Source organism: Myxine glutinosa, chromosome 4, assembly GCF_964187855.1.
Source record: "Myxine glutinosa chromosome 4, kmMyxGlut1.1, whole genome shotgun sequence".
In the NCBI taxonomy this organism is placed as follows: Eukaryota; Metazoa; Chordata; class Myxini; order Myxiniformes; family Myxinidae; genus Myxine; species Myxine glutinosa.
In genome coordinates, this window is record NC_136264.1 from 50,510,813 (window position 1) to 50,654,991 (window position 144,179).

At 44.9% G+C, this 144,179-nt stretch overlaps 4 protein-coding genes across 8 annotated transcripts in view; 1 reads left to right on the forward strand and 3 right to left on the reverse strand.

Annotated features, from left to right (window-relative positions):
* Window positions 1–16,634: 16,634 nt before the first annotated feature.
* Window positions 16,635–39,598, forward strand: WNT8B (Wnt family member 8B). Its single transcript, XM_068101071.2, has 6 exons — window positions 16,635–17,146; window positions 17,267–17,300; window positions 17,623–17,761; window positions 22,718–22,843; window positions 22,985–23,127; window positions 38,375–39,598. The coding sequence occupies exons 1-6, from the start codon at window positions 17,076–17,078 to the stop codon at window positions 39,056–39,058; spliced, it is 1,197 nt and encodes a 398-aa protein (XP_067957172.2). The 5' UTR covers window positions 16,635–17,075; the 3' UTR covers window positions 39,059–39,598.
* Window positions 39,599–39,889: 291 nt separating this feature from the next.
* Window positions 39,890–102,386, reverse strand: LOC137415474 (SEC31 homolog A, COPII component). The gene is given in 28 exon segments (XM_068101066.2): window positions 39,890–40,925; window positions 41,484–41,555; window positions 41,647–41,766; window positions 46,227–46,364; window positions 50,876–50,934; window positions 51,100–51,318; window positions 52,971–53,123; window positions 53,223–53,283; window positions 53,486–53,653; window positions 54,092–54,265; window positions 59,770–59,915; window positions 65,750–65,876; window positions 66,324–66,357; window positions 66,359–66,500; window positions 70,106–70,205; window positions 71,603–71,680; window positions 71,945–72,019; window positions 76,707–76,982; window positions 77,292–77,444; window positions 82,186–82,347; window positions 86,574–86,673; window positions 87,356–87,498; window positions 87,628–87,768; window positions 88,778–88,873; window positions 89,611–89,803; window positions 90,720–90,843; window positions 93,776–93,870; window positions 102,245–102,386. Coding segments are annotated over 27 exon segments (3,513 nt in total). The 5' UTR covers window positions 93,855–93,870; window positions 102,245–102,386; the 3' UTR covers window positions 39,890–40,745.
* A 30,102-nt stretch (window positions 102,387–132,488) lies between these two features.
* On the reverse strand, window positions 132,489–137,519 carry LOC144891477 (uncharacterized; the record flags this gene model as incomplete). The annotated part of the gene is made up of 1 exon (XM_078775096.1): window positions 132,489–137,519. A coding segment is annotated over one exon (1,392 nt), but the record flags the coding sequence as incomplete, so codon positions are not given.
* LOC137415472 (CCR4-NOT transcription complex subunit 6-like-B) overlaps window positions 137,517–144,179 on the reverse strand; it is a 93,698-nt gene continuing 87,035 nt past the window's right edge. For all 5 annotated transcript variants that reach the window (XM_078775690.1, XM_078775687.1, XM_078775689.1 and 2 more), the window contains one exon: window positions 137,517–138,577. In XM_078775690.1, the coding sequence (XP_078631816.1) occupies window positions 138,353–138,577 (225 nt within the window). In that variant the 3' untranslated portion in view covers window positions 137,517–138,352. The remainder of the gene's footprint in view (window positions 138,578–144,179) is intronic.

A 144,179-nucleotide genomic window follows, 5' to 3' on the forward strand; every position in this document is an offset into this window, starting at 1 on the left:
TACAAATATTTGGGATCAGATATTTGTGGAATTAAACCTATTACTGGACAACCGTAAAGAGATCACACTCACACCATGCCCTTTATCTTTCAAGTATGTGCAATCGATTGAAGTCACGTGATGATGAGTGAACCTTCAGATAGATTGATTTGTGTATTGTGCTGGAATGTCGAGAGTCCAAGTCCCCGTTTAGCTTAGAGTCTGACACCATGACTGGACAGACGGGGTTCCGTGACGGAGTCATCACTCTGCAAGCCACGTCCCAGCGGGAATCTGCGCCAGTTTTACAGCTATAGCTCTGTGTGTTTTATGGGAGTGGAATTACATGAGTAGACATACACATAGTGCACATAAATTCATGCATGAGATGTATCCATATGTATATATATATATATATATATATATATATATATATATATATATATATATATATATATACATATATACATATATAATTATATATATACATGTGTGTGTGTGTATACTGTATATATTTTTATTTTCTATTTTTTTTACAGATATATATATATATGTATATATATATATATATACACACACACATGATGGTGAGAATCAGCACTTTTGAAGAATCTCTTCCCTTCGTTGGCATGCTCACTAAGCATTGTGGATCATGCGATGGCTGTATAGTCCAATGCGGGACCCACAACATCTACCGTAAACATCGCAGGTATATAGACTGGTCCTTGCGGAGATGGATGTTGGCAAGTTTTCCTTTCTTGCCTCCGTTGTCTCTCGGTAGCAAGTCTCCCACATTATATAGGCTCCACTCTGAAAATAGTATGGTCCATTAAAAAACAAACAAATCATAAATACTAGTAATGGTACCCGCCCTATGGGCGGGGCTTCAATTGGGAGGCCCAAATGAAAAGGCAAAATATCAGAAATTGAAGGCTTTTTAAAATCTCTCTATAATGCAAGCAATCTCTGTGTGTCTGTGTGTCTGTCTGTGTGTATGTCTGTGACCGCTGTTTCTCGACAACCACTGGTCCGATCTAAGTGAAACTTGCCAGGTATATTGCTGGGGACCTGAGGATGTGCCTTTTCAAGGTGTGCTATTAATCGGACAAGTGGTTACCAAGTTATGGCCATTTATTTAGCAAACACATACGTTTTGTACGTGAACGAAGGAACAGCGAAGGACGAGATCGAAGGAACGACGAAGGATGAGAGCGAAGACCGAAGGAACGATGAAAGTCGTAATTTTTTTTTTGCACGTACGGTGAAGCTGCAGCGATGGAACCGCGTTTGTGTTTGTTGTTCTCTTCTCTTTGTGCTTTTCCTTGCGATGAAGTTGCAAAATGGCAAAATATGTTGGCGCTAATTGAAGAATTGGCCATTAAAACTAATTTGCGATTAATCATAACTGCGATATGCGAACTTCCGGACAGTGAGGCCTTATTTTTGGTACGTACGTCAACGTACGTATGTCCACGTACTTACCTCCCCGCACGTACGGGCACGCACTATTTTTAAACAATTCATATAAACATCCGTTTAAAGGAGGGTTTACCATGGGAGTTGTATGCAGATGATCTGGTGTTGATTGCGGAAAGTATGGATGGACTGAAGGAAAAGATGAACAAGTGGAAGGAATGTATGGAGACAAAAGGTCTGAAGGTGAATATCGGAAAGACGAAGGTGATGGCAAGTGGTAAAGCATGTGGTGAGGTGGAAAGAACTGGGAAGTGGCCGTGTGCTGTGTGCAGGAAGGGTGTCGGAGTGAACTCCATTCAATGTACAATGTGTGCTGAGTGGGTTCATCAAAAATGTAGTGGTTTGAGAGGGTCATTAACCAGTGTGGCAGCTACATTCAAATGTAAGGTGTGCACAGAGGGAGCTGCAGATGGAGGAAATGTTGAGTTGGATCTTGGAGACGGCATGAAGCTGGAAGGTGTGAAAACATTTTGCTACCTCGGAGATATGCTGAATGTAGAAGGTGGATCAGACTCGGAAACGGTTGCTAGAGTGAGATGTGCATGGAATAAGTTTCGGGAATTGAGTGGCGTGCTGATGAGGAGGAGAGTGTCGTTGAAGCTGAAGGGAAAGGTGTATGCTGCATGTGTGAGAAGTGTTATGATTTATGGGAGCGAGACATGGGTAATGAACGTAGAGCAGCAACGAAGGCTGGAAAGGGTGGAAATGCGAATGGTTCGGTGGATGTGTGGAGTATCGTTGAGAGAGAGGAAGACAAATGATGAATTGCGAAAGATGATGGGAATAGAGCCTGTGATTGATGCTGTGAAGAGGAACAGGTTGAGATGGTTTGGTCATTTGTTGAGGAGGATGAAAGTGACTGGTTGAGAAGAGTGTTGGAAATGAATGTAGAAGGAAGTAGTGGACGGGGAAGACCAAGAAAGACTTGGCTAAAGGTGGTGGAAGTAGAAATGCGGGCAAGGGGGTTAACAAGGGGAGATGCAGAAAATAGGGCAAAATGGAGAAGATTGTCATGGGGACCGCAAGGCTAACCCCCGCTCTAGCAGGGAAAATGGCCTTAAAATGCCTGTTGCTGTTGTTGTTGTTGTTGTTGTTGTTGAATATAAACATCTGTTAAATCATATCACACGCAAATCATCAAAATCTAAACAGTATTTGTAGAATTTCAACAAAAGCCACATCACTGTTCATATCAGTAAATTTTATACCATCGTGTTTGGAAAAACTGGAAAATTGGAAATTGGAAAATTGGAAAAACAATATAGCCTATTTTAGTCCAGGGGTCCCAGGATTACCCACCCAAAATTTCGTTGCGATTGGTTCAGCCGTTTTTGCGGTACCCGGGAACAGACGGACATTTGGTGAATTATAGTAAGATATATACAGGGTGTTTCAAAAAGAGTGATACAACTTTAAACGTTTATTTTCAAAGAAACAGAAACCTCAGGAACGTGAACCAAACATTTCTTGAAAGCTTATGACATGGTATTGTCTATCACCGATTACTATTGTATTAAGTCACTGCTAGAGTTAGTGAGAGCCCAAGGTCTGAAATTGGCATTTACGCAAAATCCTTGTAATTGACCTTCTCGATATGTGCCCCTCTGCGGTTCAGACAGGCATTGATCCCGACTCCAAAGTTCTGTTCAACTTTTCTGTAGTCTCAGGTGGTTCTGCCCCCCAGAAAATGTTGTTGTCGTTGTTGATGGCACCGTTCAAGTGGAAATGGGCTTCATCACTGAACCACATCAGGTTGATCCAGTTTGGGTACCGCTCCATCCTGTCACTGAGCCAATCGCACATATCAAGTCTTCTTCTCATGTCATCTTGACTGAGTTTATTCCCAATAGCGATGATGTACGGGAAAAGCTTCGTCAGACTGTGAGGATACGCCAGACTGATGTTGGTTTGATGCCCAGCTCCTTGGAGCGCTGGCGGTGGGACTTCTTGGGACTGTCCACTGCAGAATCCCGCACGGCGTCGATGTTCGCGTGGCTCTTGGTTACTGATGCTTTCCTGCCACTGTTGCCCTTGCTCTGGTTGTACGCTTGTGCTTAAAATGTTTCACAATACGTTTAATGGCACTTTTTGTGGGTCCATCACGTGTTCTGAGGTCGTATTCCCGGCAGACCCTCCGGCGTGTGTCTGCATATTGTTTTAGTCGCATACTACAGAGCCACCACTTTTGTCTTCTGCTCCACTGTCAATGGCATAATTGAGCGACGGAGCTATAAATCCCAGGGAACAAATACCACGATAACACAACCAAACCATGAAAAGGAAAACAGCATAGGTCAAAAAACAAAGAAAGGGCAGGAAGTCAAAGTTGTATCAATCTTTTTTTTTTTCTTTTTTTTTCTTTTTTTTAGAAAAAAATCTTTGATACATACATATATATATATATCCTAGCTCGGCTCGCTGCGAGTCGTTACTGAGGAACGGGCTTGTTTTACCTGAGGATAATGACTGTACCTGAGTTACTGTGTTATCATGATTTACACCAATCATAATACAAATAATTATTTTGCACAAATTTATTTGTTGTGTTTGTGATATTACATTTTTATAAGCAACTTAGGTTGAAGATTTAGGTTGAAAAAATATATATAATTCAAAAAAAGAACCCCTCAGCACACACATACGGTAAGGAGTTGGCCTAGTGTTGGCCTAATGGTTAGGGTGGTGGGCTTGGGATCCCAAGGTCCTGAGTTTGAATCCCGTTGAATTAATGCCAGGTGGGATTGACTCAGCCTGTCATCCTTCCAAAGTCGGCAAATTGAGTACCAGATAACTGGTTAGAGAGAGGCATTGCATCAGCGGCAGACTCACCCACAGAAATTATGCAACCAGCAGCAGAGCCACCCACCACCTCACCACCACAAAATTAAAAACACCTCACAGCCACTTAATTAAAAACACCTCACCACCACGTAATTAAAACACCTCACCACCACGAAATTCAAAACACCACACCACCACATAATTCAAAACACCCCACCACCACGTAATTCAATACACCTCACCACCACCTAATTAAAAACACCACACCACCACATAATAAAAAACACCTCACCACCTCGTAATTAAAAACACCTCACCACCACATAATTCAAAAGACCTCACCACCACGAAATTCAAAACACCTCACCACCACAAAATAAAAAACATCTCACCACCACATAATTAAAAACACCTCACCACCACGTAATTTAAAACACCTCACCTCCATGTAATTAAAAACACCTCACCACTACGAAATTCAAAACACCTCACCACCATGAAATTCAAAACACCTCAACACCACGTAATTCAAAACACCTCAACACCACGTAATTTAAAACACCTCAACACCACGTAATTTAAAACACCTCAACACCACATAATTTAAAACACCTCACCACCACATAATTAAAAACAGCTCACCACCACGCATTTAAAAACACCTCACCACCATGAATTTAAAAACACCTCACCACCACGTAATTCAAAATACCTCACCACCACATAATTCAAAACACCTCAACACCACGTAATTTAAAACACCTCAACACCACGTAATTTAAAACACCTCAACACCACGTAATTTAAAACACCTCAACACCACGTAATTTAAAACACCTCAACACCATTAAATTCAAAACACCTCAACTCCACTTAATTAAAAACACCTCACCACCACATAATTCAAAACACCTCACCACCATGCATTTCAAAACACCTCAACACCACGTAATTTAAAACACCTCAACACCACGTATTTAAAACACCTCAACACCACGTAATTTAAAACACCTCAACACCACATAATTTAAAACACCTCACCACCACATAATTAAAAACAGCTCACCACCACGCATTTAAAAACACCTCACCACCACGTATTTAAAAACACCTCACCACCACGTAATTCAAAATACCTCACCACCACGAAATTCAAAACACCTCAACACCACGTAATTTAAAACACCTCAACACCACATAATTTAAAACACCTCAACACCACATAATTTAAAACACCTCAACACCATTAAATTCAAAACACCTCAACACCACATCATTTAAAACACCTCACCACCACATAATTAAAAACAGCTCACCACCACGCATTTAAAAACACCTCACCACCATGTATTTAAAAACACCTCACCACCACGTAATTCAAAATACCTCACCACCACATAATTCAAAACACATCAACACCACGTAATTTAAAACACCTCAACACCACGTAATTTAAAACACCTCAACACCACATAATTCAAAACACCTCAACACCACGTAATTTAAAACACCTCAACACCACGTAATTTAAAACACCTCAACACCACATAATTTAAAACACCTCAACACCATTAAATTCAAAACACCTCAACTCCACTTAATTTAAAACACCTCACCACCACATAATTAAAAACACCTCACCACCATGCATTTCAAAACACCTCACCACCATGTAATTCAAAATACCTCACCACCACATAATTCAAACCCTCTCACCGCCACTTAATTAAAAACACCTCACCACCACGTAATTCAAAACACCTCACAGCCACGTTATTAAAAACACTTCACAATGACGTAAACAAAAGTTTGAGGGAGTTGGTCAGTGACAAAACAGACACTGCCCAAATATGTAGATATATAGATAGATGACAGTACTTGAGTTGCTGTGTTGTCATGGTTTACACCAATCATAATACAAACAATTATTTTGCACAAATGTATTCGCAATATACGTGATATTACATTTTATAAACAATTGAACTTGAAGATTTAAGTTGAAAACAAAATTTAAAAAAAGAATACAAATTGTTTTTTCAAACTTTTTCAAAAAAAATACCCTAAGAACATACACACGGAAGAGATAGGTGCATACCAGAAGTTTGGTACGATTTCACAAAAGTTTGAGGGAGTAGCTCAGTGACAAGACAAACACTGCACATATATACAGTATATATATATATATATATATATATATATATATATATATATATATATATATTGTTACGGATCTCAAACGTCGGCTCTCCCCTTATGAAGGGGGGGGGTTAATCCCCTTGTCCTTTTATCTGGCCGACGCGAGTCCTGGAAGTTATAACGTCCTTCCCGTCGCGGCGTTAGGTAGGGTTTGTTAGGCCTAGGGATTCACTACTACCTAATTACTAACGCCGACCGGAAATGAGGGAATAACTCCCGCTCGAATCACGGATATGGATGGAATATGCCGAGCGGATAACAATCCGCGATCCGAGCTGTTAACAGGTGACTAGACCCGATTATAGCGGTTCCGAATCGTGCCACGCTTACCCAATGAGAGAAAAGACTGATGCGATCGGATAAGAGGAAACCAGGAAGAACAAGGCAATTTATTACAAATGTACAGAAAGAAGAGGAAATGAAAGAAATGTACAAGATAGAAAGAGGAAGGAGAAGTACACAGGACAGTCTTAATTAGTCTTATCTTATTCCCTGGACAAACGGGCCCGTCTCACATCCAGACACTCACACGGGGATTGTAGATGGTAGGGTGGAACAGGTTGATGGTCACCAGCGCGTCCAGGCTCCAGTTCGGCTCCAGTCCAGGCTCCGGTCCAGCGGACGAAACCCGGCAGGCAGCTCTGCATGTAGCGTGACGCGAATGGACAGTTTCACTTATAATGACGGGGGGGGGGGGGGGAGGCTGGTACTAGCGTACATAATAGGCGCACGAGCAGCGCCAAAAGCCCCCTCTCCAAGGTCCTGCTTTGAACTCCCAATGCCAGCGAGCCCTCTTTGATCAAGCGCATATACTCTCGAGTTCTTCGTAATCACGATAGTCCTTGGCAGTCCTCTCACAAGCGCATATATTCTCGAGCTCTTCGTAATCAGCGCCAGCGAGTAAGTCCCCTTAAATGTGTGCTCTCCAAATAAGTCCTCTTATCAAGCGCGCTTCCAACAAGTCCTGTAATCGAGCGCGCTTCCAACAAGTCCTGTAAAAGGGCTTTGCGCTCGCGCTTTTATAATCCAGCCAGCGATCGCTCCACAAGCCCAAAAGCCACGCCTATCAGGCGATGTCACTCCAGCCCTGGTTGGCTGGTTATCATGGCCACACCTTCTCCCTGGCGCTCCGCCCCCTTTTTCCGGGCCTCACCTCGTGGCTTATCGCGGCGTTTGGGCGGAAGCCCAGCGAGGCTGCGAACGCTGCTGGCAAGGCGCGTAACAATTGGGAGGGCCGTGGGGTACAGACTGTAGGGCGCGCTTAATGGCGTCGCTTGGAGAGGGAGGCTGGCAAAAATGGACGGAAGGGGACTACTCCTTATTTGATTGACACAACAGCAGATTCAACTATTGGAAACATGGCCTTATCTATACACATACTAAGGAATAACTGAAGTCCTATGGTGACCTACGTGTTGCTTGTGACCTACCTATGGGGTGCAACCTTTAACCCTTTAATGATGTTACCTGTGCTGGGTTCTCAAAACCGCAACACTGCACCCCTCCTTTTGCCAGGCTCGCCCCAAGCCGAAACATCAGGACTATCTTTTAACAATTAGTGTGACACTTAGGTGTGGTTATCCTCTACTTTTAACCTACCCTGAGTACCCTGAGTGTGACAGTTTAACACTAGATATGTCCCGCCTGCTGCATTGCGTCCTATCTAACCGACTCACGCCCACAATTAACCGAATTATGGAATGGTTTTCAAACTACACATTTAAGCCGGTGGGGAGCATTATTTACAAGACTACTATTAATTATTTACAACTACAACCCAGGACCTGTCTTTTGTGGGAAAAAGAGAAGGAATTTTTGAAAAGAGGAAATGCCAATTGCAATGCACTGCACCGATACACCACACACCCATTAAATGCACCATAAAAAAATGCATGAAAAGCACCAGCACCAAAAATGCACAAAACGAACATTTTAAAATAATAAATGATGTCTTCTTGTGCTTCTCTGCAGGGCCGATGTATCTTGGCTGTCTTCTTGCTTGATGTTCTTTAATTAATAAAAAGGCAACAAACCGCATCCGCTTTTTTATTTATGGCCAGCAGGGCCAAATCAGGTGGTCCGCCTGCATGGCATCAATGCCACTTAAAACAGTGATCCGCAAGCCAGATACCGCTGGCAGCAATGGTCCATAGGTGCCACAGAATGTGTGGTCCATAGGTGCCCGGCCACAGAACGTGTAGTCTATAGGTGCCAGGCCACAGAACGTGTGGTCCATATGTGCCAGGCCACAGAACGTGTGGTCCATAGGGTGTACAGGTGCAGGCAGGCATGCAGGCAGCAAGGTGCAGGCAGCAAGAATGTGGCCGCACAATTCAGGGCACCTGCACACTCCCCTCGCACAAAAGACCATGGTCCATGAGGGGGAGGAAGACAAAGCAGAGGTTAGCGGGGGGCAAGGACGCAAGGGTACACACAAAACTAGGCAATGCGACATGAAGGGCGCGGGAGAGCGAGCTGAGAAAGCTTGTCCCTAGCCGTATGTCACCCCCCATGTCACCTAGTCTACCCTTGCCCCTACCCCATATTTACACTTTCCAAATCCGTCTCTACCGTCTCGTCCCCCATATCTCCCCTAAACCAAATTCGTTCCCAATCCCTCCCAAGAAGGAAAGGATGGAATCAAGACAATGTCTCACCCACGTCAAGATGCGTCTTTCATTCCAAAACGTTCACAAAACCTGGTGTGGAGTCCTGTCACCTTGGTGAGTGGATGCGGATGGTGCGAAGAGATTTTCATCCTACCTATCTTCTAATTGACATTAACACTTTAACTACCTGGGGTCTTGCCCTGCCAATCCATTGGCCACTTTACTCTATGTGCTTCTAAAAAGCAATTCCCATTGCCCATACTGTGGTGCTCTCCCAATTTGGGTCTCACTCCCCCCATTTTTCCATCTGTGCCCTCGCACAATTTCGGGGCTGGGTCGTGTGGCTCTCCTAGCAGGTCTTACTTACCTGCGCACCTCCACCACTGAACGTCGCCACCCGAGCTTGCCTAGCTCCTCACCCTAATCAACCTGGGGAAGGCCTTCCCTGGCGCTTACCCCCTCGATGCCCTCTCTGGCATTGGGCTACCCGGGTCCTCTCCTGGGATCCTCGGGCCCCGCTGAACTCTACTCAACACTATCTGGCTCCCAGAGCCTACCTGCGGCCTCACCTGGCCGACAGACTACCAGTGGCGGAGTGCTCATTTAACCATACGTACGAATTAAGCCACACGCCCAGCCATTCCACACACTTACGCACCCATCCAAGCAAAACTCTGCTACTATCTGCACCACAGATGTCAATATCCAACCAAAATTTACCTACTCCCTCTACCTAACTTTAAACTACCCTCCCCAGGTATTCGTGAAGGGGTCCATCCTTCCCCCATTCACCCCTTCGCACCATGCACTCCACACTACTCATTCCACACTCCATCTACTCCACACCAATTATTCCACACAACGATTCTCCAGTTGCACACCATGCAAGCCAATGCACTTAACCCAATTACACACATCCTCAATACCCTATTCATACACTTTCACACACACATCCCTCTCGAGCATTGCCTCACAATTCCTCATTTGCTCACCAGTACTACCAGGACTCTCACGCACACGGTGGTTCCCACAATTACACACACACATCTTTCATGAGCATTACCTCTCAATTCCTCATTTCCACCTAAACCTCAAGCTCATACACACAGCATCATTTAATCTACCTATTTCCCCTAATACTTGTGCTTTCCCTGTCATCCCTTATACTAAGCACTCCCTCGTCATTATCATCCATCTAATCTCTCTACGTCCCCACTACTTGTACAATGTCACTACTTAAATCTTGAGTCACCTATGGTCATTTTCTAGATTCCTATCAATATCCTAGCCCACCCTGGCTAGTTCATACCACCAAACCCCATAATCCTATAGCTCCTCTGCCCAAAATGGATGCGAGGGATGGTAGAGCTACATCGGATACCATTTGCCATCATCACTGCTACCACTACCATCCGTCCACTTTACTTGAGCCTCTCGGGGTGGAACTACATTCTCGCAGCTTGGCTTCGCAAAACCGAGCAATGTATGCGGATGGTCAGTCTCCTGTAGGTTGGGTCCGTCCGGCATTTTCGATTCTGGGGAGGAGGCATAATCGGACCGAGGTTCCAGGGTCCATCTCAGCGCGGAGCCCTTCGGTCTCCGGCCCGATGACCCAACCTCGGCCGGCCGGAGCACCGCGCCCGCCAGGGGGTGAAGGTCCGACCTGGCCCTTCTCCCCCGGAATCGTGCCGGTCGCCGCTACGACGCGGCACCGACCATACAGGGCGGAGCCCGGCCCGAATCGTGCACGGCGCTCCTTAATGATCCCCGCTGGCCCCCGCTGCACACAAAGCGCACCACGCCCCGAGAGCTCGCTTCGGCTATATGTCGGCCTAAGCGCTGCCCCGGTCAGCGTCGATGCTCGAGTCGCATGCTCACACCACGCGTTCCTTTTCCCATTCACAAAACGCGGCGCTCCAACTCCTCCCATTCTCTTCCCTTACACACTCAGGTGCACACCACTCAGGTGCACTCACACCCGTTCGCACACTCCATTATCATACACCCTCGTGCACATCCTGGTGCTGTCATACCACTCGCACACTCCGTTACACACTCGGCCATCGCACACCCTCGCGTACACTCTCCCGTTACGTACTCCGTAACAACCATGGGTGTGCACTCCTGCACACACCCAATCAGCGCACACTTACCCATGGGTGTGCAATCTCCTGCTGCGCACCCAATCACGCACTCTGGTGTGCACTCCCGCACACTCTCTTCGGCCATAGCACACTCTGTGTCAAACTCCATTCCACACTCCGTTTCACACTCTTCTTCAACACACTCTTCCCACATACATTCCGTCTTACATTCGCGCTCCGGCGCCGTTCGCACACGCGCGCCATTCGCTTTCACATATCGCACCACGGACCTTCCACGAGCGCCCGGGTTGTGTCTCGATCCCAAGCGCGCGAAAAATCTTTTCGCGCCAAACACTATCGTGCCATACATTTTCACGCCATACACACTCCTACTCACCTTCAGGATTCTCTTCTCTGCCAACCGCACCTGCAAACTTTCATTTGGGTTAGGCAGCACGACATCACGATGCGAACACGGACTTTGCACATATTCCATTTCCATCTCCGATTTAATTTCTGCTTCTGCCGTCTCTTCGTCCCCAATTTTCACTCTAATTTTTTCATTTTCTTTTTCCGCGACGACCGCCGGTGCTAATAAAATTTTCTCTTCTAATCGGTGGCCGTCGGCTTTTCCATACCCCGTGTTGCGATTTCTACCCCGGTCCACTTGGCTGTGCTCTGCTCAAACTCGCTTTCCCCGCGTTCCTCACGTCGCGCTACCCCGTCGCATACCAATGCGACTTTCCCGCTAGACCTGCGCCTTATGTCCTCCCCCATCTTTTTTATTAACTCCCCTCGGGTGTCCATTCTGCTTTCCAGCCCGTTTTTCACCTCTTCCAATTCCCGGGTAGGTTTGTCCCCCATTCCTTTCAATTGGTCACCCATTTCCTTTAATTGGCCACTCATTTTACTTTCCAATTCGTTTGTTACCTCTTTCAATTCCCGGGTGGATTTGTCCCCCATTCCTTTCAATTGGTCACCCATTTCTTTTAATTGGCCACTCATTTTGCTTTCCAATTCGTTTTTTACCTCTTTCAATTGATCACCCATGTTATTTTCCACTTTATTTAACCCATCTTTCATTTCCCGGGTGGATTTGTTACCCTGGACGTCCATCTTATCATTCAATTTCTCGATGCTGCTGCGAGTTGAATCATAAAAAGACCCCAGTCCCCTGGCGCCACGGGCTCGGCTCTCACCGCAACATGCGAGGCGCTGCCATTTTCTTCCCCCGCTACCTCTAATGCTTCCTCCTCTATTTCTCACAATTCTTCCCGGGGGTCCTGGGTCATCGATTCTAATTCCTCATCTACCTCCTCATTTAACCCCACCGGCATTCGACTGTCTTGGCTATCCATGGCACGAATTAAATTTGGATTTTAATAATTAAATTTCGGCCGCTCGTAATTTTGAGTGCGTTAAGCGCACTTCGGGTCCAATCCCACTCCCCGACACCAATTGTTGCGGCCAATATGCAAAATTGGTGTCAAAAATTTTGTCTAAAAAATTTAGTCCCACGTTCCAAATCCCCACTCCTGACTACCAATTGTTGCGGATCTCAACGCCGGCCTTCTCCCCTTACCGAGGGGGGATTAGTCCCCTTGTCTTTGACTGACCAGGCGCGACCCGAGGCCTATGACGTCCTTTCTGGACAGCGCTAAATAGGGTTGTAGGACCAGATTCGCTATTACCTAAGTACTAGCGCTGCCCTGAAACAAGGAGATAAGCCTCGCCCGAATCACGGGTGTTGGTGGATACGCCGAGCGGTAGCAAACCCGTGATCCGAGCCGTTATCAAGTACTAGACCCCGATCCAAGCGGTTCTTATTCGTACCACGCTTACCCAATGGAGAAATCACAGAAGCGGTCGAATTGGGAAGAAAGGAAGAACAGAATTTATTCACACTATTTACAATGATGTGAAGAAGAAGCGACACAGTGCAGCCTTAATAACAGTCTTAACTTACTCCCCAGACAAACGGGCCCGTCTCACACACAGACACTCACACGGGGATTGCAGATGAACAGGTTGATGGTCACGAGCGCGTCCAGGGATGGCCTCCGGGCAGCTCTCTCTCTCCGGTCCCCAGCTCGTACCGTGAAGATGGATTCCAATAGCAGGGATGAGTTCGTTTGGTGCCGTTGGGACGCACTGGGCTATTTGCGGGGTGAACGGTAGGGGAGGGCTCTGGCGGTTAATCACTCGCAGGCTATTACTGCGTTTATCCACGTGGCTGGAATATTCGCTATCGGCTGGCTTGGCTGTAGCCGCGTACGTAATAAACGAATACCGTTCCAAGCCTCGAAACGCCAATAAAATCAAGTGCTCTCAATCAGCCCTCTTCTCTCGTGCAAGTCCTTCTCACCACTCCTTGTAAGTCCTGACCGAGTCCTCTCCCGCACGTAAGTCCTCCTTCCTCTGCGAGTCCTGTTCAAGGGCTTTGTGCAGCGACTTATATAGCCCTGCCCAGCGAACTCTCTGGAACTTGCCAGACGCGCCTTTACCACGCCCTATCACACCATGCCCTTAGAGCCCTGGTTGGCTGGTGGCCCTTACCGTCGTCGCCTCTGATGCGCTGCTTGACGCCGCCACACCCCGACCCCGCGCTCCTCCCTCTTAGGCCTACCTCGTGTTACTCAACTAGTTCGAGCGAACAAAGGGCAGCGAATGCTGCTGGCAGCCAAAGCGTAACAAATTGCTGTGGGTAGCCCAAAGCGTAACAGAATGAGGGATCAGCCAATTGGGGCGTGGGATCAATTATGCCCATAGATGGAATTTGGAGGGTGGTGCAAAAATGAAGGGACCGAAGCTCATGTCTTTACACAATGCAGATATTACTAGGGAAATGGCCTATACTCACACATACTATGACATAACTAATACTCTAAGTGGGCCTATGTGTTGCTCGTGGACTAACTATGGGGGGAAAACCTTTAGCCTTTAATGATGTCATATGTACAAATCTCAAAACCGTAGCAATATATATATATATATACAGACTTGGCATTTAATATGGAATATTTTTTTTGTGGGGGTGAACTTACTTTTCAAGATGACTTAGAACCAAAAGTTCATTGGAATTATGTTGAAATTATTCTAGATTTTGTTAATGTGACCTTTAAAAGAAACAAAAACCACATTTGACATTTCGAAGTAAATAAATTGATCCTTGAAAGTGATGTAAACTGATATCGAACTCAATTCACGGACAGTACTGTGTTAAACTTCTGTACGTTTTCCAGAAGTATCTCTTTATTTTGCACATTAGGCAAAAAAAATTTCAACAAAAACAAAAGTTAAATTACGACTGGGATTACGGACAGTAAAATTACAGTTCAGTACTTCGTGTAACCCCCACGAGCATTTAGGAGAGCACGTACACGTTGAGGCATGCTGTTCACGAGATTTGCCAAGGTTTGGACAGGAATCGCTTGCCATGCAGTGACAATAGCCTGCTGTAATTCACGCACAGAGGTCGGCTACTGGTCCAAGTGGTCGATTTGACGCGTTAATTCTGCCCACAAGTTCTCTATCGGATTCATATCCGGGGACATGGCAGGCCGATCGCTGAATTAACGCCAGGTGGGTTGACTCAGCCTGTCATTGTTTGGAGGTTGGCAAAATGAGTACCAGCTTACTGAGAAGAATGAGCCATTCGAGTGGCGACCGTCCAGAACCCACACAGGATTGTGCCAAATACCTTCAGAAAATACACTACATAACCAAAACTATGCGGACACCCCTTCTAATTAGTGGATTTGGCTGTTTCAACCACAACCATTGCTGACAGGTAAATATAATCAAGCACACAGCCATGCAATCTCCATAGACAAACATTGGCAGTAGAATGGGCCATAGTGAAGAGCTCAGTGACTTTCAACGTGGCACTGTCATAGGATGCCACCTTTCCAACAAGTCAGTTCATCAAATTTCTGCCCTGCTAGAGCTGTCCCGGTCAACTGTAAGTGCTGTTATTGTGAAGTGGAAAAGTCTTGGTTCAACAACAGCTCAGCCGCGAAGTGGTAGGCCACACAAGCTCACAGAACGGGACCGCCGAGTGCTGAAGCGCGTAGCGTGTAAAAATCGTCTGTCCTTGGTTGCAACATTCACTACCGAGTTCCAAACTGCCTGTGAAGCAACGTCAGCACAACAACTGTTCATCGGGAGCTTCATGAAATGGGTTTCCATGGCTGAGCAGCCGCACACAAGCCTAAGATCACCATGTGCAATGCCAAGCATTGACTGGAGTGGTGTAAAGCTCGCCGTCATTGGACTCTGGAGCAGTGGAAATGCGTTCTCTGGAGTGATGAATCACGCTTCACCATCTGGCAGTCCGACGGACAAATCTGGGTTTGGCGGATTCCAGGAGAAGGTCACCTGCCCGAATGCGTAGTGCCAACTGTAAAGTTTGGTGGAGGAGGAATAATGGTCTGAGGCTGTTTTTATGGTTCAGGCTTGGCCCCTTAGTTCCAGTGAAGGGAAATCTTGATGCTATGGCATACAATGACATTCTAGACGATTATGTGCTTCCAACTTTGTAGCAACAGTTTGGGGAAGGCCCTTTCCTGTTGCAGCATGACAATGTGCCCGTGCACAAAGTGAGGTCCATACAGAAATGGTTTGTCGAGATCGGTGTGGAAGAACGTGACTGGCCTGCACAGAGCCCTGACCTCAACCCTATCGAACACCTTCGGGATGAATTGGAACGCCGACTGTGAGCCAGACCTAATCGCCCAACATCAGTGCCTGACCTCACTAATGCTCTTGTGGCTGAATGGAAGCAAATCTCCGCAGCAATGTTCCAACATCTAGTGGAAAGCCTTCCCAGAAGAGTGGAGGCTGTTATAGCAGCAAAGGGGGGGGACCAACTCCATATTAATGCCCATTAATTTGGAATGAGATGTGTGATGTTTGGGTGTCCACATACTTTTGGTAATGTGGTGTACTTTGGCAGCCCTATGCATCATCATGATGCAAAAGAAGAAGAAGTGTTCTGTATTAAACTTTATTTAAATTGTAAACCTCAAAACATAGTTCTCCAACCTGAAGTAAGAACCTTAATCTCTAAGCAATAACGTTTCGAAATTACAACCCTGTTGTCCTTCCTTGGCTCCACAATTAGGTTCAAGATCATGAAGACATGCGGGACGTTGTGGAGCAGCTAAACGAATCCATGGGAGTTTGACAAAGTTCATAAAGTAAATGCGTTTCGATCCACGATTTCAGCAAAATAAACATGGAACAAAACGGTTCTTTCCAAACCGAGGATATATCCATTTTCTTGCCCAATGTCATGGATAACAATTGAGTAAAACGTTTTATTTGTTTTCAAATAAGAAGCTTTTTTTGTTTATTTGTAAAAATTCATCCAATGTGAATCCCGCCCGTGTCTCCGCCAGCATCACCTTGATCTTGTCTGGCCCAAAGTTCAACAAATCGCTTCCCACACCAGACTGAATATGGTTGGTTATCTGATGTCGTTAACTACACAAACTCTGTCTCCGCATCCGATCTGAGGCGCATGAAATGTCGCCCCCGTCCCCGCCCCGCCCCGCCCCCTTTTCTGTCCTCGATCTTTCGCGCTCATCAGAAGCCAAAGATCAGAAGCCCCGCCCCGCCCCCTTTTCTGTCCTCGATCTTTCGCGCTCATCAGAAGCCCCGCCCCCCTCCCCCTCCCCATTCTTACACCAACGAGAGACCCTTCACTGGCGCCAATGGATGTCTAGCAGGTCACACCACACGACGACCATCTGGCGTGCGGACCCTGTTTGAACCTCGACGCGACCCGAAGCGCCGTCACTATAGGGATCTCTATATAAATGGCACCTCCAACAGGGGCAGTGGGCACTTTGCTGGGCTTTGATATACACCTTGGGTCGAGGGGACAGGTGTGTGTGCCCGTGAGTTTCATAATAAATAATAATACCAAGAAGAAGAAGGAGGCGCCGAAATGCAGGTTTTCACCGGCATGCTCACCTTTGTCACCTGCTTTGCTCCATTGCACCTGCACGCCCATGCCTGGTGAGCTTCGACCTTTATGAAACTTTACAAGTCACGTGTCTCGTATGTTCTAATGAGGATGATCCATGTTGCCGCCTTCTTCTTCTTCACGTTACAATGCGATGTCCGTCGTGTTTTCAGGTCCGTTCACAATTCCCTCCTGTCCGACTCCAAGGTGAGGACATGACCATAACATGACCATTACATCCCACATATGAATCTCCTTTGTGCCCGTCACATCAATGTCCTCATGTATGGTAGCGCAGGTTTTACACATGCATGTGTTTTTTTCAACCACCTGCGGGATACCTGCCCAGGTATTAAAAGGATTCGAAATTTACACATAGTTGCTGTCATTTGTAGGTAGAAATTGCGGGTTCAGGTAGCCAATGACGCTACCTAGGCCGAGACATCCTACTTGATTTACCGACAGTTAACCATACATTGGGAGTCCATGGCGTGTTCATCCCGATTCACCTTTAACACCTGGTCTGCAGGCTCCGTCGGTGTACAGCGCGAGCGTGGCTGCTGGTGCCCAGAGGGCGCTCCAGGAATGTCGAAGACAGTTCCAGTGGGAGCCCTGGAACTGCCCCGTGGGCAATGCGCTGCAGGCGGGTCCTCACGCCCCCAAGGCAGGTACGTGGTTCTGCAATCACCGGTTCTCAAGATTCTCCAGGACGTGACGGCCACTTGTCTTGCCTTTAGGGCTTACAGATACCTTAACGGTGGGCTTACATATCGGTGGTGGGTTTACAGATAGAATGTAGACTTACATGTGCCAGTGGTGGGCTTAGATATAATGTCGGCTTGCAGATGTCATAATGGTGGATTCAGATATTATGGTGGCCTTACAGATGCAGTGTTGGGCTTACCGATGGCATAATGGTGGTCTTATATACAAGGTTGGGCTTAGTTGTTTTAACGGTGGGCTTAGATGCCATAATGATGAGCTTACATGCCATAATGATGAGCTTACATATATCACTGTTGGAATTGGTTCCACAATGGTGGGCCTACAGATGCTGTAATGGTGGGCTTACACATATCAGTGGTGGGTTTAGATTGTCGTAGTGGTTGGCTTACAGATGCCTTAACAGTGGGCATACAGATAACTTAATGTTGGGCTTACACATGTCAACGGTGGACTTAGATATAATGTTAGGCTGACAGATGGCATAAAGTTGGGCTCACAAATTCAATAATGTTGGGCTTCGATGCCATAATGGTGGGCCAACAGATGTAATAGGCTTACTGGTGTAATTACGGATATCTTGATGGGCCCACAGATGCCACGGTGGGGCGTACAGGTGTTACAATGGTGCTTACAGATACCACAATTGGCTTACATATGGCATAATGTTGGGCTTACAGATGTGCTTTTTTGTATACAAACTCACGGCTCGCATAGGACCTAAAAATGGGCTGACAGTTGTCGTAATGTTGGCCTTACAGATGTCAATGATGGACTTAGATATCATAATTGTGAGCATAGATGCCATGCTGGGCTTACAGATGTCATAATGGGCTTACTCAGTATGGAAGTTATTAAACGCAACCAAATTATGTTCAGAGAAAATCTCCGTGGTTTCCTAGAGTTGACAGGATAACTCTTTGCTGTCTCACCTGGGTTCGAATCTGGACTCAGCTATAAATTGTCACCCTTGTGTTAAAAGGGCGTTACACATATCAATGGGTTCCGTCTGCCAGCACTGGTGGTTGGTGGATGCTACGGTGTCTTTCGCGAAGAGTGGGCGAGTTAGCACCGGCACCCTGAACAAATTACAAATTCTTGCCTTGACTGTGGGAAGCAAGTAGTCTGTCTGGTATTCATGGATATCTTTTGATCCCAGGTTAAAGTGACATTAGGTGCCACCTGATGCGACTCCATGAGATCTGACATAGCACGTATGATTCATACTGAAACTCGCTATGCCAGAGTGTGGTAGCTGTGTGGTGTGGGCAGCAGCTCTTATACACGATAAACAAATTTACATTCCCAGACTGTTCACATGTCATATGGGAACGGCCATCTTTGGCTCTGAAGAACAATCATGATGATGGTATCAAATTCGTGCAAATTATTACTCAATGGTCTGCACCCAAACACTGGTGGAACTAGACCGGCACTCAGTAGAGAGCATACCTCCACCTGGTTGGCCATATCACTAAATGGTGAAGAATCACTTAAAAAAATTATACTAGCTGGATCCGGATCCAGATCTTCACCAAAATCGAATTGATTCTTCCTTGTCAGACACCCAACCGGTCCACCAGGTTTCGTCCAAATCCGTCCATAACATTTTGAGATATCCTGCTTTGTATCATTTTGGCCCGATCTCCCAATGGTGAAGAATCACTTTAAAAATTCTCGTAGCCGAATCCGGATCTTCACCAAAATCTAATAATTTCGTCCTTGTCACATACGATACATCTCTGCCGAATTTCGTCCGAATATGTCCACAACTTTGAGATATTTTGTTCACAAACGGACAGACAAACAGGTGAAAACATAACCTCCATCCACCTTTCGTGGCGCAGGTAATAAAAACCAAGGAAGATAGTCAGTTAAATGGAAGAACTGGATAGATATAGTCTAGTAGGAAGACTAGGTCCCCCTGCACCCCCCGGAGATATACTTCTAATCAGTGTTTCTAGATTGGAAAAAATGTGTAGAAAATGACTAGCTATGGCCCCAAGCTGAAAAAATGTCCCACATACCATTTTTATGCAAATTACTGCTGCAAATTTTATGCAAAATTATGCAAATTTTATGCAAATTTTTGATGAGGAGTAGAGTTGAGGGGTCTTTGAGGGCTTCATCGAGGTGCTCTCGGTTGCAAGACTGGGTCATTCTGAGAAGCACAGCAGGGTCAGAGATCATGATGTTCTCCTCCTCAGTGAATCTCTCCATCAACAGCCTCTCCATTGCCTCACACACTGTTTTGAGGCAAAAGAGGGACTTTGCGTAGGCCTTTCCACTGAGAACACCTTTGAGAGATCCACTTGTTACTAGTTGTGCCTCAAAGAGAATCTCTGCATATCCAGAACCACGCATCTTGTGTCCAGTGAGCATCCCGATGTAGTTCATGGATGTGTGGAAGGGTCCAATCGTTACTACATGACTAGCAAATTCATTTGGCCAGCGCCAGATGATGGGAAGGGCTTTCATGCAGACACCCAGATCAAATGTATTCAGGACCCATCTCTGACCCACCTCAGCAGTTGCTGCCTCGGAACGCTTCAGTAGCTCACGAACAACTGCGTTGTCTGTGATCGGTCTGTGCCTGGTGCCTGCATGGCATGGCAATGGCCTGCAGCCTGTGCCTGGGCTAGGGGGTTTCACCTCTGCAACTGGTTCTCCCCCACCCAGCAAATCAACAGTCGACTACTGCACGCCTATCCACCAACCGATCACAGACAACGCAGTTGTTCGTGAGCTACTGAAGCGTTCCGAGGCAGCAACTGCTGAGGTGGGTCAGAGATGGGTCCTGAATACATTTGATCTGGGTGTCTGCATGAAAGCCCTTCCCATCATCTGGCGCTGGCCAAATGAATTTGCTAGTCATGTAGTAACGATTGGACCCTTCCACACATCCATGAACTACATCGGGATGCTCACTGGACACAAGATGCGTGGTTCTGGATATGCAGAGATTCTCTTTGAGGCACAACTAGTAACAAGTGGATCTCTCAAAGGTGTTCTCAGTGGAAAGGCCTACGCAAAGTCCCTCTTTTGCCTCAAAACAGTGTGTGAGGCAATGGAGAGGCTGTTGATGGAGAGATTCACTGAGGAGGAGAACATCATGATCTCTGACCCTGCTGTGCTTCTCAGAATGACCCAGTCTTGCAACCGAGAGCACCTCGATGAAGCCCTCAAAGACCCCTCAACTCTACTCCTCATCAAAAATTTGCATAAAATTTGCATAATTTTGCATAAAATTTGCAGCAGTAATTTGCATAAAAATGGTATGTGGGACATTTTTTCAGCTTGGGGCCATAGCTAGTCATTTTCTACACATTTTTTCCAATCTAGAAACACTGATTAGAAGTATATCTCCGGGGGGTGCAGGGGGACCTAGTCTTCCTACTAGACTAATATGTTCACACAAAACTGATGGGGGAAAAAAGGATAAATATATCATACTGGACTTTTACCCTCACCCATATATCCTTAAAACAAGCGTTACGCCTCGGTCCCCCGTCGGTGAAGTGATGCGAGTTTACAAAGTGGAAGACGCAAGGCGGCCATCTTGGATTTTGACGTGGCGACCCAATTTTCAATAGAGTTCTTCCTTATGCGTAGATACACCAATACACCAGATTAGAAGTTGGTAGTTACTAGTTCGTTTATTTTTCAAGATATTTCGCTCATAAGGTTCAGACATATATATGGTGGCGGCCATCTTTGATTTTGACTTTGCGACCCAATTTTCAATAGCGTTCTTCCTTATGCCTCGATACACCCACACACCAGATTAGAAGTTACTAGTTCATTTATTTTTCAAGATATTCCGCTCACAAGGTTCAGACATTTACTTTTCAAGATATCGCGCTCACAAGGTTTAGATATGGTGACAGCCATCTTGGATTTTGACGTGGCGACCTAATTTTCAATAGGGTTCTTCCATATGCCGAGTTGCACCCACACACCAAATTAGAATTCGGTCCTTCGCTTACTTTTATAAAGATATTGCAGTGCACGTACGCACACACGGACACACGCATGGACGGAGGGTAAAACCATAGTCCCCCTTTCGCGGTGCGACGGGGGACAATTAAAAAATGGCGCCCAAGCGGTTCAGTTTCGCATTTATCGTATGAAATTGTCAAAGCCAAGAAACGAACAAAACCCATGAGATAATTAGAATTTCCAAACCGGGGAATTCCCTTTGGAATTTCCATTTAGAATTAGCAGTTGTTCGGATTTGCCACCTTTTGTGGCACCCCCCCCCCCTTTTTTTTTTTTTTTTCTTTTTTTTTTTGTTCCCTGACCCCGAGTGAGTCGCCCATTTTATTTAACGATCCATATTTAATTTTCATGGGTAATATCAAGGCTAGTGGAAGCACGAGGTAACACAGGGGGGGGGGGGGGGGGGAAGCAACAAAGTGGAGCAAGCGTGTAGACACAAGGAAGGGGGAGATCAGGAGATGAGATGGGAGGAAACAGTAAACCTGCAATTAAGAGGGCGAGTTAATGGGGGTAATAAAGATCATGGGTGGGGATGGGGGATGGCATGAGATGGCAGTGCACCGCCTTCCTTGAAGCCCCGGAGGGGAGAGTAGAGTGGGATTGATGGTTCAACAGATGGAAATATTAGTTGAGGTGTGCAGTGAGCCTGGATTTTGAGAGGTATACCCGTGAGAGGGTTAGCGGAAGGGCAGGTGCATTCTGGGTGAGCTAGCGGGGCAGATAGAACAGAGGGAGATTGACTGGAAGCGAGGTGGTTAAAAAAAAACGTTTGATGAAATTAGCTTGAACTGATGGAATTCCCATTATTTTCTTCCTTGCTTTCAGAAAAACATTGCATGTGATCAGATGTTACATGTTTTGCATAAAATGCGTTTAAGACAACAACCCTGCCTTCCCCCAAGCCACCAGGGAGACAGCGTTCCTACATGCGATGATGTCTGCGGGTGTGACGCACACACTCACTCGGAACTGCACTCTGGGCGGCTTTGACAATTGCTCGTGCGATGACACTCGGAATGGCAAAATGGGTATGCAATCCAAGAAGCGATGACAAACCTTCATTATTCTTATCATAATTTAAAAAAAAAAAACAACTAAGGAAAACGATCAAAGCAACTTTGTTGAGTATGACAGATTACAAGGGGAGTGTGTGATTGTGGTGTGCACAGGAGGCCAAAACTGGGTGTGGGGTGGTTGCAGCGATAACCTTCCTTTCGGAGAGGCTGTCGCTCGCCAGTTCATGGACGCACTTGAGGTCGGCCAAGACGCGCGTGCGGCTGTGAACCTGCACAACTATGGCACGGGTCGTGTGGTGAGTGAAGATGGACTGGGATGGTAAAGAACAATCGTTGAAGATACATGGCGGCCGGCCTGGTTTGTTGGGCATCTAAAAAGCTTTGTGCTGAAGTGCCATGATTGGTAAAAAGCTTTGGTGGTCTCCCGGGGGTCAAAGTGGATCCAGGTTTGACCCCCCCAAAATAGGTATTTGCTTTCTTTTCAGAAAATACACAAGCAATTTCGATGAAACTTCATCACAACCTTAATCACCCATGATGTATCAATGTTTGTTCGTCGCATTAGAAAAATTGGAGTCTTAGGAGGTATATGGGGTTGAGGGAGGGAGGAGGGGGGGTTGCCCCCCCAAATATGTATTTTTTGTTTAAAGCCTTATGATTATGTTAGAATGATTCTACATGTTCCCCCGTCTTCTAGCAACCATTGAAATTGGTTTAAAATACCTTTAGTCAGTGCAGAATACTGTTTATTATACCAGGTGAGCGCCAGGGGTAATGCCCCGATGTTCAAGTTAAACCGCTGATGACATACAAGTGAAACATATTGTTTTGAATTTGGTAGAGCAACATCTAGAGCTAGGTAGATCTGAATAGGTAGGTATTCGGCTGTCGTGACAGGGACTCTACATGTAATAAGTTCTTGATGTTTAGGCGTTTGTCGGGGTAAGATGTATGATTGTGGATCTACCTGGAGGTCCGAGTGTTAAATAGTGAGGGATTAAAGGTAACGCCCCTGTGAGTCTCACCTAGTAGTCAAACCTTTGTCCATTATGGCACTGCAAACCACATAAACATTAGTTAGGTCCTTAGCGCAACATTAAATAATTCCCTTTCCCTGACAATGACTTCGGAATAAATGGACAGGAAGCCAGGCCAAAAACACCGCTACAATGGGCCGCCACCGTTTACACCTCCAAGGCCTACAAACCTCGCCTGGCACGTGTTATAACACAAGGACCGCGGGGGTCGGTGAGCGAGAGTGGAGCATGCCGCAGAGGGCGTGGCCGGGGCGAGCCGGCGAGTTGGGAGGCTGTGATTGGCTGGGGAGTGCGCCAATGTGACGTCATCGGCGAGAGATATATGCGACGGTCGGACGCCATTTCGTGACACACGGCGACACACACGGCGACACACACAGCAGCACACGGAGTTCGGCGCAGTTCGTTGAACAGTTGGCACTGAACAAAGCAGTGAACAGTTGGCACTTGGCTGCCAGCACTCCCGCAGAGAGTCGAGTCGAGTGGCTATCAAAGGAGTCCTTCCTGTCCCTGGTCAAGTGGAGTTTGTGCCCGCGTTGGAGGTCGTCGACGCATGGTGCTTTTTGGTGCGTGGTGCTCGGCCTTGTGGGACTTGGAGCGAGGGACCTCGTGGTGTGCGATCGGGCCGAAAGGAGCGGTGTTGGACGGCCGCCACAAAGACGACGAAAGACAGATAAGCCCGCATCCGCGTACATTTTGAACGACGTGACGTATTATTTTCGTATTCATAATCTCCCTCGTATCGTGTTTGCTGTCAGTCGTGTGGGGACGTCCCGATCTAGGATATTAGATTTACCGGCGGGCTTTTTCACTGGCTTTACTTTTCCATAATAAATCCTTGTATTATTTTCTGTATATATCTGAACGCAGTTTCCTGGGTGTTTCATTTTAATAGATAAGGCTGCGGAGCTTCGCTGTGTCCGCCATTCTGCGCGTTTAACTTTAAGTGTTTGATTTGGAATCCGCTATTGAGTTCTCGCCTCGGGAGTTAAAGTCTCGCAAATCGGCCATCCGTAACTGTGGTGTTAATCACGGTTGCGTAACAAGTGGTGTCAGGAGTGTAGGATTTGAACCCGTCGGACAATTTTTTTTGTCCGCGGCGAGACATCGACACGGTCGGGCGTACATTGCGCCCGACGTTCGAACGCAAAATTTTTATTGGCGAGGCGGAGAAATTTAGTAATCAATTGGGCATACGGAGCGCGATATCGCGTCTTCGTCAAATTTAAATTGTGTTTTTGGAATTGAAATAAATACGCGCGCGGGAAACAATCTTCCGAAAAGCGCATGTCGGAGGTCGACGAAATGGAAGTACGCAGCGAGGCCTCCGTCAGCGTCGGGAGTGAGCCGGAAATAGGGGAATTAAATGTCGAGGTGAGCCTTGGAACCTCCCCCGTCCCGAGCACCAACTTATCCCCCTCCCCTACCGGGGAGTCGGGAACAAGTGGGACGGCCCCGATAGATCTCCAGACCATAGTAAATTTAATAAACGCTCAGAAGGCCGAGGGTGAGCAAAACCTTGCAGAAATTCGAGGAATGAAAAGTGGGCTGGAAAATAAAATGGAGTCCCAGGGGAAGGAATGTAGGGAAGGAATGAAGGGAATGAGTGATCGATTGGAGGAACAAATTGAAGGGATGGAAAATAAAATGAGTAAGGAGATGGGAGGAATGGAAAGAAAAATGGAGTCGCAGGGGAAGGAATGGAGGGAAGGACTGAAGGACATGAGTGACCAAATTAATGGATTGAAAGGGGAAATGAATGCTCAGAACGAGCAATTGGAGAACAGAATTAATGCCCAAACAAAAAACATGGAGGGGCAAATGGATAGATTGAAGGAGGGTTTGAAAGAACAGATCGAAGGGATGGACAGCAAAATTGAGGGATTGGAGGGAAAAGTGAATGAACGAATGAATGAACAAATGAAAGAGAGGAATGAAGAATTGGAAGGAAAAATTGGGGAAATGGCACAACAGCTGGGGAAACGAATTGATGGCATAGAAGGGAGTGTGCAAAACCAAATTACGGGCAGACTGGGGGAATTGGAGGATAAAGTAGAAACTAGAGGGGGGGAGATGGAAAAAGCCATAGGGGTGGCAAGTGAATCGATACGGACAGAATTAATGTCAAAAATAGAGGAGGGCGTGACCCAGGCTGTCCGGAGGGGGGAAGCGTTGGAGGGTCGAATTGATAAAGCAAATGGGGACCTGGAAGGCTATCGGGGCCGGGTGGATGCCAGAATGCTACAGCAGAGTGAGGAATGGGGACTGCTCAACCGACACGGGGGCAAATTGGCCGAGGAGGTGAGGGGGTTGGAAACCCGCATAAAAGAGCAGGAGCAAGGGTTAATTGAGAAAGGCCTGTGGGGGCCACTAATGGATAATGAAAGGGTGAGTGATTTTATGCAGGAGCGACTGGAGATCTGGGACAATACCATCAAGAAGGAGGTTGGTCGGGTTCAAGAGAGCCTGAAGGAAGAGGTGAGTAGGTCGGTTAAACATCTTCAGGACCAGATTAAGGTGACCCAGGAGACCCTCACCACGAGCGACATTTGGACACCAGAGGCTCCGAAACGGAATACCCAGTTGGGGGGGTGTTTTGGCCCCGGACTGGATTTGGACAGAGAGGAATCGGGGAATAGAGTCTCTGGAAAAACAATCCCCCTCGTACATTTTGACGGATCAGGGAGCCTCGAGGCTTTCCTGACACAATTTGAGTGCGTGTCTCAGCTCAATGGTTGGGGAGAGCGGGAGCGCATGGGGAATCTGGTGGCGACACTGCGGGGGTCAGCCGCCGACGTGTTAAACGTAGTCCCAGAGGGAATATTGACCAGCAAGGCCATTTGTGAGGCCTTGAATAACAGGTACGGGACAGGCGCAAGGTGCGACCTGGTCAGGGCACAGCTGCTGCATCGCAGGCAAAAGCCTAATGAGACGTTGCAGGAGCTGGCCCAGGATATATACCAATCAGTGAGGATAGCATACAGGGACCTACCAGCACAGGCGTGGGACAAGCTGGCGATAGAAAAATTTATGGCGGCTCTCCCTGATCCTGAGGTCCGGACGTTGGTGGAGTTACAGGACCCACCCACGGTGCACCGGGCAGCGGAATGCGCGGCGAGACTGACCTTTTTGAGAAGGTCGAACCGCGCATCGGAGAGAGCACCTGTGACGGTACGGCAGGCCGAGGTGCGGGATCAGGAAAAGCCAGAGGATGACATCGGGCGAATGTTAAGGGGAATCAGCCGCCAGCTGACAAATTTGATGGGGGGACAATTTGCAGGGAGCGAGTCACGACAGGGTGGTCCAGGTTGGCCATCGGGACGGCCTGATTTTTATCGGGCTGGGCCGGAAGAAAGGGGGGCTCCGCCTGGCTACCAGAGGGGTCCGTTCTTGGGGACTTGTTTTAGATGTGGGAGAAGAGGGCACAGTCAGAGGAATTGTCGGCAACCATATGGGCCCCCACCTCCTGAGAGGCTTCGCAGTCCAGAAAGGAGGGGGCCCCCAGTAGGTCCACAGGCGCCAGACAGAGGACCACCACCTCGGCCTGGGCCAATAGCAATAGAGTGTGCAGGAAACTAGAACGAGCCGAGCATATGGGCCATGCTCGGCTGGCATGTGTATGGCAAAGCATCTTTCTTTGGTGAGGTTAGTAAAATGTGACAAATGGTTGGCATGGGTAATCTGTGGGTTAGATGGAAATTTAAGGGTGGATTTTGAAATGCCATGGTGGACACTGTACAGTGACGCCATTATTGATCCAGGTGTGTAGACCAAAGTGTTGGAGGCTGTGATGAAATTAATAGGGTAGCAAGTCACAGCTTTCAACTGGTTGCGGGGGCAACTGTGCTGATATTTGGGACGCGGGATCCTGGGGATGCAGTTGTGTAGCCTGAGGGTCAACGTGGTGCTGTGCATGTCCGAGGTGTGTGGACCATGTCTTCTGGGTGAGTCTCCTGGTGGAGCATGGCTGTTGACTGGACCTTGGTGTGGTCAAGTGTGGGTGAGCACTGGGGGGCTGCAGTTCTGTAGTCGGACTGGGGGATGATGGGGAGGTGCAGGGGACGTGGCTGTAGGGATGCCACGCACTGCGACCGTGCCCCCCAGGGCCGAGGTTGTGTGTGCGGTAGTGTGTGTTGTGGCAGCAAGTGCTCACCACATTGGCCAGCTGGGGCTGCTGCAGCTGTGTTCCTCGCAGGGGGGCCGAAGGATGGATGGTGGGTCGCACCCTTATGGACACTCATGGGCCATGTTGGCGTTTTGACTGCTCACCTTGTCCCGGTGACCCTTGCACGGTAGAGGTGCAGAGCTGTCGTGGCCATAGGTAGTTGTGTAGCGATGATCACCGTTGGATGCGGATCCACATACCTGCCAGTGTAGTGGGGACAAAAGAGAAATTTGGAAGTATTTGGTAGGCCCAATGTGAAATTTTGGGATTGTGAAGGGTGGATGACGCTCTTGGACCCGACCAACCTGCAACTACCTGCACATGAGGTGAGTGTTTTGAGGAGTACTGTCCCAGGCTTCAGGACTTGCTTTGGAAATTGGGGACATGTAAATTGGAGTTGGGAGGCGGGTGAGAGTGATGACATGGCCGGTGAGGGGATGGAATGGGAGCCACAGTGTCTTGTGGGGGGCGTATGTTTTTGTATTGTGGTTAGGTGTTTTGATGTGGTCGTGAGAGTGGAACCTGGAGAGTGAGTGATGATTATTGGAGATAATGAGGGGTGATACTTGTGCTTTTGGAAATGTGTGATGGTTTAAATGTGAACTGGGGGATTTCACATGTGGCAGGCCATGGCAAGCCTTGTAACACCTTTTACACCAAGAATTGTACTGAATTGTGCTGAGTTGTGTGGAGAATTGAATGGCAGCGGGGGAGGAAGTGTGTTTTGGGGTCTTGTGGGTGGGGAAGGTGTGTGTGTCCGCAGGTACAGAGCAAGCTCTGAGGAGCGATGCCTGCGGGCCTCCCTCTGCGGCAATTACCCCTGGCAGCCGGTGGTAACTGGAAATTGGAGCTCGTCGGTGGAGGGTCTGGTTGGGCGCCGCGGGGTGAGGAAGTCCCCCGGTGACCCGTGTTGCTGCGCGAAAGCAGGAGGCAAAGGAGCCTGGTGTGTGTGGAGACCCTCACCGGCGAGGTAACGGCGGAAAGGGGCTGTTGGGCTGTCACGGGGCCAAGAGGTAAAGGGGGGGGGGGGCAATGAACTTGTAAGTCGGTTGACTTGTTTTTGGGACTGCGGGCACCACAGCCTGATGCGCCCCCACCATCTTTTTGTGCGGTACCTCCCCGCTGCCTAGTTGAGGAATGCACACACACGTGAATGACATCAATGCCATGGTCCTGCAGGGGGTGTATTGAAATAAGTGCTTTGTTGATTTTTGAAATGCCTTGATGACCTATGGAATGAGAATGAGTGGTTAAGGGGTCTGTGTTGCATGAATGTGGGCGAAATCCACCGAGCAGTGTCACTCACCTGTAACATCTGGACAGGGCCCGTGGAAATTTAGGGGGATGCATTGGGGATGGCCCCGCAGGTAAGGTTGAGTCTTGTGGCATCCACCGGGGGACGCGGTCTGTAGACCGGGGTATGTACAAAGGTTAGAGTTTTGAGTTTTGGAAAGATGGTTAAGTTTTGTGGTTAAGTTAGTGTTGTGTGTTGTTTGTTTCCTCCCTCCACAGGAACAACGAAGAAAATGTACATACTTGCATGATGGTTAAGGGGTTCAGCATGTTAAGGAAGTCTAGGTAGGTAGTCCGACTCACTTCCCACAGCCCTTCCTGATTTATTTCATAGGTTAATCAAGTGTGTGACAGTAAGTGTTAAGGCTGGAATGGTAGAGCCTGCGGTGAACCTTGCAGGAGCTACGGTTCCAGGGGGGGGGGCTGTGTTATGAATTTGGTAGAGCAACATCTAGAGCTAGGTAGATCTGAATAGGTAGGTATTCGGCTGTCGTGACAGGGACTCTACATGTAATAAGTTCTTGATGTTTAGGCGTTTGTCGGGGTAAGATGTATGATTGTGGATCTACCTGGAGGTCCGAGTGTTAAATAGTGAGGGATTAAAGGTAACGCCCCTGTGAGTCTCACCTAGTAGTCAAACCTTTGTCCATTATGGCACTGCAAACCACATAAACATTAGTTAGGTCCTTAGCGCAACATTAAATAATTCCCTTTCCCTGACAATGACTTCGGAATAAATGGACAGGAAGCCAGGCCAAAAACACCGCTACAATGGGCCGCCACCGTTTACACCTCCAAGGCCTACAAACCTCGCCTGGCACGTGTTATAACACAAGGACCGCGGGGGTCGGTGAGCGAGAGTGGAGCATGCCGCAGAGGGCGTGGCCGGGGCGAGCCGGCGAGTTGGGAGGCTGTGATTGGCTGGGGAGTGCGCCAATGTGACGTCATCGGCGAGAGATATATGCGACGGTCGGACGCCATTTCGTGACACACGGCGACACACACGGCGACACACACGGCAGCACACGGAGTTCGGCGCAGTTCGTTGAACAGTTGGCACTGAACAAAGCAGTGAACAGTTGGCACTTGGCTGCCAGCACTCCCGCAGAGAGTCGAGTCGAGTGGCTATCAAAGGAGTCCTTCCTGTCCCTGGTCAAGTGGAGTTTGTGCCCGCGTTGGAGGTCGTCGACGCATGGTGCTTTTTGGTGCGTGGTGCTCGGCCTTGTGGGACTTGGAGCGAGGGACCTCGTGGTGTGCGATCGGGCCGAAAGGAGCGGTGTTGGACGGCCGCCACAAAGACGACGAAAGACAGATAAGCCCGCATCCGCGTACATTTTGAACGACGTGACGTATTATTTTCGTATTCATAATCTCCCTCGTATCGTGTTTGCTGTCAGTCGTGTGGGGACGTCCCGATCTAGGATATTAGATTTACCGGCAGGCTTTTTCACTGGCTTTACTTTTCCATAATAAATCCTTGTATTATTTTCTGTATATATCTAAACGCAGTTTCCTGGGTGTTTCATTTTAATAGATAAGGCTGCGGAGCTTCGCTGTGTCCGCCATTCTGCGCGTTTAACTTTAAGTGTTTGATTTGGAATCCGCTATCGAGTTCTCGCCTCGGGAGTTAAAGTCTCGCAAATCGGCCATCCGTAACTGTGGTGTTAATCACGGTTGCGTAACAATATTATACTTGTTTTGTAACCTTTCAAACAAACAATTTGCTGCTGAAGTGATTTTGGGTTAATTAGGCAAAGGGTTTGAATACTCATGCAACTGAGCATCATCAAATTTTCTCTGTTAATCAAACTTATTCACATTGTATCTGCATTTATAAACTTTTTCACTTTGCAGTAGTTTGTGAAGACTGTATATTATGTTTGATTTGAAAGCATCATGAAATAAGCTCAGGTTTTATCAAAATGTGAAAACTTTGGAGGGGGACTGTAATGATAATGATACATAATAATAATGATGAGAATTGTCCATAATGATAATGGTACAAATTGATAATGATACATATTGATAACGATACATAATGATAATGATACATAATGGTAACGATACATAATGGTAATGGTACATATTGATAAAGATACATAATGATAACGATACATAATGATAATGGTACATATTGATAATGATACATATAACATATTGATAATGATACATATTGATAATGGTACATATGGATAATAATGATACATATTGATAATACATAATGATAATGGTACATATTGATAATGATACATAATGATAACGATACATAATGATAATGGTACATATTGATAATGATACATAATGATAATGATACATAATGATAATAATACATAATGATAATGGTACATATTGATAATGATAATAATAATAATGATGAGAATTGTCCATAATGATAATGGTACAAATTGATAATGATACATATTGATAACGAAACATGATAATCTATATATATAAAACAGTGTGTGTGTGTGTGTGTGTGTGTGTGTGTGTGTGTGTGTGTGTGTGTGTGTGTGTGTGTGTGTGTGTGTGTGTGTGTGTGTGTGTGTGTGTGTGTGTGTGTGTAATGTTACCGATAGACTCCTAAACGGAGAGGCTTACGTGCTTGATATTTGGCATAGACATGGCCATTGAGCCTGGGACGAACATGGCCAAACTCAAAATATTTGACGATCCATATGTTTTATTCATATTTACATCAGCGCATTTCAGCGAAGTACCTGCTAATCTCAGCCGGTTCCAGAGCAGCTCGCTGATTCGCTCAGAGCGATCACGTGATGTTCCATTCCCGCCGCCAGACTGATTTGCTCAGAGCGATCACGTGATGTTCCATCCCGTCACACGTCACACGTTTTTTCACCTTTTACGCGATCGTGTTTTGTATCGATTTTGTGCAATATGAATTAAATGTCATTGAAACAGCTGTGAAACGTCTTTCCACAACCCTTCCGTAACCGATTGGAGCAGTTTATTGCCGCACAAAACGACATCCGCGAAGCGAGTTGGTCGAGTCGTGCTGACCAAGATGGCGACACGGCAGTTTCACTTTTCACGGAGTATGAGCATTCTATATATTTTCAATTCAGTGCGCCCGTGATTTGTGGCATAGACATGACCATTGGGCCTTCGCGGTGTAATTTGTGCGAGGTTTTTGTCCGAGTGAGCTTGAGTCGAGAGGGCGAATGTACGGGTTGGGAATGTACGGGTCTCCCTTCCCCCGCCCGGCAACGCCGGTACTGGAGGACGTCACAGGATCGGTGAGTCTCCAAAATCCGCTTCGTGCTGTTGCGAATATGCAGGACTATGTCCGATTGTTGTGCCGCTCTCCGACCATGAGAACTGCAACGTCATTGTTGACTGGCCATCCCCTTCCCTCCCCCCTACCCTTCTCCCCTCCATTTTCCCCCTCCCCTTCCCTTTTCCCCCTCCCCCACCCTTCTCCCCCCCCCCCCCCGTTCCCCTGCCCTCCACTCCCCCGCCCAGCAATGCCGGGTACTTCTGCTGGGTCCCCCCCTCCCCCCCTTCTCCCCTCCCCTTCCCCCTCCCCCCTCCCATCCCTCACCCTCCCCATCCCCCCCTCTCCCCCTTCCCCTCCCCCCCGTTCCGTTCCCCTCCCCTCCCCCGCCCGGCAATGCCGGGTACTTCTGCTAGTGATACATAATGGTAATGGTACATATTGATAATGATACATAATGATAACGATACATAATGATAATGGTACATATTGATAATGATACATAATGATAATGGTACATATTGATAATTATGATACATAATGATAACGATACATAATGATAATGGTACATATTGATAATAATGATACATATTGATGATACATAATGATAATGATACATATCGATAATAATGATACATAATGATAACGATACATAATGATAATGGTACATATTGATAATGATACATATTGATGATACATAATGATAATGATACATATTGATGATACATAATGATAATGGTACATATTGATAATAATGATACATATTGATGATACATAATGATAATGGTACATATTGATAATGATACATAATGATAATGGTACATAATGATAATGATACATATTGATAATGGTACATATTGATAATGATACATATTGATGATACATAATGATAATGATACATATTGATGATACATAATGATAATGATACATATCGATAATAATGATACATAATGATAACGATACATAATGATAATGGTACATATTGATAATGATACATATTGATGATACATAATGATAATGATACATATTGATGATACATAATGATAATGGTACATATTGATAATAATGATACATATTGATGATACATAATGATAATGATACATAATGATAACGATACATAATGATGATACATAATGATAATGGTACATATTGATAATGATACATATTGATAATGATACATAATGATAATGGTACATATTGATAATGATACATATTGATAATGATACATATTGATAATGATACATAATGATAATGATACATATTGATAATGATACATATTGATAATGATACATATTGATAATGATACATAATGATAATGGTACATATTGATAATGATACATAATGATAACGATACATAATGATAATGATACATAATGATAATGGTACATATTGATAATGATACATATTGATACATAATGATAATGATACATAATGATTATGGTACATATTGATAATGATACATATTGATAATGATACATAATGTAATGATACATAATGATGATACATATTGATAACGATACATAATGATAATGGTACATATTGATAATGATACACAATGATAATGATACATATTGATAATGATACATAATGATAATGATACATAATGATAATGATACATATTGATAATGATACATATTGATAATGATACATATTGATAATGATACATAATGATAACGATACATAATGATAACGATACATATTGATAATGATACATAATGATAACGATACATAATGATAATGGTACATATTGATAATAATGATACATATTGATGATACATAATGATAATGATACATAATGATAACGATACATAATGATAATGATACATTATGATAATGGTACATATTGATGATACATAATGATAATGATACATAATGATAACGATACATCATGATAATGATAATGGTACATATTGATAATGATACATATTGATGATACATAATGATGATACATAATGATGATACATAATGATAATGATACATAATGATAATGGTACATATTGATAATGGTACATAATGATAATGGTACATATTGATAATGATACATAATGATACATATTGATAATGATACATAATGATAATGATACATATTGATAATGATACATATTGATAATGATACATATTGATAATGATACATCTATCTATAATTCCAGTAATCTCTGTCTGTACGTTTGTCTGTGACCGCTGTTTCTCGACAACCACGGGTCCGATATACTTTTAACTTGCCAGGTATATTGCTGGGGACCCGAGGATGTGCCTTTTCAAGGTTTCATATTAATCGGACAATTACTTACCGAGCTATGTCCAAAAAACGATTCAACCAATCAGAGAGCAGCGAACGATCGCGTGTGCCGAACGTGGCGGGCACACTCTGCCTCGGATGGCACATTTGACAGCGTATTCATTTATTTCACGTTTGCAAACTATGTTGGCGTTAAACTATGTTTTACAACTAATAAAAACGAATTTGCGATTCATTCGCTTTCCTGCGCGTTTGTGCACGCGATGGCGATTTCTTTACCAAACTCCGGAAGCCGTTCGCTTTGGACCAAACCATTGCATGTAAATAGAGGGGGGGGATTGTCACCACTCGCAAGCCGTTCGCTTTGGACCAAACCATTTCATGTAAATAGAGGGGGGGGATATAATTTTAGATATAGATATAGTACGGGCAATGCCCTAGTCTATCTATAATTCCAGTAATCTCTGTCTGTACGTTTGTCTGTGACCGCTGTTTCTCGACAACCACGGGTCCGATATACTTTTAACTTGCCAGGTATATTGCTGGGGACCCGAGGATGTGCCTTTTCAAGGTTTCATATTAATCGGACAATTACTTACCGAGCTATGTCCAAAAAACGATTCAACCAATCAGAGAGCAGCGAACTATCGCGTGTGCCGAACGTGGCGGGCACACTCTGCCTCGGATGGCACATTTGAGAGCGTATTCATTTATTTCACGTTTGCAAACTATGTTGGCGTTAAACTATGTTTTACAACTAATAAAAACGAATTTGCGATTCATTCGCTTTCCTGCGCGTTTGTGCACGCGATGGCGATTTCTTTACCAAACTCCGGAAGCCGTTCGCTTTGGACCAAACCATTGCATGTAAATAGAGGGGGGGGATTGTCACCACTCGCAAGCCGTTCGCTTTGGACCAAACCATTTCATGTAAATAGAGGGGGGGGATATAATTTTAGATATAGATATAGTACGGGCATGCCCTAGTATTGATAATGATACATATTGATAATGATACATAATGATAATGATACATAATGATAACGATACATATTGATAATGATACATAATGATAATAGTACATATTGATAATGATACATAATGATAATGGTACATAATGATAACGATACATAATGATAATGGTACATATTGATAATGATAATGGTACATATTGATAATGATACATCATAATAATGGTACATATTGATAATGATACATATTGATAATGATACATATTGATAATGATACATATTGATAATGATACATAATGATAATGGTACATATGGATAATGATACATAATGATAATGGTACATATTGATAATGATACATATTGATAATGATACATATTGATAACGATACATAATGATAACGATACATAATGATAACAATGCTTATAATGATAATAATGATAACGATAGTAATGATATTGATCATAACAATAACAATATTGAAAATGATAATAATGACAGTGACAATAACAATGATGTGGTGCCATTTGAAGAGGGAAGGGATGGAGGGGGGCCATGCTCCAGAGAGACTTTTAAAGCACCACCAGGTTTTAAAGGAGGAAGACAAGTTTGAAAGTTCAATCTTGAGGTTGGACAGATCTTGTTTTCTGGCTCTCCTGAGAATGGACACAAACTTTTTGTGGGCTTTGTGGAATGATCTCCTATTGCCTTCAGTTGGGTTTGCTTTCCAGTAAGACAAGACAAGTTGTTTCAGAACAACTGCCTCACCACAGGATTCAGTGTACGATGGGCAGGAAGAAGGGTAGGATAACTGAAATGAAGACAAGATGGGATGAATCTGTGCATGAGATAGAGAGTGGGTTTCTGTGGAAAAATTCCCAGGCTGAGTTAACATCAGGGGCAGTAGATATGGGAGACCAGTCCTGAAGAGAGATGGCTGCTTGTAGCCCCTACCAATCTGCTTGATTGAAATTCCAGACTCGCCTGTGTTGAGGCAGCTCTCTGAGAATAGCCAGAGAGATGTTGACTTTTACAAGCACATGATCAGATGAGCTATTTGAGCAGAGGAAGAGTAGCAGACATTTGTGAGAAAATTAATCATCACAAAGTCTGAAGGGAGGATTTACCATTGAGAAAAATCTGGGTTGTAAAGTTCACAGATCGAGTCAGTCCCACGGAGTCACAGAATTCCTTTGCTGAAGTGCCATGATTGGTGAGAGAGGTACCAACAGCCAGCCAAGTTCCATTGTGACAAATGAAATCACCACATATGAGGAAGAGAGTTGGGATGAGTGGTTAAAAGTTTGTCCATATTATCTGAGTGAGATCTGGATGGCGGCGTCACTGTTTGGAGGACGGGACAACACACAGATGAACAAGAGGTGAGAGCGGAGGGGAAGTCACAACCAGAGGTAGAGTACTCTTGGGGTCAGGAGGTATAAGATCAGTAAGAAATTGAGCTATTGATGTAAAGTGCAACTCCGCCGCCAGGGTGGGGTTCAGGCCTATCAAATTGGAGGAGAAATTAGCTAGACAGACATTAAGGAGTCAGGGACGTCCTGTGGAAGGAATTATTCTATTAAACAGATGATGTTTGGTTTTGTTGAACTATGTCGCTAAATAAATAGTTCTAACGTTTCTGCTAATTGTGCTATTTTGTTGCTGTTGTGAATTTGTTCATTTTATCATAACTCTAAACGGCTTTCTTCACTCCACCACCAAACCACCTGCTACTATGATTAATTAATTAAAGATGATAAAGTTAAGTGGACATGCAAAGGAGGAGGGATAGAATATTTTTCTAAAGAAATTCAACATTAAGATTATGCTTTGCATTAAGATTGATGTCCCTCGTGAAGATTAGGCGACATATCAACAGCACCCTGGCTAAATTTCAGTACAGCACATTCCCTCAGTCGCGTATCCTGGGCTGGAGTGGCAACCCGTCCAGGATTTTAACCCCAGACAAGAATGTTTTGGCAGAACACGCTCTGTACGCCACATGGTGCACAACACTAGACAAGAGGAAGATGAGGCAAAAGCATGAAGTGAACTAGAACGGCACTCGGTACAGCGCATAACTCCGCCAAGCTGAACAGTTTACGTTTTGTATCCCACTGATCTGCATCCGGACCTTAACCAACATCTAATCAGTTTGTTCTCGTCACCTGACTAACTCGTCCACCTAGTTTTGTCATAACCAATCCAGTCGTCCATAACGTGCTATATATCGTTTTGGTGATTTTAAAGTGATTCTTCACAATCTCTCATTTGTGAAGAATCACTTTAAGACCTCAAATATCCAGATCTTCACCAAAAACAAATCAATTCGCCCTCGTCACACCCAACCTGTCCAACAAGGTTCGTACAAATCCGTCCATAACTTTGAGACATTCTGCTCAAAGACAGACAAACAAACAGGGGTGAATCCAAAACCTCCATCCACCTTTGGTGGTGGATTATTTATATTGTCACCAATAAGGTTTCATAAAACTTGCTTATGTACTTTAAAGACTTCAAATAAAGGAGTAATAGGGTTGATTATTTGATGTAAATTGAGATATGCACAATAATATTAATACCAATTGCTACTGACTGTGTGGTGCAGGCAGTGCGCGAAACAGCACGGCACGCATGCAAATGTCATGGCGTGTCCGGGAGCTGTACTTTGCAGACATGTTGGCTTCAACTTGCTGACCTAGGTGAGGCCGCTGCATTCCTCAAGGTACGGTATGATCTCGCCATTCGCCTGGACGGACTTCGAGGTACCGGGAACAGTGCCAAGGCAGCAGCTGGGACGGGGTCTGAAACCCATGCTTCCACAGCCTTGCTCACCCTTAAAACGGAAAAACTCGTCTACATGGAGGACTCACCTGACTACTGCGGAAGAAATGACTCCCTGGGAGAAGCAGGTGCAGCAGGGCGAGAGTGCAGGCGCCCTGGAGGCAACAGTACATCCAACTCTTGTGTGCAGCTCTGCACAGCATGTGGGCTCAGCGTCACCGAGAGAAAGGTCGAAGTAATCGTTACGTGCAACTGCACCTTCACATGGTGCTGTAAGGTCACGTGTGACCATTGTCACAGGATCTTAGAAAAGTTCTATTGTGAAGGGGAAAACCCATTTCATCATCCCCAGCCTTCACAGTCACTTCCATACCAGCGAGCTGCTCAACCCCTCCCGAGGATTGCTCTATCTCCCTCCCGAGTTGCATCATCAGGTCCCAAAGATCCTCCATATCGTTACCGTCTCTCATTGCGTGAAAGGCCCCATTCAGGCACACGACTGTTTTAAGCTCGCAATAATTCCTCTAGATGTTTTGAGATAGAGGCCTCCCCTACTTTTACAGCATAAAGCCTTTTAATAATTAATTTTCTTTTACATCAATTTGTTCCCTTTTTCCTTTTTTTTGATCGTCTCAAAAAATATAATCGTCACCAAAAGCAAAGCAGTTCTTAGTTTAAAGAGTGCAATTGTTGTTTTTTTTCGATTTAAAAACATTTCTGCAGTTGGCATTCACATAGAATAAATAAGCATTAGCAGTCAACCACAAAAAGTGATCGGAAACTAAATCTTTCCTCGAACCCCGCTCCGATTCCTAACGTTCCTTTCCTTCCCAATTCGAAAAGGCTTCATTTCAGCAGATAGTTTAGTCAAATAAAAGTACAGAAGCCATTTTACAAGCGACAATCTGGTGCATTTAAAATGGCAACAAACGATGTTGCATGGATACGGCAAATTCGTTTAATTTTCTTTCTTTAACTGTTTTAGTGCAGCTTGTAGATTTAATGCCAGCTTTCCTATTAAATGGCATATCGTTGTTTTGCAATAGCACTGCTGTATCTTTTCTGTAATTACTCCTTCGTGTTTTAACTTATGTTTTAAAAACAAAACGTTCTGTAAATAGTAGTCATTCATAATTGTTTGCAAAGGAAGCAGCGATGTAAGCAAGCATGCAGCTCACAACCAAAACATTAATTTTGAAAACTTGGAGAGATCGGCTCTTTCCGTTACAAAACCAAGCATTCTTTGGAAATAAAATTATCATCTCGTCACCACAAATTAATCTTTTGGGGGACAAAGGGAAAGGTTTGTTGTTTGATTTAAATTGCTCCAGAGAATATGGAAATACACTGTTTAGTTTATTTGTCTCCATGACGACCTTTCCTGGTTTGAAGTGGGCTACGAAGCAGTTGGTACAGCCATTACCACAGAGGTTTTGTGCATGTTTACCGTGTTCCCGTATAAAAGCGAGGCATTTTAACACACGGTGCGTTTCCAAGAGCTTGGAGAACAATGGGATAGAATTGCGTTTAAACCATGAGATGGCCAAAAAGAAGGTGCATTTGATCATCAGGCAATTTTACACTGCACATTGGTCAAGGTCATCAAGACAAAAAAAAAAAATACTGACAGACTCGGTAATCAGCAATGCAAATTCAGGCGTTTGCAAAAATCCATGTTGTGCAGAGGGTAAGTTCAGAGGGTTTTGGATGCGTGTTCAGTCCGTGGTTGAACATTCAATACATGCGGCTAACATGGATGGTTCTGAGGCGGTATGTATGCAGTGTGGGTCCACAATAAGTGCAACACATTTCCATGGGCCATCTGGAACACATTTCCAAAATTGCAGTCCAATGAACTCGTAAAGCAAGGTGGGAGTGTGGGGAGGGGTCAGGGGTCAGGGGGAGGGAGGGTATATGCATATATGTGTGTGCGTATATACAAACACACACACACACACACACACACACACACACACACACACACACACACACACACACACACACACACAATTCAGCTCATGACAGGAATCGTTCAACATGAAAATGCAGGTGTAAAAAATTCAAGCAATAATGTGTAGCGATTGGCTGGTTTTGAGGGTTTAAGGCCCGAGAGGAATGGAGATTCCATACTGCCAAGGCTGTGCAGAAGCAGTGATGTCTGACATGGGGGACACAGGCACCCATGAGGTCATGGACTACACATGAAGCTTGCCAGCAATGGTCATTACCACCTTGAGAACGGGCATGAAAGTGGAGATTTCACTGAAATTGCTGCTCGAGACAACCTGCATGTGCACCGCAAGACCCTGCGCATACTCGCGGCTCTCTGCGCGGTGTGCAATCTCGTGGAGTCCAGCCAAGATATTGGCAGAAAGCTGCAAATATCAAGCAAGTGTGAGGAGGGGAGCTCAGCTGGTCGTACCTACCTGATTTTCAAACTGAGAGGCCGTTCAAAAATTACGTAACGCTTGAGAGAGAGGAGGGGGTGGTGGGGTTGTCTTCAAGCATTATGTAATAAAGTATCTTAGGTTCTTAGGTGGTGTCTTTTGAAGTGTTAAGGAGTGTTACAGGGGGGTGGTGACTGTCAGATTTGAGCAAAAAACAAAAAGCGTTACGTAATTTTTGAACGGCCACTAAGGAGCATTTTGTTGAGCAACCTTGTGAAAAACTCACAGCACTTCAACTGTACCTTGCCAACTCAGAGGCCGAATAAAAAAAATAAATGTTGGAATGTAATTTGGCCAAGGATTTTTCAAGGAAGGATAAAATATTGCTTACTTAAGTTTTCATCAGCATGACCATTTACAGAGGTAAATCATTAATTAAAAATTAAAAAACTTGATCAAATTAAAGAAGCACATTCAATACTTTCAATAGATCTTTTCATCTCAAAATTTTGGCAATTCCCTTGATACCAAGCTAAGAGCACTCACTGAATGTTCCCGGAGTATATCATAGAGAAACTCCAACCTCTTGTTAGCATCGTCCAGCTTCCTCTTTGTTTGCTGTGGACAAAAAAGCACAGTTAACAAATCAGAGATGCTTCATCAAGCAAATAATGGCGAATAGAGTGAAAGACGTGCATGGCGTTCCTACTGGGTCAGAGGCGGCACTGAGGCAGCGCTGAACGAGTCCGTCAAATGCAACGCGAAGTGAAGCATGCTCCTCTGGGATAGGCCGTTTCTCTATCTTCGCCGGTGGCTGTACTTGTGCTGGCTACAAGAGTATAGATGTCATAGGGGAAAGTTGGGTGGAAGAGGAAAAACAGAAAGAAAAGGGGAAAAAAGGCAATATCAGGTGGCTGAATAAACTGTTCTCAATGGTTTGACAAGAGTGGAGAAGGTGTTGGCCCGATCCAATATGGTTGCTCTCTTGTATCACCATAGCAAAGGAAAGTGCAACAGCCAATAGCAATGCTCTTAAATGATTACCGTATTTTCACGCAAATAACCCACGGGCTACACGTTAAATTAGTTCCAATAATTCTAACTGTGGTGTATACTCGTGTGTGGGTTATAGGGTATTTCACTCACCATATGGTGTGTGCCAACCAGAGGGGGTCAAGTTAAATTATCAAGGAGATACAAAAAGAGGCACTTTTTTTTTTGCAAGTTTAATTGGAATATATATATATATATATATATATATATATATATATATATATATATATATATATATATATATATATATATATATATATATATATATATATATATATATATATATATACTAGCGGGGTCACCCGTGGGAATCCCACGGGCATGGATGTGTGTGACATTTCGACATATTGAGTTATATGCTGCACATTCATTTTTACAAAATGGTTACTGGCAAGTCATCAGATCCAGAAATGGTGTGAATTTAGTTATTTCACATAATATGTGACCCCTCACTCCTCTCCACCTGACACTCTCCTCTCTCCACCTAGCACTCCTCTCCTCTCCAAACCCTCACATCCCTCTCCTTTCCAATCCCTCACCTCTCCAATCCCTCACACTCCTCTCCTCTGCAATCCTTCACACGCCTCTCCAATCGCGCCTCACACTCCTCTCCAATCGCGCCTCACACTCCTCTCCAATCGCGCCTCACACTCCTCTCCAATCGTGCCTCACACTCCTCTCCAATCGTGCCTCACACTCCCCTCCAATCACTCCTCTCCAATCGTGCCTCACACTCCTCTCCAATCACGCCTCACACTCCTCTCCAATCGTGACTCACACTCCTCTCCAATCGCGCCTCACACTCCTCTCCAATCGCGCCTCACTCGCCTCTCCAATCGGCTTTCCCCGTCTCGTTTCTCTCCTTTTTCTCCCGTCTCGTTCTTTTTCTTGCTCCAAATCGGCCCGTCGGAATCGGAAATCGGCCCGTCTCGCCCGTCGGCCCGTCGGAATCGGAAATCGGCCCGTCTTGCTTTTGTGCTTGTGCGTAAATAAATTGTGTTCATGACACCATTTCTGGTGTTGGGCTAGCGGCTAGGGTGCCGGCTTAGGATCCTGGGTTCGAATCTCGGTCGATCGCCGAATTAATGCCAGGGGGGTTGACTCAGCCTGTCATCCTTCCGAGGTCGGCTAATTGAGTACCAGTTCACTGGTAATTCCCTGTTTGTCGTTGAAGGCGGCAAAAAGGGTTGGCGTCAGGAAGGGCATCCGGCCGTAAAACATTGCTTCAAAAAGGGGACAAAAAAACAACAACTACCACGGTCCCCGAAAAGGCCAACCCCCGCTTTGCGGGGAAAAATGGCCTCTAAACGGTGGTTTTTACACCATTTCTGGATCTGATGACTTGCCAGTAACCATTTTGTAAAAATGAATGTGCAGCATCTAACTCAATATGTCGAAATGTCACACACATCCATGCCCGTGGGATTCCCACGGGTGACCCCGCAAGTTTGCATTGACGTTCGTCGATGGACTCGTTCGCCCGTCTCATTCGTTTTCTTGCTGCATCCTGTTCAAGTCTGCGTTCTTCATCGATCGTCTCATTCATTTTGGAAATAGAAGTTTCCACGCAGCGCATGAATTGTCACGATCCTCAAGAGGAATTTGTCTCGTAATCATCAAATGATAAATGGCAAGTAAATTATATTGTGGAAAATTAAAGATTTCAAATAAACCTATTTAAAGTGTATTCGCACATAACTAATTTTAAAAAACGAAGAAATATCTCTCGGTAATTTCCTGAAACATATTTTACTTCCGGCTAATAATGTTGAATTAAATAAAAACGAAGAAATATATGTCGGCATCATTGTTGACGTTTTTGTGACGACTGTCATCAAACGAAAAAGTAATATATCTTAACGGAAAAGCAAAAGCGAATTTTTAATATATATCGACACGTTGCCGTCGGTGTCATGTTGGGCGGTGTATGATACACCATGACGCGATTTTTAAAAATATATCTCTGCATTTTCCCGCGTGTGTGCAATGTTCTCAATTATTGCTGACACCGAGTCCAAAACCATCGATAAAAATGAAATCATATGGTGAGTTAGATTGGAGATAAAGGCGTGAGAGAGACTCAATGGCCTTGAAGTTGAAGTTACAGGCGTTTGAGAATTCATTTCGTTCTATAAACGGCAACTTTCATTGGATTTCCTTCCCGTTTTTTTTCAACCGAGTCGAAAACTATGTTAGCGACTGTGAAAAATGAAATGATATATCGAATTTTTAATATGTATCCACACGTTGCCGTCGGTGTCATGTTAGGCGGTGTATGATACACCATGACGCGATTTTAAAAAATATATCTGCATTTTCCCGCGTGTGTGGAATGTTCTCAATTATTGCTGACACCGACTCTAAAACCATCGATAAAAATGAAATCATATGGTGAGTTAGATTGGAGATAAAGGCGTGAGAGAGACTCAATGGCCTTGAAGTTACAGGCATTTGAGAATTCATTTCGTTCTATAAACGGCAACTTTCATCGGATTTTCTTCTCGTTTTTTTTCAACCGAGTCTAAAACTATGTTAGCGACTGTGAAAAATGAAATGATATATCGAATTTAAAATAGATATCGACACATTGCCGTCGGTGTCATGTTGGGCGGTGTATGATACACCATGACGCGATTTTAAAAAATATATCTCTGCATTTTCCCGCGTGTGTGGAATGTTTGTGGAAAATTAAAGATTTCAAATAAACCTATTTAAAGTGTATGCGCACATAACTAATAAAAAAAACGAAGAAATATCTCTCGGTAATTTCCTGAAACATATTTTACTTCCGGCTAATATGTTGAATGAAATAAAAACGAAGAAATATATGTCGGCATCATTGTTGACGTTTTTGTGACGACTATCATCAAACGAAATAGTAATATATCATAACGGAAAAGCAAAAGCGAATTTTTAATAGCGGTGTCATGTTGGGCGATGTATGATACACCATGACGCGATTTTAAAAAATATATCTCTGCATTTTCCCGCGTGTGTGGATTGTTCTCAATTATTGCTGACACCGAGTCTAAAAGTAAAACCATCGATAAAAATGAAATCATATGGTGAGTTAGATTGGAGATAAAGGCGTGAGAGAGACTCAATGGCCTTGAAGTTACAGGCCTTTGAGAATTCATTTCGTTCTATAAACGGCAACTTTCATCGGATTTTCTTCCCGTTTTTTTTCAACCGAGTCTAAAACTATGTTAGCGACTGTGAAAAATGAAATGATTTATCGAATTTGATTTGAAATAAAACTGGGGGAGAGCAAGACACCACGGGCCTACAAAACAGGACTCAAAGCTATGCGAGTTAATAAAATGGTGGATATTTGTTTATAGCCACTCCCAGAATGGGTGGAGCTATGGGTGGAGCTACTCTGCAAACCGAGTAAGCCACACCCCGGACAGACACCCAACAGATAGACAGACAGACAGACAGACAGAATCATCTACGGCTATTATAATATAGATATAATTTTTATCTCTATATTATAAAAGAAAGTTTTTATTTGTTTGTTTGTCTGCAGGCACTAATCTCCTGAACGGTGAAAGATAGGAGGAAACCTCTGAAACAAAAAATGTCGGGACGGGCCCGGGGAAGGTTATAGGCTAGTTGGCGAGGCCGGTCGAGGCCGAGTTGGCCGGGCTGGGCCCATTTCGCAATTAAAAGCTGAGCTGAATTATAGTACGTAGTCAATCTTCTACGGCCGCGAGTAAAAGCTGAATCATAGTAGTAAATTCATTCAAAAAGAACCCGGGCAACGCCGGGAGCATTCGGCTAGTATATGTATGTATGTATGTATGTATGTATGTATCCCCTACTAATATATATATATATATATATATATATATATATATATATATATATATATATATATATATATATCTCCAAAGCTATTTAAGGAACTAGTAAATTGGCTTCGGTAAAGCCCACAAAGTCCTTGTCTTCCATGTTATTTTGAAACTGCTTGGAGTCGGCAGGTGGGGAGTGCTTTCAGTTATCAAGTTTATTGTAGAGCACTTGCCAAGTGGCTTAAGCACTCAAGCACAGACAGAGTCCAAAGGGAGGTTTTACCAGATTTACCCACTCTCCGCCGAACCCCCAAGTGCTGGGTATACCAGGGGCTGTGTTATTTGCGTAAAAATACGGGTGTCTTATATTACATCACCACATGCTTATTCAGTTTCCCAGCTAGCCAAAGCAAGATTTAAAGGTGCTAACACACCAATTCACCTGCATAAAAGGCTCAGCAGGAGCACCAGGTGGGGTCTGGCTTGGCTCATGGGGTACCCTGGATTGAGCTTGCAAACTTTGTGACTCCATTGGCAATGGGGTCATGAAGGGGGCTGGAGGAGTGAAGTTGCTGGGCAGCTGAGGGCAAAAATGAAAAGTTGAAAGCTGACATCACGATGGATGCTGAGTACAAGGAAGGAGGAGTCATCAATAAATTACATTGAAGTAAAACTTTTTATTTTGGTTCTGATACTGTATTCACGAAAGAACGAACGAACACGTGCACACACGCATAGTTCTTTCATGTCTGTTCCTCACAAATCTAATCATTTATTGAACAGTAATGGTCATTCCTATAGCATTGTATGAAACATAGGGGTAATACCCCTGGGCACTCACCTGGTAGAATAAAGCAGTATACTTCACTGACGAAAGGTATTTTAAACCGTATCATTGCATTTTTAACCAATTTCAATGGTTGCTCTAGAAGACAGGGCAGCCTGTACAATCATACTGACGTAATCATAGGACGGTAAACAAAAAAACAAAACAAAAAAAAACTATTTTGGGGGGGGGGGGGGACCCCCGCTCCCCCCCCCCCCACTCCCCAATGACTACCATAGACCCGGATTTTTTTAATGCCGTGAACTTTGGTACATCGTGGGTGGTGAAGGTTGTGGTCAAGTTTCATCGTAATTGTGTGTAGCTTCTGAGAAAAAAGCAAATACCTATTTTTGGGGGGGGACCCCTGACCCCCCCCCCCCGCCCCAGTAGACCCCTCGGGGCCCGATTTAAAAAAAACTCCATAAACAAACTTTGGTACATCACAGGTGATGAAGGTCGTGGTCAAGTTTCATCGAAATAGTGTGTGTAGTTCCGGATGAAAAAGGAAATTCCTATTTTGGGGGGTCAAACCTGGATCCAATTTGACCCCGATCTTTCTTAATGCCGTGAAGAAACTTCAGTCACAACATACCAAATATCATTTGTGTCACGTTTCGTCACAATCCCATCAGTGGTTTCGGAGAAGAAGTTGCAAGTGTATACGGACTGACGACGCGCCATCACATAAGCTCCCCGGAACGTCGTTGCAGGTTTGCTAAAAATGAAACGATGTTGCAAACTATGGGATGTTGCAAACTATAGGATGGTGCAAACTATAGGATGGTGCAAACTATAGGATGGTGCAACCTATAAGATGTTGCAAACTATAGGATGGTGCAAACTATAAGATGGTGCAAATTATAGGATGGTGCAAACTATAGGATGGTGCAAACTACAGGATGGTGCAAAAAAAAGATGTTGCAAAGACATCCAATAAAGATATATTGACCGCATCAAAATCTGTGCTCATTGTGGGAATCAAGGGGGAGAAGGTGGGGGAGGGTGGGGGGGGGGGGAGCTGGGGAGTGGTGTTTGACCCCCCAACATAGGTATTTGCTCTTTTCTTCAAAACTACACACACATTTTGGTGAAACTTGACCACAAGCTTCATATCTGATGCCTAACAAAGGTGCATTGACTGAATCAACATCTGCGCTCATTTTGGGGGTCTACGGGGTGTTTTGACCTCCCCAAAATAGTTATTTGCTCTCTTCTCCTAAACTACATATAAGATTTTGATGATACTTGGCCACAAGCCTCATATCTGATGCCTAACGAAGGTGTATTGACCATCAAAATCTGCGCTCATTTAGGGGGTCTGTTCACGGCATTAAAAACTAGCAGGGTCTGAGGGGCTCTGTGGGGGGTTTGAGTGACTGTTGTTGCTCCTGATCCAGGTGAGCTTCAGGACCCGTGTTCCTATTTTTATTGCATTTAACTAATCCTGTTTTGTGTCATATTGTGACATTGAAAACACTTGTTTTAATCTGTTAATTGCAGCTTCCTGGGTTAACATATTGTTATGTCGGGTGGGGTAGTGATATGTAGAAGCCAGATAGATCTGTGTAGGTAGGTGCTTCATCTGTCGCGGTAAGGAATCTACCTTGTAATAAGTTCTGTGTGTTTAGGCGTTTTGTCGGGTAAGAGTATACTTGTGAGCATACCAGGATGTTCGAGTGATAAGTAGCGTAGGGATTAAAGAATAAAGCCCCTGTACGTCTCACCTAGTCAGCCAAACCTTTGTCCCATATGGCAATGCACACCTGTAGACACTTAGTTAGGATCTCCTTAGTGCAACATTAAATGGCTCCCTTCCCTGACAGTAACTTTGAAAGACGAAAAGGCAAGGAAACTAGACCGGGGCACCGCCGATGACGGCCGCCACCAATTACACCTCCGACAGGCCTAACCACATCGAGTGCCACGCGCTATCACCAGCTGCACCTACGAGCTATCACCACGCTACACGCTACGTGCTATCACCACGCTACAGTCCTGTGATTGGTCGGCGCGCTGGGCGCGAACCTCCAGCCAACGAGTGCGAGAGGCGCAAAGCTGGAAGGTTCGGTGGAAGTTGCTGGTTGGTAGCGCGCTAAGGCTGACGTCACCGAAAAGGTTATTTAAGGGCGCCCCGAACGCCATTTGCTCTCTTGGTGCTTGGACATTTTCTCTTGTCTCTTCTTCGTCTTGCGCAGCCCGAGTTGCATGAGTCATAGCCCGAGTGGAGTTCGCTTGCTTCTTGCACGTTTGCTTCGGGAGAGCTGACTGGGACGTGGCAGGCCGATCATGTGCGAAGATCGACCTCGCTTGGAGCCGCTAGCCTGCGTTGGACACGCGGTGCTTTTCCTGCTTTGGGGCCTCGTGTGCGAACGGAGTGGGCATTGGCTCGGGCCTTCGCGTTGCTGTGGTGCTGGAGCGAGGGGCCTCATGGTGTGCGGCGGAGCTTGGGGACGCAAGACGATAGACTAGATAAGGCCACATCCGCAGAACATTTTACAATTACATAACAGACGTTTTTCTTTTTATTAATTCATATTCCTGTGTCTCGTTTCTGATATCTGTGTGTGGGGACGTCCCGATTAGGATATGTATTACCGTGCTTTTCCCTGTCCCGATTTTCTTTGCAATAAACCCTTGTATTATTTCTCCATCCCCTGTTAAACCTGTGCCCGGTTGAATTAATTTCCTTGCAGGATCGAAGCTGCGGTCGGCGCACAAGGTAAGCTTTTTGCGCAGCTTCCATTTTCATTCTTCCTCCCGTGCGACATAGTAAAATCCGTGTTTGGTTGTTGCCTCCGAATAAACCGTTTAGGCCTATCCACGACCTTCTGGTGTTAACCGGAGTCGCACGACAATATTCTTGATTAGCTGTTTTAACCTATTGATAAGCTCTGTGCTGTGTTTAATGGCTGACTGTTCACCTGATTATTACCTCCACCACCGAAGATGGATGGAGGTTATGTTTTCACCCCTGTCTGTCTGTGTGTTTGTTTGCCTGTCTGTGAACACGATATCTCAAAAAGTTGTGGACGGATTCAGACGAAATTTGGTGGAGAGGTAGCGTATGTGACAGGAAGAAATGATGAAATTTTGGTGAAGAACCAGATTTGGATCCGGTTAGTATAATTTTTTAAGTGATTCTTCACCATTGGGAGGTGGGGCGAAAAATGATAGAAAGCAGGATATCTCAAAGATTTGGACGGATTCGGACAGAACTTGGTGGAGAGGTTGGGTGTGTGACAAGGAAGAATTTATTCAATTTTGGTGAAGATTCAAAGCCGGATCAGGAGCAGAGAATGTTTTTAAGTGATTATTCACTATTGATCGAGAGGGCTAAAACCGACATGTAGCACGATATCTCAAAAACTTATGGACAGATTTGGACGAAACTTGGTGGACACGTTGGTTGTGTTACAAGACCGAATCGATTTGATTTGGTTCAGGTCCGAATCCAGACCCGGCCTATCAGTGGGATATAAAACAAACTGTTCAGTCTGGTGGAGGTATGTCAGGTATGTACCTCCAGTGTCATTTAACTATTGTTTGGAAATATAAGTGCATCAAAGTATTGGTGCACAAACGGAATCAAATAATCACAATTGCCCTGTGCTGTGTAGCCTAGTGCCAGCAGAGTCGCATCTCTCACTAGGGCATTCTGTGGAGTTTACCTCTGGCGGGACCTGGTCTGACCCCTTAGGGCAAAACCAGTCTCCATTACAAGATCATATAATATACATGCTGGAAATGGTGGAATAAAGTTCACAAGTCAGGGAACAGTGACCCCACTAATATCTAAGACAGCTAGCGATGTGAAGGACCATCTGGAGGGGTGACAGGAAAGCATCACCCTACAAATATGCAGGCTTGAGGCACGATGCTGCAGCCGAGGAAAACCTGGTGCAGACATACTCTCGCTACACCTCAATCTATATGGGGGAAAAAGCCACAAGCAGTTCCACACAGCGGGGTATCAAAACCTCTATATGTGTTGATTCATAATGATTAAACCCAAAATCGCTTCACAAACATCTTTTGAAGTAAGTTGAAACCTAGAATGGAAAAGCAGGAGCCAATGACAGTTGGTTTGCAGTATTGCATGATATAAAAGGTGGCCACAAACTGTTAAAAGGCTGCCGTGGTGTAAACAAAAGCGAGAAGAAGAGCCATTGGTGGTGTGATCATCAGGAATCAAAGGACCAAAGGCAAACTAAAACAAACAAGCAGCAAAATAATGTTTGGCTGGAGAGTCATTACTTTGCTCTAACCTTATTGCGCCTTTTGCCAGGATGTAACGAAGGTGGGTCATTCCAGCCATCTCGCAGCCCTGCAGGCATGGCATTTTATTGTCGCACATCATACAGCCTTTTCCCATCCATCATTAAGGAAAAATATCTATTCATATATCTGAACAAACACGTGAACTCACCACACTACTGCATAAGTGTGTCGTGCAATAACAATGCAGAATCATAGTCAGTTATCCAGTTACCTGTTGGAGGGGGGCAACATGGTACCGGAGCCCCTGGAGTAAAAACTTGGGGTCCGGATAGAGAAGTGGGCGGAGGGTTGTTTGTGGGGAAAGGGGAAGGGCTGAAGCCTTGAAGGTTAAGGCCTGGATAGCCAGAGGTAGCTGAAGAAGGAAGGATGGAGGCAGGAGCAAGAGGGTAAGCCATAGTGCCCTGAGGAATGTTTGCAGGCTGGCTAAATGCTGGAAAGAAGGGAGAAGATGTTAAAATTTGCCACGTGCATTATGTGTACGAGTACAAGTTAGTTTTGTTATCTTTTAGGGAAGCAAATCACAGGCACCTTTCACAAGTCTGTGTCAAATGCTTGGAAATCATAGTTAGATGACATATATTAATATGAATCAAGGAGACACAAAATGTATTTCATAAGGGTCATTTAAATATTCCGTATGCATTAGGGAAGCAAAAGGGCAGGGGGAGGGGGTGAGGGGAATAGGTGCCATTTTGCATACTGTCATGTTCAGGGCGATTAACACCACCTACGAACAGATGGACCAAACAGGCATCAACTCCCTCAGACTATGTTCAATTTATGGCGATATTATGCTCACTCAGACCTGAGAAAAGACACGAGGCTCCTTAAAGCTTTTAAAACCAAATGGGTTTATTTCTTAAACACAACAAAATAACTGGAGAACATTGACTCGACGGGGGAATTTGATGGCGCGATGAAAGGTTAATCAATAAGTAACTATTTACATTGAAGTAAAATCAATCTAAGGCACCTCATACCGGACACAAGCACAGACAGGGGAAAGGGATGAAACCGGGTGACTTGTCTCTCTCTGGTGGTAATGGGGAAAGGGAGGATGGGCGTGGAGCAGGTGATGAGGTGGTGATGGGTAGGACAATGGAAGAGGTGACGAGAAGACGATCAGGACGATGAACAGGCAAGCAGGCAGATGATCACATGCACAGGGCAAAGACAGGCAGGCAGGACAACCTCCTTTAAGCTCTCTTTACTCCCAATTCTCCTCAGATCTCCCTCAGTAACAGCGATCTATCCAGCACACCGAACCCACCCAATACAGGCTCCTCTCCCTCCTCAGATCTCTCGCAATCCCTGCCCACCGTTATCAGCTCCTCCCTCTTCTCCTCAGAACCAGTGCAATCCTCTTGCACCTTTTGTCAGCTCCTCGCTTGTCTCCCTTGACAACCTTCTGCCCCTCGAGGCATTGGGCTCCATCCTTTTCGTCTCGCTCCATCCTTTTCATGAGACGATCATTGCTCCGTCCCCCTCTCTCCTTGCCTGGCAGAGTCCCATTGCCATCTGCCTCGCTCTTCTCTGCTCTTAGAATCGTCACCCGGTGCACCCAGTAGATGTGTACAGGAAGGTTTGTACACACATGTATTTCACTTAATCCCTCACTATTTATTAGAAAGCACCACCTTCCATATGGTGCACATCCAAACAGACAATCCTTAAGCTGACATATCCCAAATTACATTGAGATTGGCTACCTACTCGCACATGGACCACGCTACTCTACACAGTTCTATGTGGTCTAAGACAATCTCTAACCCCCTCCCCCTCCCCACAATAAATGTAACACAGATGGGGATAGGTGCCATTATGCATACTTAATATGTAAATGAACCCTTTTACAAAGTTCTAAGGGAAGTGCAGTGTCTGGAAAAGTTCCAGCTTGTAAGTAGTGGGGAAGAAGACTTCATAAAATGGAAACAGAAGAAAGCAATGTAAACGAAAAACTCAGATGAACCTCAAAATTTGTTATATATCATGCAAGGTAACACCGCAACTTGCTATTTATTTCACTACCAAGAAACAAACAAAAGATAGCATGTGGTAAAAGAGAAAAGAAAAAAAAATCACCTGGCATATTGGATTGATGGGAGTAGCCAATAGTGGCTCCCCGTGAGTACATGTTGACCCCGGATTGCACTGGCGGGATCGATGGTGGATGAGCAGCTGCAGGTGGCTGAGGGATGAAGAAGTTCGCAGGAGGTGGTGTTGGCATGGTTGAGCCTGGCAAGAGAAGAAAGGAAAATATAAAACTTTACCTTCTTCATGTGGGAAAAACACAAATGAAAATCAATATTCTGTCCCGTATTGACATCAGTTCACCTTGAGGAGTGCTTGGAAAGGGTGGTTGCTGCATTGGTGTCGGGCCGACGTTTCTTGGCAACTGTGGAACAAAAAGGGGTGAAGAAACACTGGAAGTTGAAGTCTGAATGCTGCATGGAGCTGCAGGTGTCTGCAAAAGACAAAATATGTTTAAAAAAAAACAAAAAAAAAAACAGGCTATATATATTGAAGGATGAAGGTCATCTGTGCTTATGGAAAAACAAACAAAAAAAAAACGAGACACAAGACCACACCTTCTGTACCTGGTACATGTTTGGCCTTTCCTGCTGTGCAGGGTGTGTGGAACCAGCCTGGTATGTTTTTCTTCTGGATACCTCAAAGTGTGGAAACGGAAAAGGTGGGGTAGGCTGCCCAGCTACCGCTTCTCCTTGCGCATGAAACAGCCGGTCACGCAGCTCCAAAATTGAGGGCTGTCAAAATTGTTTTTTCAAAAAACACAAAATGAACTCTTGAGCAGCAGCTAAGTAATAGGGATGCGTTTCAGAAAAGAAACCACAACATACAAAATAAACTGGTAACAATACATTCCAATTTTATTCCCATTCACAATTGTATATTTTGACTTCTTGCAGAAAAAAATTGAATCAGCAAAAGAAAAGTGACACAAAGCTGAAGCTGCCAAAGTGATTTGTTTACAATCTAATGCTGTAACAAAACATGTGGGCAAAATGTAGCATCACACAGTACATGGGGGCATTTCACACATGTTTTTCAACGACTGTATCAGCAAAAGGTCGCCATTTTTTGGATTTTCATTTTAGTGACCGTGTTGTTAATAACATGGAAGCTAACTTTGTAACACTTTGGGTACCCAATGTAAAATCTGTACACACACGCCCAAGAAGTACCTCATTCAGGGTTTCTGGTAAGTAGTCCATGGCTGCGCTAAGCTGTCCTTGAGCTGCCAATAAGCCTGCATAGCGAGCAAGCTTCTCAGCCATAGAAAATCCTTCCACAACCCCTCCAGATCCATAGAGGAATTCAAGTGACTTTTGGAGAATTATCACTTTCTCCACCAGATCCTGAGAGGTTTAAAAATGAGATGGGACAAGGGGCAGAGACACACAAACATCGATTTTTTTTTAATGAATGGGGGTGATTATGAGTCAGAACTTTCTTTTTAATAATGCAACATTTTCTTCCTTTCAGAAAAGCCCACTCTCCCCCATTTCGATATACAGTATAAATAGCCCTTGTGGGACAAAACTGTTTTATATAACGTTGGTTATTTCTTAGTACAGTATTTGTTTAATATAAGCGTGATGTACTATTCGTGCAATAGATATGCGTTGTGTATGTAATAGATAGATAGATGGTTTGTCTTCTCTGCCATCCTTTTTTTTTCTGGCCCCCACCAAACCTTTAGCTATGTTTTATGTTGTTTTCCCAAAATCTGTCCTTTTCAGAAACAAAAGAAGTGCTCGCAAAACCTGGCAACGAGCAAATGGTAGTTTAATGATAAGAGCTGTTTAAACCGCTTTAGACCATGCTCGTGACCAACGGTTTTCTCGGTCAAATTATGTAGGTCACGGGAATCTATTGGTGCTTCACCCAGCTAACTCCGTGGTCCTACGATCATTGCAACATTGCAAACAGGTCCGGGAACTTATTCGGGATCATGGAATTGGTTGGCAGTTGTGGTCGTTTTGACATGGCCATGGATTCCGTGGCTTAACAATATATATAGAGGGGGGGATCCATAGCTAGACCATGGCAAGTGTAGAATGGCCTGTGTGTTTCAAGTAGCATTTAGATTGCCATGTAACACTGTAACAGTGACCTGTCAGGTTAAGTTGTTACTTGCATGTGACACTGAGGCAGAATATGTAATTTATAGACAGGTTAGACCTTAATTTGTGGGTGTGAACACATCATGTGGTAGGTGGGGCTGGTAGGTGAGAACACCTGTGTGAGGCAGGCCTAGTAGGTGAGAATTTCTCATGGGAGCAACACAACTGTCTGGTCATCACGATCTGTCTGGGCATTGTGTGTCAGCCATGGTGGCATAAGGTGCTGTGGCAACAGAAGTGCCATCCTGCAATTATTTTTATAGGCACCGTCCCCATGGGTGGGACGTCCAGAGCAGAGAATTCCACCCGGAGTGGAAAACGAGAGAGACCTTGCAAGAGGAAGGAGGGAACAGGAGAGACCGGAAGATAAGCCTCCATTGGCCTGTGAAGCAGGTGAAAAGCCACCTGAGACTGGGTCTGCTCTTGCTTTTTTGCTCAACTTTGCGGAGTACATCTAGTTTTACTTTCTAGTTGGAAGCGCCTTTCTTTCTTCAAAAAAAATAAATATATATATTGTCTCTCTGTGCCTTTCTGTCTGTCTGTCTGTCTGCTTTGTTCCTTATGCACAGCCACATCTTTTAAGTTACAAACTCCAAACTCGGGGTACAAATACAACTTTGTGTGTGGGGGGAGGATAAATCTCTATGTAAATGTGTACCGTGTAGCACCACCTGGTGGTAGTGGCAGAGGGTTTTACAATTGCCTCTTTTACCTGGGCAACGCGTTTATTTAAACGCGTTTATAAAACCTGGGCAACTGAGGTTTAAAGTACTCCACACGGGTAAATTAACCAGAGTGAGCCAGGGATATCGTGTGGGGGAAATATTTCTAGCAGCAGGGGACGCGTGGCAGTGTTGAGGGGGTGGGAGGAGGTGGGAGGAGGGGTTGGGGTGAGGGGAGGTTGGGGTGAACGGATGGTGGGAGAGGATGTAGGGATGAATGGGGGAGGGGTGTCTGGGGGGGGGGGGGTGTTTGGGGGGGGGGGGGATTGGGAAACACCAATATCTCTGTCTTTTGATTAAATCCGTCAGTGAAATAACGAGTACTTTTGCTAGTATATATATGTATGTATGTATGTATGTGTGTGTGTATGTGTGTGTGTGTGTATATGTGTGTGTGTATATGTGTGTGTGTGTGTATGTGTATGTATGTGTGTGTATGTATGTGTGTGTATATGTGTGTGTGTATATGTGTGTGTGTATATGTGTGTGTGTGTGTGTGTGTGTGTGTATGTGTATGTATGTGTGTATGTGTGTGTGTGTGTGTGTGTGTGTATGTATGTATGTGTGTGTGTGTGTGTGTGTGTGTGTGTGTGTGTGTGTATGTATGTGTGTGTGTATGTGTATGTATGTGTGTGTGTATGTGTGTGTATGTGTGTGTATGTGTGTGTATGTGTGTGTGTGTGTGTATGTGTGTGTGTGTGTGTATGTGTGTGTATGTATGTATGTATATATATATAAAGCCTGATGTTGGCTTAGCGGTCAGGGTGCCGGCTTCGGATCCTAGGATCCTGGGTTCGAATCCCGGTCGATCGTTGAATTAACGCCAGGGGGGTTGACTCAGCCTGTCATCCCTCTGAGGTCAGCAAATTGAGTAACAGCTTGCTGGGATGAATGATCCCAGTGTGTACCCCGATTTAGAATAGGTACACCGTATCCCTGCGCATCGTAAGAGGTGACCAAGGGTTGGCGTCAGGAAGGGCATCCGGCCATAAAAACATTGCCTCAAACAGGGAACCATGATTGTCATGGGGCCCGCAAGGCTAACCCCCACTTCTAGCGGGGAAAATGGCCTTAAAACGATCATTCATTCATATATATTTATTTATGCAAAAACATTTTTTTGATGCATATGTATGTCATGAGCATCTTTCTCCTAATTTTCATCATCCATCAAAACTCGGGCAGAGGACTCCTTGCGTGATTTCTAAAGTTCTCACAATCATAGTTAATCTTCTGTAAACCATTTAAATTTTTGATCCAATATTTTTCCTGTTTGTAGTTTACTCTGAGTGTTGACAAAGGAGATAATTATTTCCGCAGCTACAGGACTTTTGCATAACTTGATGCTTATCATCCAAAGCCTTCATCGGGTGAATAAAATAACAACTATTGGTGTTCAAATTTGCATGTGTAAAATTGCTTCCTTCATGTTAAGCTCACCCGATCATCGGGATCCAAATGGGACCAGGACTCAGATCTATTGCAGAAAGAGGGGAAGCTCAACTGATGTGGTCTTGTCCAATTCACTTTCACGACTCTCAGGTTCTTTAACACTTTTGGCAACATTTGCAGACTATAAAAATTGGCTATGTTCAATCTGTCAAGCTGCAGTTATTAGATGCAAGGGAAAGACTAGTCTTACCAAGTTACTAACATCAAAGAAAAATGTTTCTTGATATCATCTCTATCCCAGACAAAGCTGGAAATCATTCCACATGCTTTCACAACACCATCGTATCGAGCGATAAAGTTATTGGAGCATGGAATGAAGGTATTGGAAAGGGTGTTGGAGAGGAGGACAAGGAAGAAAGTGAAGATCAACGAAATGCAGTTTGGATTCATGCCAGGAAGAGGAACGACAGACACACTTTTTATTGTGAGGCAGTTGCAGGAGAAGTACATGGAGAAGAGGAAGAAGTTGTTTCTTGGGTTTGTTGATCTGGAGAAAGCATTCGATAGGGTTCCACGCGAAGTATTGACATGGGCATTGAGGAAGTTAGGAGTGGAGGAATGGTTGATCAGAGTTGTGATGGCAATGTACGAGAGAGCGCACACAGCTGTAAGGACGAAGGACGGGAACAGTGGTGAGTTTGAGGTGAAGGTGGGAGTGCATCAGGGGTCGGTACTAAGTCCACTACTATTTGTAGCTGTGATGGAGGTGCTGGCTCGGAACGTAAAGGAGGGTTTACCGTGGGAGTTGTTGTATGCAGATGATCTGGTGTTGATTGCGGAAAGTATGGATGGACTGTAGGAAAAGATGAATAAGTGGAAGGAATGTATGGAGAATCTGAAGGTGAATATAGGTCTGAAGGTCTGAAGGTCTGAAGGTCTGAAGGTCTGAAGGTGAAGGTCTGAAGGTCTGAAGGTCTGAAGGTGAATCTAAAGGTCTGAAGGTGAATATATGAAAGACGAAGGTGATGGCAAGTGGTAAAGCATGTGGTGAGGTGGAAAGAACTGGGAAGTGGCCATGTGCTATGTGCAGGAAGGGTGTCGGAGTGAACTCCATTCAATGTACAATGTGCGCTGAGTGGGTTCATCAAAAATGTAGTGGTCTGAGAGGGTCATTAACCAGTGTGGCAGCTACATTCAAGTGTAAGGTGTGCACAGAGGGAGCTGCAGATGGAGGAAATGTTGAGTTGGATCTTGGAGACGGCATGAAGCTGGAAGGTGTGAAAACATTTTGCTACCTCGGAGACATGCTGAATGGAGAAGGTAGATCAGACTCGGCAACGGTTGCCAGAGTGAGATGTGCATGGAAGAAGTTTCAGGAACTGAGTGGCGTGCTGATGAGGAGGGGAGTGTCGTTGAAGCTGAAGGGAAAGGTGTATGCTGCAATTGCTGCATGTGTGAGAAGTGTTATGATTTATGGGAGCGAGACATGGGTCATGAATGTAGAGCAGCAACAAAGGCTGGAAAGGGTGGAAATGTGAATGGTTCGGTGGATGTGTGGAGTATCATTGAGAGAGAGGAAGACAAATGATGAATTGCAAAAGATGATGGGAATAGAGCCTGTGATGGATGCTGTGAAGAGAAACAGGTCGAGATGGTTTGGTCATGTGTTGAGGAAGGATGAAAGCGACAGGTTGAGAAGAGTGAAGGAAATGAATGTATAAAGAAGTAGAAGTAGAGGAAAGAAGTAGAAGAAGACGAAGAAAGAAGAAGAAAGAAGTAGAAGTAGAGGAAAAAAGTAGAAGAAGACAAAGAAAGAAGAAGAAAGAAGTAGAAGAAGAAGAAAGAAGAAAAAAGTAGAGGACGGGGAAGACCAAGAAAGACTTGGCTAAAGGTGATGGAAGAAGAAATGCGGGCCAGGGGGTTAACAAGGGGAGATGCAGAAAATAGGGCAAAATGGAGAAGATTGCCATGGGGCCTGCAAGGCTAACCCCCGCTCTAGCAGGGAAAATGGCCTTAAAATGCCTGTTGTTGTTATTGTTGTTGTTGTTGTTGTATGCCTTCACAACACTGACAAATAAATCAGTAGCTGTATTCAAAATGGTGGTAAATGTACAATGGAACGATCTGTGTGATAGAGGTCAGAAAATGCAAATGATACAAATGCTGTAATCGTCACAAAAAGTCGAAATACCATTTGTAGATCCAGTTTTAACCCGATTCTGACAAATTAATTATTGCTATCTGAAAGTGGAGCCAAATGACACCCCATTCCAAACTTTTGTATTGCCCCCTTGTGTTCACAATGGTATTTGTTGTAACGGGTTTTGTTTTTAAGTTTCGCTTCTTATCTATTCTGCTAACTAGTTTTGTTTCTTGCCATTCTATTTTCAGGAATGCGTTTTGCAAAAAATTTCAGTGCCAAATTATAATTATTACTTCCACATGAACAGAAAAGCAATCACAAATGCATCCAGGAAAGAGCGCATCATGGGATAAAAAAAAGTGCAACATTAGCTGAATAATCATTCACTGGCAGCTTTCAGGATTTCTTCACAGTGATAAAACTCCATTTACATCATCTTTCTGAATGAATCACAACTGCTCTCGCTTATGATGGCCTACTTGGAGAGCCAGGGAATCTGGGCTTTTGTGTGTGACGTTCCAGCAAGATGCCAGCTTGTCGACATTCCCAGCACATATGTAGCAGAGGCAGGCCTGTGCACAGAGCCGACCACCATCCTCCATCTCCAAACGGGAGCCGAGTGCATCTATAAGGAATGTCAATGACAAAGTCCGTTCAACATTGCAGTTTGAAAACTTTTATGATGCAAAATGTTCCACCCTTGGAAATTACATTTGCCAGAGATTGACAAATCCACAAATCCAGAGAGATCCACAAATGGTGTATTTTTTTTTCATAACCAGAGAGATCATCAAAATCATACTGATAAGAGGCCCAACAAAATTACTCGGTTCATACAAACTTCCCTGGTGTTAGTCCCTGGTGTTGGGCTAGTGGCTAGGGTGCCGGCTTAGGATCCTAGGATCCTGGGTTCGAATCCCGGTCAATCGCTGAATTAACGCCAGGGGGGTTGACTCAGCCTGTCATCCTTCCGAGGTCGGCAAATTGAGTACCAGTTCACTGGTAATTCCCTGCTTGTCGTTAAAGGCGGCAAAAAGGGTTGGCGTCAGGAAGGGCATCCGGCCGTAAAACATTGCTTCAAAAAGGGGACCGAAAAACAACAACAACCACAGTTCCCGAAAAAGGCCAATCCCCGCTTGCGGGGAAAAAATGGCCTCTAAAGGTGGTTTTTATTTATTTATACAAACTTCAATTGGATTTTTAAATATCAGGGAAAGAGGGGCAACAAATCTGAACTAGAACGGCACTCGGTAGAGTGCATACCTCCACTCGGCTAAACAGTTTACATTTTGTATCCCACTGCTAGGCCGGTTCTGGATCCGTACTTAACCAACATCTAATTGGCTTGGTCTTGTGACCAAAGCAACTCATCCACCAAGTTTTGCCATAATTCGTCCACAACGTTTTGAGACATCGTGCTACATATCGTCTTTGGCCCGATCTCTCAATAGTGAAGATTCACTTCAAAATTAAATAATTATCGTATCCAAATCCATATTCATATCTTCACCAAAATCGAATCGATTCGTCCTTATGACACACCCACAGGGGTCCCAGCCACTTTGATTGACAAAATAATAGGAAAAATAGGAATTCTGATCACAAAAAATAGGAGTTTAATAGGAAAAAACTAGGAAGTAATAGCACAGATTTCAGCATTGGAACAACATCGGTAGCTTTATTGCTGCAAGATTTATGCAAATACATGTACATGTATGGGCATGGACACACCCCCAATGAACTTGGGCCCACCCGTCTTAACATCGACAACAAAAACTATGACTTCTTCTTTTTGGCAGCCACCATGGACTCTATCAAAGTCTGCTTTTTCTTCTCCACTTTTCTCTGCGCCTCCCTGGTTTCCACCATACGAGTCTGTGTCTCTTGAATCTTTTTCTGAGCAGACTCAAGCATGGCCTGAGCTACTGCAATTTCAGTCATGTCACCTTTCTTAAGCGCCACCTTAAGCTTTTTATTTGCTTGATCAAGCAGACTGTTGCTAACAGTCAGTGACATCTGCTGAGATGACTCTTTTGCTGCCAGAGATTTCTCTGTTTTCTTCAAGTCCTCGCTCTTACGAGACAGCTCCGCTGCCTTCTCTACAGCAATCTTAGCTGTTCTCTCTCTTTCTTCTTTCTCTTGCCTGGTTTTCTCCCTGGCTTTCTGTTCATCTTCCTTGGCTTTTCGTTCTTCTTCAAGTCTCTGCATATAGTGCATGTGAGCAGAACGTCCTAACGAGAGGAGTCCCTTTGTGACTGGGACCATTTCGGGCCGGTCACCATACAATCTCATGCCATCCATTGTTGCACGGAGACCATTGATTGATGCCTCGCTCAGACTAACTCTCTCCTTGGTGACACTTTTCCCACTGATTGAGAACGCGCGTTCCACGTCACTGTTTCCGTGAGACAGTGCAAGGACAATCCTTATCATTTGTCTCACTTGGGGGAATTTACAGTTTCCCGTACAGCCTTTTAAAGCCAACACTTTTCCCCAGTAACTGTCCACTCTCTTCATGCAGACTTCTTCTTCATTCTCCTGTGTTTCCTGGGACCAGTCAGTAGGAATGGCTTCCTCTTGGTACACCTTCCATTCATCTGCAATGCTGTCACTGTCAATATTCCTCTTCAGCTGTCTGGACAGGCTCTTGGCTGATTCAAGAGACCATGCAGCAGTCCTGTTTTGTGGCTGCAGACATCTGGCATTCTTCAGGATTTTGTTTGTCAATGGAAGCTTCTTTTGTAGGTGTACTATGGCTGCCTGGTAGCACTTCCTCATCCCAAGATACATCCTTTCCCTCTCAGAGACTTTCAACTTAGCGATACACCGTCGGGTATCCTCTCCCACACCCATGGATTCATTCTCCAGCTGGTTTGCAACAATGGAAACATCAAGGTTTGAGATGTCTTTCACAGCATCAACTGAAGGAGTCTTCATAATTCTTCTGATCAGTTTTTTGAGCAGGTCATGGAGTTTGTCATATAGAATGTGCACAAGTGGTTGCTCTGACTGGAAGAAGGTGAGGAACTCTGCAAATGTTGCTGCCAAAAACTTCAGGAAATGCAGTTGAGCTTTTATTTCCGGTCGCTGTAGTTCTGTTTTGATTCTTTTGTACCTGGGTTTAAACATGTCCTTTGGCTGCTGCTTTGGAAGAAATACCAAGAAATACTCTTTGAGAGATTCCCAGATCTCTATCAGCCGCTCCACTGCAGGTCCCAGTGTCAACCACCTGCACTCGACATGCTTCAAAGGCTTTTTTGGAACAGCACCCAATTTATGCTGAATGTCTTGAAAATCAACAGATCTAGCAGCAGAGCCTTTGAACCAGTAGAAAATGTCCACTGCAAGCTCAGTTAGGTTTCCACAGTACTCTGCAAGTCCTTTGGCAAAAGCATTGTGTACTGTATGGAGAGTACATGTCCCTACATCAAGGAGACCAGGGCCCCTGTTGTCGAGAATGGCTTTGTCAATCTGTCTCCACACAGTGGTGCTCACATTAGGCCCATCACTGCCGAGCATGATAATATCCTGAAGCTGCAGTTTCGATTCATCCAAGGCAGAGATTATTTTCCTGGACAAATCTTCTCCAGTTGCATGACCCATGAGGTAAGTTTTGAGGTGAAATACTAATATCTGTTCCTCGGCATCAGACCAATAGCGTACACGGATTTCTAGTTGCTTCAAGTTCTGTTTATTGGTGGTTTCATCATACATGAGGCTGAAGCCAGAAGCTGAATTCTTAACATCAGTGACTATCATGTCCTGAAAATAAGGACCTGTGGCTTCGCTAATGAGATATGAAACTTTCGATGAGCTCATTGAGAAACCATCCGGGATAACACCAGGAAACATTGCCTGCAGAAGATCCTTCAAACCGTCACAGGAAGAGTAGCTCAGATTCGAACGAACAACTTTCAATGTCCATAGAAGTTCTGCTTTTGTAATAGCGTCTTTTTTGGACATACAGACTAAAGCTGCACGACTTGGCTCATCTGTAGAAGCTGACCCTGATGCTGAAGCAGATGAAGTTGATGGTTGAACGAATGTCAGCAACGTCTGTGACCCACCCAGCAGTTCCTTCGCACGCTTCAGGTGCCCTTTGTTTTGGGCATGTTGTGTCAGTTGTTTCACACCCTGATTGTCACACCTCACTTCCGAATGGCACAACGAGCAGTAAGCTGAGAACACTGAGGACTTGCTAGGCTGACACCAGTCAGAAAGCCTACATCCATGTCCACTTTTCAACCACTCTGGGTTAAATTTAGTTCTCCCACCAGGCATTATACTGCTGGGAGTATACCTGTCAAAAAGAAAACAAATATGAGATAAGATTAAATGAATTAGCATAGAAAATCCTAACCTGTTAACGCATGAAGTGGAAAGAACTGTGAACCAAACAGTTTTTTTTTTCAAAACTGAAACATAAGTTAGTAAAATAATGAGAACAAACAAAGTAATTTAAAGGCAAATCAACAAATTTCTTACCGGTCTGCAGATTATACCTGAAACAAGAAAGATGATAAATAACATGTCCTAACATGTTTACCACCCGATAATTGCATTTTCTCCACTGCTGAATAGCTTGAACACTAATCTGAGTTCAAGCTAAGCGATGACAATTCAATTATGTATCTTTGGTATTGTTGTTGTACTATCTTCAGAAGATTATGAAACAACAAGACTTTAACAGTCTTTATTGTTTTTTGTTTGTTTGTTTTTTTATTGTCCTACATTGCTTGCATTACCTATTGTGCAGCATTGCGTATGTAAATTTTAATTCTACTGTAATTTTGTTAAAAGCTGAATATGCAACTACCACACGAAAGTATACAGAATTAAGTTGTAATCCCTATTTTGTGTCGTGGTCCTTCTTTATTATCTGCAATTAAATGATGAAATGTGTGAATTGTCGATTGAATTAGTTCTTTGCCAAATACTATTAGTTTTAGGCAAAATACAATCTCATTGTAATAAGCGAAAGATTGAGTTAAACATGTAGTATCAAATGTCAATGTTTAGCAAATTAGTAGAAAAGTTCAATTTCAGGTAGAATCTTTAGGGAAAGGTTGTTAGTAATAACTGAATAACCGCAAAGTTCACAGTTGGTTTTGTTACTCTAAGTAAAGTACAAACCTTAAAAATTGAGCTCAGCTGAACTTTTGAAATAAGACAAAGGACAATGATAATGGTCAAGGTATCATTCAGTCATTCTTCACAAAGTATATGAGATAATCCAAGAGAAATGCGTGATAAACATAGTTATATTATTTTCATCTCATTTTATCTTTTATAATTCTGTTACTGAATAGCATGAAGCACGAATCATAAAGGTAAAACAATTGTTTGGAAGGATATACTTAATATTAGGACAAAGTCAAAAATAACAATAACATAATATACATAAGATATACATATCATTTCCAGTCGAGATCAATAACAACACGTACTTTACACCATGGTGTAAACGACATGCCTCCACTTCGTACAGTATTTATTTGTGACGTCATCACTGCATACTCAATTTTTCCTCAACACTGCACTTTGTTGAGTCCTCAAAAATGCACTCACCACTTGTGAAATCGATCGAACAAACGGTTTTCGAGAAAAAGACAAACAGACATATGTTCTTCGGGGATTTGAGCTTAAAGTCGTTTTGGAAATTTGTCTTGCGATTATGGACCCAGAAAGCAATTCCATGGCTGACGATTGGTATAGGAATGTCTGTTCTGACGCTTAGATACAGAAATTCTACTAATTAATATATCAATTTAAATTTTGGAACATTGAGGGTTAAAAAATAGGAAAAATAGGAATTTCCACCAAAAAATAGGAGATTTATAGGATCCTATTAAAAAGTAGGAATAAATAGGAAAAATAGGAGGGCTGGGACCCCTGCACCCAACGGGTCCACCAAGTTTTGTCCGAATCCGTCCAGAACTTTTTGAGATATCCTGCTCACAGACAAACAGAAAGACAAACATTGGGGGTGAATACAAATCATCCATCCATCTACGGTAACAGAGGTAATAACATGGAAATTACAGAAAGAAGTAGTGAAAACGTTAAAAGTGATTTACAGAGTGGATGGAAGTACTATATTTTAAATGCAGGTGGGGAACAGAATAAAATGGCACAACTTGAAGATAAAAAGAAAGCGAGAGTGATTACACGTCATAAGCAGATTGGTGGACTCTGTTTTAACGTCTGACCTCTTGGTTCACTCCACCTGTCCTTTCTTCCCTCTGTGCTAAAGGTCCTCCCAGAAACCCACACCGTTTCCCTCACCATGTCTGAACTGGATGCTCACCTACATTTCTTCATCCTTCTAATCTCTCGATAACCATGTGCCAGGAACCACCAAGTGTACGCATTACCGAGTGCCAATGAGTGCATATGTTTGTTTGATAGGTGAATAAAGTATTTCATTGCATGAGATAGGTGGTCGAGTGTGATACGCACTGCATAGCTCAGAAAACTCCTCAGGTTTGGTGTAAGTCAACACAACCGCCAGCGCCTCCTTCCAGCTGTCCAGCTTACACGTGTTGATAATAGTGTACCAGTCACGAGAAACCACCTTCGAGATAAGCTGTGCATAAAAGACACGCAATATTACTATATATATCTATATATATATATATATATATATCTATATATATATATATCTATATATATATCTATATACTGTATATATCTATACACACACACACACACACACACACACACACACACACACACACACACACACACACACACACACACACACACACACACACACACACACACACACACACACACACACACACACACACACACACACACACACACACACACACACACACACACACACAGTATGAAAGTGGGATATAGCATGTTCATACAGGAAAAGGGTGGGGGGAGGGAGTCTATGCATACACAAGATGGGGAAATGCATGCACAGAGGGGTTGGGGGGGAAGGTAACATGGTAACAACCCAATCTTACTCCCCCCACTGATAGTCAAGTTGCAGATATCTTTACAATGACTCATGGCATACGCGAGAAACAATGCCGCTGCTCTTGTCAAAATAGCTCTTGAGTTCGCTCAAGTAGCTCGGCACCGCCAGCAACTGCCAGGATGATGGCATCAGCATATCGACAATCACCAAGGCAAAGTTCCACAGCAGCTTCAAAATCACCCACAAGCAGGGATTGGCCAATAAGCCCATCAACATCTGCAAAGGAATAAGACGATATGGATGACTCGATGGCAGAAAGGTAATAACAACTGTGTCTGCGGCGAAGGGCTATTTGTTAGAGAGAGAGAGAGAGAGAGAGAGAGAGAGAGAGAGAGAGAGAGAGAGAGAGAGAGAGAGAGAGAGAGACAGAGACAGAGACAGAGACAGAGACAGAGACAGAGAGAGAGAGAGAGAGAGAGAGAGAGAGAGAGAGAGAGAGAGAGAGAGAGAGAGAGAGAGAGAGAGAGAGAGAGAGAGAGAGAGAGAGAGAGACAGAGAGAGAGACAGAGAGAGAGAGAGAGAGAGAGAGAGAGAGAGAGAGAGAGAGAGAGAGAGACAGAGAGAGAGACAGAGAGAGAGAGAGAGAGAGAGAGAGAGAGAGAGAGAGAGAGAGAGAGACAGAGAGAGAGAGAGAGAGAGAGAGAGAGAGAGAGAGAGAGAGAGAGAGAGAGAGAGACAGACAGAGAGATAGACAGAGAGAGAGACAGAGAGAGAGAGAGAGAGAGATGAAATCAGACCCTGTTACTGCAATGGGTGTAAGAAGCAAGTGCCATGCCAGCTATTGCTGTATGATGCATCCTGACCAACAGGAAATGCCTGCCACACATCAACCTGTCTGTGGTCCACAAAACAGTACTAGGGGTAACCAAGAACAATTGAAATTTAAAAAGGGCTCTTCCAGCTAAACAATTGCATATGCTTCACCTATTAGGCATTGGCTTAGCCTGGCTACAGCCCCATACTACCCAGTATGTTGTACTGCAGCCAATACCATACAACATATTGTTATGTCAGGGGATAGAGGAATATCTCGAGCCAGGTAGATCTACATAGGTAGGTACTCGACTGTCGTGACAGGGAATCTACCTGTAATAAGTTCTATGTTTAGCCCGGATGTCGGTATAAGTGTGTATCTGTGTCCCCGCCGCGAGGGGGCAGGGAATGCTAATTAGTACAGGGATTATGGGTAAAATTCCCTCGTTTGTCGTCCCCTCTGTCGCCAACCCAGTGTCCATTATGGCAATGCACTCATATAGACACTTAGATAGGTCCCTTAGTGCACACATTAATTAAATCCCCTCCCTTACAAAAAGACTTACAGGAAAGACAAGCAGGAAGCGGCCGCGTACAACGCCGGCGTGGGCGTCAAACATCGTGTAAGGCAAGCAATAGCCATGGCCAGGGAACGTGTGATTGGTTGAGGTGGAAGTCGCGAACATTCAGCCAATCAGGGCGGTGTGCGCCAAACGCCCATTTAGAAATAGGTCGCTAGTTGGAGGACAAGCGGGGGTGACTGGGGAAGGCGCGAAAAGATCACAAAGAAGGGCAGAACGGATTGGGAATGCGCCAGAACTGACATCACAGGGCGAGTGACAAAACGTCTCGCTCGCGGGCTTTTTGCTCTCTGCGCTGGACTCTTGGAGATCGCTCTTCGCTCTGCATTCTTCATTCTGGGTTCTACACAGGTGCTTGTGCTTCGGTGTGTTCGATCGTCGTCTTCCCTGGTGGTCGTTGACGTCTTCCCTGGGTTTGTCTTGGTGCTCGGTGCTCTTGGTGCTTGGTGCGCTTAGAGCGAGGCTTGGTGCTATGAACGAGGCTTGCAGGTGGAGCCTGGCAAGCTCGGTGCTCGGTGAAGCCTGATGGTGCGCGAACAGGGGCGCATCGAGGCCTGCTTCCCGCCGACATCGGAGCCGTCGATTCCTGATGACGCTACACTGCCAGACAGATAAGCTCGCATTCACCAGTAAACGACGAGACATTTCTTTTATTCATTCTACCGTTGTCTCGTATTTGAAGTCTGTGTGGGGATGTCCCAACTTAGAATTAGGTTTTATCGTCGCGTTTATTTGTATCGGGTTCCGCGGAATAAACCTGTTATTTTTGTACATTTTACCCCGGATTCCCGTTTGAGTTCATTTCCTCCAGGATCGGAGCTGCCGTCGGATCGCTACAGGTAAGCACTTGCCGCTTCTTCCTCTTCCTTCTTCCACCCATGCTTTTATAGTCGAATCCGAATTGATCGTCGCCTCAGTTAAAGCCCGTTCGGTCATCCGCGATCCTGCGGTATTAACCGAGGGATTCGCGCGACAATATCTTCTGCAGTTCAACATATCTTCCCAGTATGTTGTACTGCAGAAAATAATTTAATTCTCTATTTTGTAAACCAGTCTATCCAGGAGAGGAACATCCACAGACATGTGTTTCAGGCTTGTTGGCCCTCGTCCGCGTGGAGCAGAGCTCAGACATGCCTGTAGCCCTGCTAAGCGCATATCCAATAGGCGGACCCTATGCAACTGTTTAGCCAAAGGAGCCTTTTTAAAATTTAAATTGCATACAGTATATACAGGTTAATGATACAGCTCTAACTGTGATTGCTGAGGACACCAGATCGTATCTGGAACCCACTAGTGCCATCTGCCACATTCACACATTGCATTTCACCCACCAATCACAACCAGGAAGCATGACCGTTGTTTTTAAGCAGTCGGGAGTCCTACGAAAACGATTATTGAAGTTCCTCGACCTGGACCTGGACTATGGTTGGCAGGGTCGCCCAGATAGCTAAAATGGCAGAGCACAGGTTCGGTTCACTAGAGAACCTGGGTGCGATTCCTGGTCTGGGCGTGCAATTTTCCCACATGTTAATTAATTATTTATAATCTTGTTCATTCATATAATTGTGTTACTATGCCCCCAGTGTTGTTTATAATAGCGGACATGGATTTGTCCCTCCATTGGAGCAAGACCCTCTCATGAGCAGGCCATTGGTCTCCTATGGTTGGCAGTGAGTGCCCCTGGAAGCAGTGACGGAAAGATTATACGTTTGGGAAAATTGGAAGAGAAAAAAAATAAAACAGAGGACCTGGGTTCCATTCCTAGTCTGGGAATGTAATGTTCACTCACACGCACACACACACACACACACACACACACACACACACACACACACACACACACACACACACACACACAAAACCTCTGACTGCAGATTAAGGAAGGTTAAAACTTGATGTGCAGATGGATTAAAAGATCAACGGCTTAATGGGGAACAAGGGAGATCAAATTCCTCGAAAATGTGTAACTATGTGGACAAAAATTGGCATAATAGATTACATTGTTCATGACAAGCAAATTGATCAATTGAGACTTTGAGACTTTGAGAATGAGGCAAAAAGGACAAAATCAGCAGAAAGTGAAATTAATTTGCATGGTAAACAACTCTGCTTTTTGTCAGTGGGCCATCAAGAATGCACTTCACTTCAGCTGCAAACATCTTTGAAAGCATCAGATTGTATCACATAACTAGAAATTATAATCCACCAAATATAAAAGATTCATTTCCTCCTCCAGATATCCATATATAGAAAATGTAGTAGTAAATGCTTTTAAACATTGACAAAATTCAAAAGTGGTAGATCTCAGCTTCCCACTAATCTGTACAAAAAAATATATATCCTGTGACAGATACTTACATCTTAATCATAAGAATAAAATAACCCATAAAAATATGCGAGGGATAAATGCATTTTTGCATAATGGAGCAAAATGTATGTATACCATTCTGCATATTCGTCACATATTGTCGATATGCCCATCCCTACCAGAAGAAACGGGTATCTCGAGAGCAAGCCGTTCCGGGGCAATAACGGCTGGTTCATCGGCGTCATCTTTGCTCGTAGAGGTCTCATTAAACAGGCCTTCCTGTAAATCACAAAAGGACGAGGTTTTACTTCAGTTGTCTTCGCTGAACATGCTGAGCAAATCAATTGGCCTAATAAATGCAATGGCCTAAATAAGAACAGCTGTGGAGATTGTCATAATTAATGCAAATGGCTGCAATGCTTGCCAAAACAATCGAGTTACTGCAAATGTTAAGTACTGTTACGTTTGTGGGGGGGGGGGGAGGGGGGGGGGTCGGAAATGATTACCTTAGTCCAGGTAGAAGTGTATAGATTACCATGCTGCATATGTCGGGAAGAAGAAGAAGAAGAACCCCCATGTACATAAGTATGGATCCGGTAGACCGTATGTCGTGTAAGTGTATAAGTATCCCCATGAGGGGTGGGGTTATGTTAATTAGTTAGGGATTATGGGTAATGAATCCCCTGTATGTAATTGCCTCTGGTATTTCCCCTCTGTTCCTTATGATAATGCTACACAAACACACACAACGCCAGGCAAAATGCCAGAACAGCGCATCTGCGCATCAAAATTTACTAAATAAAAGCTAACTGGAAACAGGACTTTGAGCACCAACGATGAGACCACCAACGGGTGACAACCAACGGGTGACAACATCAAGCAGGCAGGTCCGGGAGCCCAAGCCCCGGAGAGCAGCAATTGGTGAGATTTGTCGAGCAACGAAGAGAGGGACTGGCTGATAGGAGCAGGCACGGCAGCATCGGATGACGTCAGAGCCTTGAGTACAAAAGAACGCTTTCCCCGACATTTTCTCTCTTGCGGTGGGACAGTCTCAACAAACGGTCATGTTCTGACACTTTCCCTCCTCTTGCGTTGGAACATTGGTGCCGTGCAGTCACAGTTCATAGCGCTCTCGCGCTCGGGACATTGGAGGTTTTGACGATCGTGAGGAGGAGCGAACTGTGGACCGAGGCCTGCGGTTTCCAATGCACAGACTGCGGACCGAGGCATGTGTTTCCCGCGAGCGGACTGTGCACGGAGGCCTGTGCTGTTCCTGCCAAGGACGCAGGGGTTTTGACGATTCCCAAGGGGGTTCAGGAGACGCTCAGAGCTAAGTACCTAAAAACATACACACATTTATTTTCACCAATTATTTTTTCCCTTTGTGTGATATACGAGTCTGTATGGGGACGTCCCATTTAGGAATCTTAGTTTTGCCATGCGTTATTTTGTTACCGGCATTTCTTCAATAAAGCCGGTATTTTTGTACATTTTAAATCCTGTGTCGGCTGGAATTAATCATTGCAGGTTCAAAGACGTCCGGTGGGACCCGTGAAGGTAAGCTCTTCGCCCTCACTCACGCGTGTATTCTCCGCTATATTTTTGACTGAACGCCTCGAAGTGTAAGCTCGATCGGCAATCCGTCCGAGACCGGTCTTTATCGGACATTACTGTACCTCTGATGCTTCTTTCTGGGTGGTTTCAGCCATGTTGGTTCCATTCCCCACTGAAGTTACACTCTGTGCAGCAGATATCTGACGGGAAGGCATAGCACAGACAGCGCTGGATTAAAAAAGGCAAATCTTTGACTCTTCCGCACGCCAGCAGGCAGCAGCATAGATAATAAGAGATACAGAAGAACAATGTGACCAGAGATAAAATGTCTAAAAATAACAAAGAGCATGAGTACAGGAAAGATGCCGCACTTGCAAAATGCACAACACTAATAAACTCAATAGTAAAATTGGACAGTTGGGCCAAGTGGAGCGCTATATGCCCAGGTGTCCCAACTGATTTACCTCTTTAGCCAGCTCATCAGGGTTGTACCCAATCAACTTCAGAAACTTGCTTCTTGGATCTGGTTCAAGGTTAACCTGACAGGTGGACATTGCAAGACAACACACGAGCGCAAATGTTTGTCATTGTAAAAAAATAATACCATTTTTAGACCAAAATGAATACGTATTTAATTCTATGTTTTGCATCAAAATTAGTGAGTCAAAACAAAACCAGAACTACTCACAGCCAACAACAAAGCTTTTATCCATTGTTCATTGTAGTTCTGCTCTCCCTTATGTGCTGACACGCCAGCATCACAACTACCTCTTCTGGATTCTGCGGAATCCAAAGCTCTCAACACAATTGGAATATCCTGCAATAAGGCTGAACAACAACTTGCTCTGTCTGCTTTTGTCTCCCTTTGTCTCTGTCTCTCTGTCTGTCTGTCTCTGTCTCTCACTGTCTCTCACTGTCTCTCACTGTCTCTCACTGTCTCTCACTGTCTCTCTCTCCCTCTCAAGCTACACGGGAATATACGTGTTATTCAGGTAAACCCAGCCTAGTTAAACTCACAAAATTCAGGTTAAATTCACATCTCAACAGCTTTGTTCCTCTTTTACCCTGTTAGTGGAAATTCCTTCCCGAGACTGTTCAATTCCTCCCTACCCACCAGGGCTCCAAGCAGGTAGTGCACTGCCATCTCTTGTGCGCATGACAATCTCTTGTGCGCACAACCATCCTCATCCCCTACCCACAATATTTTTCTGACCCCATAACCTTACCGAACCCAACATAATCAAACCCTCTTATTTGCAGGTTACTATGTTTCCTCCCCTGCTTTCTCTCTCTCTCTTCCTTTACAAGTCATTACTTTCCTTGCTTATGGCAAATTGTTGTTCCACTGCCTCACTGTCAGGTTGATTCCTTTTTACCTCCACCAACGAGGATTGATGGAGGTTATGTTTTCCCCCTGACTGTTTGTCTGCCTGTGAACAGGATATCTCCAAAAGTTATGGACACAACTTGGTGGATGAGATGGGTATATGACAAGAACAAGCTGATCGAATTTTGGTTCAGGTCCGGATCCAGATCAGGCTATCAGTGGGATACAAAACGTGAACTGTTCAGCCTGGCGGAGGTATGCTCTCCATACAGAGTGCCATTGCAGTTATCACCTAGTGAGTCATTTTCCTGTGAGTCAATTTGTCGCGAGTCAAGCGAACTTAATCAAGTCAATATTTACTAGCAATTCCAACAATGCCAAAATCCTTATTCAGATAAAGTGCATACATAATACTTGCAGAAGGTAATATGTGCCCGAGAATAAAAGAACATTCAATAGCGCAAGCCTGTCACACAGGATTATAACTAGACTACGGATTTTTATGTTAAGAAAATAGGCCTTTTATGTTTTGAAAAGCGGATTTTTTTTTTATGTGAAAAAATCCCGAAATATTTTTTTCCCCCGTTTTATTCATTTTTTATTATTACCAAGTTTTTCAGAAATCAGTCAAAAAAAGAACAAAAAATGGTAAGCTTTTTCCTGCACAACATTAAGCACTCTGGGCTAGTAAACAGGTAAAAAATGACGTTCAGGTACCTTTATTGCAACCGCATTGTTTGATAAGTAGAGGACTAGAAGAAATTGACAAGACCCTTTTAGGAACGGTTAAAGTAGGTGTTTGAAATCATTATCTTGGTAATGTTCTCCTTGGTGAGGCGGTGTCGGCGGTCGGTGAGGATGTTTCTGTCGACGGAGAAGGACCTTTCCACGTCGACGCTGACGATGGGGCAGTACCTCAAGAGGGGGATGTCGGCAAGCTTGACTCCAGCCGGCACACCAACCTCAGATCCGTGCTGATCTCCATCCAGGATCAAAGCCACTGTCCTCAGCACACCAATGTCGGGATTGCACTGCAGCACCGCCTTGAACTTGGTGAGCAGGATCTCCTTACGGCAGGCTCGGATCTTTTCGAGCTCCTCCTTGGCCTGATCAAGGAGCCGGAAGGCCTTGGCCAGCTCCATGCCGGCCTCCTCCAGCTGCTTAAGGATCTTCGGGATGAACGACACGTGTGCATTTAAGAAGACCAAACTGAGCTTGATGTCCGCCTTTCCGAACAGGTCCTTGGCACTCCGGATTGCCATCGCGTCGTCATCGTTTGACGTCAATATTGACCTGCCGAATCGGTCGTCTCGTCGACGGACAGCCAGATGGGCTGCTGTCCGAGGTCGGCACGAATCCCCGCTAAGGCCTCGTCGTAGCACTTGTCGAGGTAGTGCTTTCGAATCCAGCTTTCATCGGGGATCTGGCGAGTGATGTGCTTCTCCTTTCCGAACAGGTCCTTGGCACTCCGGATTGCCATCGCGTCGTCATCGTTCAGCTGGTCCACAATGTCCTTGACGGCCTCGAAGTGCTCGGCGTAAAACACCGCGGCGTCGATCCACGTCCCCCACCGAGTCAGAATGGGCTCCGGGGGGAGAGAAAGATTGGGCTGCTGCTCCTTCCAAAGGACAACACGCGACGGGGCTTTGACGAACACCTTCGTCGTGGCAATCAGGTCGTTGACGTCCTTGAACATTTCTCGGACTGTCTCGCAGACACGGTGGAGCGCGTGGGCAACGCAAGTCACATGCAGCAAGTCCGGGAAGAGTTTCTTCAGGGCATGGCCGGCCTTGATCATATAGGTGGCGGCGTCGCTGACGAGGACCTTGAGGCACTCCGGCTTGAAATCAGGCCAAAGATAGCGCAGCGTGTCATTGACTGCGCGCACGATCTCCCCGGAGTTGGTCTTCTCCAGAAACATGCACTGGACGAGGTGGGGATGAAAGTACCCCTCCTTGGACAAGCGTCCCGCGATGATGTTGGCCACATATTGACCTGCCGAATCGGTCGTCTCGTCGACGGACAGCCAGATGGGCTGCTGTCCGAGGTCGGCACGAATCCCCGCTAAAGCCTCGTCTTAGCACTTGTCGAGGTAGTGCTTTCGAATCCAGCTTTCATCGGGGATCTGGCGAGTGATGTGCTTCTCCAGGAACGACCGGAGGGCAGGGTTTTCCAATTTCGACCATGGGATGCCAGCGGCCAGCATGGCCTGGCACAGCTCCTGAGCCACGACGTCGCACTTGTGCCTCTTTCCGCCACCAAAGTCCTCCATGGTGGCTTGCGTGACTGTCCTCTTCTTCTTCAAGGCCAAGTTGCTCTTGTGGCGGTCTCCTCGGACATGTTGGGCCAGCTCAGACTTCTGCTTCGCCCGGAAAGTCTTTTCACAAGCTCGACAGAAAGCCGTGTCACTCGACACGTACTTGAAGGTGGCCCCATCGCCGCCAGCGTTGAATTCCTTCAGCCACTTGTCACGAAGAGCAGCACTCATCTTGATAGGAGACTTGTTCACACTTTGTACACTCTCTCTGTAGTACACCGCCTCACTGCTGTACACGCTGGGGACGCAACGCACGCAAGTGGATGCAACGTTTTGTTTTTGAGATCGATCGATTAAAAATTTCGATCGGTTTAAAATTTCGAAAAATTCCCTACTTTTTTTTTAGCGTTGCCAGACATTTTCGACCACAAATGGCATTTTATTTTATTTTTCCCGAAAAAGGGCGAAATATTTTTTTTCTCCGAAAATAGCAAAATAATTTTTTTGTGCGCAGAAAAGCCGTTTTATGTGAAAAAATATTTTTTATTTTTTCACATAAAAATCCGATGTGCAATTATAACATCTATCTATAATTCCAGTGATCTCTGTGTGTTTGTTTGTACGTTTGTACGTTTGTACGTTTGTACGTTTGTTTGTCTGTGACCGCTGTTTCTCGACAACCACGGGTCCGATATACTTTAAACTTGCCAGGTATATTGCTGGGGACCCGAGGATGTGCCTTTTCAAGGTTTCATATTAATCGGACAATTACTTACCGAGCTATGTCCAAAAAACGATTCAACCAATCAGAGAGCAGCGAGCTATCGCGTGTGCCGAACGTGGCGGACACACTCTGCCTCGGATGGCACATTTGAGAGCGTATTCATTTATTTCACGTTTGCAAACTATGTTGGCGCTATGTTGGCGTTAAACTATGTTTTAAAACTAATAAAAACCATTTCATGTAAATAGAGGGGGGGGGGGATTGTCACTGTACTCGCACGAGCAGATGGCGGAAGTGCCTGACCGCCAAGTGAAGTCCGAGCAACTCGCGGTCGAAGGTACTGTAACGGCGTTCGGGCGGGCGAAGCTGCCGGCTAAAGAACGCCAGCGGTTGCCAAGCTCCGTTTTAAAACTAATTAAAACCCCGGGGGGATTGTCACTGTACTCGCAAGCCGTTCGCCGTTCGCTTTGGCGTTGCGAATGGACCAAAACATTTCATGGACGAAACCATTTCATGTAAAGCGTTCGCCGTTCGCTTTGGCGTTGCGAATGGACCAAAACATTTCATGGACCAAACCATTTCATGTAAATAGAGGGGGGGATATAATTTTAGATATAGATATAGTACGGGCATGCCCTAGTATGTATAATTTGAATCCCAGTAAGTCTATGAAGTACGTACTATTACAATGTGAGTATATCAACAAAGGATGTACCATTAAGAATGTGAACACGTCTATAGGTATGTGTATTAAGAATGTGAGTGCATCTACAAAGTACGTACTGTTAGAATGCGCATGCTGTATAGAAAGTACGGAACACGACTACGTACATCTATAAAATACATACAAACACAAACACCATATAAACCACCAAACATCACACATTTGTGTTGTTTTAGCTCAGTAATCTCACACACCTGCAGGAAGCTCCAGATTTCCTTTTCTAATGGGTCGACCGAAGCCTGAACCTTCGCATGGCAAAAGTCACGCAGGTGACCAGTGTGTTCGGCAGCTTGAAGTTCGGCTGATCGGCGCAGCAGAAGTGGCTCAGTCACAACCTGGCTCACAAACACATAGTGAGACTGTGCAAGTCCACCAGGCGTAGAGCCCTGTGCGGGATATCCAGCAGTAGATTGCTGATGCTGCTGTAGACTTGATTGATCACGACCAAATGTGACAAGACGTCCACCAAACTGTAGAAACAAGAAGGAACTGTGTTGTTTTCCATAAAACAAGTTTTCTGCACTCACTTCCTTGTATGTGTAATATATATATATATATATATATACACACACACTTCAACACACACACACACACACACACACACACACACACACACACACACACACACACACACACACACACACACACACACACACACACACACACACACACACACACACACACACACACACACACACACACACACACACACACACACACACACACACACACACACAATATATCTTAAATGTTTGTGTGCCATGCAACCAGAAGCTCACGGCAAATGAAGCCCCGACAGGACGTCTGATCCAACGAGGAGGCTTCTTCAATGGCAGAACAGCGACAGCTGGGACTTGTGGCTGGGGCAACTGCAGGGGAGGCAAAGGCTGGCCAGTACCGAAGGGATCAAGATTTCCAAAGGAAGAGGAGATCTGTCAAGGGAAAGAAAAAAAAAAACCATGGATGTGGAGATGGAGGGGGGAAGAAATATATATATACATATACATACATATATATACATATATATATATATATACATATATATATATATATACATATATATATATATATACATATATATATATATATATATATATATATATATATATATATATATATATATATATATATATATATATATACATATATATATATATATACACACACACACACACACACACACACACACACACACACACACACACACACACACACACACACACACACACACACACACACACACACACAGACTTGGCATTTAATATGGAATATTTTTTATGTGGGGGTGAACTTACTTTTCAAGATGACTTAGAACCAAAAGTTCATTGGAATTATGTTGAAATTATTCTGGATTTTGTTAATGTGACCTTTAAAAGAAACAAAAACCACATTTGACATTTCGAAGCAAATAAATAGATCCTTGAAAGTTATGTAAACTGATATCGAACTCAATTCACGGACAGTACTGTGTTAAACTTCTGTACGTTTTCCAGAAGTATCTCTTTATTTTGCACATTAGCCAAATTCTTTTTCAACAAAAACAAAAGCTAAATTATGACTGGGATTACGGACAGTAAAATTACAGTTCAGTACTTCGTGTAACCCCCACGAGCATTCAGGAGAGCACGTACACGTCGAGGCATGCTGTTCATGAGATTTGCCAAGGTTTGGACAGGAATCGCTTGCCATGCAGTGACAATAATCCTTTTTTGTTTGTTTTTGTTTTGTTGTTGTTGTTGTTGTGGTATACTGAATCGAGGCTCGTGAAAGAGCTAACATTTATTTCACAAACAAATCAACCAGACAAACAAAACACACAAAAAGAGGGAGCGGAAGACAAGATGGGGAGAGAAGGGGAAGCACACAACCACAACATTTGAGAGCAGGGAGAAGTGTGGGAGGGAGAGGACTTGGGGGCAGGAGGCGTGGGAGGGGGAGGGCGGGGGGGAGAGGTATAAAACACAAGGGGACCGAAATTAGCGGGGGTAGAAAAGATCAAGGTTTTGGATGGGGGAGGATAAGAGATGGTGGTGAACAGCTGTTTTAAAGACCTGGAGGGTGCAGTGGGATTGAAGAGAGTGAGGGAGTTTGTTCCAGAGGCGGGAGAAAAGAGGAATGAAGGAGTGAAGGTTTTTTTTTTTGTTTTTGTTTTTTGTATACAAGATCGAGGCTCGTGAAAGAGCGAACATTAATCACACAGAAAGACAAACAGACACATAAAACAAATAACATCGGGAGCGGTAGACAAGATGGGGAGAGAGGGGGAAGGACACAAACACAACATTTGAGAGCAGGGACCGAGAGACATGGAGACATCGAGAGATCTGTGGGAGGGAGAGGGCTTTGGGGGGAGGCATGTGAAGGGGGGGAGGCATGTGAAGGGGGGGGGGGGGTGGGAGAGGTATAAACATATGGACACTGCCAGGATTTCCAGGAAAGAAGTTGGAATTTCAAACAAGGTGGATCTGGGGTGAATTCGTGGGGGTAGAAAAGATCAAGGTTATGGATGGGGGAAGATAAGAGATGGTGGTGAACAGCTGTTTTAAAGACCTGGAGGGAGGAGAGGGATTGAAGGGAGTGTGGGAGTTTGTTCCACAGGCGGGAGAAAAGAGGAATTAAAGAGTGAAGGTGAGCAGAGAGCCGAGATTTCGGCAGTTTAACCATCAGAGGGTTGCTGGCAGATCTTGTGCGACCTGTAGGAATATTTGGGGGACAGAGCACAGAGAGAGCTGGGGGAGCAAGGCCGGAGAGGAGTCGGTAGAAGACAGAAAGGCCACCTACCTGCCTGCGGTGAGTGAGTGAAAGGCCCTCAGAGATAACTTCATCGCGGGAGATTCCAATGATTTTGAAAGCTTTGGATTCAACAGCGTGAAGCCGAGCCAGGTGTGAGGCAGGAGCACCAGCCCATAGGGGAGAACAGTATTCCATTGAGCTGCGGATGAAAGCCTTGTATGTGGTGAGGAAAGCAAATTTTCTGCTTTGCTTGGAATTTCAAACAAGGTGGATCTGGGGTGAATCAAGTTTTGATTGATTTTGATTGAATTGATTGATTGATTGATTGATTGATTGATTGAATCAAGTTTTGATTGAAGTAAACAGAGGGATCTGTTTTTGCACCTTTTTTGTGCAAAGCGGTGATGTTGGCTGATTTGCATGCAAATGCAAAGTTTTCTGCGAAGGTGAGCAGAAAGTCTTGATTTTGGCAGTTTAACCATAAGAGGGTTGCAGGCAGATCTTGTGCGACCTGTAGGAATATTTGGGGGACAGAGCCCAGAGAGGGCTGGGGGGGCAAGGCCAGAGAGGAGTCGGTAGAAGACGGAAAGACCACCAACCTGCCTGCGGTGAGTGAGTGAAAGGCCCTTGGAGTTAGCTTCATCGCGGGAGATTCCAATGATTCTGAACGCTTTGGTTTCAACAGCGTGAAGACGGGCTAGGTGTGAGGCAGGAGCACCAGACCAGAGGGGAGAGCAGTATTCCATAGAGCTGCGGATGAAAGCCTTGTATGTGGTGAGGAGCTCAGGTGTGCCAAGGAAGGACTTCGCACGACGGAGGATGCCCAGTCGGCGACTGGCTTTGGAGGCCAGATTTGAAATGTGGTTTTCCCAGGAAAGATCATGGCAAATAGTGAGACCCAAAAGCTTGAGTGACAGAACTTCTTGGAGAGGATTATTCAGAAAGTGGATGGGAGGGTTTTCCAGTCGGTCTTTTCGGAGAGACATCGTAAGAGTGTGAGATTTATCAGGATTGAAAGACAAGTTCCATTTGTTTGCCCAGTCTGTGATTTTGTCCAGGTCTGCAGAGAGTGAGGAGGCTGCAGACTGCCGAACTGAGGGATGAGGAATGGAGCGACAGAGCGTAGATTTGTCAGCAAAGAGATAGAGAGGATTTTCAAGAGAGTCAGAGAGATCATTGATGAAGACCAGAAAAAGCACAGGGCCCAGAACACTACCTTGTGGAACTCCAGCCTGAACAGGAAGAGGAGATGAGAGAAACCCATTCAGGGCCACACGTTGACTACGACCAGAGAGGAAGTCCGCCAGCCATGCGTGGAGATTTCCATGGATACCAAAGGAGGAGAGTTTGGTGAGCAGAGCAGGGTGCCAGACCGTATCGAAGGCACATGAAATGTCAAGGGAGACAGCTCTAATTTCCTGTTTGGCGTTGAGGACCTCCATCCATTGTTGAGAAAGCAGAAGCAGCATGTCCAGAGTAGAGTGACCAGGTCTGAAACCAAATTGATGATCAGAGATCAAGCCATTGGAGAAGAGGAAAGATTTCATATCTGAAGCAATGATGGATTCCATGACTTTGCTGATAATTGGGAGAAGGCTGATTGGTCTGTAGTTGCTGGGATCTGTTTTTGCACCTTTTTTGTGCAAAGCGGTGATGTTGGCTGATTTCCAAGCAGATGGCAGATGACCTTGAGCAAAAGAGAGGGTGAAGAGAACAGAAAGAGGGAGTGAAAGAGCAGAAGAACATGATTTTAGGACCCGTGGGCTAATGCCGTCAGGACCAGTTGCAGAATCAGAGTCGAGGGTTGACAGTGATGTGATGTGATGCCGTCTGCTGCAATTCACGCACAGAGGTCGGCTGCTGGTCCAAGTGTTCGATTTGACGTGTTAATTCTGCCCACAAGTTCTCCATCGGATTCATATCCGGGGACATGGCAGGCCACTCCATATGCTCGACACCACGGTCAGCAAGAAAGTGTTGGATCATGCGAGCACGATGAGGCCGTGTATTGTCATCTTGGAAGACAAAGTTTCCTCGAAAGGCTGCACGAGCAAATGGAAGCAAAGTTTCTTCCAGAATGGCCCTGTACTTGAACTGGTTCAGGTTTCCATTCAGAACAACCAGGTCACCACTCCATGTGTCATGGAGTGGCGTAAAGCCACCACTCCATGACAAACAGCATTGTCGAGTTGACGGACCATCTCCAGAGGACGCGGCAATAACTTTTGGAGACGTGCAGCAGTTGTTTTCCACAAATACAGAACGCAACAACCTTTGTATACCCGACTGTGAAGCCAATCGTCAAATGCACCTGTCCGTACATTTTGCCACGCCACCTGTGATATAATCCTGTTGTTGACTTCTTGCTGCGACAGACAATCGGTGACATGGTTCTTTTAACAAATAAATCACCAAAGTGTAAAATAAACTCACCAGATTGATATACCGAGTTCAGAAAGTAAACCCAAGTCAAGGAAAAAAAAAAATTCCATATTAAATGCCAAGTCTGTGTAAACACACATATATATATATATATAAACACACATATATATACATATACATATATATATATATATATATATATATATATATATAGATAGATATATATATATAGATATATATATATATATATACATACATACATACATATATATATATATATATATACATACATACTTTTATAATCTTTTATATATATATATAAAAAAAAGACCGTTTGGGTTATCTCCTGGGACAATAGGTTCTGGTGCTGAGTGTTCTGTCTAAACGGGAGCTCAGGCATGAGTTTGGAGTTTGTAGCTTAAAATATGTGGCCGTACATAGAACACATACAAACAGAGGGGGAGAGAGAGAGAGATTTTTGCCTTTTGTAGGTATAGATAAAACAAACCACACATGCCATATGACAAACTGGAGTTGAGTACTCATGTAAGACCTCACCATGTCCACCTGGCTTTGGGACTGAGCACTGAGACTTCCACCCATGACGGAGTATATACTAAGGCGGCCATCAAAAGAAGCAGCAGAAATCAGAGCTGGGTTACGTGGACACCATTGGATATCAAAACACCATTGGGTTGATGTGGGAAGCTCGTACACTACCTGTGAGACAAGGGAGTTAAATGGGAGTTTAAAAAAGAAAGTTCAAGGTGAGTGAGGAAATTTTTTATGAAAAATAAATTTCACCTCTTCCATGAGCTTCAAACTGTGTGAAGAAAAAAATATAAACATACTAAGTCTATGCTGAAATGGGAAAGCAATACGACACAAATCAACAATAAAAAAGTGACTTATTTTTGTGACATAGGTCATAGGTCATAGACATAGGTCACCCTTTGACATAGGTCTATTACTTAACGCAATAACGGCAATTAGGATCTACAGTGCTGAACATTGAGAAAAAGGTTTGAATATCAACATCATTTCCTTGATACTGCATGTGTACCAATCCTATCAAATGGCATTATTAACACAGAATAAATTTTACACTATCGATCAATCGCCATAAATCGCCATAAACAAATAAATTTGTTCATCACTCTTCTCAACCAGTCACTTTCATCCTTCCTCAACACATGACCAAACAATCTCAAACTGTTTCTCTTCACAGCATCCATCACAGGCTCTATTCCCATCATCTTTCGCAATTCATCATTTGTCTTCCTCTCTCTCAACGATACTCCACACATCCACTGAACCATTCGAATTTCCACCCTTTCCAGCCTTCGTTGCTGCTCTACGTTCATTACCCATGTCTCGCTCCCATAAATCATAACACTTCTCACACATGCAGCATACATCTTTCCCTTCGCTTCAACGACACTCCCCTTCTCGTCAGCACGCCACTCAGTTCCCGAAACTTCTTCCATGCACATCTCACTCGAGCAACCGTTGCCGAGTCTGATCCACCTTCTCCATTCAGCATGTCTCCAAGGCAACAAAATGTTTTCCCACCTTCCAGCTTCACGCAGTCTCCAAGATCCAACTCAACATTTCCTCCATCTGCAGCTCCCTCTGTGCACACCTTACACTTGAATGTAGCTACCACACAGGTTAATGACCCTCTCAGACCACTACATTTTTGATGAACCCACTCAGCGCAAATTGTACATCGAATGGAATTCACTCCGACACCCTTCCTGCACACAGCACATGGCCACTTCCCAGTTCTTTCCACCTCACCACATGCTTTACCACTTGCCATCACCTTCGTTTTTCTGATATTAACCTTCAGACCTTTTGTCTCTCTACATTCCTTCCACTTGTTCATCTTCTCCTTCAGTCCATCCATACTTTTCACAATCAACACCAGATCATCTGCATACAACAACTCCCACGGTAAGGTAAACCCTCCTTTACGTTCCGAGCCAGCACCTCCATCACAGCTACAAATAGTAGCGGACTTAGTACCGATCCCTGATGAACTCCCACCTTCACCTCAAACTCACCACTGTTCCCGTCCTTCGTCCTTACAGCTGTGCGCACTCTTTTGTACATTGCCATCACTACTCTGATCAACCATTCCTCCACTCCTAACTTCCTCGATGCCCATGTCACGACTTCACGTGGAACCCGATCGAATGCTTTCTCCAGATCAACAAACCCAAGAAACAACTTCTTCCTCTTCTGCATGTACTTCTCCTGCAACTGCTTCACAATAAAAAGCACGTCTGTCGTTCCTCTTCCTGGCATAAACCCAAACTGCATTTCGTCAATCTTCACTTTTTTCCTTATCCTCCTCTCCAACACCCTTTGCAATACCTTCATTCCATGCTCCAATAACTTTATCGCTTGATACGAGCCACAGTCCAGAGGGTCACCTTTCCCCTTGCATGGAGGGACGAGGGTACTCAGTTCCCAATCCACTGGAATGCGGCCTTCTTTCACCACCAGATTGCAGATCTCTGTCATTCTCTTCACACCCCAATTTCCCGCTGCCTTCAACATATCTCCCACAACTCCCGTCGGCCCTCCCGCTTTTCTACTCTTCATTGCTTTTATCGCTTCCTCAACTTCCTTCTCGGTTATCTTCTCTGCCGGTCCTAAAACTGGGTTACTCTCTACTTACAACGGTACCCGCCCTCCGGGCGGGGCTCCAATTGGGAAGCCCAAATGAAAAGGCAAAATATCAGAAATTGAAGGTTTTTTATTTTAAACGATTCATATAAACATCCGTTGAATCATATCACACGCAAGTCATCAAAATCTAAACAGTATCTTTAGAATTTCAATAAAAGCCACATCACTGCTCATATCGGTAAATATTATTCCATCGTGTTTCAAATCGTGATTGATACACTATGATCGTGATGATCGTGATCGTGAACGATAACAGTGTTCACAATCGCTATGTCGTACGTACTCCCGATACGTGTACCAAATTCCCGATACGTGTTACTGCAGCAAATCAACAGTTAAAAGGATTTTGAGCCGATAGCTGTTACGGCCTTGGCAAGATCGATGGAGACAGCGATCTGTTAGCGTATTCACCGCCCAAATAGCTATGTGGAATTCTCTCATGTAGAGATTAAACGTTGCGGCTGTTACGGCCTTGGCAAGATCGATAGAGACAGTGTTTATTATACTTTTAATGAAGGACACTGTCTCAAGCCCCAGTCCCCATCACGGATAGGGCTCAGCGGTTTACCCGAGCCTGATGGCGAAGGGCAAGGTACACGCTGGCCCGTCCAGTGTAGCGCGCGTGCGGCCCCGGACATCGAAGGGAATTAAACGTTCATTAAAGGATTACGAAACGAAAAACATTACGAAATTACGTTCACACCGTCACGTCAAACACTACCGTGAACACATACATCGTCACAATGAGAACATCGTCACAATGGACGTTATGCGAACGTGAATGTTATGCGGGAGTCCAAACCTGAGAATACTGGCGACCAAAGCTGAAATTGGGAAAACTAAATAGCCTATTTCACTCCTGGAGATCCCAGGATTACCCACACAAAATATCGTTTCGATCGGTTGAGCCGTTTTTGCGGTACCTTCGAACAGATGGACAGACATTTGGTGAATTATAGTAAGATGTTGCCATCCCATTCATTCTCTGCATTCAACAGTATTTCCATATATCTCTTCTATGTTCCTTTAATTCCATCTGGGTCCACAACGATTTGTCCCACTTCATCCTTCAAGCAACTCACCCCCATCACATCACATCTCTCTTTCGCTATCTACTCTGGGATACAAAACGTAAACTGTTCACCTGGTGGAGGTATGCTCTCTACTGAGTGCCGTTCTTGTTTCCTAGTGTATTTATTACCCTCGTCAGAGGAGAGGGTATTGCATTTGTGTCCATTTGTCCGCACAGAATAAAAATGTTTTTCTCTGCAACCGTTGGTCCAATTGACAGGAAATTTTAACCATAGGAGCACCTCCTCCTGTATAATTTTTATTGATAATAGTGACGTCGTAGGTCACGTAGTACGGGCGCAATCTTGGAAAAACTGAAAAAATTTGCACCTCTATATCTTCGAAACCGGTCCATGGAAAAAATTGAAACATGTCTCATTGTCAAGTACTCCCCATGGGAAATAACATATATTCATGACGATTTCATTGGTGCCTATATTATGACGTCATAATTAGACAAGTAGAACACTTGATCTGATCAGTTTTAAATTCATTTAGCATGATCTACACAAAAAGAATATGGGAGAATCAAATTGATGACATCATCAGTCACGTGATTTGGCAGCCATATTGGATTGAACATAAATCTACATAGTCGATAAACTGCACAAACACAGCAGCTAATAAATACCCCACAAAATACACCACACAAACACGTCCTGGCGAGGGTCTGCAATCTCCGATTGCTCTTTCTCGTTCTGCATGCGATGTACAAACATGAGGTGAAAAAAGACTATTGTAACTGAATAAAATTGCCCTCCATGAGCCTATTCTTGTTTTTTTTGTTTGTTTGTTTGTTTGTTTTTTGTTAAAGCACAAAGTTTTTCAGACCAATTATTGAACGTTTAAAAAAAGGTATATCGATTTAAAACAAATTACTGTATGTCATTACTTTATCAAAAGTAATCTCAAAGACTATGCATCTTAATGAATGGATATATTATCAGCAGGACAAAGGCATTAATAAATATCGGTGTACTTTTACTGAATCAAAAGCACATTCTTAAACAATGATTCAATCGACGAAACATGAACTTTGAACTTGGGGTAACAGCAACAAAGGCAACATCCTCAGCTACAAAAAGCAGACCAGCCAACGGAAAATCACGAGTTTTCCACGTATGCCAAAGCAACCAAAACATGACTTTGGTACGTCCACCACATCAGTAGAAACAAACCTCTCCAGTGTTGGGGTTCCAGCAGAGGATGCGGTTGTCTTTGGCACAGCTGAGCAGCAACTCAGGGTCTGCCCGACTCCAAGCGATGGTCAAAATACCCCTGAAAAATAGTCAAAGATTCATCAACATGAATACATCACCACAATATCAGGGTGATTACTTGCACCTCTTGATATGGTTTATGTACAAATTAATGTACTAATTTAACCCGAACTCTAACTAGAACGTCACTCAAAAGTGCATATACCTCTGCAGGACTAAACAGCTTACGTTTTGTAGCCCATTGATAGGCCGGATCTGCATCTGCACCTTAACCAAAATCAAATCAGCTTGTTCTTGGTACCGAACCAACACATCCGCCAAGTTGTGTCCAAATCCATCCACAACTTTTTGAGATATCATGCTATTTATCGTTTTTGGCCCAATCTCGATGTGAAGAATCACTTAAAAAATTATCCGCTCTTCACCAAAATAAAATCATTTTGGCCTTGTTGCACACCCATACCTGTCCACCAAATTTCATCTGAATCTGTCCACAACTTTGAGATATCCTGTTCACAGACAGACATACAGACAGGGGTAACAAAACTAACCCTGGTACTAATGGCATTAATTCATTTTGGCGATATCCAAATAGGCAACTGGGTGGGCCAGCAGTAAGAAAACATATCCAAAGCCCAAAGTGTTTCCACCTCAGCTCTTAAATTGCAAACAAACCTGACAGAAAATTTGCCAAAGTTGGTGCAAGATGAGAAAATGCAACTGCGGGGCAAGGTGCTAACCGGGCATGGTTCTCGAAGACCCGCAGTGGGGAAGTGGCGAAGCGCAGGTCCCACATTTGAATAACAGGCATGCGGTCATCCTCAGATGCGAGCACCAACTGAGTGGCCACATCTGGATGCCAGGCAATGCCAGAACAGCGCATCTGCAACAAAGATGTTAAAATATATATAATTGTTACCCATTTTGCCAAATAATAACAACGGCTTCGCAAAGGTGTCCAGGTTGGCCAACTAAAGGTCACAAGTATTGAAAAAGTATCATGAGTACTCACACGGTTGGTGTGGTCACTGACTTTAATGATGGGCTCATTCTTGCGCAGATCCCACACCACTGCCTTCCCACTGGGTGTGGCTGAAGCCAAGATGTGCTGCACTTGGCAGTTCCACGCCACACAACCAACATCTTCAAGGGGCTTAGATGCCACAGGACAAGGTGAACAGCCACATACAAGATCAACAACCCCACAAGAACGGAAAAATTCACCCCAGCCACCCCCAACTTTTTACTTTCCACTGATACCCCACCCTAAGTGCAATATAAATAAAATATCTCCCCTCACCGAACCAGTGTTGCTCTTTAGCACCACCAACTCGTGCCATTCTTAAGACAATGACTTCACACTTTGAGTCACACTTTCATTTCACCATATCAACCCACAGCCCAGTGCCCCCATCATACTTAAGGTACCTCCATCCACCTCCGAAATCCCACACCTCAAACTGTGTACCACACCTTTAGACATCTCACGACCCCTGTGACCCACTGCTTGCCCAGTGCAGGTTGGCCAACACACTTTTTCCTGCAGTCGTAAATGTTTTCAACAGATTAAAATTTGAATGGCAATGCCAATATCAGTGAATGCCAATAGCAATGTCTGGAATGCCAATAAAGCAATGTTGTTTGGCCATATTGAAAATCTACATTCATCTTTGTCCAGTAAGTATGCTGTGCACATTTCATGTCCGTCATACAGAATGGCATAAATTCCACCATGCACTAGAAAATTTTCAAGGCAAGGAAATGCTTCATAAATTATGCATTTTCATAATAATCACTTCAGTCCTCCAATCTACAAAACTGTTGTCTTTACAATACAACAGCAGAATAACGTAACAACGACGATTACAAAAATAGGTAACCTTTAACAACCCAAAAGACAAGAGTAAGTGGTGTTATAAAATGCACACATGCACCTACAACCACAACAATGGGCAAGCAGAATGAAAGGTCAAAACAGGGTTTTAACCAAATCCAAATCCATTGTTAGACACAGCACACACCACACAGGCCTCATACTCACCAATTGCATCTAACACAATGACGTTGATCACAAAAGAAAAAAAGCAGAGGAAACAGTTGTTATTCCACCTTACAATACAATGGTAGTTTCTAAATTCATAACTACGTTGGGGATGTCTCACTTGTGATCGAGCACCAGGCGTCATAGGAGTGGCAAAGTTATTCAGATCCCAAATGTAGATCTCAGAATCATTGGCTCCTGATGCCAAGAGATTGTTCTGAAATAGAAAACATAAGAATCAGGACTGAGAGTTTACAAAACAACAATTGCTCAATAAATGTTTTATAATCTACGTTATTGATAAGTGCAACTGTCATATATTGATGGTGGTGGTATTTATGAATGAACAGTGCAAAAAACAGTGCCTGTTTATGAACAATCGGCCCTTGCACTGGTCCAAGTGGCCTCAGAAGTTTGCAGTACGGAGAGCTGCAAGTTCTCAGCTTTTTGGGTGAGTTCAGAAAATTCTCCAGCTCTTTCCTTGTGACGAGGCACACCCATTTCTTGCAGGTACGTTTCCAAGTATTTTCGGCTTCTTTTAGAAGCTTTATAAACAATTTTTGGTAGCAATCCTTACCTCACACACGATATACATTTGGATGACCTGATAACCCCCTCTGCCAGTAGTTTTTGCGCGTATGCGCCAATCATTATGGGGAGGACTGCATCATTTCAAAAGTCCAATATTTGCATCATGTGTGGACTTTGGAGTTACAAACATAGAAGAGCAATAGCATTGCATAAACGTGCACTCAAATAATAAATAAATGCCATGTTAATCAACTAATTCCAAAGCAAAATCATCAACGTATAGCCCGTAGTCCGAGTGACCCATTAACTTGTACACAAAATGGCTCGTGTAGCAGAAATGGTAGACTTGAATCATGATCATAACAATTCCCTCCTTTTAGTCATGGTGTTTAGCCCACGATGTCTAAATACATGATGTCTAACCTGAAAAGGATTGATATCCAGGGCACGGACAGGGCCCGTGTGTCGCTCGCTCTGACCAAGCTCAGCCTCCATATCCCCCGCCAAGATGCGTGCTGCATCATATAGGACAATCAGACCACCATCACCACCACCAATAAGTGTACCTGCCCCTCCACTATCCAGGCCATGACTGCTCCAGAGAATCTTGTGATACCTAGGATAGTTGGAAGCCAGCAGGTTAAAATAAAAGGATTTAAAGAAAGGGTTAGACGAAGCATTAGTTTGGATATTCTGATAAGCTACTTGTGCAGAAGGCAACAAATAATATAAAACAAACAATCAGATCAGCTTCTCAATCACAAACAGCAAACTTTGAAGTCTGAAGCAATCATATAATTAATGCAAAGTAAAACCAAAATGAATAAAATTAGAGTTCATAGAACACCTTACCCGTGCTGTGTCTTGAGAAACAAGGACACGGGCGGGGTTTACGAGCAGCAAGTTTGATTGGTCATAATGATGTAAAATTCCATAATATTTTGTCCAATACTGCTAAATGGAAGGGTTTTGAAAGTGCCAAGGAGGCGATTTGTGTTCTACAGTGTTCAAGTATATAATTCAATTTAAATAAAATAAAGATTTTAAAGGCCGTAGGAAAAAAAAAATTCCAGAAGTTTACCACTGTCGATGCAGCGTCTTTTACACCACCTTATTTAACACATTACATCAGTTCGTCGTGCCTGTTGTTTTTGTCCTTTATGACGTCCTTAAAAATGGTAAGTTTCCTGTTTGGAATGATGTTCAATTTTGTTTGACTGCCAGACAGGCAGATAGAGTAAAAAAAAAATAGTATCTCATTCCCTTTCTGAGAATGCGCGATCGGGACAAATTCAGTGCCAAAGTACTGCTAAACTACAGGTTCCTTTTCCAATACATGTTCCGATTCATGTTCAGTATATAACATTCGATTTAAACGAATTTGTTCCTCGATCATAAAGTGACGTTTGTAGACAGGACAGACAGACAGACAGTGAACCAATTGTTTAACCTCGCCTTTTGCTTTGCGTGTGCGGGGTAAGTACATGCGAGGAAAAATGTATTTGCCTCAAGTCGTGACAAATTATACGAACCTGTTCGCAGTCTTAATCGAGCCTCGCAGCTTCATTTCAAATCCAGGATCGCTGAGGTCCAGCTCAAAGATCTCCAGAGCGGCATTGGTGCTGAATGTAGCATCAAGCTGCTGAGCTGAAGTACCTGGATGAAGAACAACCATCAATATGTCTGCAAATATCACATAACGGACACATTCCTTGCCTGCAATGCTAATATTTTTAAAATATGGTGGTGAAAACCAACCGATGCTAAAAAGGAAATGGATCCACCCATTCACAACCCCCAAAGCATCTGATTTTTCATCTCTGAACATGGTTCATATTTAAATCAGAAGTAAATAAATCATTACTTTAACTTCACTTGCTTTGTTTCAATGCACACGCTTTGGCAAACAGAATGCTTTCGTGTAAAGTGACATCCAAGTGTACATGCAAAAAGGGGGGTTAAAATAAATGATTGACTAAAAATATAGAAGAACCAGACACCAAATTAAAAGTAAACGAGCTAAATCAATGGCGTGCCATCGTAAATCCCCACGTTTCCCACCTAAAGCAAAGTTGAAAGATGGCAAAAAGTTCCACCAGAAATGACCCAATATAAAATGTAAATAAAATTAAAAAATCTTCTGTTTTGACCAAGGTGACCCTAAGACCCCACCTCCTGGGGCATGAATCAGGGGTCAAATAAAATAAATAATTACATATTTCATGCATCTCCCAATCTTGATTGCATATACAAAATTTAATCAAAAAATGTTTTAAAATGTGGCCGAAATTGCATTTTTTGTATTTGAACTTTTGAACCCACTACAGGGCACCAAAGGTGGGGCCAATAATGACACTGCTCTCACCCCTTTCAAAATTCATTGACAAAGTGCAGATGCGTTTAGGACTTTCAAAATTCCACCATATCTTAGCACATAAAAGGGTCATTTTCAAACTTGGTGTACTGCACAATACATACAATCTACAAAGAGGAATAAAGGCAGGACCCAACGCTATTCCACAAATCTATTCCACGCAAGATGCGGCAGCATAATAAAATTGTCATTGCTCAGAAAAAGCAGAGATGCCTGTAAGAAATCTTCAATATCGTCCAGTATAAAATGAAACTCTCAGGCCAAAACAAACAAACAAAAATAAATGTCTGTTTCCAGTTAAAAGCTACAAAAAAAAATTAGGTCACAAATTTAATTTAATTATTTTTCCCAGGAATCCTTCTCTCTCATGAAGGAATGTAAACAACAACTATATCTTGTTAAGATGATATTGTTTACTTGGGCAGAGGCATATCCATCAATGAATTCATGTTGAATTTCATTTTTCACTGTCAAAGTGGCCTCTCAACCCATTTTTCATCTCAAAAAACTATAAATAGTGTATCTTAAAAAAGATAAAAAGATCACTAGTTGACCATGTGGGAGTTAATAAATCAGAGTATTTTCTTAATGCTTTTACATTGTCATCATCTTGTCATCAAAACTTAATGTTTTTACATGTACTGGTACGCGTCATCATCACCCTATGCAGAGCGTTGGTGCTGCCGAAGCAGTTGCTTGGCTACAATCCTGGTCGGGTCGCCATTACAACTCAGGAAGTCAGGGCAGGAATTTGAAATTTGACCATGGTGCCGGCGATAGCTCACATACTCTTCACAAAGGACACAGTGGGATCGGATCTTTAACGTCCACCAACTAAATTGGCAGACACTATTCTGTGAGAATTCAATTTGATTTTGATGCAGTGCATGGTGCTTTTCCCCCTCACCCCCTTCAGTAGCTTTGCATAATATGAACCATTCACAGTCTGGTCAAGCTAGCCTGGTGTTGGCTTAGCGGTCAGGGTGCCGGCTTGGGATCCTAGGTTCGAATCCCGGTCGATCGCTAAATTAACACCAGGGGGGTTGACTCAGCCTGTCATCCTTCCGAGGTCGGCAAATTGAGTACCAGCTTGCTGGGTTGAATGATCCCGGTGTGTACCCCGATTTAGAATAGGTACACCGTATCCCTGCGCATCGTAAGAGGCGACTAAGGGTTGGCATCAGGAAGGGCATCCGGCCACATTGCCTCAAACAGGGAACCATGATTGTCATGGTGCCCGCAAGGCTAACCCCCACTGTAGCGGGGAAAAATGGCCTTAACCCGATCATTCATTCATTCATAGTCTGGTCAAGCACAAGGCTACGACTGAAGAAGAACTATGTGCATCACCTTCAATGCTCTGAGCCTGGTGTTAGCTTAACGGTTAAGGTGGCTGGCTTAAGATCTTAGAATCTTGAGTTTGAGCCCCTGTCGTGCCGTTAAAATAACACCAGGTGGGCTAACTCAGCCTGTTGTTCTCCTGAGGTCTGAAAAAATGAGTACCAGCTCACTGGGAAGAATGAGCCATTAGAATATCCTGCATCGGAGTGGCGAATCGTCCAGCATCCGATTGTGCCAATGGAAAAGTGCCCTATGCATCTGGAGAAGTGAAATGTGTGGTTGTTATTGTTATTGTTATTCTTCTTCAATGCTCCCTGGCTGTGACAAACAAGATTTTTCTCTTCACGACCGTGATTGCCACCACTCAGCACAGTACCCTCTGCAAATGAGAATCAATTGAACACACACCTATGCTTTGTCAATGGTCAAGATACATTCCAGGACCATGCCACACTCGTGGTGCTGAAAGTGAATTGGGGTCAGTATTTGGAAAACGTCCATATATGTCCAGACCTGAAGAAAAACTCGCTTGCAATGCACCATGGCCCATTGCTCAGCTGCAAATGGCACCTGCATCTGTGCATTAATGCCACCTGTCAAGGAAGGTTGATGAACTACTACTTGGGACAATGACCTTTTAAAATCTGCAGTCAGTTCAGCATGGCAAGTTCATTTCAAAAACTTTAAAAAACGGTCCATACATCTTTCAACTAAAACTGGTGGCATGCCCCTAATTTGCATCAAATGTGGTAAAGTACATAGCATGTGGTAGTCAAATGGGCCCACTGTCACAGAAAGAAGAAATGGTGCTTCAGAAAGCTTCAGAATAGAAAGCACCGTTACGTGGTTAACACACCACAACCAAAAACATACCTGCAGCCAAATAAATTGGATGCTGTTCTGCAGGACTCCAAGCCTGGTGTGCTGTTCTCTCGATCTCCTTCAGCTTCATTCTGTGGAAGATATCTCTGCAGGATAAAGTAAAGGAGAAAAATTGAGCGTTGGAAACTTTACCAGAGATGGGACATTCCATAGAACAACTCACACGCTTTTGAGCAATCTTTTTCAATCTGACCTCTTTAGATTCTCATGCAATTTTGCAGTTGTAGAGGTCATTAGACAAACATCACAAGCATAATTTCCAAGTCTCTCAGCCAACTGACTCAAAAATTGTTTCGTTTCAGATATATCAAGATATTTATCCATCTGAACTCTGCAACCAATTGACAGATACATGAAATTTTGTGTGACGGGCAATTTCAGGAGTGATGAAGCATCTGAAACGTACTTGCAGGTGAATCTCAAAAAACGGTGGAGTGACTTTCACATGGAATGACTCGCCACTGAGCAGGTTCACAGCAGATGTATTCTGATGTCGAAGCAAACTGGAAGTTGACATCTACTATAAATGGATGAAGTGTGTGTGTGTGTGTGTGTGTGTGTGTGTGTGTGTGTGTGTGTGTGTGTGTGTGTGTGTGTGTGTGTGTGTGTGTGTGTGTGTTGTTTTTTGTGGAGTCCTTCTGATGTGGAATGTGAAACACCGAAATGATCGTCATGACCTACTCAGTTCGTTAGGCCCATTAACTACAGAGAATCCGGAAAAATTATCGTGTTTGTCAACGCTCACCATGTTAAGGTGAACAGAGCAGATTAATAGATCCTTCCATGGCATGGCATTCTCATTACAAAATACGAGTAAATAACAAAAACAATTATAACATTAGTATATAAATGCACAGGATTATAAATAACTAGCTGAATGCACCTGGCATTGCCCGGGTTCTTTTTAAATGAATTTAATCTTCTGTACTAAAAAAGGAATAAAATGCGGCCTTGCGAAGCAGCAGAGTTTGACTATCCGGCCGCGGCCGCATTTCGTTAATTTACTACTATAATTCAGCTTTTACTCGCGGCCGTAGAAGATCGACTACTATAATTCAGCTCAGCTTTTAATTGCGAAATGGGTTCCAGAAAGTCTGAAAAACTTTCTTTTATCGATATATAATATATAGAATAAAGTTTTTGTTTGTTTGTTTGTTTGTTTGTCTGCGCGCGCTAATCTCCTGAACGGTGAGATAGGAGGAAACCTCTAATACAAAAAATGTCGGGACGGGCCCAGGGAAGGTTATAGGCTAGGTAGTGAGGCCGGTTGAGGCCCACCTCGGCCGGGCTGGGCCCATTTCGCAATTAAAAGCTGAGCTGAATTATAGTAGTCAATCTTCTACGGCCGCGAGTAAAAGCTGAATTATAGTATTAAATTCATTCAAAAAGAACCCGGGCAACGCCGGGTGCTTTCAGCTAGTATATATATAATAATAATAATAATAATAATAATAATAATAATAATAATAATAATATAATAATAATATAGAATATAGATATAGATATAAAAATATATAGAAGAAGATTAATTGACATGTGGGAAAATTACATGCCCAGACCAGGAATCAAACCCAGGTCCTCTGGTGAACAGTATCAGTGCTCTGTGGTCCACTAGACTAGAGAACCTGGGTTTGATTCCTGGTCCGGGCATGTAATTTCCCCACATATGTCAATTAATGATAACATTGTAACAAGGTATATATTAATTAATACTAATAATATTAACAACAATAATAATATTGGTATAATTTGGCAATAATAATAATAATGAACATAAAATCCCCCTCCCCCCTCCATCACTCTCACCTTCCCCCCTCCCCAACCCCCTACTCCCTGCCCTGGCCCAATAACCTCTGGGCTTGGTGAAAGGCAAGCCAATGCTCAAGCACTACAGCGGCAAGTATGCTATAAGGCCGTGAAGACCATTTAAAATTTGGTCCGATAGACCAACAGGCCCACTAGTACGACTAAAGCTTTGCATTTACAATCACAGAATTTTTGAAAAGCTGATAATATAGTTATCTAGTTATTATCTAGTTCCATCAAGTCGTGGACGACTTCAGGTGATATACGTGATCAGACGTATCCAAACTTCCCTTTCCTGCACTGCTTCCAAAGCTCTAGCAGAGACAGATTGGTTGCAGCCTTCACCCCATCCATTCAGGACATGAAAAGTCTGCCTCTTCCTCTTCTTCTCTCAATCTTACCAGGCATGGTTGACTTCTCCACTTTAGTTTTCTGCACACGTGTCCAATCAAAGCATGACATTTTCTGTTTTAGTATCAGTGCTTCTTTCTAATATACATGGCGGTCTCTTTTATTCAAGCACCGATTTGTTTGGTCTTCCTGCAGTCCATGGAATATTTAACATTCATCTCTAACACCACTTTTCAAAACTGTCAATCTTCTCGCTTCTCTCTTACTTTCTCATTATCCATGATTCACATCCATACATTGCAACTTTCAATACCAGAGCATTCACCGACATCCTCTTGGTTTCTTTTGTCACATCTTTGTCTTTCCAGATCTTTGTCCACCCTGACATTGCTGTTCTCCCCAACACGAACCGTCAATTCATTTCTCCTCCACATTCTCCATTCATTTTAATCTTAGAACACAGGAAGATGAAACTTCCACTATTTCCACGTGATGGTCTCCAAATCTGAACACAGCGATCCTTTCAGTCGACAAGATTTTAGTCTTTTTTAGGTTTAAATAAAAACCAGATTTTTCACTTTCCTTTTTCACTTTCTGCAGCAGTTTCATCAAATCCGCTTTAATTTCTGCCAACAGAGTGTTATCACCAGCACACCTTAGGTTGTTGATAAATCTTCCTCCAATCCTGACTCCAGTTTTTATGTCATCCAAGTTTGATTTCCTCATGATGAACTCACTATACAGATCGAACAACTAAGAGGAGAGAATACATCCCTGTCTGACCCCTTTCCAAATTCCAAAACATTCTGTCTCTCCAAACGCTGTTATTGCTGTAGATTCTTGTTTAGGGTACAGGTTTCTTATCAGACGTATCAGGTGCTCCGACATCCCTCATTTCTTTCATAACCCCCATCAGTTCATGATCTACACAATCAAAAGCTCTGCTATCTATCTTCTATACCAAGGGTTGGCAACCCTTTTCAACAGAAGAGCCAATCAAAATTAAAACCTTGAGCAGTTGGGGCACAAAGAGCCAATTGTACAATGCAAGCACACAATTAACGTTGCCGACTTCATCGTGGAAGTGTAATTTCATTATGAAAGCGTAAAAATTTTAAGTTTATATTGGACCTTCATTGCCATTTTCTGTTCAAGCAAAGATCAACTCTTCATTAAAGACTTGGAATTCCAGAAAACATTCAGTAAAAACTAAGATGAAACTATTCAATTCCAATGTAAAATCAATATTATTATATGGTGCGAGACATGGAATAACTGAGGTTAGGTAAGGTCCCTGACAAATGTACGTAGGGACCCGAGAGCAGTGCGGTCCCGAATGGAACGCAAACTGATGGCATTATATCATAGATGTTGAAGAAGGATTGTAAAGATTTGCAAAGAACGAAGATAGCAATGGGTAGGACACGTAATGAGAAAACAAGAGGGGCGTCTGAGTAAATAAGCGATCTTTTGGACACCAATGGGGGAAGAAAGAGGGGGAGGCCAAGAAACACGTGGGGAAGTGTTGAAAATGAACTTCGGTCAGAAAGGGGAATTGCACTGGAGTATGCAGAGAGGATTGCTCAAAACCAAGCAAGATAGAGGAATCTCGTTGCGGCCATGTATGCTGAAATGCACAACGGATCGAAAGATGATTGCTGTTTTCTAATGGGACTTCTGCTGCTGCATCGTTTTGCTGATTTCTTTGAAGTACGGATCATAGCTTGTCAAGTTAAGCTTCATGCAGACATTCAGGCTTTCTTATGTTAAACTTAAGCACAAATTGTTACCCTGCGCTCGCAAAGCAAAAAGCAAGGTTAGGCATTCGGTTGTGTACGTGTGGCAGATGTGAGGCATACGAGCGGCGTGTCTGCATTTTTAAAATTCATTTTCTCGTCAACCGTTGCTCTGAATGAATGAATGAATGATCGTTTTAAGGCCATTTTCCCCGCTAGAGCGGGGGTTAGCCTTGCGGGCCCCATGACAATCATGGTTCCCTGTTTGAGGCAATGTTTTTATGGCCGGATGCCCTTCCTGACACCAACCCTTGGTCACGCTCTGACGATGCGCAGGGATACGGTGTACCTATTCTAAATCGGGGTACATGATTACCTATTCTAATCATCCCAGCAAGCTGGTACTCAATTTTCCGACCTCGGAAGGATGACAGGCTGAGTCAACCCCCCTGGCGTTAATTCAGCGATCAACCGGGATTCGAACCCAGGATCCTAGGATCCCAAGCCAGCACCCTAACCGCTAAGCCAACACCGTTGCTCTAATAGACAAAATTGAACCATAGGAGTGCCTTCGCCTGTATAAATTTTTTTTATTCATAATTATGACATCATATGTCACTTGGTACAGGCGCCATCTTTGAAAAACCAAAAACATTGCACCTTTATATCTCTGAAACAGCTCAATGGAAAAAAATTGAAACATGGCTCATTGTAAAGAACTCTGCATGGGGAATAGGTGTTGTTAATGATGATGTCATTGGTGCCGTAATTATGACGTCATAATTCGACAGGGACAACGCTTAGTCTGATCACTTTGAAATTAATTGAACGTGATCTACGCAACATTTATATTAGAGAATATAAATTTATGCTCACGTGGTCTGGGAGCCATATTGAATCAAATTTTTAAAACATTCAAAAACAGAATAGTTGGCTCGCACCAAGTTGACTGCGCACGTGCACAGGGTAGATATTCTATGAATACCATCGTTTTTAATGTGATGCAAGTTAGAGAATACCTGGTCAGTGGTCACACGTGTAAGTAGATCCAAACATTGGTAACAGAGAAAAAGTGTCATTCTGCATTAAGCTGTATGGTAGAGGAAGTACATTCCAAGTTTGCGGAATTAGGTTACCCTTCCGCGATAATTTCTTCAAATTAGTCCAGTTGTGAAGGTTTTCCAATTCTGTTCTTACACAAAGATGGCCTAATTGAAAGATATCTTGACCGATGAAAACTCAATGAAACTAGACTCAGAAATACAAGCAAGAATTAATATCTGTCTCTGTGCCGCAGGTCTGTTCATGCAGGCAGGCCATAAATACAGCTCTGGGAAAAACAACAACTACCGAGAAGAAGTAGAAGAAGCAGAAGAAGAAGAAGAAGAAAAAGAAGAAGGGGAAGAAGACCACCGGGTAAAAGACAGTAAGTAGATCTAAATTAAATGAATATTGCACTACTAGCCGAAACCCGTGGAACATCCACGGAAGGGAGGATGTGGTGTATGGATAGAGTGTACCATTATGGATGGCATAGGGGATTTGCTTGTCCGAGTAAGAGTTAGGAAGAAAGATGAGAATGAAGAGTGCGTATATGAACAACGATCGCCGACACCGGCACAAATGCATGCTCTGGATTGTCCACTTAGTGGACGGCTTGCTTTCGCCTTCGCCTGTCCAATCAGCGGACGGCTTGCTTCGCCTTCGCCCAGCAGACGCCAATACGATGGCGTCGTATCGGCAGTTCATCGGATGCTTTTGGGCCCCAACGTCGGCTAATTCAGATTTTTTTGAGTATGTCTGTACGTGATAAACAAAGAGCACGGTTCGTAGATCGTAAATCCATTAGTGCCGTGGGCATCGGGTCACTGGGTGCGGCGTAAAAGGGATAACAAAGTCGAGTCCTTACGCTATTATTATATAGATTAAATCGGGTTCCAATAAAGTGGTTTTGTGACCAAATGGATTCCAATAAAGCGGTTTTGTGATCAATTGGATTTCAATAAAGTGGTTCTGCAATAAACTTGGTTTCTATAATGTGGTTCTGCAATAAATTGAGTTTTAACAAAACGGTTCTGTTGTAAACTGGGTTCAAATAAAGCGGTTTTGTGACCAAATGGGTTCCAATGAAGTGGTGTTGTGATCAATTGGGTTCCAATGGCTCGGTGTTGTGATGAACTGGGTTCCAATGAAGCAGTTTAGTGATCAATTGGGTTCCAATGGCTCAGTGTTGTGAGGAACAGGGTTCCAATGACTCGGTTTTGTTTTCAACTGGGTTCCAGTAAAACGGTTTTGTGATCAATGTGACACTGATAAAGAACATTTCCAGCAGTTTGTTGCAACATCCTGAGAAAAGATAAAATAAAGGGAATTAATGAAATTAACCGTCATTGACTGAACAATCATCGTCATTGTCCAAATGGGTGAATGCAAAACAGGACATGTGTATAACTGAGGTTAGGTAAGGTCCCTGACAAATGTACATAGGGACCCGAGAGCTGTACGCCTGTACCGTCCCGAGAGCAGTGCGGTCCCGAGAGCAGTGCGGTCCCGAGAGCAGTGCGGTCCCGAGAGCAGTGCGGTCCCGAGAGCAGTGCGGTCCCGAGAGCCGTGCGGTCCCAAAAGCAGTGCGGTCCCGAGAGCCGTGCGGTCCCGAGAGCAGTGCGGTCCCGAGAGCAGTGCGGTCCCGAGAGCAGTGCGGTCCCGAGAGCAGTGCGGTCCCGAGAGCAGTGCGGTCCCGAGAGCAGTGCGGTCCCGAGAGCAGTGCGGTCCCGAGAGCCGTGCGGTCCCGAGAGCCGTGCGGTCCCGAGAGCCGTGCGGTCCCGAGAGCCGTGCGGTCCCGAGAGCCGTGCGGTCCCGAGAGCCGTGCGGTCCCGAGAGCCGTGCGGTCCCGAGAGCCGTGCGGTCCCGAGAGCAGTGCGGTCCCGAGAGCAATGCGGTCCCGAGAGCAGTGCGGTCCCGAGAGCCGTGCGGTCCCGAGAGCGGTGCGGTCCCGAGAGCTGTGCGGTCCCGAGAGCTGTGCGGTCCCGAGAGCAGTGCGGTCCCGAGAGCAGTGCGGTCCCGAGAGCAGTGCGGTCCCGAGAGCAGTGCGGTCCCGAGAGCAGTGCGGTCCCGAGAGCCGTGCGGTCCCGAGAGCCGTGCGGTCCCGAGAGCAGTGCGGTCCCGAGAGCTGTGCAGTTACGAGAGCCAAGAGCTGTGCGTTTCCGAGAGCTGTGCGGTCCCGAGAGATGTACGGTCACGAGAGCCTAGAGCTATGCGGCCCCGAGAGCTGTGCGGTCACGAGAGCCTAGAGCTGTGCGTTTCCGAGAGCTGTGCGGTCCCGAGAGATGTACGGTCACGAGAGCCTAGAGCTATGCGGTCCCGAGAGCTGTGCGGTCATGAGAGCCGAGAGCTGATGCGGTCACGAGAGCCTAGAGCTATGCTGTCCCGAGAGCTGTGCGGTCACGAGAGCCTAGAGCTGTGCGGTCACGAGAGCTATGTGGTCACGAGATCTGTGCGGTCACGAGAGCTGTGTGGTCCCGAGAGCCGAGAGCTGTGCGGTCCCGAGAAAAGTGCGGTCCCGAGAGCAGTGCGGTCCCGACAGCAGTTCAGTCCCGAGAGCAGTTCGGTCCCGAGAGCTGTGCGGTCCCGAGAGCTGCGCGGTCACGAGAGCTGTGCGGTCCCGAGAGCTGTGCGGTCACGAGAGCCTAGAGCTGTGCGGTCACGAGAGCCTAGAGCTGTACGGTCACGAGAGCTGTGCGGTCACGAGAGCCTAGAGCTGTGCGGTCACGAGAGCTATGTGGTCACGAGATCTGTGCGGTCACGAGAGCTGTGTGGTCCCGAGAGCCGAGAGCTGTGCGGTCCCGAGAAAAGTGCGGTCCCGAGAGCAGTGCGGTCCCGACAGCAGTTCAGTCCCGAGAGCAGTTCGGTCCCGAGAGCTGTGCGGTCCCGAGAGCTGCGCGGTCACGAGAGCTGTGCGGTCCCGAGAGCTGTGCGGTCACGAGAGCCTAGAGCTGTGCGGTCACGAGAGCCTAGAGCTGTACGGTCACGAGAGCCTAGAGCTATGCGGTCCCAAGAGCTGTGCGGTCACGAGAGCCTAGAGGTAGAGCTGTGCGGTGACGAGAGCTGTGCGGTGACGAGATCTGTGCGGTCACGAGAGCTGTGCGGTCCCGAGAGCCGAGAGCTGTGCGGTCCCGAGAGCAGTGCGGTCCCGACAGCAGTTCGAGAGCAGTTCGGTCCCGAGAGCTGTGCGGTCACGAGAGCCTAGAGCTGTGCGGTCTCGAGAGCTGTGCGGTCCCGAGAGCTGTGCGGTCACGAGAGCCTAGAGCTGTGCGGTCCCGAGAGCTGTGCGGTCCCGAGAGCTGTGCGGTCACGAGAGCCTAGAGCTGTGCGGTCCCGAGAGCTGTGCGGTCCCGAGAGCTGTGCGGTCACGAGAGCTGTGCGGTCACGAGAGCCTAGAGCTGTGCGGTCACGAGAGCTGTGCGGTCACGAGAGCCTCGAGCTGTGCGGTCCCGCTCTCTTGCAATTTATCAACAACGGAGAGACTTCAGTCGTTAGTCGGGATGGACTATTTACAACAAAAACAAACCTCAGGGATGATGAGAAGAGACTGGAGGAAAAGACAGACGATAGACGAGATGAAGGTGAAAACTCGCTCCGTCAATATATTCCCTTCACCTCAATGCCACGTCCAAAACACGACGTGGCCAGGCCACATTACCCAGTTTGCACTGCGAAAGAGGAGAAACATTAACTGCAGGCGTCTCATGAAATGTCGCCTCTTTGGAACATTTATATTGTACATATTTAAAATCCCGAATTTTTTATATTCCACCAAACTTCAAGATTAAAGAAGAAAATTACAAGCGGATCAATGGACAGATACAGCCTATGAAACCGTTCGCCAGCTACAGCATCTGAAAATATCATTGCCTTCTCATTATTACCGATTGTCTGCTATCCGATACAGGCAATTTTGTCCGTCAAACAAGTATAACACCCCAATACCTGTCCTTCGGACATGTTTACAATAAACATGAATAATAATAAATATGTTCGAAGGACAAGTGAAATTACCACCCGGAAGTTTAATCGGCAACCGATATATACCTCGGAGGTCCGGTACAGTACTAGTCCTGCTCCTGCGTGACCAGTCTTGGTGAAATTTCACCCAATTGGGTGAAATCGGTCTGAGTCTGGTGATCTGGTGGAATAAATCGAAATTGGTCGAAATCTGGTGAAATATCAACAATACTCCCCACCACGAGGGGCGGGGCATGTTAAGTAGTTAAGAACCAACAGGAAGCCAATTCGGCGCACCGCCGATGGGGCCGCAGTCAGCCACACCACCAGTACAACACCATGACAGGCAAACAGCATGCAAGGCTAGCAATAGCCACGCCCAGGAGGACCTTTGATTGACAAGGGGGAGGGGCGTACAAGAAGCGGGCCACACTGATTGGCCACCGACAATCGAGGTGCGACCAATGACACCTCGGCCAATCAGTGAGGGAGGGGCAACATTCGGCCAATCGGTGGCCGGTGCGGAGGGCGAAAAAGACCTACCAACAAGCTGCGGTGCTGCGCACACACACACGACACTGTGTGTGTTGGAGGGAAGGGCGGGTAAACGGCAACGGCGAGACAACACATGGCGCGTCAGGGAAGACAGTGTTTAGTGTTACAGTTGGACGCCGTCCAAAGAGCTCGTAGACGCAGTGCGCTCCGGAGAGTGCCATTCCCGCGACACCACCCGACTGGAAAATGCTGCAGTGCAGAACTCCACCATCACTTTCTATGACGTAGTTGATGATGAGTAATGATGAGGCCGTTTTGCGAACTTTACGCAACCTTTTTCGTTAAAAAAGTTTGTTCGACAGTTCATTTGTCAATAAAGTTTGTATCGTAAACAATATTTACAAGTTTGTTATCATTTAGAAGTCGATATCCAATGAAAACTTGGCATTTGGTGAAATCTACTTCAATTTGGTGAAATTTAGGCACCCGATTGGTGAAATTCGAAAAACCCGAGTGGCAACATTGCAGTAGTCGTTATTTTGTGTAACACCACAATGATTCGCAGCAACTAAGCTCAGGATTTTTTTTAGACCCAATCACCCCTGCGAACGGCGAACACTTCAAGCAAGTGAATGCATTCGCCCCACGTGTTCGAAATAACAGAATGGTATTGCCCCACATGTTCGCAATAACGGAATGGTATCGCCCCACATGCTCGCAATAACGATTAACGGAATGGTATTGCCCCACATGTTCGCAATAACGGAATGGTATCGCCCCACATGCTCGCAATAACGGAATGGTATCGCCCCACATGCTCGCAATAACGGAATGGTATCGCCCCACATGCTCGCAATAACAGAATGGTATCGCCCCACATGTTCGCAATAACGGAATGGTATCGCCCCACATGCTCGCAATAACGGAATGGTATCGCCCCACATGCTCGCAATAACAGAATGGTATCGCCCCACATGCTCGCAATAACGGAATGGTATCGCCCCACATGCTCGCAATAACGGAATGGTATCGCCCCACATGCTCGCAATAACAGAATGGTATTGCCCCACATGCTCGCAATAACGGAATGGTATCGCCCCACATGCTCGCAATAACGGAATGGTATCGCCCCACATGCTCGCAATAACAGAATGGTATCGCCCCACATGCTCGCAATAATGGAATGGTATCGCCCCACATGCTCGCAATAACGGAATGGTATCGCCCCACATGCTCGCAATAACGGAATGGTATCGCCCCACATGCTCGCAATAACAGAATGGTATTGCCCCACATGTTCGCAATAACGGAATGGTATCGCCCCACATGCTCGCAATAACGGAATGGTATCGCCCCACATGCTCGCAATAACGGAATGGTATCGCCCCACATGCTCGCAATAACAGAATGGTATCACCCCACATGTTCGCAATAACAGAATGGTATCACCCCAAGTGCTCGCAATAACAGAATGGTATCACCCCATATTTTCGCAATAACAGAATGGTATCACCCCATATGCTCGCAATAACAGAATGGTATCACCCCAAGTGCTCGCAATAACAGAATGGTATCACCCCATGTGCTCGCAATAACAGAATGGTATCACCCCATATGCTCGCAATAACAGAATGGTATCACCCCATGTGCTCGCAATAACGGAATGGTATCACCCCATATGCTCGCAATAACAGAATGGTATCACCCCATGTGCTCGCAATAACAGAATGGTATCACCCCATGTGCTCGCAATAACAGAATGGTATCACCCCATGTGCTCGCATTAACGGAATGGTATCACCCCACATGTTCGCAATAACGGAATGGTATCACCCCATGTGCTCGCAATAACAGAATGGTATCACCCCATGTGCTCGCAATAACAGAATGGTATCACCCCATATGCTCGCAATAACGGAATGGTATCGCCCCATGTGCTCGCAATAACGGAATGGTATTACCCCACATGTTCGCAATAACAGAATGGTATCGCCCCACACGTTCGCAATAACGGAATGGTATCGCCCCACATGTTCGCAATAACGGAATGGTATCGCCTCACATGTTCGCAATAACGGAATGGTATCGCCCCATGTGCTCGCAATAACAGAATGGTATCGCCTCACATGTTCGCAATAACGGAATGGTATCACCCCATGTGCTCGCAATAACGGAATGGTATCGCCTCACATGTTCGCAATAACGGAATGGTATCGCCCCATGTGCTCGCATTAACGGAATGGTATCACCCCACATGTTCGCAATAACGGAATGGTATCACCCCATGTGCTCGCAATAACAGAATGGTATCACCCCATGTGCTCGCAATAACAGAATGGTATCACCCCATATGCCCCATATGCCCCACATGCTCGCATGCTTGCGGTCCGGTCTGGAGAGGACGCTGGCGTTACTTGTTCGCCGCTTCTCCGACTGGGCCATTGTACATAGTTTGCTTTTCTGGTGGTCGTGGCGGATTTTTGACCGTTGGGTCTGCCCTCTGCTCGGTCCCGGCTCTGCTCCTGGCTTCGCCTGCCTGGCTCCTCCACTGTTTCCTCAGGCCCGCTCCCGTTGTTTGCGGCGGTGGCTGTTTGCCGCTGTGGTCTTGATTAGCGGCTGCAGTCGTTTGCCGCTGCGTTTGCCGCTTTGCCTCCTCGACCTTGGCCTCGTACTCGTCCCTTCGCTCCTGCCTGGCATGGCTCTGAGGTACTCCGCCGCAGGGCTTCTTCTGCTCGGTACCCGCTCCACCCCATCATGCATCTCTGCCATTAAATCAAATGGACTCCTCCGACGACCCAGGTACATTCACCGTGGCTCCGGTCGTAAGTTTGTTTATTTGCAATCAGGTCACTCCATCCCCGTCCTCTGGTCGGCTCAGCGCACTCTCACTCTTCGTCCCAGCGCACCTGGTCACAGCAACGCACACGATCGCACCTCCTGCCTACGAACCCTGGCTAAATCACCTGAATTCATCCCTGCTGTTCAAAACAACATCAAGCTCACCCTGTTCAACACCCGGTCCCTCAACAACAAATGCCTCATCCTGAACGAATACATCCTGGATAACAAACTGGACTTTCTCTGTCTCACCGAAACCTGGCAACAACCTCTGGACTACTACACACTTAACCTCACCACACCCAATGGATATTCCTACGTCAATAAACCACGCTCGGAGGGCCGAGGTGGTGGAATTGCCGTTATCCACCGTCAAGACATCAAGACCAACCTCATCTCCATCTCATCTGCTCCATCATTTGAACACCTGGCTTTAAAACTCTCTGGTCGCACGCAGTCAGTCATGGCTGTCGTCTACCGCCCTCCCAAACCACACCCATCATTCCTGTCTGACTTCTCCTACTTTCTGACCCAGCTATGTTCCCTCTCCCCCTCAATCCTCCTCCTTGGTGATTTCAATATCCACATGGACTCCACTGACTCCACAATAACCACTGACTTCACTGATTTACTCACCTGCTTTAACCTCACTCAACATGTCGACTTTCCTACCCATATCCGTGGTCACATTTTGGACCTTGTCTGCTCCACTGGATTAAATTTGCACCATCTCTATGGCTCCGACCTCACCCTCTCTGACCACTTAGCCATCACTCTGACCATCAACATCCCCGCCCCAACACCAAGGCATTATCGCACAATCAACTTCCGTAAGCTAAACGCTCTTTCACCTACCTCATTCTCATCCACCCTCTCTGAAAAAATGTCCACTTCTCCCTTCATTGACCTCCACACCCCTTCCGACCTCACTGACTACTACAACCACACTCTCTCCTCCTGCCTTGACCAGCTTGCGCCTGTAAAAACCAAAACAGTTTCTTTCACCCATTCTGCTCCCTGGTTTACCCCTGAACTCCACCTGATGAAAACTCGGGCTCGCCAACTTGAAAGACTCCGCAATAAAACGGGTCTCACAGTTCACTCCCAAGCCTACAAGGACCACCTACAACACTACAAAGATGCCCTCTCCCGCGCCCGCTCTGCCTACTACTCTCAAATTATCCACTCTGGCTCCGGAAACCCAAAAGCACTCTTCTCGACAATAAACAAACTCCTCCGCCCCCTGAACACCACCACCCAGTCATTCACAGTAGACAACTGCATCTCCTTCCTCTCTTTCTTCCAACGCAAAATTGACAACATCTACAACAGCTTGACCACCGCCGCACCCGCTCCCCCTCCAACCACCTGCCCCCCCTTGTCCTGCCATCCCCTGTCTCGGTTCTCCCCAATCTCCCCTACTGACCTCTCTGAACTCCTCATAGGAATGAAAACTGCCACCTGCACTCTTGACCCCATCCCCTCCAGCTTTGTCAAAGCCTCCCTCCCTGCTCTCTCTCCACTTATCATTGCAACAATAAACTCCTCCCTGTCTACAGGCATCGTCCCACCTTCCCTCAAAATTGCTGCTGTTACCCCCATTCTAAAAAAACCTGGTCTAAACCCTGACACCCTAAACAACTTCAGACCCATCTCCAACCTACCCTTTCTGTCAAAAGTTTTGGAACGCGCTGTAGCCACTCAACTCAAACATCATCTCTCTGCCAATAACCTGTATGAAACATTCCAATCCGGATTCCGGTCCAACCACAGTACTGAAACTGCTCTCCTCAAAATCACCAATGACCTTCTCCTCTCCTCTGACGCTGGCAACCTCAACATTCTCGTCCTCCTCGACCTCAGCGCTGCCTTTGACACCATCGATCACACTATCCTCCTCACCCGACTTGAATCCACCTTTAACGTTACCGGCACTGCCCTCTCTTGGATTAAATCATACCTCTCTGACAGATGCCAGTTCATCTCCATCAATAACTGCAAATCCCCCACTGCTCCCCTCCCCCAAGGTGTCCCCCAAGGTTCAGTTCTTGGCCCCCTCCTCTTCATCCTTTACCTGTCCCCGCTCGGTCACTTAATCCGCCGTCATGGTCTCCAATTCCACTGCTTCGCCGATGACATCCAGCTTTTCATCTCCACCAAGTCCGTCTCCACCGACACCCACTCTATCCTGACAAACTGCATCACTGAAATAAAATCCTGGCTTCAAATCAACTTCCTCAAGCTTAACTGTGATAAATGTGAAATAATCATCATTGGCCCAAAAACGCTCACAAAATCCACCCATAACTTTGCCCTCAACATCGACGGTATCCCAGTATCCACCTCCCCTCACATCCGGAATCTTGGCGTCATCTTTGACCAAACCCTTTCCTTCGACAAATACACTAAACAGATCACAAAGTCAGCCTTCTTTCACCTGAAAAACATTGCCCGTCTCCGCTCATCCCTCTCCTCCACGGCTGCAGAAACCCTCATCCACGCCTTCATCACCTCCCGTCTGGACTACTGCAATAGCCTCCTCTATGGTTCACCCTCAAAAATCACCAATAAACTCCAATACATTCAGAACTCCGCTGCCCGTCTACTCACCCATTCCCGGACCCGTGACCACATCACCCCCGTCCTTTACAAGCTTCACTGGCTCCCCATCCCCCAGAGAATCCAGTACAAAATCCTCCTCTTGACATACAAAGCCCTCCATAACCTGGCCCCATCCTACCTGGCTGACCTCCTCTCCAGACACACTCCCACCCGCAACCTCCGCTCTGCTGGTACCAACCTCCTGACCCCCTCCATCCGGACCAAATTCAGATCCTGGGGGGACAGGGCCTTCTCCATCGCTGCTCCCACCCTCTGGAACTCACTACCTCACACCATCAGAGACTCCTCCTCACTCACCACATTCAAAACATCACTAAAGACCCACCTGTTCAACACTGCATTCAACATTCAACCCACAGCATTTAACCCCTGACTATCTCTTCTCCTTCTCCCTCCTTTTGCTTTAAATATTTCCCTATTGATTCTTGTCTTTTTGCAATTGTTGTTTTCATGTATTGTTATGCATTATGTTTGCCACTCTGTCAAAGCGCCTTTGGGCTTCTGGAAAAGCGCTATACAAAATAAATGAATTATTATTATTATTATTATGTGCTCGCAATAACAGAATGGTATCGCCTCACATGTTCGCAATAATGGAATGGTATCGCCCCATGTGCTCGCAATAACAGAATGGTATCGCCTCACATGTTCGCAATAACGGAATGGTATCGCCCCACATGTTCGCAATAACGGAATGGTATCGCCTCACATGTTCGCAATAACGGAATGGTATCACCCCATGTGCTCGCAATAACAGAATGGTATCACCCCATGTGCTCGCAATAACAGAATGGTATCACCCCATGTGCGCGCAATAACAGAATGGTATCACCCCACATGCTCGCAATAATAGAATGGTATCACCCCATGTGCTCGCAATAACAGAATCGTATCACCCCACATATTCGCAATAACGGAATGGTATCGCCTCACATGCTCGCAATAACAGAATGGTATCACCCAATGTGCTCGCAATAACAGAATGGTATCGCCCCACATGTTCGCTATAACAGAATGGTATCTCCCCATGTGCTCGCAATAACAGAATGGTATCGCCCGCCCCATGTGCTCGCAATAACAGAATGGTATCACCCCATGTGCTCGCAATAAACGAATGGTATCACCCCATGTGCTCGCAATAACAGAATGGTATCGCCCCATGTGCTCACAATAACAGAATGGTATCACCCCATGTGCTCGCAATAACAGAATGGTATCGCCCCATGTGCTCACAATAACGGAATGGTATCGCCCCATGTGCTCGCTATAACAGAATGGTATCGCCCCATGTGCTCGCAATAACAGAATGGTATCGCCCCACATGTTCGCAATAATGGAATGGTATTGCCCCATGTGCTCGCTATAACAGAATGGTATCGCCTCATGTGCTCGCAATAACAGAATGGTATCGCCCCACATGTTCGCAATAACGGAATGGTATCGCCTCACATGCTCGCAATAACAGAATGGTATCGCCCCACATGTTCGCAATAACAGAATGGTATCGCCCCACATGTTCACAATAACAGAATGGTATCGCCTCACATGATCGCAATAACAGAATGGTATCGCCCCACATGTTCACAATAACAGAATGGTATCGCCTCACATGATCGCAATAACAGAATGGTATCGCCCCACATGTTCGCAATAACAGAATGGTATTGCCCCACGTGCTCGCAATAACAGAATGGTATCACCCCATGTGCTCGCAATAACAGAATGGTGTCGCCCCATGTGCTCGCAATAACAGAATGGTATCACTCAATGTGCTCGCAATAACAGAATGGTATCGCCCCACATGTTCGCTATAACAGAATGGTATCGCCCCACATGTTCGCAATAACAGAATGGTATCGCCCCACATGTTCGCAATAACAGAATGGTATCGCCCCACATGTTCGCAATAACAGAATGGTATTGCCCCACATGTTCGCAATAACAGAATTGTGTCGCCCCATGTGCTCGCAATAACAGAATGGTATCACTCAATGTGCTCGCAATAACAGAATGGTATCGCCCCACATGTTCGTATCGCCCCACATGTTCGCAATAACGGAATGGTATCGCCTCACATGCTCGCAATAACAGAATGGTATCGCCCCACATGTTCACAATAACAGAATGGTATCGCCCCATGTGCTCGCAATAATAGAATGGTATCACCCCATGTGCTCACAATAACAGAATAGTATCACCCCATGTGCTCGCTATAACAGAATGGTATCACCCCACATGTTCGCAATAAGAGAATGGTATCGCCCCATGTGCTCGCAATAACAGAATGGTATCGCCCCACATGTTCGCAATAATGGAATGGTATTGCCCCATGTGCTCGCTATAACAGAATGGTATAGCCTCATGTGCTCGCAATAACAGAATGGTATCGCCCCACATGTTCGCAATAACGGAATGGTATCGCCTCACATGCTCGCAATAACAGAATGGTATCGCCCCACATGTTCGCAATAACAGAATGGTATCGCCCCACATGTTCACAATAACAGAATGGTATCGCCTCACATGATCGCAATAACAGAATGGTATCGCCCCACATGTTCGCAATAACAGAATGGTATCGCCCCACATGTTCGCAATAACAGAATGGTATTGCCCCATGTGCTCGCAATAACAGAATGGTATCGCCCCATGTGCTCGCAATAACAGAATGGTGTCGCCCCATGTGCTCGCAATTACAGAATGGTATCGCCCCATGTGCTCGCAATAACAGAATGGTATCGCCCCACGTGTTCGCAATGACGGAATGGTATCGCCCCACATGTTCGCAATAACAGAATGGTATCGCCCCACATGTTCGCAATAACGGAATGGTATCGCCTCACATGCTCGCAATAACAGAATGGTATCGTCCCTCATGTTCGCAATAACAGAATGGTATCGCCCCACATGTTCGCAATAACCATTGCAATAACCATATCCTGGTGTGTACCCCGGTTTAGAATAGGTACACCGTTTCCCTGTGCATCGTAAGAGGCGACTAAGGGTTGGCGTCAGGAAGGGCATCCGGCCATATAAACATTGCCGCAAAAAGGGAACCATGATTGTCATGGGGCCCGGAAGGCTAACCCCCACTCTAGTGGGGAAAATGGCCTTAAAACGATCATTCATATTCATTCATTCCACATGTTCGCAAAAACAGAATGGTATCGCCCCACATGTTCGCAATAACGGAATGGTATCACCCCACGTGCTCGCCATAACGGAATGGTATCGCCCCACATGTTCGCAATAACAGATTGGTATCGCCCCACATGTTCGCAATAACGGAATGGCATCACCCCACATGTTCGCAATAACAGAATGGTATCTCCCGCATGCTTGCCATTTGAGAACTGCCGCCAAAACAAGCTAGCTTGACGTTTGGTGGGACAACTCATATTCACGCAAGATAAATAAACGTGTCTTTCGACTGAACAATAAATAAGAACATTTCCAAGCTGGCCTGCAAAGCCAGTCGCCGACTGCTTATAATCTGTCCTGTGAAGTCCTTCCTTGGCACACCTGAGCTCCTCACCACATACAAGGCTTTCAGCCACAGCTCAATGGAATACTGTTCCCCCCTCGGGGCCGGCGCTCCTGCCTCACACCTAGCTCTGCTTCACGCTGTTGAACCCAAAGCTTTCAGAATCATTGGAATCTCCCTGATGAAGCTATCTCTGAGGGCCTTTCACTCACTCACCACAGGCAGGTTGGTGGTTTTTCTATCTTCTACCGACTCCTCTCCGGCCTTGCTCCCCCAGCTCTCTCTGTGCTCTGTCCCTCAAATATTCCTGCAGGACGCACAAGATCTGCCAGCAACCAGTGGCGGATTAACCAATGGGCACACTGGGCACGTGCCCAGGGCCCCAGGATCGAGGGAAAATATATTTGCTATTAAGCATTCAAATGTTCAATAACCAGATCCACCACTATAATATGAAACACCTCATTTTAGATCCTGTAACATACTGTGATGTCATATAATTTTCCGGGCTCCGCCACCTGTTGGGCACTCCGAGTGCTTTTTCCTGTGTCATCACTTCCGGGAATAAACCGCTGTTTGGACCCTTGGTTGGTGTCTCTGAATCCCTCAATTTGTGATGCCATCAGTCTCATAAAGACCGTACAGTGGCGACGAGGAGCTGGACTGTGTGTTCGAGCTCACGTGTGGTGTTTTATTTTGACGATGGCAGTCGCTGAGATTGGGATTTGGAGTGAATTCAATCCGAGTTCAGGTGACTGGGTAGATTTTCGCGACAGACAGGACGAGTATTTCGTTGCCAATGGAATTTATGGCACTGATGATGCACCTCGACGTCTTGTGCTATTTTGCTGTCTGTGTGCGGATCCCAGACCTACAGGTTGATGAAGTTTCTCCTATCACCAGAAAAACCCCATGACAAGTCATACGCTGCACTGGTTGAGTTGGTGCAGACACTACAAACCCAAGGGGGAAAATCGTGTCAAGGTACAAGTTTTATACACACCAAAGAAGTGAGGGCCAATCGGCAAGTGAGTTTGCAGCTGATCTCAGACGTCTGGCTGAACACTGTGAGTTTGTAGCTGATCTCAGACGTCTGGCTGAACACTGTGAGTTTGTAGCTGATCTCAGATGTCTGGCTGAACACTGTGAGTTTGTAGCTGATCTCAGACGTCTGGCTGAACATTGTCAGTTTGACGCAAGACTGGACAAGATGCTGAGAGACTTTTTTGTAATTGGAATTAACAGTCATTCCAACTCGCGTAAACTGCTCTCTGAGACAGATCCAGACCTCAAGAAGGTTACCGACATTGCCACTGCGTGTATGCAAGCTGATGAGAGTCTACGGGTCATCACAAGGTCAATGCCGGATGTGCACAGAGTCACAACCTATGAAGAGAAGTATCGGATTTCTCGACCTCCATCTACCCATGAGATGTACCATTCCAAGAAGACTGGCGGCATGACTTGCTGGCGTTGCATTGGTGGACATGGCGAATTCCAATGTCGTCATAAACAATTTACGTATGGAACGTCAGTCGGTATGGGCTGTGGGAGGAGAGGGGATCTGCAAGCCCAATGCCCCAAACCCACTGCTTCCACTCACCATGTCAATGTCGACAATGACAATGCAGAGCCAACTGATCGCATGTTTCATGTAACCAACAGCACATCAGTCGCTACCACAGTCAAACATGAGAATTATTCAGTTTTCTCTGTGGACACCAGGAATGTCTGAACTTCAATTTGGACTTCAATTTCTCTGAACCTCCATTTGTTGTGATGGTGACAATAGATCATTCTTTGGTGGAAATGGATTGTGCCTGTGATCGGCTCAGCCATTGTGTCCGTTGAGTACGATGGTGTGTCCCACGCTTTACCATTGCTTGTCACAAAGGGCAAGGGTCCGGCTTTGTTTGGCAGAGACTGGTTAAAGGTCATCAGACTCAACTGGCATAATGTGAACCATGTGTCCACCAATGCTGGATGCGCATTGATTGTCGACAAGTATTCTGATATATTTTGTGATGGTGTGGGCACTTTTAAAGGCACCAATGTTAAGATTCATGTGGATTCCGAGGCTAGGCCTATTTTCCATTGGGGAAGACCTGTACCGTACATGATGCGAGCAAAACTTGAGCAGGAGCTTGATTGTCTTCTGTATGAAGGAATAATCACCCCAGTTGAATACTCCGACTGGGCTGCCCCAATTATACCTATGCTGAAAGCTGATGGGAGCTTACGTATCTGTGGGGACTACAAGATTACCATAAATCGTCATTCAAAACTGGATGGATATCCTATGAACCAAGGCCGTGGACCTGTTCATGGCTCTCATGGGAGGTGAGACATTTACAAGGTTAGACCTGACTAATGCTTATGCACAAATGGAACTTTCAGACGGATCTAAAACTTTCATCTGTATCAATATACACCATGGACTGTTCGTGTACAATCGATGCCCTTTTGGCATTCGGTCCGCCGCACCCATTTTTCAGTGAAAAAAGGAAAACCTATTAAGAACCGTACCCAGCACGGTTGTGTTTCAGGATGATGTATTGGTTAAAGGTGGGCGCGATTCGGAAAATGTTAAGTCCGCTTACCGCTTATCCGCTCCGCCAGCCCGTGTAGTCCGATTCGCTTATCCGCTTTAGCGGCCGAAAATCTTAGTCCGCTTACCGCTTATCCGCTTATCCGCTTCGATTCGATTTTTAAAAAGCGCTTCGACGTTTTTAAAGCGATTTTTGACGTTTCTAAAGGGAATTTAATGCTTTTTAAGCCTAAATAGCCATTTCTAACTACTACAAAGACAAACAAAGCTTTTAAGATCAAAAATATACATTTTTATTTAAATAAAATTTATTCAAAATTTATTGAAATAAAGTTTTCCACTCGACTCTACTCTACTCTACAGTTAATTTAAATATAATTTTAATATATGCAAGTTACATTAAAGAAAAATCAATTTGCCCATCCTTTCTTTGACAAGAGAGTCTACTAGTCAACAGACTAGCAGTCTGTTGACTAGTCCTCGTCTTCCTCCTCCACCTCGTGGGCCTTCTTGAGGATTTGGAGGTTGCCCTTCATGAAGACGAGGGCCTCGAAGTTAGGTGCAGCCAGGGCCGACCTCTTAGGCCTGAGGATGTCCGACCCGTAGCTGAACACGCGCTCGACCGAGGCAGAGTCAGAAATCTCTCCATCTTGACGTTATTGCCGCTCTAGCGTCCAATAAAATATTCAGTTTTCACTTATTATTCACTTAAATAAATATTCACAATTCTAGAGTAACGGCTCAGGCTAACAGCTGATTTGGCGAATCGCGATGCGCTTTAATTTTTCGGTAGTCTGCTTACGCTTATCCGCTTCGGTTTCCGGGGGTTGTTCCGATTCGCTTATCCGCTTCGAAAACGTTAGTCCGCTGCAGTGGATAAGCGGATAAGCGGACTTTCGAAGCGGACCGCCCACCTTTGGTATTGGTGACCAGTCGGTCAGACCAGAAACACCTCCAGAACCTGAATGAAGTGCTAAGTGCTTGTCTCCATCGTGAGAAATGTATCTTCATGGCCCCTGATGTTGAGTACTTGGGTCATCGCATCATGCGGAAAGGCATTTTGCCCTCACCAGGTAAAGTGGAAGCTATCAAGAATGCTTCCGCTCCCACTAATATTGCTGAGCTTCGGGCTTTTCTCGAAATGTTAACCTACTTTGGTAATTTCCTACAAAACATGAGTACTGTCTTGTGGTGTTTTATCACGTTGCACAAAGATGTTCATTGGAAATGGGGTTCTGCTCAAGAGAAGGCTTTCGGGGATGCAAAACCCCTGTTATGCACTTCACCATTGCTTGTACATTACGACCCTACAAAAGAGCTCATGTTGAGCTGTGACATTTCATCTTATGGAGTAGGTTGTGCACTATTGCAAACCAACGATGCTGGTCTTTTGCAACTGGTTGCATATGCATCGAGGAAACTGTCAAGTATGGAACGTCGGTATGGGCAGGTTGACCACGAGGCACTTTCTTGCATTTTTGGAGTAGGTAAAATGCACCAGTACCTTTATGGCCAACATTTCATTTTGGAAACTGACCACAAACCCCTCCTCGGTCTGTTGGGGGAGGATAAGGCAGTATCACCGACTTCATCTGGTCGGGTGCAATGTTGAGCTCTAACCATTACTGATTATGACTACAAGCTTGTGTACAGGCCAGGACGTGAAATGTATTGTGCAGATGCATTGAGTCGTCTACCGCTTCCAGAAACCATTGAGGAACCACCTCTACCTGGTAATATTGTTCATCTGCTGTCTCAGGTTGTTCATGAGAAAGCACCTGTCACTGCAAAGCAAATTGCAAGAGGTACGAGCGACGATCCTACACGGTCTCATGTCAGACGCTGTGTCTTGTCGGGTGATTGGTCATCTTGTACAAGTGAAGCTAAACCGTATCTAAACAGGAGTTGTCAGTTGACGTGGATTGCCTCCTTTGGGGGAAGTCGTATCATCATCCCACCTAAACTACATGGAACTACATGATGCTCACCCCGGGATGGTCACTATGAAAACTATAGCCAGAGCTCACATGTGGTGGCTAAATTTAGATGATGACATAGAAACCTGTGTACGTCATTGTCACACATGTCACGTTAACGCTAAGTCACAGCCGGAAGCACCACTTGAAATGTGGTCATGGCCAGTTAAACCTTGGTTGAGGTTACACATTGATCATGCTGGACCTTTCTTCGGCAAGTTGTTCCTTGTTGTCGTTGATGCCCACTCAAATCGGGAAATGAATGTAAATGATCCTGTGTTTGTTTTCAATGCCGGCCTTGGTGAGAAGTGGTCGTCTGGGTTGTTCTCAATGCCGGCCTTGGTGAGAAGTGGTAGTCTGGGTTGTTCTCAATGCCGGCCTTGGTGAGAAGTGGTTGTCTGGGTTGTCCTCAAAGCTGGCCTTGGTGAGAAGTGGTTGTCTGGGTTGTTCTCAATGCCGGCCTTGGTGAGAAGTAGTTGTCTGGGTTGTTCTCAATGCTGGCCTTGGTGAGAAGTGGCTGTCTGGGTTGTTCTCAATGCCGGCCTTGGTGAGAAGAAGTTGTCTGGGTTGTTCTCAATGCCGGCCTTGGTGAGAAGTGGTTGTCTGGGTTGTTCTCAATGCCGGCCTTGGTGAGAAGTGGTTGTCTGGTTTGTTCTCAATGCCGGCCTTGGTGAGAAGTGGTTGTCTGGGTTGTTCTCAATGCTGGCCTTGGTGAGAAGTGGTTGTCTGGGTTGTTCTTAATGCCGGCATTGGTGAGCAGTGGTTTTCTGGGTTGTTCTCAATGCAGGCCTTGGTGAGAAGTGGTTGTCTGGGTTCTCAATGTCGGCCTTGGTGAGCAGTGGTTGGCTGGGTTGTTCTCAATGTAGGCCTTGGTGAGAAGTGGTTGTCTGGGTTGTTCTCAATGCCAGCCTTGGTGAGAAGTGGTTGTCTGGGTTGGTCTCAATGCAGGCCTTGGTGAGAAGTGGTTGTCTGGGTTGTTCTCAATGCCGGCCTTGGTGAGAAGTGGTTGTCTGGGTTGTTCTCAATGCCGGCCTTGGTGAGAAGTGGTTGTCTGGGTTGTTCTCAATGCCAGCCTTGGTGAGAAGCGGTTGTCTGGGTTGTTCTCAATGCAGGCTGTCATGTATGAAGTGCAAATATTCACCGTTGTATCCCTACACCGTGACCGCATTGTATCCCTACGCCCCAGCTCGGATGGCGCTGAGGTGAATCGGGCCTGTATCGGCAGAGTGAATAAACGTGTACGACAATTGATCGTAGTTTGTCGAGATACCTTACATGGCGACGAGGATAAACATCTAGATTCTAGACCATGACTTCTTTCGGCCATATCGATGAATTCGACCCTCATGAGGGGGATTTTGACACGTATTCTGAGCGGTTGTCTTTTTACTTTGAGGCGAACGGCATCGCGACCGAAGCCCGGATGAAGGCCATCTTCCTGTCCGTTTGCGGAGGTGAGACGTTCACACTTGTTAAAAACCTGATTCGGCCTCGGACAATCCAGGAGCTCATGTATGCAGAGTTCAAGGCCGCTTTGAAGGAACATTGTAATCCATCTCCTTCAGTCATCCTGTGTCGGTTTAATTTTTACATGTGCAGACAGCAGCAAGGTCAGTCGATCGCAGACTTCATCGCACACCTCAAAAAACTGTCACATCTGTGTGAGTTTGGGGACACGATTGATGACATGCTCCGTGATTTGCTGGTGGTTGGCATGTCCGATGACCGCACTCGTAGACGCCTGCTTGCGGAGAGAAGACTGACGTTCCAAAATGCCAGAGACACCGCCATTTCCATGGAAGGTGCTGAACGCAACGCTACAAGCATCGGTGCCACTCGCTCGTCTGGTACCAGCCCTGCTGTGAATCGGTTGGATCATGTTCAGCCAAAACGTTGGAACAAGACTCCCCGTCAGAAGCCAGTGCAGTCTCAAACCCACAACAAATGTTTTCGGTGCAACGGAAAGCACTCTCCGGAGACGTGTTGGTTCAAAGATGCCACCTGCCATTTCTGTTCGAAAACTGGCCATATTGTTCCATCTTGCATCACTTGCAAATCGGGAAAAGGAAAAGCTGCTGACAAGATTCATCAGTTTATCGGTTCGGAGGAACCTGAGCTTGACCAGGTGAGCTCTGTTTCCGACAACTCAGAATCGTATGACCTGCTTCATATTGATTCTCACCATAGGCGGGACCCTCTTCTTGCCAATGTTGTTGTCAACAATCGACCATTGCAAATGGAAGTCGACACTGGTGCGGCCGTCTCGCTCATCAGCCATGCTGTTTTCACAAACCTGTGGAGTGATGCTGACCGACCCCATTTGAAACCTACTACCTATGGACTCTCCACCTATACAGGTGAGAAGATTGTTCCCTGCGGTACATGTGACGTCAGGGTGGGCTACGATAACCGTGAGTTTCACCTACCCCTGATCGTCATTCCTGTAAAGGGCCCTTCCTTACTCGGTAGGAACTGGTTGAGCATAATTCGACTGAAGTGGAAAAGCATTCATCAACTCCGGGCAGCCAACGTTTCTCCTACCGCAGCATACACCCTCAAAAATGTGCTGGATACGTACCCGGATGTCTTCAAGGATGAGCTTGGAACCTTGAAAGGACATACGGCTAAACTCAGGGTTGACCGGGATGCCAATCCTATATTTTGCAGGGCTCGCCCAGTCCCTTTCGCCCTGCGTGAGCGGATTGACAAGGAACTGGATCCTCTTGAAAATCTGGGGATCATCGAGCAAATCCAGTATGCCGAATGGGCGGCGCCCATCGTTCCGGTCATAAAATCGGACCAGTCCATCCGCATATGTGGAGATTATAAAATGACCGTGAACAAGTGTTCTTCATTGGATAAATATCCAATCCCGAGGATCGAAGACCTCTATGCTCGTCTCACGGGAGGCAAGACTTTTACGAAACTCGATCTCAAATCCGCCTATCTACAGCTCCGCTTGGACGAGAATTCGAAACAGTATCTTACCATCAACACGCATCGTGGGTTGTACAGGTACCACCGACTTAGTTTTGGAGTGAAATCTGCACCTGGAATTTATCAGTGTGTCATGGACAGTTTGTTTGCCGCCGAACGCAACGTCGTTTGTTACCAGGATGATATTCTGGTTACTGGTCGTACGGACGCGGAACATCTACAAAACCTGGAGAGAGTTCTGAAGAAGATTTTGGACTCCAGCCTACGTTTGCGTCGAGACAAGTGCAAGTTTATGGTGCCATCAGTCACGTACCTGGGTCATACGATTGATGCCGAGGGTCTACACCCGACAGATGAGAAAGCCCGAGCTATCAAGGATGCTCCTGCTCCACAAGACGTGACCGAATTGAAGCCATACCTCGGTTTGCTTCAGTTCTATGGTCCTTACATCCCGAATGTGACTGACGTTTTGGGCCCCCTTTATCGGCTTTTGAGGAAAGGAGTCTCCTGGAGCTGGGGATCCACTGAACAAAAGCATTCCAGACCTCTAAGGATCTGCTCAAATCGTCCAATGTCCTCGTTCATTTTGATCCAGAGAAGGATCTTCTGCTGACATGCGATGCCTGTCGGTATGGAGTGGGGAGTGTATTATCACACGTGATGCCTGATGGTATGGAAAGACCGGTTGCATTTGCATCCAGAACATTGTCCCCGGCAGAGAAGAACTATTCCCAACTTGACAAGGAAGGATTGGGAATCGTTTTCGGCGTCAGCAAATTTCGCCAGTACCTTCTTGGACATCATTTCACGATTCGCACTGATCACAAGCCGCTGATCAGTCTGTTTGGTCCAACTAAGGCGACATCTGACACACTACCGCCCAGGATCATCCGCTGGTCCCTGTTTCTCGCTGCTTATGACTACACCATATGTTATAAGCCCGGTTTGTCTATAACAAATGCAGATGCCATGAGTCGGTTACCCCTTCCAGAATCCGTTGATGATTCGCCGACACCAGGATCCATTATCGCACTGATGGATCATCTGGAAGATTGTGCTGTCGATTCCGGCCAGATCCGCACTCATACTCGACGAGACCCCGTTCTGTCCAGAACTGTCCAGGCTGTACAGTGTACAGCTTGGATGGTATTTGCTACCTGAGGGTGACCCAGATTTTGCGGCTTTTAAAGCACGTAAAAACGAACTCAGCGTGGAAAATGGTTGCCTACTCTGGGGATGTCGTGTCGTGATCCTGAAAAATCTGCGTTCCAGGGTCATGGATGAAATCCATGACTGTCACCCCGGGATTGTGAAGATGAAGTCACTCGCCAGAAACTATGTGTGGTGGCCGAATCTTGATACTGATATCGAACATCATTGTTCGACATTGTTACCCCTGCCAGAGCACCCGGAATACACCTGCGAAAGCGCCACTGCATCCCTGGGAATGGCCCAGCGAACCGTGGCATCGCCTACATCTCGATTATGCCGGGCCTATTAACGGCAGCATGATTCTAATAATTACGGACGCGCACACAAAATGGATTGATGCCTATGTGACGCGTGGTACTACGTCAACCATTGTCATCGAAAGACTCAGACACTGTTTTGCCACTCATGGTCTGCCCAGGATGATCGTGCGTGATAACGGTTCATGTTTTTCCAGTTCCGAGTTTGCCGAGTTCACACGTCGGAACGGCATCAAACATAAGTTTGTCAGCCCACATCACCAGGCTTCAAATGGCTTGGCCGAACGATCCGTGGGAATCATCAAATCCGGATTGCAGAAACTTCAGGAGGGAACCCTGGAAACAAAGCTTTCTCGTCTCCTGTTCAAATACCGCATCACGCCACAATCAACAACCGGTGCAGCTCCGTCTGAGTAATTGATGAAACGACACGTGAGATCGACACTTGACAATCTCAAACCAGACATATCATCAAATGTTTATCAGAGCCAGCTTAATCAAAAGTTGGTGCACAATAAGACGTCCAACAGTCGATGTATCAACATTGGAGATCCAGTGTTTGCCCGAAATTTTGGTGCAGGTGCGACGTGGCTACCGGGGGACATCATCGAGAAGCCAGGTCCACTGTCCTGTGTGATTCGCCTGCAGGACGGCCGCGAAATTCGTCGACATCAGGACCACATAACCTACCGTCACTGTGAGTCGATAGAGCCTGCAGCATCGTCACAGTCAGGACAACAGTTCGACCCACCACTGCCGGAGATCGTCGTGGCCGCTCCAGCCGGCTCGGATGCCCCAAAAACCTCTGCGAACGCTACACCCTTTGTGGAGACCAAAGGAATCACCTCGGACTCTGTATCCACTGGTACACCGCGACCCAAAGGAATCACCTCGGACTCTGTATCCACTGGTACACCGCGACCCAAAGGAATCATCTCGGACTCTGTATCCACTGGTACACCGCGACGCTCAATGCGTGAGAGAAAAGCACCCAACCGGTTGAATCTTTGAAGATGTTTTTTTTCACGGTGACACATGTTCTATTTTCACGTATTTTCATTATTCTCATAACCGTTTGCACACATATTTTCACATGTTTTGGAAATGTTGCTTTTGAAATGTCAATTCTTGAAATCTAGCACGTATTGCTCTTGGTAATTTTGGACTTAAAGGGGAGGATGTCATGTATGAAGTGCAAATATTCACCGTTGTATCCCTACACCGTGACCGCATTGTATCCCTACGCCCCAGCTCGGATGGCGCTGAGGTGAATCAGGCCTGTATCGGCAGAGTGAATAAACGTGTACGACAATTGATCGTAGTTTGTCGAGATACCTTACACCGTGACGGTGAGAAGTGGTTGTCTGGGCTGTTCTCAATGCCGGCCGTGGTGAGAAGTGGTTGTCTGGGTTGTTCTCAATGCCGGCCTTGGTGAGAAGTGGTTGTCTGGGTTGTTCTCAATGCCGGCCTTGGCGAGAAGTGGTTGTCTGGGTTGTTCTCAATGCCGGCCTTGGTGAGAAGTGGTTGTCTGGGTTGTTCTCAATGCTGGCCTTGGTGAGAAGTGGTTGTCTGGGTTGTTCTCAATGCCGGCCTTGGTGAGAAGTGGTTGCCTGGGTTGTTCTCAATGCCGGCCTTGGTGAGAAGTGGTTGTCTGGGTTGTTCTCAATGCCGGCCTTGGTGAGAAGTGGTTGTCTGGGTTGTTCTCAATGCCGGCCTTGGTGAGAAGTGGTTGTCTAGGGTAATTATCGAGATTGTTGGAAGTCAGATTTTCCAAGTCAAACTGTCTGATGGTAGATTTAAGCGGAAGCACCTTGATCAACTCAGGTTGCGTCATACCAAACAAGCAGAACCACCTCTGTCTGTACCGCTACCTGTTGAACCATCCGAGAGAGTGCGTTTTATCGCCCCTCGTAACCACACCTGCACCTGTAGAACCTTTACCAGAAAGGTCCCCGACCAATGGCCTTCCAGTCAAGGATGTTTCACCCACTGTGAGCGGTGTCATTACCGAACAATCGGTTTCTGTTAGGCGTCCAACACGCCTTGATCTTTAAGGGGGTAATTGCAACATAATACTGTGATGTCATATCCTTTTCCGGGGCGCCACCACCTGTTGTGCGCCCATAGTGCTTTTACCTGTGCCATCACTTCCGGGAATAAACCGCTGTTTAGACGCTTGTTTTGTGTCTCTGAATCCCTCGATTTGCGATGCCATCAATCTCATAAAGACTGAACATATCTGTCAGTCGCTTATTGCACAAGCATACGGTAGCTCATCATTCATTTTAAAATGACAGGTTACTGTGCAACTTGATTTGATATACCAATCGATTAGGGAAGTGATTTAAAATGTATTGAATCACAGACACTCAATAACTTCATTCGTGGGCAGGGCACAGATAACAGACCCGATATGGTATCCACTCACAGCTCTATGATATGGAGGAACAACCGGCCGATGAGAATGTGTTTGCTGATGAGGCCACACGGCCGCCATATTGGGACTCCCAACCGACTGAATGTTGCATGTTAACTGAGTTTTAATTTTTACAGGGCTTTTCATGTTGTGGTGACTACCAAGAGCATCTGGCACAAGATCTGCCAGCAACCCTCTGATGAGACTGCCAAAATCAAGACTCTCTGCTCACCTTCACTCCTTCATTCCTCTTTTCTCCCGCCTCTGGAACAAACTCCCTCACTCTCTTCAATCCCACTCCTCCCTCCAGGTCTTTAAAACAGCTGTTCACCACCAGCTCTTATCTTCCCCCATCCAAAACCTTGATCTTTACTACCCCCGTTAATTCACCCCAAACCCAACTCCTTGAAAATCCGCTTTCTTTTCTGAAAGTCCTTCTAATGTCCATCTTTGTTTATCCCGTGTACCCCCCACCCCCAGCCCTCTCTTACACAGATCTCCCGATGTCCCTGTTCTGTACTGTTGTTGTGCTTCCGTCTCTCTCTCTCCCCTCTTTTCTCCCGCTCCTTTTATTATATTATGTTCTGTGTGTGAAATTACACGAGCCTTGACTAAGAATACAAAAAGAGAAAATGGCATGGTCTGTATAACGTAAACATCAGCCATTGCTGATAAAGAACAAATATTCATCGTTGTATCCCTACACCGGGACCGGGTGGTATCCCTACGCCAGACCTCGGATGGCGCTGCTGTGAATCGGGCCTGGATCGGCAGAGTGAATAAACGCGTACGACAATTGATCGCAGTTTGTCGAGATACTTTACATGGCGACGAGGATGGGATCACGACACGACAATGGCGACACACGCCGAAGCACGTAAAAACGAACTCAGCGTGGAAAATGGTTGCCTACTCTGGGGATGTCGTGTCGTGATCCCGAAAAATCTGCGTTCCAGGGTCATGGATGAAATCCATGACTGTCACCCCGGGATTGTGAAGATGAAGTCACTCGCCAGAAACTATGTGTGGTGGCCGAATCTTGATGCTGATATCGAACATCATGTTCGACATTGTTACCCCTGCCAGAGCACCCGGAATACACCTGCGAAAGCGCCACTGCATCCCTGGGAATGGCTCAGCGAACCGTGGCATCGCCTACATCTCGATTATGCCGGGCCTATTAACGGCAGCATGATTCTAATAATTACGGACGCGCACACAAAATGGATTGATGCCTATGTGACGCGTGGTACTACGTCAGCCATTGTCATCGAAAGACTCAGACACTGTTTCGCCACTCATGGTCTGCCCAGGATGATCGTGAGTGATAACGGTTCGTGTTTTTCCAGTACCGAGTTTGCCAAGTTCACACGTCGGAACGGCATCAAACATAAGTTTGTCAGCCCACATCACCAGGCTTCAAATGGCTTGGCCGAACGATCCGTGGGAATCATCAAATCCGGATTGCAGAAACTTCAGGAGGGAACCCTGGAAACAAAGCTGTCTCGTCTCCTGTTCAAATACCGTATCACGCCACAATCAACAACCGGTGCAGCTCCGTCTGAGTTATTGATGAAACGACACGTGAGATCGACACTTGACAATCTCAAACCAGACATATCATCAAATGTTTATCAGAGCCGGCTTAATCAAAAGTTGGTGCACGATAAGACGTCCAACAGTCGATGTATCAACATTGGAGATCCAGTGTTTGCCCGAAATTTTGGTGCAGGTGCGACGTGGTTACCGGGGGACATCATCGAGAAGCCAGGTCCACTGTCCTGTGTGATTCGCCTGCAGGACGCCCGCAAAATTCGTCGACATCAGGACCACATAACCTACCGTCACTGTGAGTCGATGGAGCCTGCAGCATCGTCACAGTCAGGACAACAGTTCGACCCGCCACTGCCGGAGATCGTCGTGGCCGCTCCAGCCGGCTCGGATGCCCCGAAAACCTCTGCAAACGCGACACCCTTCGTGGAGACCAAAGGAATCACCTCGGACTCTGTATCCACTGGTACACCGCGACCCAAAGGAATCACCTCGGACTCTGTATCCACTGGTACACCGCGACCCAAAGGAATCACCTCGGACTCTGTATCCACTGGTACACCGCGACCCAAAGGAATCACCTCGGACTCTGTATCCACTGGTACACCGCGACCCAAAGGAATCACCTCGGACTCTGTATCCACTGGTACACCGCGACGCTCAATGCGTGAGAGAAAAGCACCCGACCGGTTGAATCTTTGAAGATGTTTTTTTTTCACGTTGACACATGTTCTATTTTCACGTATTTTCATTATTCTCATAACCGTTTGCACACATATTTTCACATGTTTTGGAAATGTTGCTTTTGAAATGTCAATTCTGGAAATCTAGCACGTATTGCTCGTGGTAATTTTGGACTTAAAGGGGAGGATGTCATGTATGCAGTGCAAATATTCACCGTTGTATCCCTACACCGGGACCGGGTTGTATCCCTACGCCAGAGCTCGGATGGCGCTGCTGTGAATCGGGCCTTGATCGGCAGAGTGAATAAACGCGTACGACAATTGATCGCAGTTTGTCGAGATACTTTACATAAAGAATCGACAACAAGAGAAGCAACCGTCAGTCCATTGCTCATGTAATATGTGGTGAGCCTTGAGGGCAAAGGTGAGGCTGCCCGTGTAGTGGGGCGTGAAGCAGTGGAGGCGATGGAGCGTGTGCAATCACCAATCTTCATCACTTGTTTAACACACGTGTTTTTAACTACTTTATGCTCAATAAAGAAATCTTATTTTACACTATTATCCCAGCCTGCTGGCACTCATCATATACCATACGTCCACTCCATTCCTACGTTCCTCTAGGCCAGCCTATTGTGGAAGTGATGTTGGTGTTCGAGAAATGGAGGCCATTTACTTTAGGATTCTGGAAAAGGGTATACCAAGTAGTCAACTAGAACACCACTCAGGAGAGCGCATACTCCCGCCGTGGGTCAAGCTGGAATAGTATGATTTCACAAAAGTTTGAGGGAGTAGTTCAGTGACAACACAAGACAAGACAACACAAGACAAGACAACACAAGACAGACATTGCACAGATATATATTTAGGATATATAGAAGATAATGTTAAAAAAAACAAGGCAATTTCACTTACATTTTCTTATTCAGCGTTCAATTCTATATAAGTGAGTGTATTTTGAGGTATGTGTGACTTCAAATAAAATTGTAAGCCAGGAAAACGTTCGTTTCATTCCTTAGGGATACAACATGTAAAACTGGCCCAAACGTCAAAACAAAACTCGCACATTTTAAGTCGTACAAGCTAATGCGACCACTCATTCTTCTGGGAAGAATCCCGTGCACATGCTTGTCACACTTATAAGTCACCTAAGTCTTTATAAGTTCATCAAATACTGACACCGCGATTGACATTCGCTGAGGTAAATGTTGATATCTCTTCTGAGGTTAAAAAAAAAAAAAAAAAAAAAACAGTTTTAAAGCATTATACGTATCAAACGATACATTTTATGAAACGGGGAAACCTAATACATACGTTGGTGGTTTTAAAATGACAGAACATGTCTTTATTAGAAAGAAAAAAAAAGAACCTTGAAGACGACGCTGCTGACGAAATACACCGCTCTGACGCATAACCACGAGTTTAAACTACATTTACAACAAATATGAAAACTATTTTCATATCACAATGTTAACTGGAACGCCACTCAGTAGAGCGCATACTCCCGCCGTGGGTTTAGTTGGAATAATACGTTTTGTTGAACATCCCCTCTCCCCAAAACAATAAATGAAAAAGAAAGTAGGCCCTAACTGTCAGAGAATTTATTTTGATATATCTCGGAATTAGAGGAGAAAAACATCATTTAAGAATAAGAATAAAAGCTTTAATGCAGTAAAACAGAAAAAATCTTTCCCAAAAAAATTTCCAAAAAAAATTCCTGGATCTGGAATAATATCCTGAGCTTCACCAAAAACTAATCAATTCTTCCTTATCCCAAGGGCAATCATCCCACCAACTTTCATCCAAAACCGTTCAGAACTTTTCCAGATATCTTGTTCACGAACACACACACGCACACGATCGAATGCATTACTCCCTCGCGGGAGTAATGATTGGTACCACATGTTAAGAGAACCTTCAGGATGCTCAGTCCATGTTGTTATTTATCAGCACTTTTAGCATACTAGTCAGATCTGGAGCACTTTTGATTGCTAATAAACTCGAATACCTAAGTCCAGATTGTACATCTCATGTATCAGTACCAGTACTGAGCTTGAGATACCAAGATGACAGTACCACTGCAGCTGATGTACTTGATGCACTTGAAACTAGTGAGTTCATAGAACACATTACCCCACACCGTGTTCAGGTTTATACACTTCAATTGAAATAAAATAATAAAGTTCTTGTAAAAAGCAATCCAGACGTTTCGAACTATCGAAGCGGCTATGCACCACCTTATTTAACATGTCCAAGTACTGCAAAACTGGAGGTTCTTGGAAGTGATAAGTGTTCCACAGCGTTCAAATACATAATTCAATTAAAAATTAATAAAGATTGCAAAAGTCGTGTAAAAAAAAAATTCCAGAATTTACCGGCATCGACGTAGTGTCGATGACAGTAATTACACCACCCCATCTAACACGTTACATTATTTATTCATCCCTGTTGTTTGTGTCCTTTACAACGTCCCTAAAACAGTAAGTTTCCTGTTTGGAATGATTTTCAATGTTTCACTGCCAGGAAAACAGAGATTAAACAATCATCTCGCTTCTCTCTATGCATGTGTGGTTGAGAAGAATTCAACACCAAAGAACTGCTAAATTACAGGTTTGTTTTCCCAAATCATGTTCCGATTTGTGTTCAAAACCTAACACTCAATACACATTGCTTTCATTTCAGAAAGTATTCATACCCCTTTTCGTCTTCACATTTTGTTGTTACAGCCTGAATTTAAACTGGAATTAAATTGAGATTTTTTGTCACTGATCTACACATAATATCCCATAATGTCAAAGCAGATTTCTTTTTTTAGAAATATCTACAAATTAATTAAAATGAAAAGCTGAAATGTCTTGAGTCAATAAGTATTCAACCCCTTTAATATGACGCTCCAAATTGAGCTCAGGTGCATCCAATTTCCTTTGATCATCCTTGAGATGTCTCTACAACCTGAGTAGAGTCCGCCTGTGGCTAATTCGACGGAATGGACATGATTTAGAAAGAAACACACCTTTCTTTATAAGGTCCTACAGTTGCCAGTGCATGCAGAGCAGAAACTCTACCATCAAATCCAAGGAATTGTCCGTATAACTCAAATAGAATTGTGAGGAAGCATAGATCTGGGAAAGGGTATAAAACGATTTCTAGTGTTGAAAGTTCCCAAGAGCAGTGAGCTCCATCATTAGGAAATGAAAGGATATGGAACTACCCAGACTCTTCCTAGAGGTGGCCATCCAAACAAACTGAGCAAGAAGGATCTTGTTCAGGGAGGTGACCAAGAACCCAATGACCACTGACAGAACTACAGAGTTCCTCGGCTAAGATGGGAGAACCTGGTGGACTGACAACGGTCTCTGCAACACTTCACAAACCTAGGCATTATGGGAGAGTGTCCAGACAGAGGCCACTCCTGAGAAAAAGGCACATGACAGCACACCTGGAGTTTGCAAAAAGGCACGTGCAAGACACAGAGCATGAGGCAAAAGAGGACGAGGCACGAGGTCTGACAAGATGAAAATTGAATTTGGCTTGAATGCACAGTGTTACGTCTGGCGGAAACTGAGCACAGCTCATCACCGATGTAACACCATCCCTACCGTGAAGCATGATAGTGGCATCATCATGCTATGGGGATGCTTTTCAGTGGCAGGGACAAAAAACTTGTATGGATAGAGGGAACAATGAATGGAGCCAAATCCTTGAGGAGAACCTGATTCAAAGGGTAAAAGACCTAAGACTGCAGCAAACATTTAGGTTCCAACAGGACAATGACGCCAAGCATACAGCCAAAGCGACACTGGAATGGCTTCAGAACAAGATTGTGAAAGTCCTCGAGTGCCCCAGCCAAAGCCCAGACTTGAATCCCATTGAGAATCGGTGGAAAGACTTGAAGATTGCTGTTCACCGACGCTCCCCATCCAACTTGACAGAGCTTGAGCAAATCTGCAAGGAAGAATGGGAGAAACTCCCCAAATCCAGATGTGCAAAAGTGATACAAACATACCCAAGAAGAATCAAAGCTGTAATCACTGCCAAAGGCACTTCTACGAAGTATTGACTCGTGGGTTGAATACTTATGTAAATGAGATATTTCTGGATTTCATTTTCAATAAATATCTATCTATAATTCCAGTAATCTCTGTGTGTTTGTTTGTACGTTTGTTTGTCTGTGACCGCTGTTTCTCGACAACCACGGGTCCGATATACTTTAAACTTGCCAGGTATATTGCTGGGGACCCGAGGATGTGCCTTTTCAAGGTTTCATATTAATCGGACAATTACTTACCGAGCTATGTCCAAAAAACGATTCAACCAATCAGAGAGCAGCGAGCTATCGCGTGTGCCGAACGTGGCGAACACACTCTGCCTCGGATGGCACATTTGAGAGCGTATTCATTTATTTCCCGTCGGCAAACTATGTTGGCGCTATGTTGGCGTTAAACGATGTTTTAAAACTAATTAAAACCCCGGGGGGATTGTCACTGTACTCGCAAGCCGTTCGCCGTTCGCTTTGGCGTTGCGAATGGACCAAAACATTTCATGCACCAAACCATTTCATGTAAAGCGTTCGCCGTTCGCTTTGGCGTTGCGAATGAACCAAAACATTTCATGGACCAAACCATTTCATGTAAATAGAGGGGGGGATATAATTTTAGATATAGATATAGTACGGGCATGCCCTAGTATTAAAAATTCAAGGAACATGTTTTCACTTTGTCATTATGGGGTATTATGTGTAAATAAGTGACATTTTTATTTTATTTTAATCCATTCAAATTCAGGCTGTAAACATAACAAAATGTGAAAAAGTCAAGAGGTGTGAATACTTTCTGAACGCACTGTAAATGAAGGTGTTCCTCGATCATAAACTGCCGTTTGCAGACAGGACATTGATGAACCAATTGCTTAACCCCACCTCTGCTTCACGTGCATGGGCCTGGATAATACCAGAAGCAAATCTTCAAACAAGTCAGCGGAGATTGCAAGTACAAAAGGATTCAATCAACTATGTCACTTTCAGGTGATCCTAGGTGTTGGTGAGGAGCACTACAGCCAAATTGTGGACAATATCTTGAAGCACATAAATGACGGAATTCAATGAAGCCGTGACCTTGATATCTCACACCTTGATATGGAATAATAGACGAGGATCTTACTACCTTTGGTATAATAAAAGTGTAAATGCTTTGGCAAGAAAGCAGGGCATGCCTTCCAGGTATCGGTACACGGTTGCAAAGTGAGAAGTTTCGGCAGACCTACAAACGTTCCAATAATCTTCGATAGCACTTGTAAGTTGCAATGCCAGTGTATTCTTCAGCAGTGTGAATAAAAGAGGGTTTCTGCACTTCAGGGAATCAATACAGACTAGGGGGTCTTCCTTGTCTACTTGGTCATCTTGTGTCGATTTCCAAAGACCTGATCCCGAGGAATATGATGCTGCAAACTCTATATGTGGTGGCTTGCCAATCACAAAGATGATCACGAGGAAGAATGATTCCACTGTTTAAATTTGTGACTCGGAATTAGACGAGCCGTCAACACTTATGACAAAATTCATGATCGATGAAGTGTCTATCATTCTTTAAAGTAAGCTGCTACCTTTGACTACAACCAAAAGAAATAGCCACTGTACATTTTTACTGTGTTCTGAGAATGCAGCCGAAGAATAAGAAATCACTCACTCAGAAGTCAAAGGCAACGTCTCATTATTTTTCAGGCAGTAGCCAATTGTTTTTTTTCTCTCGTTTATTCTTCAAGTTACCTTGTGCATTAGAGTCTGAGAAACACGACACACTAACCATTGTATGTATTGTTATTTATTAAATGTTAATATCCAGGATTCACCACTCCATGTGAGAAATTCTGGTTTAGGTTGGCACTGTGGGGCAAGGTCTGAAGTCTGATAATTACCTCCGCCACCACAGGTGGATGAAGGTTATGTTTTCACCCACTGTTTGTTTGTCTGTCTCCGTCTGCAGAATATCTCAAAAAGTTATGGACGGATTGCCACGAAGCTTGGTTGTGCCACAAGGAGGAATTGAGTAGATTTTGGTGAAGATCCGGATACTATAATTTTTAAGTGATTCTTCACCATTGAGAGATAGGGCCACAAATGATGTATAACAGGTATCTCAAAAAGTTGATGACAATGACAACTGTCAGTTTAAACCTTTTGCTCAAATTATCTGCCGACACAAACCGACAGCATTCTCGGCAAAGCGTCCAATTCCTTAATGTGGCTAAGCACTTGATCTTTCGCATCACCGCTAAGTTCTGCAATATGGCAGCTGCTAGGGGGTTGAGTGGGCAGTCAACATTGTGAAAGTGATTTCATGGAGTCTGTTGACTCTAGAGGGAATGGTGGAGGTCATGGCACCCTGTATGCTATGGTTATATGTACTATATGTCACCTAGTTTTAGTGGAGGAATCATAAGCAGTTTCTGAACCATCCTTCAGATCAGATCAGAGCAGCATCAACATCATGGTGCAATTTTAAAACCTCCAACTTCATCCAGGTAGAGAGAGGGTCAATATTTAAAGAGGCCCAACGTAAACCTGTTTGTATTCTTCACTTCAATCGCTGCACAGAATCTTAATGCAATGCAAGAAGTCTTTAAATTAGTGCACGTCCATGGTAGACAATTAAATTCATGTTCATAAAATCCATGGTCACAATTGCAGTAGCCTATCGCTCAGCTAACCCTTTTGTATGGATCACAATTAAATACTTTAGACCGTTGTGGTCACTTGGTGACAGTTTGCAGTGCAAACAAAAACAAGAGTCACAAGACATTTTGAAAACTTCATTTAATTCACCAATCTGGATAAAATAACAAACATGCAATATTCAAATGGTTCCTTCGATGTACAAATATATTCATCCACATCTCACATGGACGCTTCCACCTGCACTTCCGAAAAGGTACAGTCTTTTGCACAAAGTAGTTTCCAATTTGGTCTCCTACATTTTTCATTCCTGCTGCGTATTTTATACAGTTTCCGCACGTGGGTCATTCGTGCGGAGATAGATGGACACGGACAACCGGATTGGGAAGATTAAGGCCACTGATAATTCGACTTGCAAAAGAAAAAGGAACATAAATTCACTTATTCCAAAAATTTACAGTTAAAATGCAAGTCGGCCTCGTCTCTGCCAAATTATAGGCGGACGTTAATACTTCAAATGAATATGAGGGCATTTTAAGCAAGTCATTACGGTTAAAGCAACACATCCATAAAATTTTCCTGAATTGGTCCAGGGCTTACAGGTTATTTATCATACGTGGCAAAACCACAATACCATCCCCTCCACACACACCAAAAAAATATATAAAAATACAAAATACATAGCATTTACAAATGTCTTTTTCATCATAAAATCAAATTACAACCAATAATTTTTGGTGGTAACATGAAAATAAGACATTTGGTGGGATTTTTGTTTTTTAACGTTGCCAGAGAGTGCAAGGAAACATCTATTAGTACAAGAAACACTTTATTCTCAGAGAAGAGAGACAGGTAAAAATGTACAAGGCAGATATTTGGAAAAAGTAAAAACTATGTCATAAGAAATGCAGATCTATGTTGGTTTATGCTCAAAGAATGTGGTTGTACATGAGTTTTTTTTCAAAATAAAAAGGAGAAGAATGAAAGAGCAGTCGGGGATGGTGAGGGTGTGGCCTGGAACAGGTTTACCGTTCTACTCCGGCTCAAATGTAAAAAAAAAAAAGAAGAAAATTCTTAAAGAAGAAAGTAAATGTTTATCAAAATACATTTGTCTTCACAGAAATAGTAATGAAAACTACAACTTTCATCAGATGAAAAAAAAGAAAACAAAACACAATACAAAATGGATTCAGATGATGAGGGGGGATAAAGTTATTGCAGTGATTTAGCTTGTCCCGTTTACCAATTTGCTGGTGGATATTGCACCAAAGCCAGAGCTTGTTCTCTCAAAACGAAAGAAAAACTTGCAGACAATTCGCAACAAGTTTAAAAACACATGAAAAACCCACATTCCCTTTAAAAGGCTGAAAGATTGGCACAAACAAAACTTTCTTGCAGCCAAGTTGAAGAAGAAAAAAAATAAAAATAAAAAACCTCCCTGCCATTGGTCCGATACATTATTGGAGCACAGGAAAGCAATCCTGCAAAGAAAGAATGCTCTCTGACACACCCTTCTCCATCGACAATGAAATCAACAGGACAACTCACCATTCCGATTTTGACATCCTGACCAGCAGGACGACGATTAACCTCTGTGATTAAGCAAAGCCACATTCACCTCCAGGCAGGCACAACCGGCAAGGAAGATGTATTTTGCACAAGTGCCAGGATAAAGCTTAGGTTGAACATGTAACTTTACAATCTCAAACTAAAACTGCCAAAAAACCCGATTACCACCACAACCAAAAACCTCACAGCAGGTACAAAGGAATAGAAAAAAAGGAAGAGGGGAGTGGGGGAGTTGAGAGGGGTGGTGGTGGACTGAAGTAACTAAGCGTGAGCTGGCCAATATTACATGTCATTCCTTCTCAAGGAAATAAAGTGTTTCTCTATAAAATGTGGACAGGGAGGGTGTATTTACAAGAGGGATCTGGAGTATACAAGGAAGAAGTCTATGGTATCCTATCCCTCAAGAGAAAACCTTCCCAAAAGCCAAGTCGGACTAGCAAACTTTAAATTGCTGCCTGCATGACGTGGGCTGGCACAGGGGTCAATACGGTGAAGGAAAAAAAGGAAGAATAAAAAATATGTCCAACTGACAAATGCAAAAATAGTATGTCGACAATACCAACGAGCTGCTGATGAGTCAAGGTACCGAGTTACCCGAATAACCAACTTACTGCTTTGCTTCAGCTTCACTTTAGGATCTCTTCTACATTCTTGAAGCATACATCGTTTTTTCCTTTATGCCAAAATGTTGGGAAAAAAGAGCACCCCAATTTTTTTCAAAACAACCCAAACACCAATGGAAAAAGGGGGAAGAAAATGACCAGACCCAAGCAGCATTAGTGGTGAAGCAGCAATCTGTCCACATAGTCAACACAAAAGCAAAAATAATGTGAAAGCAAAGCTTCATGGACTTGGAAGTGATTAAAAAAAAAATTAACAGGTTTAAAATATGAAAATATGCAGACAGACAGACACTCAGAAACGAATCAATAAATTTATGATGACCATTCCAAACAGCACCAAAAAAGGACGATAAAGACAGTTTCAAGTTGGAAAAACGTCCACTAAGCTATGAGCCTCCGAGCAGCACTTGGCTTTGGCGAGACCTGCGATGTGGACTCGGTCGCACGGAAAGCCAAAAACTGGCTTCAAAGCATCATGCTGGCTCTTTTTTGTTGTACCGATTCCGTTGGCAAACAAAATTATTTTCTCCACAATAAATCTCCACAATTTTCTCCACAAATTACAAGGGGGTTGGGGGGAAATGAAACTTATTTTCCTCTAATTGACTGGAAAAGTTGAGGATCCCCTCCGACCTCTCACCCCCTCCTACCCCACAAAAAATGAAACGATAAAGGAAAGGCAGTAACATTCTGACAATAAAGCGCCAAACCCCTAGCAGCATCAATGCACAATTTTATTTGCCAATTTGGTATGACTATCATTGCTCACACATAACCTTAGAATATTTAAAAAAGAAAAAAATAAATCTTTAGCCACTAGCTCTGTCACATATATAGTGTATATATATATATATGTGTCACAGAAAGCTTTGGGATGTTTGAAACAATGCCCTCAACACTACCATTTCAATTTAGACATTTCCATCGCAATTTTAAATATCGAACCAAAAAAAACAAAAAGAGTTCGCTAAAACATCACATTCCTCATCTATTTTACTATACTTTCAGTAGAAATTCCCAGTCGTATATGATGGGCAGCTGCCGAAAAACACTCATTACAGGGTATTACAAAAAAAGGCCCAATGTCAAAGGATAGTTAGACATACATAAACATGGGTTTGGATATAATAGACAAGATAGAGTGAAGGAGGAGGGAGAAGTAGGAGAAAAGTGACTGCAGTCCAAGGTCATGAGGCCACTCGCTTTTAAATAAAAAGTTTGTTGAAAGTTAAGAAAAACTTTGCACTGCTATCACAGTAAGCCGATCAAAATAAAAATAAACAAACTGGCATTATGTTGCTTGCATAATTTATTTTCTTTTAAAATGTCAAAGACATTTGAAAAAATACAATTTTTAAAAAAGGATAAAGAGTATACATTTTACGTGAAACGGTGGCATCAAAGTGGTGCGCTTTGAAAACATACATTGCCGGGACACAATTTTGTTTGCTTAACCTACAGTCCAAGATCAAAAACGGAAAGAATGTGCAACTTAAAACATGGTTTCCAGACAAGTGCATTCATTTGACCAGCAGAAATGTGCAAACCTGCTTATCCTGGCAGCAGGGTATCTAGGAACTTTTGTTTTTTTCAGGCAGCAAGTAAAGGTGAGTGCTGTGTACAGTCGGAGAGTTGAAATTGCACATACCTGTTGGGTTCAAAAAAGCACAAGCCACCCAGCTAAAAGGCAAAATTGCCATGTACTGCAGCCTACAATCCCACTTTTCTTTTGCTTCCTGCAAAATTGCTGGTTTATCGCACGCTGGAGGCCGAAAATGGTGCAGAAAGAGGCGTGTGAACCCACAACAACAAAAAAAGAAAAAAAGAAAAGAAATAATGACAAAAATAAAAGAAAACAAAGAACCACCTGGGAGACACAAAGTCTCGGCCCAGGTCCCACAAAGACACACGTGAAAAAAAGAGACAAAGAGAAAAGCAAAAATGGACATATAAAAAAAGGCGAATTTCTCAAGTAGAGAGAGGTAGAGACAGATGGAGAGACGGCGGTGGTGAGACCGAGGTGGAGAGACTGAGGTGGAGAGACTGAGGTGGAGAGTCTGAGGTGGAGAGTCTGAGGTGGAGAGTCTGAGGTGGAGAGTCTGAGGTGGAGAGTCTGAGGTGGAAAGACCGAGGTGGAGAGACCGAGGTGGAGAGACCGAGGTGGAGAGTCCGAGGTGGGGAGTCCGAGGTGGGGAGTCCGAGGTGGAGAGTCCGAGGTGGAGAGTCCGAGGTGGAGAGACCGAGGTGGAGAGACGGTGGTGGAGAGAGACTGAGGTGGAGAGAGACTGCTGAGAGAGGCGGCGGTGGAGAGAGGCGGCGGTGGAGAGAGGCGGCGGTGGAGAGAGGCGGCGGTGGAGAGAGGCGGCGGTGGAGAGAGGCGGCGGTGGAGAGAGGCGGCGGTGGAGAGAGGCGGCGGTGGAGAGAGGCGGCGGTGGAGAGAGGCGGCGGTGGAGAGAGGCGGCGGTGGAGAGAGGCGGCGGTGGAGAGAGGCGGCGGTGGAGAGAGGCGGCGGTGGAGAGAGGCGGCGGTGGAGAGAGGCGGCGGTGGAGAGAGGCGGCGGTGGAGAGAGGCGGCGGTGGAGAGAGGCGGCGGTGGAGAGAGGCGGCGGTGGAGAGAGGTGGCGGTGGAGAGAGGCGGTGGTGGAGAGAGACGGCGGTGGAGAGAGGCGGCGGTGGAGAGAGACGGCGGTGGAGAGAGACGGCGGTGGAGAGAGACGGCGGTGGAGAGAGGCGGCGGTGGAGAGAGGCGGCGGGGGCGAGAGGCGGCGGTGGAGAGAGGCGGCGGTGGCGAGAGACGGAGGTGGAGAGAGGCGGAGGTGGAGAGAGGCGGCGGTGGAGAGAGGTGGCGGGGGCGAGAGACGGCGGTGGAGAGAGGCGGCGGTGGAGAGAGGCGGCGGTGGAGAGAGGTGGCGGGGGCGAGAGACGGCGGTGGAGAAAGACGGCAATAGAGATAAAGAGAGAATTTCATTTCATGCGTACGTGCTTGCTGTGGTGGAAAGGTTGTTATTAGGATTGCAGGCTGGCTGCGTTTGTCTGACACACGAGCTGGCCTGTGTGCAGACTGAAGTTTAGCCCAAATGTTGCCTGCCAGTCTAGTCTCCATTTATCCTGTTCTTGTGGTAGCTTGTGCTGGTTCTGTCCTACACGCAGCTTGTGGTGCATGGCACTAACTGCCATATGAATTAAAAATATTGGAAATATATTCAGCTGAAGGTGATGTTTTCATCAAAAAAGTAGTTTGTATTCTTCTAGTCTTTAAAAAACCTCACATTCAGAAAAATGTTACCCTGAGTCTATTACATGTTTACACGGAAAACACCAGCATGAAAACGTCTCTGCTCCACATGAAAACAAATGGACTGCAGCAAAGTACGCACGCTTGTACAAGGTAGGTGGAATCAACAGAGCATGGGTAATGACATTGTGGATGTAAAACATGAAGCACCGGAACGCCACAACTTTGATTTCCGCTCTCCTGAAAAACCCACATATCCTAACTCTCAAGGAACAGAACAGATTTATCAAAAAGGACAAAATCAAACCAAAACATGACTATAGGTACACGCCACAATAATTCATTGGGAGGATCGCTGCAAAACTCGACACTTTTACGTCCACAAAGCTGGCAGGACAGGCAAGCCCAGTGTCTTGTAGTTATTCGGGTGCTCGTCTGGAGGAGCTGGGCAAGGACGTCGGTGGCTGAGCGTGGCAGTGAAGACTTGCAGACAGGAGGAAGAGAAGAAGAGGCCAGGAGAGCGGCGGAGGTAAAGGAAATGGCGTGCCGGCACATTGCTCCACTACCTTCGCCCGGGCAAGTGAATGCCGTTCGGGAGAGCGATTGGCAAAAAGGTGGAGCTGGGCAACAGCTCAAGTTCAGCTAGCAGCGAAAAGTGGTCAGAAGGGATGTGTGGGTGAGGGCAGCCCGTGATGCTGTTCTCGTCCAGCCAATGTGGATCTAAAGGGCCCAGCACGCCCAACAGACCGATGTGTGGCTTTGAAAAAAAGATGTAGTCTATCATGCCCTGCAAATGCAGAGTGAAGCACAGCGGGTGGGGAGATTATAAAAATAAGATAGTCATGTGGCTACTCAAGCATGCGATAAATAATTCTTATGTGGCTTTATTCGTGGTTCACGAGAGAATTTTGAAAGCTTCAGGCAAGCACCTGAGTTCAAGTTCAGTTCAGGCAAGCATTTGAACGATTTGTCTTCAATTGTTACACATCCTTTTAAGTTATCTATGAACACCAAGCACCAGAACAAGAAATACTCTTCGAGGTGTAATCATTATTAGTGTGGAAGCACAAAATAAACTTGTTAGGCTGCCCTCAGAACAGGAGTTTGTATCGGCCATACATAAAATAGCCTACGCCATGAAAGTACATGAATTCACCTACGCCATTTTACTTTATGCCAGTTAACTATTCACTAACGAGTACTAGAAAAACGGACATCCAGCTTAACATACCCTCCAAAGGACGACATACCTTACGAGACAAGTGCCTTGCCTGTTGAATGTCTAGACGAGACATTGTAATTAAATATTTTGTCAGAAACCAAAAATGGACGAGATATCTCAAAACAAGTACCTATGCTACCTTTAGTATAGTCAATATAGCACCAAAATACCCCTACCCCCAAAAAATTGCAAAAAAGCGTTTTATGGTTATTTTTTGTACTTTAAGGCATAGTGAACAACATATTAAAAGTTGGACAGAAATGGAGCACGGGAAAGTAAAAATTTCTGACATTAAAAAATGGCCCAAATCTGCCCCCGTTTTCACTTGGCTGGCAGGACAGGATGACCACCACCCAAACCAGACCCAAAATTAAGATGGAACATACCAGATTAAGACCACCACCACTTATTAATGATGATTGGGGTAATTATGTTATAATCTAATTGGACCTGTTGTAAAAAGATAAAAAAATGTATAAAAAAAAAAAAGGTTTTGATTGTTGCGTACCAGCATTTTAATGTTGAATCTAAGGAAGCCTAAATGTCAAAAACCACTAAACCTATGAAGTTATCTTTTTGTATGATGTTTAATTATGATGTTAGCTGTCACATTACAGAGTTTGGAGGCAATTGCTAATCATTGATGTGAAATATAGCCAATTAAGCATTTAGTGGTGAGTAAATATGCATTTCAACCGATGACATGTTTCCTAACTTTAATATTTTCCAGGATAGAAAATGAGCTCAAGCAAAGAAACCTGCCCCTTATGCCAAAGGGAATTGGATTGTGAGGAGACAGTGGTGGTTCGTGAGAAAGGAGCTAAAGGTATCGACCATGCTAGCGTCGAAAGAGGTGTCGACATCAGAGTCGAAGCTGGAACTAGTATGCACAAAACATGCCGGATCAACCACATAAACAAAAAGGACATTGCTTTAAGCAAGAAAGATCGGACAGATTCTGCTCAATCAGTAAAAAGAAGTGCTCGTGTTTCCTTGGGGCCATATGACAGCAAAACAGATTACTTTTTCTGTGGAACCGAAGTCAAGAAGATAGACCCAAAACGAAGTCATGCAGAAACGGACAGTTTTAGCTATGTGAAGACAGACGCATTTGTTAAAACGATATTGGTTCATTGTAAAACACGGATGGACGAATGGGCCATTGCTGTTCAAAGCCGCATCGAATATTTTTGGGGCGATCTTCATGCAGCAGACTGTGTTTACCACCAGTCATGTAACGTTAATTTTCGCACAATGCAGGAAATTCCGAAACAGTTCAGGTCAGTTGATTCTGCAAAAAGACGAAAAATTGGAAGACCAAAGGACTGTGATCAGGAAAAGGCATTTGAAAAGGTCTGCACATTCCTCAATGAAAACGATGAAGAGCAGCTAACGATATCAGACCTTGTTGCTAAAATGGGAGAATACTTGACTGATTGCAAATCCGTGGCATATGGAAATCAGTACCTCAAGGAAAAGCTTTTAGAACGATATGGTGACTCTATATTTGTGGCTGAGGGCAAGGGTGTGAAAAACATTGTGACCTTTTGGGAAAAAAACCCGCCAGATTCTTCGTGACTACTACAATTCACCTCGGGAAGATGACGAGGAAGCACAGAAACGAGCAATTCTACAAACTGCAGCAAAACCTATCAAAAGTGACATAAAAACAACAGTTGCGCCACTTGGGGATACATATTCAACTCGTGCAGAACTGAAACTTGCGCCTGCATTGGATTATGTCCTAGCAAGTTTGCGATTCTTGCTGCAGCATCTGTTTGTTGGGAAGGATATGTCCATAAAGGTTGCTGGTATTGGGCAAGCAGTTATTCAAGCAGTGCATCCAAGGGCTGTAATTGTACCATTACAGCTTGGTCTCGCAGTGCAAATGCACCATTTGTATAGGTCACGGTTCTTGATAGATAGTCTTTCAACCTTGGGGTTTTCTTCATCTTACCCAGAAGTGCAAAGGTTTGAAGTGAATGCGGCTTGTTCACATGCTTTGGATGTATTGGGAAGTGACATTAACATTCTCGATACGTCCTTGCTATTTGCTGGAGACAATGTTGATCATAACATTATAACCTTGGATGGAAAGGGTACCTTCCATGGGATGGGCATGATAGCTGCCATCACACCAGGGAAGCAAGCTAGTCAAATCATTTCGAGACAGAAAATTGCTCACTTGAAGCTTGTCGAACTGACAAAGATTGATATTATAGATTACCGCTATGCAAAGCAGATCAAACGCAATGTTGAATTTCAGCCCCTCCCCTTCTCGTCTGCCTGTGACCGCACAGTTGACATCTTCTGGGAAATGTCCTTTCGCTTCAACAAGAGTACGCCTAGTTGGCAAGGCATGATGCATTTACTACACAAGGAGTGTGAGCATCCAGGGAAGTCGTCCGTACAGTTTCTCCCAATGATTGACATGAATCCAGGGGACAAAACCTGTATACTGTCCACCCTAGATTACCTATGCAAACTTGCGTCAAAACACAACATGCCAACCATTATTACCTTCGACCAACCGCTGTTTTGGAAGGCTTCTGAGATAGTGAATGCTGTTCCAGATGATAGCCCAATCAGGAATGTGGTGTTACTGCTTGGGAGCTTCCATACTTTCATGAATTTGTTGGGAGCAATCGGAACTTTGATGGATGGCAGTGGACTTAAGGAGATCCTGGATACGGTGTACGGTGAAAATGCCATTGTACACATGATGAGTGGAAAAGCAGTGCAGCGAGCATTTCGTGGGCACCTGCTGGTGGATCAGTGTCTTACATGTCACATTGTGGCTAAAATAATGGAGGATGACCCTGGTTTTCAGGACCAGGTGAAGGAACTAGAGAAACTTTACACGCTGATGGAGACTGGTGAAAATGACTTGGAGTCATTGTTGCAATCAGATTGCATTTGCCAGATTGACAAAGCTTTGACACTCAAAAGGAATGAACTGGCAGGGACCTCCAAAACCAGCGCACTGTGGATCAACTACCAGCGCATGGTAGGAATTGCTCGGGCACTTGTTGCAGCTGATCGAATGGGGTCATGGGAGATGCATCTCCGTGCCATCTCAGCTTGCTTGCCGTTATTTGCGGTCGCTGGCCATCCCAATTATCTGAAGTCAGCTCGTCTCTATCTCCAGAAGATGCACGCATTTGACGATGAAAATCCTGATGTTCATCAGAAGTTCCAGTCTGGCTTCCATGTAATCAGGCGCAGCAGCCAATACTGGGCTGGCCTTGGCTCTGATCTTGTGATAGAACAGACACTAATGCGCTCACTAAAAAGCCAAGGGGGCCTGACGCAAGGAAGTGGGATGTCAGAGCACCCACTAAGAGTGAAAGAAATGAAATGGAGCCGTCCGAATGGGGATGGAGGGTAGAAGGGGGAAAACTCATTCCAGTGATGACAGACAAAAGCCCTGCTCCAGATGTACTTCTTCAGATGATTCACTGCAACTGTTCAGGAGGGTGCAAAGCCCTAAGGTGTACCTGCAGAAAGCATGGGCTCGAATGCACCAGTGCATGTGGGCATTGCCAAGATGGCAATTGTGGCAATATGACAAATTAACCAGTGACAGAAGAGGATGATGAACAAGACGGCATCTGAGAAGCCGTAATGTTGGATATTACACATTATGACATCGGTAGTGAGTAATACCAGAGTGTTCCCTTGATTAGGTCACTGATGACATCATAGATGACGTCGTGACATCATTGCAAATGCGACATTCATTCCAGAAAGTACTGTTATTTGAAAAACATTGGTGAAAAGAACATTTGTTCAAACATCAGATTTGCAATTTGAATTTTTTTATGGTTATCAGTCAGATTTATGACGTTTTTCTGCCGGTGGCCATTTTGTTTTTTGACGTCATTTTTGGAGACTTTCCCGTGCGCAGAAATTGTCCAACTTTTGATATGTTGTTCTCCACATCAAATACTACAAGAAAATGTCATAAAACGTTTTTTTGCAATTATTTTGGGGTTACGTGGTATATTGACTCTACTACTTGTACCTCAGATATCTTCAATGAGCCAAACAGGATATTATAAAAATCACTTTTAAGAAAAAGGATAATATTTTGATTATCTTTCCAAATGCCACCTAAGGTGGATGGAGCTGATGTTTTCACCCCTGTTGTGAGCAGGATATCTCAAAACGTTGTGGACGGATTCGGACGAAACTTGGTGGACAGGTTGGGTGTGTGACAAGGACAAACTGATTAAATTTCCATGGATATCCAGATCTGAGAGTTTTTTGACATTTTAAAAGTGATTCTTCATAATTGAGACATAGGGACAAAACAATAAATAGCATATCTCCAACCACTGTGGGTGCGTTATGACAAAACTTGGTGGACGAGTTGGTTTGGTGAGAAGAACAAGCCGATTAGATTTTGGTTCAGGTCCGGATCCAGATCCAGCCTATCAGTGGGATCCAAAACGTAAACTGTACAGCCTGGTGGGGGTATGCGTTCTACCGAGTGCCGATCTACTTGTCAATGAAACCATCTTAAAATGAAAATGCAATAGCATCTCTCTCTCTCAAACACTCTTGTCAGGAAACAATGCATCAATTAACACACCTTGTGCAAAACCATACTCTCACCTCGCTTGGCAGATTACACCTTCGGTAGTGGTGCCTGTACACCTGCGGTCTCTTGCAGCATTGTTTATTAAACAAAGCATTCTTGTTTTGCAATCCCCTCAAAGCAAATACTGCATCATAATCTTAATGCGAGGCAAGCATTCCACGTTTTGATAATATTGCTCCACAAAAACACACTCATGATGTTCTTTGGCAAAACGACATTACGTCTAGCAATCCAACCAGTTGCTGCATAATAAAGTCAAATACTGTAGTTTTAAGGCAATACAGTGCATTCAGAAAGTATTCAGACCCCTTCAATTTTTTCACATTTTGTTATGTTGCAGCCTTATGCTGAAATCGTTTAAATTCATTTTTCCACTCATCAATCTACACTCAATACCCCATAATGACAAAGAGAAAACAGGATTTTAGAAAGTTTTGCAAAATTATTAAAAAGAAAAAAGTGAAATATCACATTGACATAAGTATTCATACCCTTTGCTATGACACTTGAAATTTAGCTCAGGTGCCTCCCATTTCTCTTGATCATCTTTGAGATGTTTCTACA

Bases quoted from the DNA above. Each gene is read 5' to 3' on its own strand.
- WNT8B (XM_068101071.2), top strand. From the start codon at position 17,076: ATGCAGGTTTTCACCGGCATGCTCACCTTTGTCACCTGCTTTGCTCCA. The intron at 17,301-17,622 runs GTGAGGACATGA...CCTGGTCTGCAG, and splicing joins CCCTCCTGTCCGACTCCAAG to GCTCCGTCGGTGTACAGCGC. The intron at 23,128-38,374 runs GTGAGTGAAGAT...TGTGTGGTGCAG, and splicing joins ACTATGGCACGGGTCGTGTG to GCAGTGCGCGAAACAGCACG.